At 40.5% G+C, this 144,179-nt stretch overlaps 2 long non-coding RNA genes across 2 annotated transcripts; both read left to right on the forward strand.

Moving 5' to 3' along the window:
- The first annotated feature begins 6,890 nt into the window (after positions 1–6,890).
- LOC126941018 (uncharacterized) lies at positions 6,891–72,326 on the forward strand. The gene is made up of 4 exons (XR_007721049.1): positions 6,891–7,059; positions 23,362–23,472; positions 69,158–69,281; positions 69,977–72,326. It is a non-coding gene; the product is annotated as an uncharacterized LOC126941018 (long non-coding RNA).
- An 11,746-nt stretch (positions 72,327–84,072) lies between these two features.
- On the forward strand, positions 84,073–90,404 carry LOC126941194 (uncharacterized). Its single transcript, XR_007721133.1, has 3 exons — positions 84,073–84,274; positions 86,753–86,921; positions 89,927–90,404. It is a non-coding gene; the product is annotated as an uncharacterized LOC126941194 (long non-coding RNA).
- The last annotated feature ends 53,775 nt before the right edge of the window (positions 90,405–144,179 follow it).

Consider the following 144,179-nt stretch of genomic DNA (forward strand, 5'->3'; position numbering starts at 1 on the left):
CAGACATCATTTGTAAAATAGTAATAGTAATGCCTGCTTTGCAGAGGAATTTGGAAACTTGCATGAAAGTGTGACTACGGAGATGCCTGGTGCAGCGTTGATATTTGTGGCTAATTTGTTATCGTGGCAAGGAAACCGAAGATGCTTTCAAGTATACTACACCGAGGTTTTTTGAGATGTTTTTCTAAATGTTTAGGATTACAGGAACTTTCCTTGTATCCTGAAGAAGCTTAGGTTTGTGGGCCTCAGATATGGCCCTGGGAAATATATGATCCAATTACTCAAACGAACCCACTGTCTTTCTGACAAAGATATAATATTTACTGTATCTCTTTCCTTCACCTTCCCCATGTCCCACTGTCAGAGAGGAATTATTTTGGTTTTTGTTGCAGTTACTATTGCTGCGTAACAAAGCGCTCCAACTTTATGGGATCAAACACTAACCATTTTGTTATGCCCATGAAGTCTATGGCTCAGGGATTTGGACAGGACACACAGACATGGCTTGTCTCCTGCTTCTTGATGTCTGAGGCCTGAGCTGGGATGATAGGAACTGCTAGGGGTGAGCTCCTCAATGCACTCAGATCTACAATGGAAGTCTCATGTAGAATCATCTGACTGGGGGGATCTGGGTCTCCCTCTTGTGCCCTGGTTACTGAACATCTAGAGAGATGTTTGGCTGTATTAGTTTCCTAAGCCTGCTGTAACTAATTACCACAAACTTGATGGCTTTATTCTCTCACAGTCTGGAGGCTGGAAGGCTGAGATTGAGGTGTTAACAGAGTCATGTTCCCTCTGGAGGTTCTAGAGAAGAACCTTTCCCTGTCTTTTGAAAGTTTCTGATGGGGGCTAGTGGTACTTGATGTCTGTTGGCTTGTGGCTCCATGAGTCACCCTGCCTCCATTGCTAGGTGGCCTTCCTTCCTGATGTCTTCATCTCTGTGTCCAAATTTCCTTCTGCATTCTCTCATAAGGATGCCAGTCATTGGAATTAAGACCCACCCTAAATTCAGGATGATTTCATCTTCCACTCCTTGACTAATTATAGCTGCAAAGAACCTGTTTCCAATTAAGGCCATATTCTGAGGTTCTGGGTAGATGTATATTAGGGGAAACACTGTTAAAATCACTACACTGGCTTCTGCTTTGGGGAGTCTTGAAATTTCTCAAATAGGACAAGAATGTTAAAATATGCTAGGTAACCAAAAAACATGATCAATGTCCCCTGTGAGTGGAACAGGAGAAAGGAAGAGAGGAGGAGGATCCAAGAGTTGGATAGTGGTTGGCCTCCTTTAGAATCTGTGGTCAGGAAAGACTGCTTTGCAAAGGTAACATGGGATTAGAGAGTTTTGAGTGCATCAGGGGAATGAGCAATGTGAAAAATTTCCAGGTGGATAGAGCAACAAGTATCAAGATGCCACAGAGGAAACAAGGTGATGTATTTTGAAGGGTAACCAGGAGGTTGGTGTGGCTGAATGGCAAAAGGGAGATAGAAGGAGGTGGAGTGGGGGTGGTAAATGGAGGTTAGGCTATTTTAGGACTTTGTACTTCATTTTAAAAGTAAGAAATACCAGCAGAAGTTTTTGAGTAAGAAAGCAGGCTAATCTAATTTATACTTTATAAAAGTCACTTGGGTTTCTGTGTGAAGACTAGACACAAAGTGGCAAGCATGGGCTCAAGGCAGTCAGTTCAAGGACATTGCAGTCATCAGAGAAAGAAGGAGTGTTGCTTTGGACAGAACTGATAGTGGTGGAAGCAATGAAAAGTAAGAATGGGGTGCGTTTTACAGGGAGAGCTGACAAAACTTGCTGATGGATTAGATGTGGGATGTGAGATAAAGAAAAGAATAGAGGATAATCCCAAAGTTTTGGCCAGACCACTTGGGTAAATGGAGGGTTACTTTCTGAGATGGCGAAGACTAATACATAGTGGGATTTGGGAACACAGTGGGGAATCTGGGGTTCAAGTTTGGACACATTAACTTCGGGAGCTCTGTTAGACATCCAAGAGGATGAACAGGCCATGAGATTTTGAATCTGGAGCTCAGGAGAAGGGTTGGAGTGGGGATTTAGAGTTAGGAGCCATTGGTGCATAGATGGGATGTAAAGGTGTGGGGCTGAGCGAGGTCACCCAGAGAGAGTGTGGGTAAGGGGACAGGGGAGGCAGGACCCAGGCCTGTTGGGGTGTTCCAACATTTAGAGTTCAGCAAGATGCTGTGAGGGCCTACACCGTGCAGTGACATTCAGAGCCCACTCAGCTTCCCCTTCTTACTGCCTGCTTTTGCCCTCCCTGTTCATGCATCCTGGCAGTTTCATTCTCTTGGTTTTGAGATGAGCTCTATGGCCCCAAATTCACTGGCTGCATTTTAGCCATGTTTCTGAATGACTTGGAGTAGGAAGTAGAGTACCCATGGAAAATCCCATCTGCTGTTCTTATTCTCTACTTTCAGATCTGCCCCGTATACCTGGAGACAAGTAAGGCACGGATGGTTGCACGGGCCTGTCTTCTCTGACTCACGGTCTTCTTCCTTCCTCTGCAGCCCATGTCCGCTGAGGACATATGGCCAGAGCCGTCACTGCACCTGCACAAGCACTTGCTTTCACAGACCCATCTGTCTGGGGCTCACCTGGACACACCTGTTACCTTTTCCTTTGAAAAGCTGGCCATTGATTTTTCCCTTCAAAGCTTCAAATCTTACAGGAGAAACCTCTAAGGTATTTAACTGCCCCCAAGTGTCCACATTCCACATGGCTTTAGTCGGCCTGGATTTGATCTTCTGCTTGTGGATGATTTGTAATTTGGTGACATGAGACACCTTGGGAAGTAAGAGGTGGGAATGGCTGAGATGCCCGACTTCACTAATCACTTCTACCACCTGAGCCAGTGTATGGGAACTGACAGCAGACCTATTGAAGGCCTAGATGAATGTGGCATGTGGGGCAGGATGGAGGTTGGTTAGGAAATAAGGAAAAGTGATGGCTGGGGAACAATGTAAGTTACAATGTGACCCACAACATATTTAATGTAGCAAACACTTAATCAAATTCCCATTAGCCATTTATGGAAAAACTGGCTCCTTCACTGCAGCAAATATGTACACTTGTTTAGGACACACACACACACACACACACCTTTGCCAACACCGGCTTCTTGTTAAATGTCTCAGGTTTAGGATGAAAGAATATACAAGAACAGGAACTTTTTTTTTCCCCTTTTCTGAGCATGAAAGAGCTCCGTGCTTGTCGAATGTGGGCTGGCTTGCATTCAAACATAAATATGTACCAAAACACAATTCCCTCCAGCTCAAAACTGGGTTGCAAGAGAACCTTGGAATTGAATGAGCAGTGCCTGAATTTTTATCCCATTACTCAATGAAATCCCCACCAAGCTCAGTCTTACTCACTGTATAAAACTACTTAGATGACGCTTGAGCTTCTCTTTGAAGCAGTAGTTACTGGCGGATAGCTGCCTTATTCCCCTGGTTTGCTATCAAAACTGCTTCCCTTCATCTCGTACGCATTCTTCAACAGGCCTCTGTAAACCGCCATTTTCCACTTTTTAATCTGCCTGTTCCTTCCTCTCCATGTTTAAAATGTAAAGGCCGCTGGTATCTGGATACAATAACTTCCATTCTGTCCTTCCCAGTGCTCCCCTCCCGACTACAGATACAGCAGCTTCTTATTTCTTTTGTCTGCCTTTGCACTAATGACTGTCAGCCATTGGTAGTGGACTTGAGCTATCCCCAGAATAAAGGAACTTGGGCCCCAGCCCCAGTCCAGAGTGCTGGGGACCCAGGTCGTGACTTGATGATATTCACTATTGTTACCTGCAGGGGGATGCCTCAGGAAGTCAGAGAAGGTGCTTCTGTTATCAGGCACCCCAAACCCCTGTGACTCAGCCTATGTGCCCTTGGCTGTATATAACCTGCGCACCCCCCCTCAATTCTGCTGGGCCACCTTCGTGGGGGTGTCACCCAGGCCCTCCCGTATGCACCTGCAGCTACTCCCTGTTTCTGGCTTGCATGACTTATCACACATGGGCATGGGACTGGGAATCATCTATTCATTCCCTTGGATCCTCAGTCAGGGCAGGGGTGGATTCTGATTTACTGCTGCATTCTAGCGTCTCACATACAGACTTGCACATTCAGGCAGTAAGCCTGTATTTGCTAAATTCCTGTGTTCATTTGGTCATTCATTTGCAAATATTTATGGCTTGTTTTATGCCAGACACTGTTTTAGGTGCTGAATAAATGAACAAATGAGCACGAGTGGGTAGAACTGCTGCTGTTCTCTCGGGCTGCTGTCACTTTGTGTTCCCCTTGAATTTTATTTTAAAGTTGGTTCACTTGGTTTATTAACAAACTGATTGGGTGTAGCAGGGTGTTGCAGTGGCACATGGTGAGATTTGGCTGTGTCAGGACCGAGGGTCCAGTGGCACCTCTCTCCTTCAACTATCTTCTCATCCCCAGTTCCATGTCTGTGCAATCCCCTATTTTATCCTTGTTTTTACTGGAAAAAGAACACGGGCCATATCCATGATTAGAAACGGGAAGATAGTGACATGTCTGGTGAAGTGGCAGAGTGGGAATGGGGAGGGATGAATAACAGATTACATGAACATAGCGTAGAGTCCAGGAGAGAGTGGCTCCTGTGAGGACACTTGAAGCTGACTGGCTCCACAGGTGGGTCTGAGGATGGGAGAGGAGGAGGGAGGTTTCGCTGAACTCTACCCTTGGTATCCACAGCTCAGCTAAGGTATTTCTCTAACAGAACAATACACTAAGGGGTGGGTGGATTGGACCTTTCCTTTTGGTCTTAGAAGAAGCTTATGGGGCTGCTGTTCAGCCACAAGGACATGAGCATCCATCTTTGGGAGGATGGACAGGGCACTGCACTGTAGAGGGGAGCAAGAAACAGTCTGATGCCTCATAGATTTGAGATAGTTCCTGGAGTCTTCCAGAAACACGCAAGATGGTGGAGGAACTCACAATAGGGACGGCCTGGTGGAACTGGCAGGGTTTAGTGAGGTAGTGGAAATCATCACTAGTGTGACTCTGACGCCTTATATACCCATAGATGGATGAAGACTGAGGGCTTTTTTGTTTCCGGGCTTTTTGGATGAATTCTGTTTACAGAAGCACCCGTCTCCAGGTACCTCAGCATGGAACCACAGCTGGTGTCTCCGGTCTTGGCTCTGTTCTCCCTCCCTATGGCCCATTTCACTGTCACTGGTGCCCTCATTCTATTCTGTGGCCCTCAGGCCCTCCTGAATGTGGCTACCCATGTGGGAAGGTTATTTTCTAACTGTTGAAAGTCTGTCATCATAGGGATTCTCTTGTTCTTTCTTTCTTTCTTTTTTTTTTTTTTGAGACAGTCTCACACTGTTGCCCAGGCTGGAGTACAGTGGCGTGATCTTGCCTCACTGCGGCCTCCTCCCAGGTTCAAATGATTCTCCTGCCTCAGCCTCCTTAGTAGCTGGGACTCCAGGCACCCACCACCACGCCCGGCTAATTTTCATATTTTTAGTGGACATGGGATTTCACCATGTTGGCCAGGCTGGTCTTGAACTCCTACCTCAGGTGATCCACCTGCCTCTGCCTCCCAAAGTGCTGGGATTACAGACATGAGCAACCGTGCCCGGCCTCCATTGTAGGGATTCTGTCTTCCACATCTGGATCTAGACAGAGCATTTCTCACGGCCTTAGCATCCTCGTGACCAGGGCACATATTTTCCTAGAGGGTCCAAAGCATTAGCTCCTTTTTTTCCCCCCTTTCAAATGCAGATTCCCATGGAAAGGGGCTCCTCAGTACCAGTATCTGATTTGCCTTAATATATCATTTATCTTGGGTGAACTTCCAATTTAAAGGTGAAAAAGCATGGCTCACCCCCATCCTGTTCATCTCTATAATGAGCATTTCAGGGCAGCATGACAAATTGGAGAGAGAAGGCTTTCTGATGGGGAGACAGCTTTTATTGGATATTCTAATCCATATTAATGTGTATAGAAATCCCTGGGGATCCTGTTAAAATAAGGATCTTGATTCAGTAGGTGTGGAGAGGAAACTGAGATTCTTACTGTGAGTTCTAACAAGCTCCCAGGTGATGACACTGGTCTGTGGACCACACTATGAATCACAAGCTCTTACATCACAGATGGCATCTATTTTTTCCACATTCACCTGGGCAAAGTTCTCTCCTCTGAACCTTTGATGTCTCTTCATGATTCAGGCAATGAAATCTCTATCCAAAATTGGGTAGAGATTTATTGGCTGTTTGAAAGAAGAATAGAAGTTTCTTATAAAGAGAAAGGGAGTCTCTCCCAACCAGAATTCAGTTGCATAAACCAAGTTTTGTGAATGATGTTCTTATTTTTCTACAACTGGTATTGATGCTGTTTCAAAAATTTTGCAGAGATGGCATGAGAACTGGTGGCTGTGTGTGGGGGATGGGGGTGGGGAATGGATGTTATTGCAGCCAGTAATGCACTGCACAGAAATCATCCCTTTAATCAGAGAAGCTTAAAATCAGGCCAGGGCATGAAGGTGGAGCAGAGTTATGAATATTGACAGAAGTCAAAAAATAAAGTCATTTGCAAAATCAGAGTGGGGATAATTTCTCTCTCCTTTCCTTTCGTTTCTGCATCAAGCTGAGCCTTGATAGTAGAATTTACCACTTTGCTGTGAGCCCAGCAGGCTGCCTCACCTCCATTAGCACAGCCAGGCACTGTTAGGGGTCATGAGTGAGAAGGCGAGTGGAAGTAGTTTGAGGTGTCTTTTCTTCCTTTGTGTTTGTTCCCCAGGGCATCCCCTGGGTGATGCTAGAAGATAACTTCTTGTCATTACTAAGCACTGCCGGTATCCCCTGCAGTCTTCGGCACAGGAACTCAGCCACTGGTTGGGGCACTGAGCTAGGCCCAATGAGGTATGCAAAAAAGAGAAAGCACTGATCCTTACCACCATGGAGCTTATAAGGTAGCTGCAAAGGGAAAAGACACACTCCTAAGATCACTAACAACATCCAACAGGAAATAATAAGTTCCAAATGGGCGCTACGCACGGTAAGGATGTGGGCTGATTGGGACACAGGAAACTTTTAAATGAGGTGATCAGAAAGGCTTCATTGAGAAGGTAGTAATTGATTTAGTCCTTAAAGGGAAGGAAGAATTAAATAGTGCCTGGGAGGTTTGAGATGGTGCAGTTTCTAAGAACATCTTCTTGCCCAAATCCTTTCTGGGAATTTCTTAGGGAGAAGAGGAAAGCTGTGTTTTGATTTATTTTGATGATAGAGGATGCCAGTGGCTGGCCCTAATTGTGGCACAAGCACACTTTGCTAGAAGGTTTCTGTTTCTTACTGAATTCTACACAGAATCAGGTAAAGATGATGATACAGTTAAATTTCACCACCATTATTTTCTTAGAAATACGTTTTATGGAGAGATGCTTCCATTGGGCAGCGCAAATTTCTCTCCGTACTTCAGAAAACCCCTTAGCACCTGACTTCAGCTTGAAAAAATAGTCATTTATCTTTCGAACCCCAAGCATTCAATTTTAAACATTGGTAGAAATTGATTAATAATGGTAAAGCTAGAAAAACTCCCTCATAATCTTTAAAGAAAACAAAACAGTAGAGTCATTTTTTATTTTAAACTTGAAGCTTCGCATTTCAAAGTTTCATCAAACTGTCCCCCCTCCCCTTAATTTAAACCATTGTTTTCCAAGGGAAATTGAATAATAAGAGCTGCCATGTGTTTCTGCTTAATTTTGGAAGCCTGTGTTATGCAGTCAAAGATTCTCATTTGAAAATAATTCCTGTCCTTATTCTTAAACTGCCAGGGGAATAAGATTTAAAAAATATGTTGCAGCTCTCAAGTTTATGTTTTGCCTAAAGCCAGGCAGTGATGGGAGATCAAAGTTTAGAGTGCAGTTCTAAAGTTAGAACCACTGCCTTGCAACGTGCTCACAAATGGGGAGCAGGGCCCGGCAGCTGCCTGCCCAGGTCCTCCAGTAATTAGTCCTGGTGCAGGCAGAGGCCCCTGCCCCTCCCCTGGGCAGGTCCTAGGCCTCAGGGCCTCTGTCGCCTGGGAAGCAATCCCCACAAAGACAAGGCTGGCGTGGTATTTTTAGATCACATGTGTGCACTGTATAGGCCTCCTGCGTTCCACAATTTGCGTCTGAGAGGAGTGGGAATCGAACACCCTGCTTGTGTTTGCTGTCTGCTGGGCCTGTTGTTAGTGGGGGCTATTTGTCAACATGACAGACTCATCTAATAATGTTTGAGGATGGACAAACTGGGGCATGTTTGCTAGTCTCAAGTTGTCTCTTTTCTCTCTTTAAAAAGGAGTATGTGTGTGTGTGTGTGTGTGTATTTTTTTTCTCAAGCCCAAAGCCCTCCTCCCTTATCAAATCCCTAACATGGCTATTTTACACCTCAGTGGGACTGATTGTAGATTGTCATTTCTTTTTTTAACATTTATATTTTTGCAGAGATGGGGTCTCGCTATGTTGCCCAGGCTGGCCTCAAACTCCTGGCCTCAAGTGAGCCTCTGCTTTGGCCTCCCAAAGTGCTGGGATTACAGGAGCGAGCCACCGTGCTTAGCCTAGACTGTCATTTCTTAGAGCACCAGAGTAACATTCAGGGGCAGCAGCAGAGCTCATGAAGGTTGTCTTCATCTCTATTTTCACCCTCTTGGACATTCTGCTTGCTTTTGGTCAGCAGGGCTGAAGGACTCAATTGTAAATTCAAATGTTAGAGTTCCGAAGTCATAGGTATCTAAGTAAGTGCATCTTTATTGAAAAGGTTCCAGCCTTGCACCACCGAAAATGAACTTGACCCACAACTACACTTTGGCCTAGCCTGAACATAACACTGAACTTTGGAAAGTTGGCAAATGATGACGGGAAGCCCAAGCCTTTTCCCCTTGGATGTGAGCTGATGGGATCCTGCTGACAGCCACGTGCTACAGTGCATTCCCCGAACTAGTGCCATCGAGGCTTCCCGTTGACTGCTGGTCCCCTGGCAGCTGTTCAAGGAGAAGCATCTGAAACAGCTGTCTATTTTCAGCTTGCCATCTCTTCTCAATTTCAGATAGAGGATTTTTACACAGAGTCCTGATTTTACAGTGGCTTCTAACTTTGCAGTCCTTGATACACTTTGTTCTGTAGTTGATAATAGGAAAAACAGGTGAACTGCTAAGTTTCGCTCAAGCTGTCCACTTAGCTATTTTTACTCTTGGTAAGCTGAATCAGCTCTCTGTATTCCTTTCCTAGAACAGAGACGATCAGCTCCTTTTGAACAAGAGGCAATAGGAGATGAATTCTCCATAGACGTCTTACCACTTCACCCTTGAAGCTTTTGTGCAGTGATTCAGGAGAAACAGACTCCTTTCTAAAAGTGTTCAGGGTTGCACAACCCCACAGGACAGCCTCACATCTCTCCAGCGGAAGTAACCCTGTTAGCCAAAGTCTCTCTTCTGGTGCTGGAAGCCAGGCCTAAACTCCAGTCCCAGATGAGAAATGGCACATTCTTTTAATTCTTCTCTGCCTCTTCAAGTGCCAGCCCTAAGAGCTGCTCTAGGTAGAGTCCTTTGAATTGATGGTGAAAAGGATTAAGACATTCGGGGCCGTTGGTATGGGGTGAATGTATTTTGCATGTGAGGGCACGAATTTGGGGGTAGTCAGAGGCCTGAGTGTTAGGGGCTGAAGTGTGCGCCTTTCAAATTCATATGTTAAAGTCCTAACTCCCAGCACCTCAGAATATGGCTGTATTTGGAGATAAGGTCTTTAAAGAGGTAATTAAGTTAGAAAAAGATCATCAGGGTAGACTCTAATCCAATATAACTGGCGCCCTTATAAGAAGAGAAGATTAGGATGCAGATGCACACAGACAGAAGACCAGTTGAAGACACAAGGAGAAGACAGCCCTCTACAAGCCAAGGAGAGAGGTCTCAGAAGATCCTACCCCTACTGACACCTTAATTTCAAGCTTCCAGCCTCCAGAACAATGAGAAAATAAATGTCTATGTTTAAGCCACTCAGTCTTTGGCACTTTGTTATGGCAGCTCTTGCAGGCCAACACAGATTGTGGTTTGGTACGAGTGTGGTACAAAGCCACATCAGAGAGAGCTGTTAGACATCCTCACGCTAAAATATACCTGGATGCGTGTTGGTAGAAGATTGGGACTAGAACCTGTTTCATTTGTTATATTTCGTAAACCTACTTGTTTGGGGGAGTCATTTAAAAGAAAGGAAAAGAGATGATTGCACCCTAAGGACATGAACTTGTGCAGTTTTTATTGTGGAGGGAAAAAAACATGACACTACCAAACTGGCAATTTCTCACAATACCAGGTGCATTACAGATTGGTGTGTGGGCTTTTGTGAATTGGTTGCATATAAATGAGGAACATTTAAATAAAAAGGAGATCTAGAAACTTTCACTAGTTTTGGGCTTTTATTTATAGTTACTTATACACAAAGCTTATTTCCCTTCCCATGTAAGTTTTGAGTCATGTCAGTCTAACGGGCTTTTGTGTAAGGTGCTATTGATTTCAGTGTGTAGACAGGGCACCACAACCCCTCCTGTATGTGAGAAACTGAGAGAAAGGGGAGGAGAAGATGGGAAATGCTGAAGAGAAACCTGGTTTGGCAGAGAGTGTGATTCAGTGGAAAGGGATCAGACTGATAATTAGAAGCCTGCGCCTAATCCCAGCCTAAGTAGGAAGCATCAAGGTGCTATGTATACATTATTTCATTTTCTTGGACTATGTTGTCCTCAGCTTCAAAATGGAGGGCTGGTAGAGGAATGTCAAGGTCACTTCTCACTCTGGTTCTAGGAGTTCAGAAGGATGGGAGTGGGAGGGGGCATGACTTTTGGAGTGGGACCGCAGGGCCCTGACCTCCCATTCTGCCAAGGACATTGTCCTCACTTTCAACAGCCTCAGGGGCATCTCCCACAGGCACTTCCCAGCCTGGTGCCACTGCAGTCCCTCTGCCCACAGTACCCTGCTGGACCTCCTCTCCTCCTTTCCCTTCTCTACTCTGCTCAGATGTTTGGAGCTCAGTGTCACCTGTTCAGCTCTGGGAACTACTCACAAGGGGAAGTTTTTCATCCTGCAGTTTGGTTTGGGGTCTTATCCTCTTCCATTCCAGGAAGATAGGACTGAGAGTCACTATCTTGCATTGACTCGCTTCTCTCCCAAGTCAAGCTGCTGGAGTGTGTAAAGGAAATAACGTCCATAGCGCTGTGAGCACAGAGCAAGCACTCACATGTTAGCTGTCTTCCCCATCTACAAGGCTTCGGCACTAATGATCTACTCCATGTGTTGGTACTTAGTAGGTGTGGCCTCATTGGTGCCAAGGCAGATGTGTTGTCTTAGCTCCACAACCAGATGGCAAAATCCAGGGTAGGCTTGTGTCAGTCTTGATGTTCTGACTGCAGGCCAAGTTATTATTTTGCATTGTGCAAAGTCGGTCCTCAAAAATTATTGTTGATTGATTAGTTATTGGTTTGAAATCTTCACCAAGAAGCTGTGCCTTCAATGACTCTCTGGTTACAAGGCCTCTTTTAAGATTAAGGCAATGTTATCATTTATTCTCGGTATTGATTGAAATTGGTCTCTGAGGCTTCTGATCACCTTCCTTTGCCACAGGGAAATTTTGAATTTACTCATAAGAGGCTCACACATATTAATGGGACATTCACTTATTTTAAAATACATGTGACAACATTTAGCTTGCATCTGAAATCAGACACTGGGTGTTAATTGTAGATAAAATTGGCCTTTATCAAAACAGCCCCATTGCTAATGATGCTAGCAAGAAAACCGGGCTCCTTGGTGTAGCAAATTGGTCCTATTCTGATTTTTACTGGGAAGCAAACATTTTCTAGGAAAAATAGACCCAAATGAATGGAATTATAGGAACCCAATTAAGTTCATATGTTTCCAAAGGGTCATAAGAAATAAGCCCACAAAAGGAAAATGCTATTCAATGGAAATTTACAAAACCCATGAGTATGAGGGAAGTTTGGGAAGATCGATGTTCAATTAAGTTTCTCATAATTCCTGGAGCCCATTTATAGAGAAGACTGGTCAGACTGCTGAGCAGATTTGGACCCAGGTTCCTGGCTTTGCAGCTAAGGGAACTGAGGATGTTTAGCAGGGGGAAGAGAAAATTCTGGGTTATAAGGTAGCAGTCTTAAAATATCTGAGGGATTGGCTTGTGAAAGAGGAAATGTATTTGTTCAGGAAGGCACCAGCAGGCAGAACTACAACCTGTGGGTAAAGGAGGCAGGAAGAAAAATTTTGTCCCAATGTTAGGAAGAGTTTTCTAGCGATGAGCTCTGGATGTTCTGAAGCAAAGATGGAGTAATTGGACAGGATTAATGTCTAGGATCTATGTGGGTCCTTACATGTGGGTCCATAATTCTAAAGAATAGATTTAATTATAACACAACTCAAAATCACAAGTACAGGATTCTGAGATGATTTGAAATAAAACAAAACCATGACTGTAAACTGGGCAGATGGTAATTCTTTTCTGGTTCTCCATTAGTTCCTGGGCTTAAAAAATGTCTGAGAACTAATCAGATCCCCAAAGGAAAGGTAAGTCTGTGTGAGGATCCCAGATTTCCATGTGGAAGACCACAGGCAGAGAGCAACTGCAGTGAATCCCTCCACTCCTGGAGAGGGGTTAGACACTTTGTCTAGCTAGAAACTTAAGCATTCTTAGTTTAGAGCAGCCAGTATTCTAGTTCCAGGTCTATCACCCACTATCTGGGGGCAACAATAAGAAAAATGAAACCACTCTGGCCCTCGCTTTCCAGCTGCAGTATCAGGATGTGTTTAGCTGCAAGTAACAAGAACTCTCACTCAAGGTATTGGAAACACTAAGACAATTCATTGTTTGACACGACAAGAAGCAACGAGACAGAGTATTAATTCTAGAGCTCCATGATATCATGGGTGATCCTTTCTACCTTTCTGTTTATCTTTCTGTTTGGTATCCTTAGTGAGGTGACACATTTATAGACACACTTATGGGGGGCGGGGCAGGAGGCAATTATCTGAGGAACAACACCCAAAGAGAGCTTCGGCTTGAGAGATGCAGTAATCATCTCTATTCTCTATGTGATATTGGTTGTGGTGAGCTGCACTTTGTAGTCTGGGGAGAGTCATTTAACCTTTTTTTTTCCATCTGTGAAATGGGCACAGTAGGAACAGAGACCACTAGAGGGGCCGCAGTGAAGGTTAAGTAGCTGGCAAGTGTATGACCTTGCAGCATAAAAATGACTATTTGAGTAGTATAAGAGAACAAGAAAGAACATTTCTCCGGTTAGAACATTCATGCAGCAGTAGCTAGTGAAATTAAACTCTTTGTCCTAGTGATGAAAAAAATAAGTAACAAACAAATAGCAACTACAACAAAAACCCAGAATGGCCGGGCCAGGGATACAGATTTTCTCCTGTTTGTATGTATACTGTACTGTTGGTATTTTTCTAAGACTCTTTTTTCTTGGGAAAATATCAATGATTTGGTTCCTTAAATATTTAACAAAAAATAAAGTAAATGCAAGAAAGTTGGGTGGTGGGTATAGTTTTTGTTATGAAATAGTTCCCTCAAAACGCCAGCAAGAATGAAATCACTTGAATGTACCTAGCTAGTCTCAGTTCATTCATGAAACACTACACTTTGTCTAACTAGAAACTTAGGGGTTCTCAGTTTAGAGCAGCCAGTATTCTAGTTCCAGGTCTATCACTCACTATCTGGGAGCACCAACAAGAAAAATGAAACCCCTCTGGCCCTCGCTTTCCAGATGCAGTATCAGGATGTGTTTAGCTGCAAGTAACAAGAGCTCTCACTCAAGTTATTGGAAACATTAAAGCAGTTCATTGTTTGACACAACAAGAAGCAATGAGACAGAGTATTAATTCTAGAGCTCCACGATATCATGAGCGATCCTTTCCATCTTTTTGTTTGGTATCCTCAGTGAGGTGACCATGTGCTGAGGCTCACCTCATGCCTGCAGAATGACTGCAGCAGCACCAACCCTCATATCCTGTTATTCCTTCTTCTGAGCAAATAAGCCTTTCCCCTAGCCCCCTAGAAGAACTTCCGTCTTATCAGACTGGCCAGACAGATTCCATCTGTAAGCCAATCACTAGCAAAGATAGTAGAACAGAGATGATTGGCTTTGAACAGACATCAACTTCAGCAAACTTTCTTAAAGGGCCAGCTGGTAAATATTTTAGGCTTTGCTGGCTATGAGACAAAATTAAGGACATTAATGTGGGTGCTTATGTAACCATTTAAAATGCAACCATTTTAAAATGCAAAGACCATTCTGGTGTCAGTGTTTTCCAGAGAACCAAAGCCAATAGGATGTGTCTATATGTAGAGAGAGACTTTAAAAATGGGCTCATGTAGTTGTGGAGGGCTGGCATGTCCAAAATCTGCAGGGTGGATTGGTGGGCTGGAGACCCAGGGAAGAAGCCATGTTGCAGTTCAATTCCGAAGGCTGTCTGCTGATGGAATTCCCTCTTGCTCAGGGGAGGTGAGTCTTTTGTTCTATTCAGGCCTTCAACTGATTGTATAAGGCTCACCTATATTATGGAGGATAATCTGCTTTATTCAAAGTCCACTAATTTAAGTATTAATCTCATCCAAAAACACCTGCACAGAAACCTCCAGAAAAATGTTTGACCAAATATCTGGGCACCATGGCCCAGGCAAGTTGACACACAAAATGAACTATCACACATTCCTAGCTCCAGGCCATGTAAAAACAGGTGACAGGGCAGAAAATTTGGCCTTGGGCTGTACTTGGACAATCTCTGGCTTAGATTTACCCCCGAGGTGGGAATGGGGTCATTTCTCTTGAGAATGGACATCTGAACAAAACCAGGGTCAGTTAGCAAGGAACAAGGATGATGGGTAGACAAATACCCCTGCTCTGCCAGTCCTACCTATTCAACACAGGTTTTTGAGATAATAAACATATAAATCCCTTGAAGAACTTTGGACAATTGCAGCAGAATGTAAGGCAGAAATCCTGATTCAGTACCTCCTCACATTTTTTTTTAAACAAGTGATTCACTATTTCTATTTGTCAGCACATGCTTTATCTTATTCTTCCTTTTCCATGCAGGAGACACTTGCTATTCAGTTCCCTAGGCATAGGGAAAAGGCAACTTGTTACTAATTATTGAGAGAATGAGAGAAGCTATAGTGATCAATGCTTCTGCTGTGGGTGACAAGTACACCAATGGGCATAGGCAGATGCCCTCCAGTCAAGAAGAGAGTTTAAAGAACCAGGCACTCTGAGTTTTGGTGGAGATGAGCTAGCTTGGGCTGTTTCCTAGCAAGTGAGGTGAGGAGAGCGTGAGTTGCCCTCCACTCAGATGCAGGTCCTGATTTGCTAATTCTCCCGGTCAGTCCTATAGGGCTCTTTTTCAATTCAGGTAAAATGACAGGTACTCTAGTGAGGCACTGTGCTTAGGCAGTAGGGAGGTAGATTTGTGGAAAGTAAAATGCCTGCCCTCGTAAAGAGCATAGTCTAGAGACAGAGGCAGATACAGAGAGATCGCCATGTGCTCCTCAACTGTTGGGGCAGGGTGCACCATCACCTTAGTGCACATTTGGCAATGTGGGAGGGGATGCTTTGGGTTTCCACAGTAACTGGCATTCCCCAGCCACCTAGTATTTGTGCCTGGTTGCTGGTGTGTCAAATGTCCCGCAGTACAAGGGACAGTCACATACAAGAAAGAATTGTCCCACTGAATACACCGGTAGTTTCCATGGAGAACTAAGGGATGATGAACTGTCAGTCAAGGGATGCAGAAGGTGTACCATCAGCCACCTTCCTCCAACATGAGGGGTGCTGATATTGATGTGGCAAGAAAGCTGGAATCTGCCAGGCTGCCTTGTTTGTCATGAACTCATGTTTCCCCTGAAATTCAGGAAAGGACTAGGACTAGCTTTGGTAGGAACAGGGCCTCTCCTTATGGTTTTGTAGATTATGAATTGCACAACTCCAGGGGGAGCCACCTGTGTTTCAATCACCATAGATTTCAATAGCTATTACCACTTTTTTCTGGTAGATGGCAATAAAGTATCTCAAGAAAGGACATCTTATGAATTCACACTGAGTTAGTCGCAGGGCTGGGCTGGAGGTGGCAGGAGAGAGAGATGTGGTATATAGACAGTTTCCAATGTAGAGAAAAATTAAGTGGCAGGACTTAGGTGGATAATTGCTGAAGTGGTTACAGCCAGGGCAAGATTTTGGTCTCTGGCCAATGTGTTGCAGGAACAACAATGTCCCAAGGCCTCATCAGGTGTCAGCCAGATGGGGAGACACGTTCAGGTTGCAGCCATAGTGAGGGAGGCCCCAGGGTCTTTGCTTCTTTCACTGACCTGCTTTGGTGGGACTGTGGTCTCAAGAGGAAGGAAAAACATATTGTTCTGGTCACCTGCAGAGGCAGATGGGCCCCCGCCTAAAATTTGGTCTGGATATCAAGATCAGTGGTGCCTCATGCACACCAAGAGGATACAAACCATTTATTACTTACATAATTGAGGTCTCTAGGAAGAGCAAGGCAAGCAACACAGAGAAGTCTGAAGTGACTTCCCAAGTCATTGAGCAAGGAAAGGAGACTGGCGCGGGTTTTTATTGTGGTTAATGGGTGGGGCTGGGGTGAGAGTTCCCAGAAGTCCAGAGAGGGAGCACCCCAACTTTCTTATCAGCTTGGCCAGAGGTGGGACACCACTGGATGAGGGAGGCATGAAGTTTAAAAGCTGCCAGCAAACAAGAAAAATGGACTCAGATGCCTCATTAAACACATCCTCTCTCATTGAGATGCAATCCTGTTCTCTGCCTTTTGGGATGATTGCAGGGGAGAAACGGGAAAGGGCTTTCAGGACCACTCCTTCAGCATGGCCTCACTTCTACCTACGCAGGGAAGAACTCCAGAGAGATGGGAAATCGAGGCTTAGTCCAGGGCAGGCATGGAATCCAGTGGCTACATGATAGTCAGGTAACGGGGGACTCACCAGAGTGCAAGTGAGTATCCTTGAAACTGATGGAGACAGTAAGACCTGGTTGAGCCCTCGGGTCCTAGAACTTCCTCTGAGTTTAATTCCTTGGGCACCTCTGTTAATTAGCACCAGAACATTTTCTGGAGTCAGAATCAGTGTGACACGTGTAACCAGAGTGCACGTTAAGATGAGGTGTTCTGAGACTTTGCTTCCACACCACGGGAAACAGAAAGTGCCACTGCTCTTACCATTTCTCCAGAGGCTGACACAAGTGACGAACTGAGCTCTTAATGTATTGCAAGCTGAATACACTTGAGCATATAAGCGAACGGGAAAAGAAAGAAGGCAGAGTTATTGAGGCAACAATTCAGATTTAATTGCATTTGATATAGACCACCCTTTAAAAATAGTTTGGTGGGTAAAAGGCTGCAGTAATTTATGGAACATTCTGCTTGCTTCCAGGGAAGTTGACAAGTCTGGACTGAATCAAGAGAATCAGCATAAATCTCAGCCGATGCCTAATTTTAGAGATGTCTGGTCTTTGAAGGAGTCTTGCCACAGCCAGATGGGGTGGGAGACAGCATTTGAGGGTGGAAATGCAGGAGGTGCCAAACTGAAGCTCAAAAGGTTAAACCCATTTTTGTGGCTGATAAATCCTAAGCAAAAATGAATTGGATTGTGGGAAGAGTTATGTACTGTAAACTGGAGTCTCTGGGGGAGGCTGCAAAAGTCTTGAAGGCTCTCAGGTAGATTATTTAATTCCTCCAGGCCTTGACATTGTACATCTTTAAGATACTGAGCTCATTCTCACAGTGAGCGGCTCAAAACAAGATAGCTGCGTGACCATGGGCAGGTCACCAGGCCTTTCTGGGGCTTTACTACTTTATGTGTTCAGTAGAGAAATTCCCCTCTCTACTGTGTAGCTGACTTCAAAGCTCAGCTTAGGTCATGATCACTGAGAAACTTCTAAACAAAGTTTCCAAAGGAAGGCCTGTGTCCTGTTCATCTTTGTGTTACAATACCTGGCACTTGGGGAATGTTCAGTTATGATAGATATTTAGCTGAACTGAAGGATTAAACTGCCCATCTTAATGGTAAATTACATCCCTGAGCTTCTGTAATTTTAAATTCAACTTATTGTGGCCAGTCTCAAGAAAGGCGTGTGAATGGTGGCATGGCCTTTATATGTCTCAGAACATTGGTTCTAGTGCACTCGTTATTACTGGGATGACAAGGATGATTTTATGTTATTCTGGGGGAAGAGAGAACAGGACAAAAAGACTTTCTGAAGAAGCTGAGTAACTATCTACTCATTTAAAGTCATGTATTGCCAGGAACCAAAGAATCTAGGATCATATTATAACATGTTTGAAGTTGAAGAGTGTGATGGATTTGAGGAGTGTCCTTCCAAGCTTTGTTCTCAGACCACCTCCATCAGAATCTCTTGCTAAATGAAGATTCCTTGGCCCTGTTCCTAGATCCATGAAGTCAGAATCTTTTCTGTTTCTGATTCTGCCCAGGAGTCTACACTTTAAACGAACTCCGTGGGTAACTCTGATGCACACTTAAGTTTCATGATTGTCAGCATAGGAAATTACAAAATAGTTTTGCGGGCTTGGGGAAAGGAGAAATTTAGCCCAAACAGCACAATTAAGTATGGGTTCATTATGGTGCAGGGGGCAGTGCAGTCTTCGAAGTCCAAAAGATCCGTGCAGAAATTCTGCATGAAATGCTTCTTAGTGGCCAGGTGCTATGGCTCACACCTGTTTTCCCAGCACTTTGGGAGGCTGAGGTGGGCAGATCACCTGAGGTGGGGAGTTCAAGACCAGCCTGACCAACATGGAGAAATCCCATCTCTACTAAAAATACAAAATTAGCCGGGCATGGTGGCACATACCTGTAATCTCAGCTACTTGGAGGCTGAGGCAGGAGATTGGCTTGAACCTGGGAGGCGGAGGTTGCAGTGAGCTGGGCGACAAGGCCACAAGAGTGAAACTCCATCTCAAAAAAAAAAAAAAAAAAAAAAAAAAAAGATTCTCAGCTGTGTGACCATGAGCAAGTGACTTCACTTATTATTAAGCCTCTCTTTCTTCATCTGTGAAATGGGCGTACTAATGCCCTCCTTGTTGTAAAGATTAAAACAAATGTATGTAAAGGGCCTAAAACATAAAAGGTGTTCAGTAAAGTGTTAGCTGATATTATCTTCTTTGTAGCATCCATCAGAATGAGATGTTCCCAGGGTGAATGGGAAGTTACCTGTGTGGGGAAGGAAGATAACTTCTTACTAAGATTCTTTACAGGGTTAGGATGGGTGGGCATAAGGTGTGCAGAGTGGAGAGGAAGCTAACTTCTTTGATAATGTTCTTAAGACTCTTACAAAATGTTTCTCAAAGTATGTTTTCTGCAGTCACCTCTTCACCAGAGAGACTACTGTAAAATATTCCTAATATATTGAGAAATTAAGGGACATCCATTCTTTTTTAAAACTTTTATTCATTTTTAAGTTTTCAAGAACATTTCATCATAAAAATTTCAAATTTTATGTGAAAATGGAGAGACAAGTGTAACAAATCCATAAATACTCATCAATGACTTCCAGTGATTATCAGTGTTGGCCAGTTTTGTTTCAACTGTATGTACCCATTCCCCTCAATGGATTATTTCTGAGCACATCCCTAACATCACATATTTCTTCCATAAACATTTTAGCATGAAACTCTAAAATAGAGGATTTTAAAGAAAAAAACCAATAATATCATTATCAACCTAAGGAATTAAGAATATCTCTAATACCTTCAAATATCTGCTGAAGTTTTTAAATTATCTATAATTATAATTGATTCATAGGGACAACAATATTCTAGTTGTATCTTTGTTAATAAATAATTATCTAAAATACATCTACAAAGAGAAACTTTACTTCATGAACTATTTGACTACCCAGATGTACTGTTTACATAGGAATACCAGTATGAATGCTCAACGTTTTTCTATTTATTAGTTTCCAGAGCAATTACTTGGTTTCTTTAGTATTATGCAAAGGAAATAAAGCAATAATACTTCGGTTCTTTAGTATTCTGCAAAGTTCATATTTCGACAAAATATAAATTCATGGAATTAAATATTTTTGATATGTTTCAATCTGTTGTAATTATTATTTACGCTCTAATTGTGCCAAGGTTGGCCAGTGGAGCCTCTTCAAGTTGGCTTTTGAACCTTTTAACATGACAGTAGTAGCTTTAATAGCTTCCTTGATTTCTGCTGTGACAGGATGTTCCACCCTTATCTTGTATATTTTTTCCTCAGAACTGAAATCACCTATTTCTCCCAGAACATGGGATCTAGAGATCATAATTTGCATGTCTAAGCATGCACATTGGTGCTATATTCACTGTAATTTCTAGGCCTTTTCACTGAAAAGGCCACTGGCAGAGGTAGAAAATAAACATCTTTTAGTACATTGTGATTTTTATACCGAATTTTTTCCATGCAAATTCAGGACTGAAGTATTTTTACTTACCTTCTGTATTATGTCTGTATCTCTTTCTCTTATGCCTACATCCTGATTTTCAATAACACCAAATAATTACTCATTTGTTTTATCCTGTAATATACACAAAACAGTTTTAGAACAAAATACCAAGACAGTCATAAAAAGTATGACTGAAATGAGATTAAGATAATTTTGCAGCTCTTTCAGGCTTAGAGTTTTTCCTGTTAGGCTGTATGGTCGATGTCCGTGTTTTAATGTCACTGATTCCTCTCCATGTAGCTATGCTACCTGGTCAAACGTGGATTCATATGTTTAATTTTGTTTGTGATTTTTCTGTTTACAAGTTAATTTTCATGGTAATTATGTAAAATATTTACATGATTTCAAAGTCTAACCTTCAAAACCAAGATACAAGCATAAGGTATGACAACTAAGGTATCTTCCCCTAGTGGTGATAATTCAAAATGCCTCCAGACATTGCCAAATATCCCCTGGGAGGCAAAATCACCTCTGATGACAATAGTATTTATTTACACATATATGTACATTTATGAATCTCATGCCCTGAATAATGGCGTTGAGGTCAACAATGGACTGCGTCTATGATGGTAGTCCCATAAGAGTATAATGGAACACATATAACAACTTGATACACGGCACTTGACATTGGCATTGCTAGGGGAAGTAACTGATATTCAGTACCATTGTGCTGGTACATTTGGATTTCCATATGAAAAAATATACACACATAAAAAGATCTATACCATCTAGGTTTGTGTAAGTGTACTCTATGATGTTCACACAATGACGAAATAGCCTAACGGTGCATTTCTCAGAACACATCTCAGTCATGAAGTGATGCATGACTGTGTAGTTATTTATATCTACATTTCCTCTTCCCATTACTTAGATACACAGTTGCCAACTGCCCTTTTCTTCACTTAACATTTGCCACTCAATAAAATCTATCCTAGAGATCACTCCTTGATATTACGGAGAGCAATTCCTCATTCCTTTCACAGTTATCTAGTGCTCTGTTGTCCCCTTCCTTATTAAATTGTAGCATTTTTTCCAGCTCTTCTGCTCATGTGTATAGAAGGGGTCCATTACCATTTGGGCGAGTACACCGAGAGAGTTTCAGGTGCCCGAGGGGTGAGAAAATTAGACAGCAGCCAGGCGCGGTGGCTCACGCCTGTAATCTCAGCACTTTGGAGTCCGAGTCGGGTGGATCACCTGAGGTCAAGAGTTTGGGATCAGCCTGACCAACATGGTGAAACCTCGTCTCTACTAAAAACACAAAAATTAGCTGGGTATGGTGGCCGGTGCCTATAATTCCAGCTACTCAGGCTGCTGAGGCAAGGAAATCGCTTGAACCAGGAAGTCGGAGGCTGCAGTGAACTGAGATTGCACCACTTCACTCCAGTCAGAGCAACAGAGAGAAACTCCGTTTCAAACACAAAACAAACAAACAACAACAACAACAACAAAAGAAAAGAAAAGAAAAGAAACAAGAAAGTGAGACAGCAAACTAAAAAAACCAGAATAACTTATCCTTCCCCTGGCCACCGCCCATCTACATTTGATTAAGCTCCAAAACAAGTTTTAGTCTTTCTCTCTTCCCCATCAATGACTGTTCTTTAAAAATAAATTTCCATTGTGAAAGATCAAAGTTTTTCAAATCTAGGAGAAGTCTGTTTTTGGCTTTTTAAAAATTATTGTATTATTTTCTCATTCCTGGACTTGGATCTAGGGATGTCCTGTATGCCAATTTGCAAGAGTGTCTATTTGGGCGTGTAGGCTGCCCAAAGCTGTATTAGTTTTATAGAGTCCATGTTAGTTTTCTATTATTTATTTTCAGATTTCAGGGGACTTTTTCTTATCTCATTGTGCCAAGGTGAGTGCTCTGTCCACTAGTGTCCTGCAAGAGTTGTCAGCAACCATGAGGTTCAAAACATTATTCCAGGTTACTAAGTGGAATTAAAACCTAGGCATGAGGAATTCTTTTTCACTGTGATCAAGTAGCAACTACAAATGTTAGTTTCTTCTGAAGATTAGCAGGCACAAAAAAAAAAAAAAAAAAAAAAAAGCTACCGGATGTGAGGTGGGACACGAAGCTCCTTTGGTGCTGAAACAATTCTCAGAATGAGGATTTGAGGCCAGCCAAATGGAACCCCCAGCTGGGCCAGAGGAAATGAGGCCTCAGCCTTCACCAGGGGAAGACACAAGAGGAGCCCTGAGCTGAAAGTGATGATGGGCTGATTCTTTTATGATTTCACAGAAGCCTTAGACCACAGCAATCTGTTCTCCGTAACAAATGAGAAGGGCCAGGCTCAAATTAATTATTTTGGCACTATTATCATACAGACCAATTCAGTACATTTATATAAAGCTAAATATTAAACCTATTTATTTTCTCCTCTGGCTCATAAGCTGTCCTTCCCCTCCCCCCATAATGGGTTACACTATTAAAGAATGAGAGCTAAAATTTCAGAAAATTCATTTCCATATGAATATCATATTCTGCAGTTTGAAAAAGTACACAAGTATAAAATATACTCCCTTCTGATGTGGTCCCAGGGGGAAGAGTCTGGGGAGGTCTTGCTAACGGTGAGGGTGTGAATGCTGAGTTGGCAGAAAGAAGAGAGGATGGAGGATGCAATAAAGAATGTGATCATTCCTAGTTTTTAAAAATAAATATTTTGTAAGAACGAAGCTTGCAGTCTGCTAACACAGAAATTTAGGATGCCATTTTCCCAATGGTCCCTAAATTATTTCATTTAAATCTTTCTCCATTGTATCAATCAAACCCACCTCTCTGAACTTTCCTTCCTTACAGAATTGCAAATTTTAATATCTGCTTTTAGAATTATCTCCTGTCTACAAGCAATGGACCAGTAATAACACACATTCAAGAGCAACATCTGAAACAACTTCATATAACGGAAAGGTGGGACAGATTTCTTTTGGCCGGTTAAAACACCATATTGAACAAATTATTTGCTCTTCAGTAATTTTTATCTTTTATTTTCTCTTTTCCTAGGCTCAAGATGAATCTGCTTACGCCTGTTTTTTGCTTGCCTTTAATCATACAAATAGCACCTAGCCTATTCTTCCATCTCCTTGCCGCTCCCCCACCCTCCTTCATTAGAAGGTTCCCTCTGTTCCCATTTCCTCTTTTACTTCATTGTGAGCAGCTGGGCTATGTGCTTACAGCAAATTAGCTGTAAAATAAAGCAGGCTTTTTTCCCTTTTTCTTTTTTTTCGGGGCGTTGTGGGAGAAAAGGTGGTTAGAGAAATCATCCTACAATAAGCAAGTGTGGACAAGGATCAAATAAGCAGAAGAAATAATCCTGTTGGAGGGTTCGCTCACACAGATGAACCATAGTTAAGTGTATTTCCCTCCTGGGGGTCTCTGTTGCATCCTTCTGGATCCTTACTCTCAAGTTCTTTACTAGTGGCATTTTCCAATCAGTTCTTGATTTTCACAGACATCCACCGGATGAAACCCTGGTTGGAACGTGTAGTACTTTAAAATATTGAAATCCAACTGCAGTCTCAATGTTGCTGGCCTCACTTCTTGTGCATGTTTAAAAATGCAACAACAATTGTCACAGTTATTCATCGATGTAAAAATTTCAGGCAGGCACTGAAATTGTATATGGTCCCGAGAGGAAAATTAGTTCTAAAGGTAAGGAAGTAGAAATAAGCAGGATGAGAGAGAGAGGCATCATTAGACAAGGTCCTTCTCCTAGCAACAACTCACAGGTATTTCGGCACTCTGTCTCTGGGGTGGGAGATGTTGATTTTTAGTAATAGCCTGCTAGTATTTAAGATGCACCCTTCCTGAAGATGCTGAATGGCCACACATAGTCAGACTCTTTATAAGGTCAAATAAAGTCCTCCATGCTTGGATTCAGCATCACTGACAAGGTGTTGCTAATTGGTATCACATGGCCTGTCTCCTAGTGGGGTTGAAATTTAGTATATTATCACTTCTCTACCCTACCTCAACCAGGACAGACATACCTCAAGAGGGGTGAATGGAAATAATCCTTCAATAGAGAAGGGAGGTGGTCCCCTTAGCATTTACTGGACGCCCCATCTTTATACCTATTGGTTGTCAAATTCTTTCGTTAAGCAATGAAATATTTTATTTTACAAATAAAACATTACTTGGCACATAAGTATGCAAAGTAGCAAAAGGAACATTTGAATACCTCAAATTTGTTTTGCAATTTACAAATTATGCAAGCATAATTTTAAAATTAATTTATTTAAAATGCACTCAAAGAGAATTCTGAGGATGTTTGGTTGTACAAAAAAGTTGAAATTGTGATGGCTGTTGCCACATTATAAGAGCCTCATTACCCAATTCCTCCCTCTCTACTTATGTTTTTTTGTTTATTTGTTTTGGTTACAAAGTATGGAGAAAATTCTGATTCATACATGTAAGTAGAGGGAAATGGTAAGGATTTTGTTTTTTAATGACATTTACTTTGTAACTTTAGAATATTCTCCATTTCCCAGGAGATGACCACAGAAGAAGGTCTATAAAGTTGGCATAAAAACAAATTAACCTGACAGCATCAGGCTACAGGTGGAAGTATCAAATTTGTTCACAACACTTGAATGTTTCAGTTTACTGTTTAAGAGTGGTTAAGCATATTTAAAAGCGCAGTTCAAATGAAATGTTTGTAGAGTCTCTGAAACACTGTGGCAGGCTCTAGGGTGAAGAATGTGGCTTGGAAACCATTGCGTTGGGGGCATTTCCAGAGATATTACTGGTAGCACTAGTATCATCTTGGGAGAAAAGTCACAAAAGTCAGTGAGACAGGAGTGTGAGTATGTTTCCTAAAAAGCCGTAAGCACTTTGGAGAGCGTCCACCTCCTATTTCATGATTGTTGGAACAACTTTTCTGCCCCACTCTTTTGTTACTGTCAGAGTTTCTGTAGTTGATGCCATGCAAATTGAGGATGCTGGTGATGGGTTTGGAAGCCCTTCCTGAGCCTCAGGGTTCTAGAGCTGTGTGGTGCGCTCTACTTGTCCTCAGTCACATGGTGCTACTTACATTTAAATTTTATCAATTAAAATTATGTAAATTAAAAATTCATGTCTGCAGTTTCACTAGGCACATTTCAGGCACTCAACAGTACGTGGGGACAGCATAGACTTAGAACATTTTTATCATCACAGAAAGTTCAATTGGACAGCACTGTTCAGAACGAGAGCCACTCATCTGCCTGGCTGCCATTTTCAGGTTCCTCTTGAAAAGAGCTTATAACCCAGCATAAGATTATCTTTTTGGTTAACACAAACTTCCCCTACATTGTATTAGAACTCCTTAAATGAAAGATGGGGGTAAACACTTGGTAATGTCTTCTGGTCCCCAACACAGTCCTCGTTTGTAATGATCCATGATAGAATAATAGAGTAAACCGGGGCTTTTATTTGAGAATTCCCTAAAGGATCATAATGGGTGAACATAATGATTAAGGGAAGGAATTGTGAAGCCAGGCTGCAGTGTCTGAATTCATTTAGCCACTTATAGGCTGTTTCATCTTCGGGAAATTAATCTCTGTGTGACTCTGTTTCCTGCTTTGGGATACTACTACTGTTTACTTCATCAAGTCATTGTGAGAATTAAGTGAAATATTGCATTTGAAGCACCTTAGCATAGTGACTAGTTCTTATTGAGCATTTGATATAGGTCACCTATTTTTATTACCATTACAACCTGCTCAAATGAGGAATTCCAATCTGGAGGTCATTCTTTGAACAAAAGGTTTGAAAACATGAAGCATGAGAAAAGTGATTTTAAAAAATTTCCCAGATGAGAAAGTATTAGTAAAAATGTGAACAGTGAGAAGGGTGTCTGTTTAGGATTGGAAATCATCAAATATCACAGATTCCTCATTTTTTCGTTTCTTTGAAGGCCCTAGTTGGGAATGAAATGTCTCTCTGTTATTGCCACATGCGAATGACATCTTGGCTGAAAATTGAATTTGTGGGTCCCAAATTATTCTCTTCAAACATTCAGAGACGTTGCACCATGGTTTTCTGACATTTGGCATTTGAGAGCAATCTGGCCTAATATTAGTTACCTATTGGGTTAGCGGTGTCTTTTTCTGAGTTCCCACAGAATTAAACTGAATCAAGGATCCACATGCAAGTAATTTATTTGGGAAGTGAAGGTAGTAGAGTAGAAAGGGCGAGACATAGAATGAAGGCAGCCAATATAGGATGCATAGTGTGTTATTGAGCCAGGTACCACTGTGTATACCTGGAGCAGTGAATTCTGGGAGCCAGTGAAAATCACATTTCTCAAAATTAACCTGTCAGTGAAATGAGAGTGACCTTGGTATTTAATCACCAAATCCTGCCTCTCATTGGTTAGCACACTCCTGGGGTTGTTGGTTCCTTAGGTCTTGCAGACATCTGCAAGGGCAGACAAAAAGGCTATAGTGTCACCAAAAGGCCTGATAAAAGAATCCGAAAGTTGGCAGCTAGAAATCAGCCTGGATTGCACTGAAGTGCTAAGGGTGAGGGCGCACAGGCAGGGACCAACAGTGTCTGCCACTGAGGGGAACCTCTTCTGCACAGATACTTAAATGATTGGCCAATTGATTAATTATAATTCCATGGGTTGCTTTTTTTTTCCCTCTGTGCTATTTTGGACCTTTTGCTCTCTCTGGATTTCACTTTTTCTTAGTTTCTTTCTGTCTCTTCTTCTGCAGAATGGGCCCTGGGCCTGTGCCAGGATTCCATTTAGGAGAAGGGGGAGCTATTTGGCTGATTTGTAAGGTGCTTAGAAGAGTTTCTGGCATATATGCAGCTCTATAAGGATTTTTGAATCAAACGACTCTGAGGTAGTTACGATTAGTTATTACACTCATTTTACAGATGAGAAAACTGAGGTTATGTAATTTGCCCAAGGTCACACATGTGCTAGAAGGGAGAGGCTGAGTCCAACCCTGGGCCTCCTGGGTCTAGATTTCCCATTCGTGACCACTTGACAATTGCCGTACTTGACAATTACTTGAGATTTGCCATGAGCCTATTACTCACCCCCAGATGGAAAAAAGCAGGAAGTTGTTTTTGTTCCCACCAAAAAAGGTTTGCCAGATAATGTTCTCATGTCTTGATGTGACTGTTAATAGCATCATCTTCTAAACCCAAAACATCAAATCTGCATTTTCTCCAGGCACAATTGGTGTTCCCTTCCCTGCAGCAGAATAAAAGCTAAATATGCTATAAGCCTCTGTTAAGTTCTATAAGGTGTATGGGATACATGTACATAAAATACACTCACACACATACACACACACTTTTTTTTCCATAAAATACCCGTGGGTGTTTTCACTCTTTAGGTACCACTAGAATTCTGAGCACTTTGAATCGATTTTTTGACATGTTGGAGTAGAGATGGGTGATGTAAGGTGGAGATGTAGAGAGGTGTGTGGGATTTAACTGAGTTCTGGCCACTCTCTCCTACTTAGGAAGTGCAGCAGCACCACCATTCCATGCTTAGGTAGGTAAAATGTCAGTACGGGTCGGAGAGGTCTATCTATGGAGGCATCTGCTCCCTGCAGCCCCATGAGTAATAGCCTGGGTGTGGAGTGAGTGGGAGAAACATCTACTCAGCAACAGAAACTGACTGCTGTGCATGCAGAACCAGGCCACAAGGAGAGAGGGAGGAGACCCACGACAGTGGGCTGCCGGCGGCCAGAGGCAGCGCGCTAGCAAGCAGCTTCTCCTCTCTCCCTCGCTCCTTCCCTAATAGGAGTGGAATCCACGCTGGGATAGGTGAGATAGCACACAGGCAGATTGCCCACCAGATGGTACAATCTTCTATTTAAGAAATATTTGAAAGGGCAACAAAATACAGCAGAAACCATCCGACAGTCCACATGGCTAATGCAAAATTAGCCAAAATCATGGCAGCAGCAATGACGGGGTGTTGTGGGGTGAGGTGTAGGAAAGGCTGTGGAAAGGTGAGCACTGTGATGTCACGCAGGGCAGGTGGCAGGGAGTCTGAGCTGCTTCTCCATCATTGCACTGTGGTGCTTCATGTGTTTCTAGAATGCCCAGTCTGTAGCCTGTGTTTGAGAAGTGCCAAGGCTGAGGATGATGGCACAAGTGCGGCCATCCAACCTGTGTCTCCCAAGCTGGGAGGTCTCTGGTCTTCTCACTCTGGATGGGGTGGGACTTTGTCATTGCTGTTCTGTGACTCTTTCCTCATTTCCATATCTCGGTTGAGTGGCGTTTTTCTTCCTGATGTCCTGTTACAGCCCTATTTGTCAAAACCACATACACTATCAGCGTCAGCACCATCATACTATTGTTCATTGAGCTCTTACTTTGTCCCAGGTACTGTGCTAAGCACGCTACCTCAGAATAGCTAATGCATGCTGAGTGGTTGCTACTGTTTAGAGTGATTTACGTATATTGTCTTATTTCATGCCCACACAAACTAATGAGGTAGGCACTGTTACTATCATTTTCATTTCACACAAGGGGAAAGTGAGGCCTGGAGACCCTGATTAACTTTCCCAAGGTTACATGATTATTAAGGGGAAAGAAATTTGTCGACCCCCGTCAGTGCCTCTTATATGTTATTTTTCTCTTTTCATCCTTCTATGACCACCCTGTGAAGATGTTGTCATCATTTCTAGTATATATAGTTAAGGAATCAGCAGTTTAAAGAGTGTAAGGAATTCCCTGGGGTCGCATGTCTAACAAGAGTTGTTTATCTTATTCCATAGCTGTTGACTAACCACCGTGGGAGACCGTCTCTTTTCCACCAGTCACTCTTGCTCCCTCTCTCCCAGCACTGACATCCTCAGCATCCATGCCTGAAACCTCAGCAACACATTGGCTTTGTATTTCATTGCTTTCTAAGTCTTATTTCTTCTCAGTTAGAGTATCCTCTTTCTATTCCCCTCTTCTCAATTCCCATTGCTACTAGCTAGTCAGGATGAGGTTTCTTTGCCTTCATAGTATTATTAAAGTATTTGCCGTTAGTCCCCACTTGCCTTTCCTACAAAGATGATTTATCCCACACTATGCCATGACTCCTAGGCATGAGTCTCCAAGACAGACCCTGCCTCCAGCATTCTAGAGGTGGATGAATGATAGGCTGGTTTTCTCTATTAACTAGCCCCTAAGACCACAAGAAATCTTTGTGTGTGCGTACACATTCACCACAGTGTAAAAACAGAAAACGTTGGATGTGTTTTCCATTGAATTATATAAATAGATATCTACATAAATACATTTATAAGAGAACGAAATTTTGAACAGAAACTGCTCTCATTGTTTTTGTAATGGGTTCTAAAGAGAGAGCTGCTGTCTTATAGGGCAAGTCGGTTTTCCATTGAACTTTTCTCTTTGACCATCATGGAGGGAATGTTGGTAGTTTTGATGTTCAATTTTCGGAATACAGTAAGGCTTCATTATTCATAGAAGGTGTCTTCCTGGGAATTACAACAGACAATGGAACAGAAATGGGATTGACTAACCCATTGACCTTGTATCACAAGAGCAGAAAGAAATAAAAACTGAACAGACCCCCGTGTTTTCCATCCCCCAAGGGCTCTGTCTGTTCTCAGGCCTGGGCTGCTTTCTGTTTTCCCCTCTGGAGGGTTCCAGTATCAAGCGTCTCTGTGTTAATTAACTCAGCATGTGGCACATAAAGGCCTGACAGCAGATAGCTAATGTTTTGGATATGCACTCAGTTTAAGGATTAGCTCAATTCCAAAGGACAACTTAACGTTGCCACACTACCGTTGACGCTTGGCGATCTGAGGCAAATTTCCAGTTCTGGGCAATCTTCCTTCTGCCACCATCACACATGTGGACTTCAACTCCTCCCTCTCTGCTCTTAGAAGCTCAGACAAAGCAAACCAATTTAAAGACTTTCATTTGATCTGAATAAAATCAAAAAGACACATCTTGCAATTGCTGGTAAAAACCAACAATAAACAAAATCCCTCAGTACAGTGGATTATCTGTGCCAATATTTGTTTCTCCTACTATGGGAATTTTATTGATTAAATACATTTATATGTATATAATATCAATTAAATGTGTGTGTGTGTGTGTGTGTGTGTGTGTGTGTGTGTGTATGTAATAAGTTTATAAGGAAGTTTCACCTCTAAGATAGCTCCAAAGCTAAATTCCTTAGAATAGGTATATGGGGAGAAACCAGTATGGTTTCTCTTTGGCCTGTAGTATTTTTGAACATAGAGTAGTGCAAAGGTTGAAAAATGACAGGTGATAGGCTGCATCTGGCCTCTTGACATGCTTCATTTGGCTTTGTGCAGTGTTCTTCAAAAATTTATAATTGAAAATATGGGACTTTTTTTCAAAGTTTTCATTTTTGGGTTTCCTTGTCTGGGTCTGCACTCCTTCACAGCAAAAATTGACAGGAGCCAAGCAGCCCTGTTGCACGTGCAACATGGTGCACACTTCACTACAAGCACACGGGGTTTGAAAGGCCAATTCCTGAACCCCAAATTGTGCACGTGCAACATGGTGCACACTTCACTACAAGCACACGGGGTTTGAAAGGCCAATTCCTGAACCCCAAATTGTGCTTTCTCGTTGCTCTGCCACCCCCAAGTTTGCTACATCTCCCACTTAGTTCCTGATAGTTTCTTGGCCATTTTGCCCAAAGTAGGCTGTTAAATAGGACACGCTGGGTGGAGTTGGGCAGGGTTCATCTTAGACTCACTTTTTATTTAGCTTTCACAAAGCAAGGTTTTCATGACTATTGACCAGCTGCCCAGAAATTACCTGGTGAGTTCCTTTTCAAAAATCAAAAGAAACAGGCAAATATAAAAATTTGGAAAGGCTGACAAATTTAGCCATTTGGCATGGCATTTAAAAATGGATGTAGCAGTATTTTTAAGGTGCTCTTTCAAATGTCATGACAGCTGTCCAAATCTGTAATTTTAAAATATATTTTATGTTGTCACATACATTTGCTATATACTCTATCAAATATATGACTAATATGTGAAAACAAATATGTGTGCCACCCTGCTGACTCATGCTCTTTGAGACATTGGAAACTCCTTGAAGGACCAACTAAAAGCCGCTTGTGGCTGGAAAGAGAAGCCCAAGGCTACCAGTGCTTTTCTCCAGGGTGTTTGCTCGAGAATCAACTTTCGTTTCCCCTTGGAATGAAAGGCACATATCAGAGAAGTTCCACAGAATCAGGCACAGATAAAGAAAACAGGTCTTAAAGACCTCAGAATGGTTCTTTAAATCATTCATTCATGCATGCATCCACTTATTCATCTATTCACTCACCCAATGAATATTTATTGAGCAACTACTATGTGACACCTGCTATGATGTTAGATGCCATCAGGGGATAAATATATGGTCAAAAATTTATGTCTTTCTTTTTTTAAGGAGCTATATGAGTTTCTCAGGCTGACTTAACAAAGTGCCATAGATTGGATAGCTTAAACAAATTTATACATTCATGGTCTCACAATTCTGAGGGACAGAAATCTAAGATGAAGGTGTCAGCAAGATTGGTTCCTTCTGAGGGCTGTGAGGGAAGGATCTGCTCCAGGCCTCTCTCCTTGGCTTATAGATGGCTGTCCTCTTCTCCCTGTGTTTCCCGTCATTTCCTCCCTTGTCTTGTACTTGTCTGTGTTCAAACTTCCTCTTCTTTGGACACCAGTCAGTCCTATTGGATTAGGGACCACCCTAATGAGCTCATTTCAACTGAATCACTTCTGTAAAGACCCTATCTCAAATAAAGTCACATTCTGAGGTACTTGGATTAAGAATTCATGAATTTTTTGAGAGGATATAATTCAATCCCTGCAGGAGCTTCTAAGGTAATCATTTCTATACTCTGAGTTAGAGTGCTTACGTTTCACTTGTTGGTCCTGCTGTTTCTTTCTTTTTTTTTTTTGAGATGGAGTCTGGCTCTGTTGCCCAGGCTGGAGTGCAGTGGTGCAATCTTGGCTCACTTCAAGCTCCACCTCCAGTGTTCACGCCATTCTCCCGCCTTAGCCTCCCGAGTAGCTGGGACTATGGTCGCCTGCCACCACACCCGGCTAGTTTTGTTTTTGTATTTTTAGTAAAGGCAGAATTTCACCATGTTAACCAGGATGGTCTTGATCTCCTGACCTTGTGATCCACCCACCTCGGCCTCCCAAAGTGCTAGGATTACAGGTGTGAGCCACCGTGTCTGGCCAGTCCTGCTGTTTCTACTGGTAAAGGCATCTGTCTTTCACTGTTGCTAATGACCATCTCATCTATTCCTAAGTTGTGCTGGCCTAAGAAATTTTAGAAGCTGAAAAGCCTAGCTTGACTCTGCAGACACAAAATTTCAGGAGCTGAACATGGAATGGAGATACAAATGAAAGGGCCTTGATTTCAGGTGTACCCGTTTGTAACCTGAAGGCTCAGCTTATGGCCAGGAGTGGAAATAAAAGATCCCTGTAGTGTTTTCTAGTAGGATAAGATGCCATGAAATGTGGGTGGACAGAGAGAGAAAAGCCAGTGAAGATAAGTTCTAGGCCAGTTAGACAGAAACATTCTGAGAAGTGAAAATCTTGGTAACACAGAGACTGTAACAAACATGACCCATGTAACTCTTCATGTGCAAGAACGAAGGCAGGAAGAAGCAAAGAGCAGCCAGAGATCTAGGACCGACTGGTGGGGTTTGTGGAGAATGTGCTCTGAGGCATGAGTGGGGGGTATACAGTTAGGAAATCTTGGCGGACATCCTTAGACAAGATCATGCCAGAGCCCAGGAAGAGACTCTTGTGGGGCCCAACTCTGAGCAAATCTGTGAAGTAGGGGCCCCATTCATTATACCCTTTTCCCAAACCTTTTCCTCTCTTGACCTTTTCATTCTGGCATCTTCCTTGTTTCATTTTTCTGGTATCCTTAGCTGACCCAGGGTACAATGAGAGTTGACAAATCTCTTTCAACAGCATGTTAATCACCTGGGCATCTTGTTAAGATGCAGATTCTGATTCAGAGGGTCTGGAGGTGGGCCCAGCCTGGTCCACTAGCCACACTTTGAGTCACAAGGGTTTATGGAATGATGGAGCCCAACAAGGTTCAGCGAAAGCCTTGATCTCTCCTTTAGGAGCTCAAGGCTCAGTGGGTTCCCTGGGTTAAGAACAGAAGATGCCCCTCTTGGCTACTGCCATCACCTTAACTTTTACTAGCTGTATTCATTAGTAAGGGTTAGAGAGAAAAGAAAAATAACAATAGTGTTCTTAATTGGATCCCTGAAAAAGATACTGCATTTCCACTGATTAAGGCAATTAAAGGTGCAAACATTGCTGCTCAAAAGCTGACATCTTCAGGTGTCTCATAACAAAAATTAATATCACTGCTAGCTGTGCCACCTAGTCATGCTGTAAAGTAAATTAATTACTGCAACCAAACTAATAATAACAGTGCAGGCAGAGTTGTAGCAATCTTGTGGCTTACCATTGGAGACTGAGCAGGGACTTTTGCCTCTCTGCTACCCATGAGCGCAACCCAGCAATTGCTGACTGTAACATTTCTATTGTATGGTTTATGCTAAATATGCATATCTTAATTGCATTAGTCAAAATAATTAGCTAATATATTTTTGCATAATGACGAGGTAAGCAAATATCACCATAGCTCAGTGGTTCTTGCATGAGTAAATTTGGAAAATTAATAGACTCCCAATTTCCTAATTATCTGTCTTTTATTCCATGCTCAAACAAAGAAATGCTACTGCACACTCTTGGGCATCGTGTAATTTAGTTTGCACCTTGAAAATTTTAAAGCACCTGTGTTTGTTTTCTCCCCGTTTCGCAGGAAAGTGATATAAAAGAAAAAAATACAGCTCCTTCCTTTAATCACTCTTAAATTGAAATATGAAGAAAGTTGTGGATCAATACATTTTAATTTCTATATGCAAGTGGTGTGTTGAATTATAAGGTAGTTTTAATGCATCAGAAAACTACTATAAAATTAATACAATTGTCAAGATTCTTTCCAAAGTGACAGTCCACAGCAAGCACCCAAGTTCTAGAGGAATGGTGGCATTTCTTCCTACTGTCCTTCCCCTTGAATCTAGCAATCTTCCCAGTTTTGCCTAGATGTCTTCCCATTTTCTCACACTTGCAGGACAATGGTGCATCATGGTCTCTACCTGAGGACAGTGTGGTTGAAAAATAAAGCTTGCTGCCTTGACAAACTGCTTGGCAGACAATAGCTGAATTCCTTTGGGTTCCATCTTATTTATTTGGGCCTGTGATTGGTAACCAGGCGAATATGCTGAGCTACCTCATGAAACATCTTTCTTTAACAGAGCCTGGCCATTCCTGTCTAAGGTGTCAGCTCTTCCTCAGTCTTCATGAGAAAGTATATTCTTAGCATGTTAATCTAATGCATAAGGAACACAGAAATCTGCCCAAAAGGACATTTGAACAATATGCTAATGTCTTCTGAAGAGCTTGGAAACATTCTTGCCTCATGCCTTCCAATGGCAGGTTTCAGGCCACCACTTAAAGGGAAGAATGTGCTGGGACCCGAAGCCACCACATCTGGATGAAATCCTCATGCCAAGCCCTAAGCCATCAGGCTAACAGTAGACAAGTCATTTAGGAGAGAAAGCAGCTGGGTGAGAATTTCCCTTAAGTTTCTGATGAGTCTTTAGATTTTCGGTGGCTTATGGGAGAGCAATCTGTAACCTGAGAAGAGAAGAGATCTTCATTGATGTCACTTTGCCTCTAAACAAGCTCTGATCAAATCAATTCCCTTAGCAGGTGCGGTACTTGTCAGGATTCCAGCCTTGAGACCACTTGGGCTGCCTGTCAGCAAACTTCATGTAGGTGTCTGGAGCAGGTAGCAGCTGCAGGTTGTAACGTCCTCTGCTACGGCATTCACTTCCAGGCTCACATGCAAATCGCCAGCAACTATGAAGAGAATGTATGTAAAATTCATTTTAATTTGTGCATGTGAGTGTAACAGGCTTTAATTAAGATGGAGAAAGAGATAAAGACATGCTCAATGGTGTGCATGGGGGAGGCCATGAAATTGCAAAATCCAATTTTATAGAATGCTAGCTGGTGCAAGGGGAATAAACCCAAATTGTAAGAACACACCTTGGCCCGTCAGCAAAGGGAAGCTGGACTTTGTCAACCCACGCGCCAGATTACCACAAGGGCAGTTGCACACAGGAGGCAAAAGGAAAGCCACTTACAAGAGATGGGAACGGAAATCTTAAAAGAGAAAGTAATGCAGGAAGAGAAACAAAGGCCAAAAATGGATATGCTGAGAGAAAACCCAAAATTATTGAAGATGAAAACATACGGGGAGAAAAGTAATAGAAATTAGACCACAGGTTGGAAGAACATAACCAAAGCAGAAATCAGCGGGCACACAGATGAAGCAAATTGGGGAAGAGAGAATAAAAGACCTCAAGAATGGGGAAAATGCCTACCCACTCCTCATGGTTCAGGGCTCAGCTTCCCATTGCTTCTGAGACTTAGAGAGGTCGTGCCTGTGTCTCAGTTGTAGATAACCCTTTATCCAGACTAGAAGCTGAGGGCAAAGAAAGGAAATTGGATGTATTTTCCATCCTTCCTGTAACTCCTCAGAGTCCTAGATGAGCCATATCTTGCATAATTGTCAGACACTCACCCCGGAGACCCCAACTGAATGAGAGAGTCTCCCACATATGATGGCAGGGACACAGGGTTGGACGTGGGCGTGCAGCAGGAGGTCAGGCTTGAGGGGGAACAGGTTCAGGTTTTCAGCATGATCATGTTTGGCATGATCTAAGGTTTTTGCACTAAATTCTGAGGATAGCTGAGAGCCAGTAAAGGGATTAAAAATAGCATGGAGCACATGGTCAGCAAATCAACTGGAATAAACTATCAGTTACTGAGTAGCTAACCTTTACATGGAGATGCAAGAGTGTGAAAGACATATTATTTGCTTTCAAAGAGCTAATATTCTGAAATTCTGTAAGTAAATAATTTTTTTTAATTCCCCAAATAATACAGAAGCTCTATCTCAGGAGAGATAGAACATGATAGCATGCAAATCCCTGCCACTCAACATGTGATCCATGGACCAGCAGCATTGGTATCAGCTGGGGGCTTGCTAAAAATAAATGCTGAAGCTCAGGCCCATTGAATTAGAATCGGAATTTAACAAGATCCCCAGGTGATGAATATCCTAAGTGTTGGCCCAGAAGCCTTGCAAAAATACTAAGTGCAAAGCCTTCAGTGGAGGGCAAGATTTTATGAAGGAAGAGTAATGCTATAATTTTGTTTAGTAGAGATCAGTTTCACTGTCTGCTATGAGTCTGGTGCTTTAGGAGATCCATAAAGGCACAGAATAGGTTCCTTACAAAAGTGGGGAGCAGACAAAATGTAAAAACTGTCAGAGTTTTCAGGTACTCACCCTGTAGAACCTTAGAAACTTAGGAAAAAGGGAGGGAAACCCTGGATTCCCTATGAAAAGGGGCTTGTATGAAAATTTAGACAGGCCTGTTTCTTGCATACCTGGACTGGAGAAACAGTTCCTACTTGCTGCATTAATTGAACTAGAGTAAGTTTTGGAAAAGGCAGAATGGTAGGAAATGAGGGAGATGGAATCCCTTAGGTATATCTTCGATGTTGCAGACTCTACATGAGTGATTTTACAAAAATACAAGTTAACTAGAATCTTCTCTAGATTAACAAGATCTAGAATCAACTAAAATTAGTGGTCTACCAAACCATCAATGTAAACTTCCTAGAAGAGCTCTCCTGGCCTCATATGGACTGCCTGCTGCCCATCTTTCTACTCTCCTGTACATTAATCTGGTATCACTGCTCCACCTGTCATGGGCCCCGCCATATTGAAATGCCAGCTATTCCCACCTGCCCCCTTTTCCTTTTGTACCCAGTGACTTTACTCACATTGTTTCCTCTTCTTGTTATAGCCCCTCTCGCCTCATTTTGCATATCCTTTGGTAAATTCGTACTTGGACTTTGAATCTTAGCTCCACATTGCTTCTCTTTTACCGCAGAGTTAGGCACAATGCTCCCTGTCGTTCCATGGTGTCATGCGTACTGCTCTATCCTCCCCCTTATTGTAATTAATCGTTATTGTGTGTGCTTCATGCTAGACTCCAAGATCCTTGATGCAGTTAGGGTATCTTATTCATGTATTTCTAATCCCTATCATTATACTTTGGACTTAAGGAATACTAATTTAATGAAAAGATAAATGAACATGTGAATGGATGAATACATGTATAATGAATGGATGACATCAGATTATAGAGGGTCTCGAACGCCAGGCTAGGGAAATTGGAATTCATCGTGCAGCTGTTGGAAGAAAAATGCAGTAGTAGGGTGTGGGTAAGATGCACTGATTCAACTCACATGTTAAGAAGTAAAATAAGAAAAAAAAATGAGGAAGGAAAAAGCACATGAACAGAGAGAAAAAGAAACCTCAGTGAGAAAAGCAGCGACAAAAATCTGCAAATTTATTTTGTCATAAAAATGTCTTATCTTCACATCTGGAGACTTGGGCAATTTTAGGTGACAGAAGTGCTACATGCTTTTGTGCATGCGTATACCCCTTGGCAGGCTCTCCAATAAGCCTAGTCAATGGCAAAAATCATTCAGTGAGGGTAGGGTGGCCTTACCTTCAAGATTACCTGCTCAAGTGTGTCCTGATGATTTATGGGTGTGATTTCGGATTGCTGCACATTTCCTCTATCATTTCCAAGATTGTTTTAGGAATCTTGGAATTCCTAAAGGTTAGGCTATGGGATACATGGAGCACAGCCAAAGGAGGCGCCATGGTGTGGAATGCTAACAAAGGTGCACATTGGCTCCTGTGCTGTCACCTGTTGGCTACTTGCTTACGGGTGGCCTTTTTCTTTTGTGGTTATGTGAACAGAACCTTTGAATTGTTTTTGCTTCTTTGGCTCATTGCTATTTCAGAGATGAGTAAATGCACACATTTAGCAGACTTTAAATTGCCTCGGTTCTACTTTGAGCTGGCCTTCAAAGTATTATTTATTACAATACAATTATTAGAGCAAGGAATAAAGTCAGGAACTTTCATTATCGATTCCAAATTTTAGGAACCATTCTGTGAATTTGGCAAAAGAATTCTGTCTGGGGGAAGCTTGGAGAGCTCTCAAGACAGCATTCCTAATATAGGACCTCAGTTCCCACTGCAGCTTTGACTGGATGTGAGATTCTTAATTCAGGTCCCAATTTTTTCAGAATGTTATACTGGGCTGTTAAACAGCTGCTGTGTTTAACCACAGATGTGGGTGCATTTTATGGATGTGATTCCTGTGTGTATGTGTATGCGTGCCAATAAACAAACATGTATATATTTAAAACCAATATTGACACAGTGTTAAGACTGAAATCTTTGCCGTCAAATCAGGAAATTCCAAAGTTACATTTCCTATAACAGTATCCTCTTAGTCCCTTGCACATCCTGTATATTGCACCACAGCCATTTAACTCCCAAAACACAGGGGGATAGACTACTCCAGGCCTAAGCTGGCCAACGTAAAGCCACTATGTGAATTATTTGGTTTTTGAAGTGCTTTAATTTTATGTCTTAACTTCATATTAACAAATTAAACTTTGACTTAGAAAGGCAGAAGAGAAACAAAAGGAATAAAGAAAGGTGTTTTCACTTGTAAGTCAAAAAGAGACACATCTAGTTTTATTCTTCAGTTAATCATCTTTATCCAAATGGAAGCTAAAACAGCAGAGTAAATGTTCCTCATCTTAGGCTCAACACTCATTGTTTAAACCTTCTACACTCAAAAATAGGAAACCATTTTTCTTCAAAATTGGCTTCCATTCCCTTCCTTAATGAGGACTACAATCTTGCCAAATTTGAAGTTCACAGCTTCAGTCATTTTTGAATTGCAGAAGCACAGATAAAACATTTTGATTTTTTTTTTGATGGAAAATATGCAATTTTCCCTATCTAGGTGTATGGTAATATTCGCAGATATATCACATCTAAGTTTAGATTTGAATGAGTACTCTGGTGTCTAAGTGCCGGGCAACTAACATAAATGACTTTTGTTGGATTATTGTGTGTTGTCTTCTGGTTACCCTTCCATCTGGTTCTGTTTTATGGCCATTATCTACTTGGAGTGGTTTGTCAACAGGTGTGGATTTGCCTGGAGACCACAGTCTGACTATTATCTGACTCTTAACTTGGTGCCCCCTATGTTCTTACTTTTTAATCTTAATGCTTATTATGTTTCTGCCTTCTTTTTTTCCTGCTTCCAAAATCTTCTGAGAGTTGCCAGATAATAAGAGACAAATTGTGCAAATTAAATGTCAGGAAGTGGTGCATTAGTAACTGAGCTTTTTGCCATCAATGGTACAGCCGATTCCTCTCTCTCTAAGCCAAATACTTCTCCAAATTGGAGTAGGCTTGATGAATTTCTTTCTTTCTTTTTTTTTTAAGTTAAAGTATGACAGCTGCTTATTTTCATTTTTGTTCATCTGGTGAAACCAGAAGGGGCCCAAAGAAGTCATTAATGTCCACTGTGTGAAGGCTCTAGGAAATGCATTGAGGGTAGAATGCATGAACAGCATTGTTCACCATATGTAGACTAGAAACATCCTTATGTTCAGGGTCCATGGGTAAGAGAGGGAGTGTGTTATAATTAACTGTATAGTACATATGGTGGACTAGAAAGTTTACTCCTTGGAGACTAGTCGAGCTATAAAATCAAACAAACAATGAAAACAGAGTCAATTAACAATGGCTCTATCAAATGTTGTCATATAGCTCCTATGGTTTGGGTGGAAGACTTGGGGTCAGAAAGCACAGGCATGTCCTGACCCTAGGCCCCCACTTTTCTGGACAAGGCAGAACAGACTGTGTCAGGTGAAGTTAACAGAGCCAGTTTACAAGAGGATGGCTGAGAGACAGAGAGAGAGAGAGAGACTGAGAGAAAAAGAGAAAGAGAGAGAAAAGAGAGAGAGAAAGAGAGAGAAGCTGCATCTGCCACTAAACCTTTCACTATGGATTCACTAAGGACCACTAGAAAGTCCGGAAGTGAGTCCTTCCCTCAGAGCCCATGTTCCGATGGCTATCTGGGCTCGTCTGTCAACATTGCACTTCGTCCAACAATAGGATCACTAAGAATTTCATGATCTGTTTCTGTAGCCCCATTTCCAGCGATCATGCAGCTATGAGTCTTACTGACTGAATGGAAAAATATTGGTCTGACCGGTGGCTTATGTTATGCAGGACAATGAGTATTTTAAACCAGATTAATCTGAACTTCCTCAAATCTAGACACGCTTCTGTGCTTCTAAATTATGTCTCTTGCCAAGAGAGAAGTCAGATGATGACAGAACGCCATGCCTCTCAACTCTCCAACTGCAGAAGAGTCTGGCTTTTCTTTTGAGGTAGACTAGCAGGCTCTTTTGCATCTGATGCCTTCCAGATATTCCTTGAGATAATTTTAACAATCTCGAGAGCTCCATATATGTTAACGGGTATATATGCAAAATGTAGGCTCTCCTTTTGCACTGATTGTAATGCATTCACAGTTACATCTCATCACATTAATAGCTTGCTCCAAAGCCTTCAATGGCTCCCTGTGGCCCTTAGGATAAAGTCAAAACTTCTAACAGAGGATAGATGACCCCTTTCTCTCTGGCCCTTTTGCTTTTTCACCCTCATATTTCTTCACTCTACCCACTTTGCACTCAAGATGTTAACCTCTACTGAAGCTTTCAGTTCCCAGAGATTCTTGAAAGCCTTCCTTGACCCATCTGTTTATCCTTCCCCACCTTCATGTTTGAATTTAGAGTTCCCTGCCACATCTTAATACATCTTGAGTAGCTTGTTGCACATCTATTATAAGATTTACCACACTTCTTGTATTTGCTTGGTTGCCTTTCCTGCTAGATAATAATAACCTCTGTGAGATCTGAGACCACTGTGTCTGTCTTGTTTGCCTTGAGAACTTTATACCTAGCACCATGCTTGGCACATGGCAATCAGTGAACATTTGTTAAGTGTTGAACAAGTCGTTTTTATTATAGTCATTAAGATGACATTATATCTTTATTATAGATATTAAGATATTAAGATAAAGATGATGTGCATTAACCTAATGTTTCTTCTTTTTTTAAAAGAAATTTAACTGTAACAATGTATCTAATTTATCTTAACTTTGTTCTGCTTTGAACTTTGTTGCTTTCTTCTAGCAACAAAGTTCTTCTAGAAAGTTCTTCCAGAACTTTCTTCTAGAAGTTTCAGAATGGCCTCGGGGCCCAAGACATTCAAGCTGCAATCTAAAAAGTTATGAAAGAAAAAGTCATTGGGTGTCCTATAGAATGCTGTTGATGGTACCCAAGCCCTGGGGTTGTTTTTCAGGTAATACAAAACCTTTTAACAAAACCTTTGGAGCACTTGAATCTTTTAAGCTGCTACTAAGATGTGTTTGCTTCAAGTAAAATTCTGTGGTATAATGAATGTCTGCATTGTTAAGTTCTGGTGCACAAAGATTTGTGCCCCTAACTGAGAGACTGGCAGCTAGGAGCACACATATGAGACTTGCGTATCTCAATCGACATATGATGAAGTGGAGAAATTTAACAAGAAGAGCATAGAACCTCAAGGCTCATCCAAACTTAGCCCTTCAAGAAGGAGTAGACAGCTACTCTGCCCTCAAAGATTCTGCTCTCTGACAATTATGATATTAAAATGCCCACTGCTAGATACCCTTAGAATTCTATTACTAATTATTTCATCATTGCATTGAACAAAAGCCTTTTTAGAGGAGAAACACATTAACCCACTAAACTCATTTTTATGGATTAATTTCAGTCCAGATCAACTAGACTAACTCTTAGAAGAGAGAGAACAGGACACTGAAGAAGTGAAATTCCAACAATATATAGCCACTGTCAAGAAGGAGAGAGGGCAGGATTCAAAAGAAATGTTAAGCTTGTATGGGTATTGTTTGGCCAGAGACCTGCAACTGGAAAGTGGAGTGGCAAAAGGAACAGGATACTCTCTCTCTCTCTCTCTCTCTCTGTGTGTGTGTGTGTGTGTGTGTGTGTGTGTGTGCGGTGTGGTGTGTGTAAGATCTGGAGTCCCAAAGCTGATGAGAATGGTGCCACTAGCAAGCTTCATCTCTTAGATTTTATCCAGGTCCATCAGTGCTCAGCCTCATGGTTCTCCCAGTCAGGAGGTGAAAAGGGCACGATATTTAACGGTGCCTCAATTTCTCTAGCTGCCCAGCTTGCTTTTGAGCAAAGACCAGAGACCAGACTGGTATAAATTCTCAGGCTAGATTATGAGTACCAACAGGTTAATGTCACATTCTTTGATCTCTTTGCCAAAAGATTCACACAAATATCAGCTATTTCTCTGTATTTGTGGAGCACGTGTTTACTCAGGTACCACCAAGTCAGGACTAGCAATATTCTCCTGATCTGTTTGCTTGCTTTTAAAGCAGATAAAGTGTGCATTTCTGAGCCACATTTGTCCATTTCCTCCTTCCTCCCTTCCTCATCCCAGTTTGGTGCAGTATTTTTCCTCCTCTGATGGATGTATCAAGTATGAAGGTGAAGAAAATCCAGGGGAATAAATGGATGAAAGACTGGCTAATGACCAGTGGATTTAACCCATATTTAAAGTCTCACTTTCAGTAACTGGCGAGGGTGATACTTCTGGAGTGTATGAACCAGCTGGTATTAGCAAACGTGTGAAGATCTGCTGATGGAGGAGGGGGCAGAGAAGGTTTGTGGGTGTGTTTCGAAGTCTGTTGGATGCAACTGGTTTAATTTCCTTTGTTCATCTGCTTCAGTGTTTGCAGTGATTTGAGAGGGTCGTTTTCTCCCCACTCTGACACATTCGGTAAAGTCTGCGGATACTGTGTGACTCATTAGGCTGTCAGCAGCATTAAATGTTGCATATTCCATTTACATCAGGAAAACTTCTCTTGGAGGACAATGTGGGATACAGACTCTGGTTGCATCAGAGACAAAGAGAGTCAGAGAGATGACAAAAAAAGAAACACATGGGAAGAGGTAGATAGAGAGACACAAGAAAGAGTCAGGAGAACCAGAGAAAAAGAGGGACAAGAATCAAATAGATAGCCAGAGATACCTAAGAAGAAGAAAGACATGCCAAAGACAGAGATAGAGAGCCAGACCTAGAGAAATGAGAGAGACGGGAACTGGGGTCATAATCCTGAAAGACACAATCCTGAAGACTAGAATTCCTCATGTTGAAATCCAGAAACAACAAAATCCCAAAAACGAACTCTGGAAAAAAGATAATACTTTATTTAAAAGACATGTAGTTACATTCTTTAAAGGGGATTTATTTGAGATGGATAAAAACGTGACAGAACACTGCATAGGTGACTTTGCACAATAAAGTAGGCAATGATATCATACATATTGTTGCAAACATCAACATTCAGGTATACTTACACTAATGACAGTCACACCAGCATAACAGTTATGAGCAGACAAACCATATTCAGAAAGAAATATGTCAAAAAGTGAAATGTATAAATGCGTATCACTATGGTTGGTAATTGTGTGCACCCAGCTTTATAATTGCCGTCATCTGAAATATCATGATGGACAACCTAAGTCTTTTGACAAGATTGATCAAAAACTGTGATGGGCCATCATCGCATATGCAGTGGTCCAAAGAGCCAAGATCTTGAGACATTTTATCTTTTATAAATGCAGATGTACAAAAAGATTATCTCCTCATTCATTGAAAAAGTTTCAATGTTTTTACAAACAGGCACAATACTTACACACAAAATCAACATTGTGATAATGCATTTTCATGGAGTCAAATTTGCAAAAAAAGTACGTGTACAATGAATTAGAACCCTCTAAAAGTATTAACACAATTTATACTCCCAGAGCTAAATGATGTGAAGATGAAATACATGTCATAGCGAATTGGTGCAATGTGTGAAGGCGCAGAAGTTCTACATGATTTGAGTAATTTGGCAGGAAAGATTTCTTGCATTTTTTGCCTGTGTTTTCACTTCTGTGATCTCCTAAACACTCACTGCACTTGTATTTGGAGAATGGTTGTGGTCTACAAATGTTATAAGTATATGCTGTCCAGTTGAAAGTCTGGTTGTTGCTCAGACATTGCAATTAAGTGATGTTCTGCTTTCACAGCACCAATAATAATTAGCTTTTAAGCTTTTATCTTTCACCATTAGGTAACCTTGTATACTGAACTTAACACAGCATTTTTGCAAGGGAACAATTTCACAGATCTCTTCCATGGTGTGGCAAGGAATACAGTAAGAAGGAATGCTATCCGGCTTCCCTGGTAATGAATCTGTATTGGTCAGGGTTCTCCAGAGAGACAGAACCAATAGGATGTGTATATAGATACACAGGAGGGGATTTATTAGGGGGATTGACTCATGAGATTATGGTGGCTAAGGAGTTCTATGACTGGCCATCTGCGAGCTGGAGACCATGGGATGCGGATAGCATGTCTTGGTCCGAGTCCACAGGCTCCAGAACCAGGGTAGCCAATGGCATAACTCTCAGTCCAAGGATGAAAGCCTCAGGACCTGGGGGCTGGGGGACTGTGTGTAAGTCATAGAGTCCAAAGACCGGTGAGCCTGGAGTTTTGATGTCCAAGGCAGCCAATTAAAAGTCTGTCCCAGCTCTCAGAAAGACCAATTCACTTCTGTATTTGTTCTCTCTGGGGCCCCTGGTCAATTGGATGGTGTCTGCCAGCACTGAGGATGGTGTCTGCCTCTTTCCTTCCTAGTCCACTAAGATCCACAAGCTAGTCTCCTCTGAAGCACCCTCACAGATACACACAAAATAATGCCTTACTAGATGCCTAGGTATTCCTGAATTCAATCAAGTTGATATCTAATATTAAGTCTACTTGTCCACCTTTTTTCAAATTGGCACTCATACACATCTCCTTAAACCACACTTAATTTCCAAATAAAGACAATAACAAGGTGATAATGCCACCTAACATGATGCAAGTGATGTAATGCAACTATCCAGCATGCAACCAAAAACACGCTAATCCCTTCCCCAGGATTTGGCGTTTTGGGTTTTAACATTTGGATTGTGTCCTTTGGGATTATGATCAGCACTGGAGAGGGACTGAGAGACAATCTGAGCAACATGCACAGAGAATTGGAGAGAATGAAAACATGAGGAAAAGAGAAGAAGGGAAAAAAGGAGAGAGAAAGAAAGAAGGGAAGAGGGAAGGGGGAACCAGAGGGGAGAAGGGAAAGAGAAGGTGGGAAAGGAAGGAGAAAGAAAATATTCTATGAAGATCCAATCTTATGTATTCAAATGCTTCATGATATTTTGATATTAGGGATGACTTATATGTGCATAAGATTTTATTAGCAAGCCAAACCCAGGCACTGACTCATCATCCTTTAGAGCAATTACATGCATTTAAGCAAGTAGGCAAGTGAAAAAAAAAAAAGTCATAACAAATCCCACAAAGCTCTGAAAAAATTCATATAAAAATCTATCTCTTTGCAACAATTTCTCTTCTGAAAGCTATTTGTAGGGTCAGTTTCGTGTATTAAATTCAGATTTCCCAAAGGGATCTCAATGGCAACAATTCCCCCTGGAAGAATATCAAGTTGTCTCTTTCAGAACTTGTCTGTGTTGCATCTGGCTCATCTAGGCATTATATGGACATTGTGAGGTGCCAAATTTGTGGGTGTGTTCTAGTCAAGGTGGTCTTAGGCCCAGGGGAGAGAAATCTACTAAAAGTAAAAGGGAGCCAAGTAATGATGTTTCTGCTGCTAATCGTGGTAGTAATCATAGGCACAGCTACAATTTGTTGAGCTCTTGCTATGGGCCAGAAATCACACTAAGCCTTTAAATGCATTATTTCATTGGATCCTCACAGTAGCCTTCCAAGTAAATACATTGGGGATGAGGCACAGAAAAGTAAAGCGATTCACCCAAGATTCCCTAGGATTTGAACCCAGTCAAGGTTGTATTCATAATAACAGCTGACCAGTTAAATATTCTCTCGGAGAACAAACTGATCATTTTCTCTTCAAGGCAGTGAGAGTTCTAAAGAATTGATCAACTATGTGTTACGTCCTCCTATTGTTCCCAGGGATTTAAATAGCATTATAGTTGTTTAAAAGGTATACATCCACCCCGGCATCACGCAGAAAAACTCAAATATTTTGGAAGACTGCTCAGTCTATCTGCTTCATCCAAAATGGCTTGAAGTGATGAGTTACTTCATATCTAAATTGGCCAGTGGGGTTGAAAGTGGAAAACCCCTGGGCTAAATGGAGGAAGGCATTGGATTCTAGAGCTAGTAGCTGGAACTTGATTTCCAAGACAGCATTTCCCAAAGTGCATTCCTTTGAGCGTTCGTTTTATAAGATGTTACATGAAGAAAAGTTTCCAGGATCAGAAATGTTTGGGAAATACCAGATTAATCATATTTTAATAGATTTCTCTATTTCAGAATTTCTCAGAGATAGTACATATCTCTGCATCCAACAGAATTGTCCTTCCTCTTCCATCTCATCCACTCAAATTTATGCATTTCCCATTTTCGCTTGGCTAGCTCATTTTGGACTCATTATGTACCTCCTGCTTTTATTATTTAATGTTCAGTGAACCCGTGTTTTAATTGCCCACATGAGTTCCTTGCAATTGAGGACCTAAACTTTATTATAGTTTAAGTCTAGTACTGTGTTATTTAGATAATAGATACTCAATAAATATTTGTTCATTGACACATCAGTATATGAAAAAGTGATGTGTCTTATTCTTGTCTTCTGCCCACATTCCTCCAAACAAGCAGTTCCTGAGACAACCATTTGGGTACAAGTAGTTTATTTTGGAGGTGATACCAGGGACCCCAGAGAGGGAGTGCAAAATTGAGACAGAGTCAGGAAAGCCAACAAAAGTCATACTAATGAATGAGCTATGGCTGTGGCAAACTAAAACTCAGTCCTGCTGGGAACTGTCTGACAGATGTAGAATTCATGCCAGGGTTGTACCACTGAGAGGAGATGAATATGGGTTATTTTCTACCAACTCAGGTCTCTGATTCGTTGAGACTTGGTCCTGGGGTGTTAGTGATTCGTACTTCCAGCCTATGGAACAGTATGACTGGAGAACCCCTCAGGCAGGGAGACACCGGAAGCCATCAGCATGCCCCGGAAACCTTATCTGACCCCTGGGAATATGGGCAGGGCACTAGCAATGACCTCACACCTTATCCAAGAACAGCAATATTGAACCAGCTTTGCCTCTTCCCAGCAGTTAAAAACATGTACTCATTCAACCTTGTAACAATAAATGAGCAGAGTTTTCTTGCCTGGGCTAACACATTAACTCAGGTTTTCCCTGCTTTCAGAACCAGCTGTTACATTTCTCCCCACTTCCTTCGTGGAAAGTTGTCCTGTCAGCAATGTCACAATGTGATTTCTTCATCAAAGGTCATTACCGATTATTTTATAAATAACCGATGCTTCAGCAATTATCTGATTTTTTACCTTTTTAATATGAGTTTTTCATATTTTATTATTGTCATATGGTGGCCTATTTGTCTACAAAGAGGCGTATACTAAAGCCAGCAACTTTGCCTTCACCTCCCATTATTGTCTTATATTTCATTTGGCATTTTAACTATGTTCTGGAGAAGGTCATAGCTGGTTAAAGTGCTCCATCAATGGACACATGGAGATACAAATATATGAACAGCATCCTCCCCAGCTCTTCTGCTGGCCTGCATTCCTCATTCAAACAGCAGGACATGATGGCCTCCACCAGGGATGTCCTGTCCACTTTCATAACCAGCTCCTAGAAAGAAACCTGCTTGATTGTTAATACTGATTGTGCTTCTTGCTGGTAGCCCCAAAGTTCCACCTGTTGACACCTTCCACAGTGGCCCAGGAGGGTGCTCCTGTTGCTATTGCCTTGATTGATATTCTGAGTAGGAATTTACCTTTTCAGTCCTGGCTCTGGAAACATTTTACAGTGGCAAGATTTACCACTTGGCACACTCTGTTTAGGAATTTGTCCTCCCTACCCATATTAGCAGTTTCTGGATGCCCCAAACTGTGTCTTAGTCTTTCTTCATCTTTCCTTTTTTCATCGTACTCAGTGCCATGCCTGCCATATATAGATGCTCAGTGAAAATGGATAAAAGCACGAACTGAAAGATGGAAGGAAGAAGGGAGTCCTTCCTGTACCTTCCCTTTATTGGATGCAGAATTAAGGCGTGTATGTTTGGTGGAATGTCTGAGAGTGTCACAATCCCCTTAGATGCATGTCAGCTGGACCTGAAATTCCCACTATTACCAAATACCACATGTTCTCACTAATAAGTGGGAGCTAAACATTTGGTACACATGGAAATAAAGATGGGAACAGTAGACACGAGGGACTACTATGGGAGCAGGGCGGGTCAAGAGTAAGGGCTGAAAGGCTACCTATTGAGGACTATGCTCACTACTTGGGTGATAGGTTCAATCACATCCCACACCTTAGCATCATGCAACATATCTTTGTAACAAAGCTGCACATGTATCCCCGATTCTAAAATAAAAGTTGAAAAACAAAAATAAATAAATGAATACATTATATAAGAAAAAAGACATTTATGTCTAAAGAAGCTTTTTGTGAAAAGAAGTTTTTTTAAAAAGTAAAGAAACGAGAGAGAAATGGTGTCTTAATTGCTACCCATTAATATTAGGTTGAACTTTAGGAAATTGTCATTTTAAAAGATTAAAAAATGGTGGCTTCTACCTAATAGCTAAGAATAATTAATACATTTATGGGAAGAGGAAGAAATAGGAAATTGAAGTTGTGATGTGGAAAGAGGAAAGCCAAGAACACTGTTTAAAGGAGGCAGGCTTCAGTATAGTTTGTAGGAAGGGGCATCAGAAAATTGAGTTAAATGGAGGAAGGAGATTATCAAAGACTTCATGCATAGACTGCAAAAATTATCTCCTTGAACTCCAAACAGTTGCCTCAGGCCACCCTTGTCACAGCAGGTGAAGGCTTCCAGCAGGTTACTACACTAAATTATGTCAGGTGTGTCCTCTTATCTTTTCTGTTTTTGTTTCTTAATATGAGCAGCTCAAGGGTGTGGAGCCATTAGGGAGAGTTGCTCTTCTCAAATAGAGGCTGTCTCTACAGGTACCTATTCCATCCAGATAATTCTTGGTCCCAACTAAATGCTTTTCACCCATGAATATTTGCCAGTCGGCGTCATAATCCAAACCAAAAACAAATGAATAAAAGCTATGTCTATACTCGCTTTCACACTTGGAAGTACCTTAAGCCATCTTGAGGAGAAAAGATCCCCACCTCTGCAGTAAATTTTTAAGAATGCAAAGTCTAATTAGAGCAACACATTCAAGTGCCTCAAAGGCCAAACCCAACTAATTGAGGTTTTAACTTTCTAAAACTAATGGGCAATAATGTTTGGGGACCTTGATGTAACCCTTGGTTCATGTGACTCTTGCATTTTAAGAGAATTTTATAAAAAGATCCTACTGAGCAAGAGAAAGAGTTAGCATGTATCTTAGGTATCAACAAAGAGTACCTCCATTTAATGAGGTGAGTGTGAAAAGGGAGATGTGGGAGTTATACATTTAAATAGGGTAGGAAAGAAATAGCACTTTTAGTACAGTAGGAAGGTGCAACACCCCAAGATGAAATCTGTATTAATCCATTCCCATGCTGCTAATGAAGACACACTGGGTAATTTATAAAGGAAAGAGCTTTAATTGATTCACAGTTCCACATGGCTGGAGAGGCCTCAGGAAACTTACAATCACGATGGAAGGGGAAGTAAACACATCTTTCTTCACATGGTGGCAGGAGGGAGAATTGCCAAGCAAATGAGGAAAAGCCCCTTAAAAAACCATCAGATCTCATGAGAACTCATCATAAGAACAGCAGCATGGGGGTAACGCCCCCATAATTCAATTACCTCCTACCGGGTCCCTCCCATGACACATGGGGATTATGGAAACTACAATTTAAGATGAGATTTGGTTGGGGACAGAGCTGAACCATATCAATATCTATATACTGGGATATTTTAATGTTTCCTGTGGTCACTTGCTCTTTCAAAAGACCATGAAACAATTTGTGTGGATTTCTCTATTCTCTCTTGCAACTATTATTGGCAAGTGGAACTCTTCCATTCCATCATAACAAAAAAACAGAAAGATGAGGCATACGCGTATCAATATGTGTGTTACTAAATATCGCATACACATATCAATATGTGTTTTCTATATTACTAAATGGCCCTAATGCCTCACGTATCATGGTATAGCAACAAGCACTGGCTTCAAGATTCATCTCCAACACTAACGAGTGGTGAGAAATCAGATAAATTTCCTAACTCTTGGGGCCTGGATTTTCTCATGTATAAAATGACTACATTGGACTCAATAATCTCTATATCCCATCCAATTGTGCTATGCTATATTCTAGACTAGATTGCTGGTGCTGGCCATAGAATTATTTTCATTTCCAGAAAGACATCCTTGTTTAGCATATTTATTGTCATCCCATGAAAGGAGGTAAACATTTCTAAGGAAAATACTGACAAAGCAATAACCAAATAATTATCCTTCTGGCTTCGTATATTACTTATTTCTTCCCTCTATTGCACTTCAAAATGCAGGAAACGGAATCAGCAGGAATCTAGGTGCCCCAGTACTTTAAATCCATCCTGGTTTTTATTTATGAAAAGAAGGGAGGGGAAGAGAAGAGGTAAATAAACAGTCATGGCATAACTGAATAAAAAGACCAGATATTTCTGCTGGAGGAAGGGAGCTCTGGTTCCTTAAAGCTTTAATAAACATTTTGGGAAGGAAATGTCCCTAAAGGAAGTTTTCTTTCCCCTTTAGAATATCTGGAATAATGTTAACTTTTCTTGTCTTCGTATTCCTTCCTTTACACTATATCAGAATATATATCAGAATTGATTCAGAGAAAGGACTGTGCTCAGTGTATGTAATAAACATCTCCAGGAGAGGTAGGGAGGATGGGCAAAAGCAGGAAGGAGATGAAGGAAAATCAATTGCTCCGTGCTGACAACTTCTTCTTGTAATAACAGTATTCTGTCACATTGCATTAGCAGCACTTTGCAATTGTATGTGTTTTTGCTAACAGGCTGTAAAAGTGTAATCATATGAGCACTGAATACATTGTATTAGTGGGAATGATTCAGGGAGATGTGTGCTTTATTATACCAGCATGGTGCATAATGTGTTGCTTACTGAAGTGAGACTTACCATTTTAGTGAAAGAATATTTATTATTTATTTGTTTGTTTGTTGTGGCGTTGGTGCCTTCCAGGGAAAGCTGCATGTTTCTGTTGGGTTGGGGGAGGATTTTTCTCCCAATCATCTTTCTCTTTCCACTCTGTATGTCTAAGCAACATGACCCTGAAATTGGGATAAAAAAATCACTTGGAGTACCAAGTTCCCAACCCTCTGAGAAAGCAATGGCTCTGCTTGGGTTTCCAAACAGCATTTGTAAGGCTAATGTGATTGTTGCTGCAAAGCATCTTTTGCAAGGAAAGTTGAAGGAACAAAAGGGGAGGAGTTTCACACTTGTGTGGGAATGACTATGGATTGAAAAGATACACCCTAAAGGATGAGCTGAGAAAAAGGCAGTTAGAGACAGCATGAAAGGAGCATGTGGGATCCTTGAGAATGGATTTTTTGGCTTTAAAAAATTTTGCTGGAATTTAACTATTTCCACCCATTGTTGGAATGCATTTTTGGCATTTCTAGATGGAGCCTTTCCTGGCTACCTAGCTCTGAATTTGTGTAATGTGAATTGTCCTGTCACTTACTGGACGCTGATAGCACACTGAATTGTCTGTGTGTGTGTGTGTGTGTGTGTGTGTGTTTGCCTCCTCCACTAAACAGCCAGGCCTCAAATCCAGGAACTGTGCCTCAGAGAGCTTTTCTCCCTCTCAGGACCTGCCACAATTTTCCTGAGGTGTTCAGCAAGCAGTTCTTGCTTTACTGAGCTCCACTAAAATTGACATTTGAATCTGCACTTGTATTTGATTGCTAAGGCTGCTGTTACACAGTACCACAAACTGGGGGGCCTAAACAACAGAAATGGATTATCCCATGTCTGGAGGCCAGACTCGCAGATCAAGAACCAACCTAGTTGGTTCTTTCTCAGCTGTTCCACGTTGTTCCCTAGCTTCTGGTGGTTTGCAGGCGGTCTTTGGTGTTCCTGGGTTTGCAGGCACATCATTCTGATCTGCGTCTCCACAGGGTATCTCTCTATGTGTGTGTCTGTCTCCAAATATCCTCTTTTTCTAAGGACACCAGTCATATTAGACTACCCACCCTACTCCAGTATGACCTTATCTTAGCTAATTATATCGGCAATGAACCTGTTCTCAAATAAGGTCACATTCTGAGATTCTAGAGGCTAGAGTTTCCACACAGAAAGTTCAATTCATAACGTATTCCACCTATGACAATTGCTTACAGTGCATATTTTGAGATCAGTAAGAATTTTCTATACAAATCAGGTGATATCCATTAACTGGCAGTACCTTCCGGCACTCAGGAATATTTTTAAGTTTTAACACTGCCACTCACCACAAGGCAAGCATTGTTCCAAATGCTTTCAATGTATTACTTTCTATAATCTTCCCAAAATTATTATGGGGTAGTTGCTTCTGTTACCCTCGTTTTACAGATGAGAAAAGTGTGGCACAATGGAAATAAATAAATTGTTTCAAATGACATGAGAGATTCAGATTTCAAATGTGCACAACTGGGCTTATAAGTTTCTGGATGCTGCCTTCCAGTTAAATGTGTCATATTCCTTCCTAATTATAATTTGAATGGTTCCTTACATAGATACTTCTTCTCTTTATACAGTATTTATATTTATCTTTTATCTTTTCTGACTAGGGCTTTACAACAAAAGAATGTTACAAAGCCCTTTAAAAAGACTTTAGATCAAACAATGCAAAGGAGGCATGACTTTCTTTTGCCAGCTTCAACATGCACAGTAGGCCAGCAGAGCCCAGCTGAGACAGTACCATCCTTTGAAATGGAAATCTCACTGAAGACTCAATAGGGAGCTATTCTGGGACTTCAACACAGGCTGATGGCAGAGTAAGTGAAGCCAGGCATGGGTGGAAATAGGGTGGTGTTGGCTAGAACTTCAAATTGCAGTTCTTTAAAGTGATGTGGTGACTTTGACCTGTATCCCACTCACCTCCAACAGTGAAGTTCACATCTGTGTACCGTCACTAATACAAAGATGACTCATGTGTGTTGACCAGATATCTGAAGTGATGGATGGGAGTGAGGACCAAACCAGTATTGTACAAAAAAGTATTTCTTCCTGAACTTGAAGGTTATTTAAAGCCATATTAGGCGCTATTATTTTTCTTTAATATTTTCTTTTCTGGTTAATACTAATAAGCCCATCCTGGAAGTACCAGACAGATTCCACAAAAAATCACCCTGGTTTTCTTTGTATGTGTTTCTAGCCCTTGCATTTCCACTTGAGTCCAGATGTGGAGCTCTTAGGGTCCGAGAGCTGAGAAAGGGAACCGGGAGCATGGATCACATGCCCTTCAGAAAGTCAGGGACCACAGGTACTGGCTGCACACCAAAAATACCCACCAAGGAAACATTCTTGATAGTTAGTGCTGGTCACTAGCTCTTCACTGGGCTCCTCCGCTGACTTTTCAGTACATTAATCTTGAGTTCTTCAGGTTCTGAGAACATTAGAATTTACTATAAAGAAGTTAAAAGTGAGATACATATGCTTTAATTTATACTTTTAGAATTGCCTCATATTCAATTATATGAACTCCATTTGCTTGGCAACAATTTATGCCACATGGAGTTTCTTTTGAGATTTTCCAACACCATTCTTTTCTTTCTTTCTTTTTTCTTTTTCTTTTTTTCTTTCTTTTTTTTTTTTCTTTGTTGACAGAATCTCCTTCTGTCACCCACTCTGGAGTGCAGTAGCATGATCTTGGCTCACTGCAACCTCTGCCTCCTGGGTTTAAGCAATCCTTGTGCCTCAGCCTCCTGAGTAGCTGGGTGCCACCATGGCAGGTGTGTGCCACCATGGCAGGTGTGTGCCACCATGCCGGACTGATTTTCGTATTTTTAGTAAAGACAGGGTTTTGCCATGTTGCCCAGGCTGGTCTCGAACTCCTGGCTTCAAGTGATCCTCCCACCTCAGCCTCCTAAGGTGCTGGGATTACAGGCATGAGCCACCGTGTCTGGCCTTCAACACAATTCTTTTCTAATGAAGCAACAGGTATTTATTGTACACCTATGTACTGCATGATAGGTTCTGTGGGTGAACCAAAAGCACAAAACCAGGGTCCTAACCTCACAAATCATATGTTCTTACTAAAAGTAAAAGTCAATAATATATTAAAGTTAAATCTTGTCAGAAGAGATAAACAATACTTCCACATAGAGGTTCTAGAGAAGTTCACCAAGTAATAATGAACAATACACACAACATATGCTCCAGAAATTCAGAGGAGGGAGTGCAGTTGTAAGCTGGACTTTTCTGGGAAGACATGGGCAAATATTCGATTTCTCACTTTGTAGATTTCCCCAGAGGATTTTGAACTGAGGGATTTTGAACTGAGGTTAATATGGAGAAAAACTTTAGGACAATTATTTTTACAGTCCTTTCAGCTTTTTATCGTTTTTTTTTTTTTTTTTCTACTTTAGATTTCATGAGTGATTAGTCTGTCTTTTTAGATGGGTTTTCTTTGGGTCAGAGCCTGCCGTAGCTATTAGGCCTCTTCTCCAAGTTCCCCACTCCAAGAGAGAGTTGTAAGCATGGGATCACCCTTTCCATTCACTTGGAGTGGGGCTCTCAGCAGACAGGAGGGCTGGACGCAGCGGTTCATGCCTATAAGACTTTACCAGTAGGTCTGACAAAGCCTCCACTTAATGACATACTGACATGGTGTGCTAGAAATAGTGAATTCTGTCATGAACCTATCTCGTTGCCATTATTTTTCCCCTATAACAGTAACAACGGTATTTTAATAATCTACATAAAATTTAATTATAAGTCAGTTATCTGATGTCAATAATTTTAGTGCCCTTTAATATAACAAATCTCCAGTGTGAAATATCTAACTAATAAGAGATGACAGGTGGTTATTACGTTGTGAGCCTCACCATCTTTCAGAAACACTAGCTGTGATAAGTTAAATAAACCATCCTTCAATGTGAGAAACTCCCTAGGTGGCCCTCAAGGGAAATGCAGACATTGAGTTTCCTAGAACCGGGCAAATGGTGATATCTTTGGTATGAAGAGGGAGGCTGCCAGGAATAACTGATTGCTCTGTATAATTTGAAGCTCTTAACTGTCACTACCTAATTATAGAGGCTGGGAAGCTCAGATTAGTAGAATAATAGTAAGGTTAAAGTATAGTCTATACTGTGTAAGTTTAGTCTTACTTTGTTCTTGATCCTGACCAGTCATTTTTTTTTTTGAATGGGTAGGATTAGTCAAAAAGGTGAATGAGAATAGGTGGATAATTTTGGCTTGACTACTATTGGAAGAAATAGATAAAAATAAATAGCCACTAGCAGTTGACTAATAAAAGGCATTGACATTTGTAAAGAAAAGATGTCATATTATAGAAGAATGTCTATTAAAAATTTGTGATATTTCTCAGCCAAAATAAAAATGTAGATCAGCTCGTTTGGCAGCAAGATCTATGTCTGCCGCTAATTTTTTGGGTGAGTAGCCATCAATCTCATGTTTCCTTGACTCCATTTAGGCATACAGTCTTCAGAGCTGGCTCCACCCACATCTGTCTTGGAAGTGTGCAACCTTGTATGGGGATTATAAGAGAAAAACAGACACAAGGTACCTTAGGAGGACCTCAAACATTTGTGCCCCAAATAAGGACTTGCAGGCTTACTTGGTATCTTGGAGCCCCATAAATGGAAGTCAGACTTGGTGGGTGTGTTAGTCTGTTCTCACAGTACTAATAAATACATACCCGAGATTGGGGAATTTATAAAGGTAAGAGGTTTAGTTGACTCACAGTTCCATATGGCTGGGGAGGCCTCACAATCATGGGTGGAGGATGAAGGAAGAACAAAAGAACATCTTGCATGGCTGTAGGCAAGAGAGAGCAAGTGCAAGGGAACTCCCCTTTATAAAACCATCAGATCTCATGAGACGCATTCACTATTGTGAGAACAGCACAGGAAAAACCCTCCCCCATGATTCAATTACCTCCCACTGAGTACCTTTCATGATACACGGGAATTGTGGGAGCTACAATTCAAGATGAGATTTGGGTGGAGCCACAACCAAACCATATCAGTGGGGCATGTGGATGACCTAGAAGCTTAACTATAAAACCACAACACCACTCAGAATTTAGGAGAATATTGGAGAGAAAACAGGATCTAATCATCAGAAACCCGGAAGTTAGAGCAATATTTATTGTTTCTTTGCTGTGGGAGAAAGACCACTTGTGTCCTAGGTCCTGGCTCAGACAGTCAAGCCATAGCAACACAATGATGAAAGCCAAAGGGATTGAAGAATTTTCTCTCTAAATTTCCATTTCACCTGTAAGTTCAGATGAATCTGCGATGCATAAAGTACATTAGGGAGGAATATTTTCATTTTTCATTAATTAAATGTTTTACTAACACTTTCCAGTCATCACCACAGACTATTTTAATACTTTTACTGTTTCAGCCCATGTTCCCAACCCCCTTGCCGCCATGGCATGCTGATTCCTCTTAGAATGCCTGCCTGTCTGTGCTGAATGCCTCACCTTCCAAGGCACAGCACAAATGAAACCTTCACTGTTTCTCTGGATTGTTTGCTTTGCAAGCGTCTCAGGAGCCCTAAGGTAGGACACAGTCTGTGTTCCTCTTACCTTTGTACAAGTCCTTTCCTGATTCATCTTTGCAACTCAAACAGCTTCTCGCATATGTTAAATGTTAAATAAAAATTTTTGAATGGATAAGTGATTGAAGGATAAAGACTGATTTGGATCTGTGAGCAACCTGAACTTTGGAAATTTATTTCAAATTATAGAGACAATGTGAGGTTACTTTAACAGGGCATTTACCTAAGCCCTTAAAATATTTACATATTTATTTTCTGAAGCTGGTTAAACATACCCTTGCAAGTCCCTTCCCTCCAAATTTGTTTCATTGACTCAATAAACACTTTATGAAGAGTATAAAATATTTTAGGTCAGTTTTCATCCAGATAATAACAAATATCAAGTTGAATTAATGAATGTCTTACTTACCTCTGCCCAATATATCCTGAAGTCATTTAGGTTTTACCTCCAAAATGAACCTTAAATGCAACAATTTCTCTCTACTTGCATTGCCACCACCCTAGTTTAGTTTATGACTTAATATCTCTTCCCTGGTCTTTTGCTCTAACATTTTAATTCTCTCTCCCATAGTTTATGCCATTCTCCCATTTGTTCACTAGGCTTCGGCAACATTGCTTTTCAGTTTCTTGAACTCTTATATAAAACAAAATAATACAAAGCAAAAATTAAATCAAAACAAATCCATTCCTCTAGCTTCAGGGAACTCTGACAGCACTTTCTACTCGTCTCATAGCCCTTCTTGTGCATTTATGCCATGATATTTTGACGAACGTGAGTATCCCTGCTAGACCATCAGTTCCATGAAGGCAGGCTGTCTGCTTTGTTCGGCAGAGTGTAGCCAGTACCAAGACAATGATTGGTTGAAGTTAAGTTGCTCAATTGATTTTTCACTGATAGAAAGAATATAGATTTCACCCATGGGTCTTAGTTTTTTCTCTCTTGGAAGAGAGAGACTTAATGAATCAGTTCTTCACCCTCATGACAACTGTTTAGAGGCTTGAAGGCTGCCTTCATTCACCACACTGTATGCTGTAAGTTTATAGTTCTGTGGGTTATTCATCCCCGGGCCTTTCTGAAATGCTTTTGAGTCACTTTGCCCTTCTGATCCTCATCCTCCAACTATACTCTTGTTTATGTTTTGTTATCTGAAGGTGGTGCCCAGGACCAAACAAGATATTCTGCATGTGGTCCCTAAGATACACTTTTTATCTTTTGGGCCCATTTCCAGAACTTTGCAGTTATTCTTATAAAATATAATTATTTTCCTATGCTGATTTTTAATTCTCTCATCCATCAAAATTACTATCTTTCTTTGATTCATGTTATCTGCAAAATCTATATTTTTATAAAGTTAGCTTTTCTACTGAACATCTAGTGTGTGTCAACACTGTGCTCTGTCCTAAACATGGGTACTTTGTGAGGTGTTCATAATACCTACTTTCAGGCAGCATATGTTCTAATTACAGAGAAAACTTTCGAATGCCTCAGTCATGAGGATACAGCACTATAGAAGCCATTTGGAACCCCTTCTATGTATCTATCAACTAATTAAGCAGTTGTTTTCTGGATTTTTTTCCTAACCAATTAATAACCCATCTAATATATTGCCATCTGGTTCATTAACCAGTATATTATACAATTTATAAGAATATGATTAGAGAGTCATTTTAGGCATTATCGGGTTGCAAGTAATACAAACATATTTAAAGTGGCTTAAGTAAAAATAGGCTTCTAAGAACGTAAGGAATTCTGATATAATTCACTTGTAGGAAATAATGCTGGACCCCACGGAATTGGAAAACCATTAGTCAGCTGATTTCTCCATTTCTCCTATTTGGGTCTACACATACTCTCCAGATCTTCTCAATTTTTCTTACTTCTTGACTGGTTCAGTGAGACTCGTGGCTTCACCTCCCTTTAGTTTTGACTTTCCATGGCACCCTGGCACCATTTCACATGAACATACTGTTCTGGGAACCAATGCCATCTGCCTGCTCTTTCTTCCCTCCCCTGGCCTTCCCTTCCCTGGCCTTCCCTTCCCTGGCCTTCCCTTCCCTAGCCTTCCCTTCCCTTCTGGCTTTTCCTTGCCTTCCCTTGCCATCCCTTGCCTTGCCTTCCCTTCCCTTCCCTTCCCTTCCCTTCCCTTCCCTTCTTTCCTTTCCCTCTTCTTTTCCCTTCCCTCCCCTCCCCTTCCCCTTCCCTCCCTCCCCTCCCCTTCCCTTCCCTCCCTCCCCTTCCTTCCCTTCCTTCCTTCCTTCCTTCCTTCCTTCCTTCCTTCCTTCCTTCCTTCCTTCCTTCCTTCCTTCCTTCCTTCCTTCCTTCCATCCTTTCTTTCTTTCGTTCTTTCTCTCTTTCTTCTCTTTCTTTCTTGTCTTTCCTTTTTTCCTGTTCGAATTCTGGAAGGAGAGAATCTGGTCACTGACCTGGTGACAGATTGGTTTCCTTGGTCAAGCCTGTCCTATTGACTGAGGGTAAGGAGCAGGGAGAGTGGAATCATTGAGTAAGAAGATCTGCATCTTACAGAGATGATTAAGCTGATGAAACTGGAAGGCAAGGTTGAGTTGATATGGCAGGCATGTTGTCTAGCATGCCATTCTGACAAGAACATCATCATAATTTCTCTGAAATCTAGGCATACTCTATCAAATCCCCTGATGGACTAATTTAATAACATTTTCAAAGGAAGTGAGATACATTTGGCAGGACTTTTTCTTAGAGAACATGTGTCTTAGATTTTTACCACATTTTTTAAGAGACTACAGACCTTTACTTTAACAATCCATCCTAGACTCTTCCTCAAGATCAACCTCAAAATCATAGATATGTACTATGCAGAACCAAAAATAAGATTTATATTTGCACATCTCTAGTAACCAGGATTCTTCAGTGATATACAGATAATGGTTAAACAATCTCATTTTCAATTATTTTTAGTAATTGTTTAGGTGTACACAGAGATATGCTGTCCAGATCCCCCTTCAAAGAAAGATATTTTGCTCTAGCTTGTGGCTCTCACCTCCCACAAGGATTGTTTTAGCTTCAGAAAGCTGACTAGTTCAAGGTCATACCTTCCCAGGTGCCAACCCACATCCAGTGACGATCAAGATGAGCATCTAAAGGCTCTGCCATTTCAGTCCAACATAGCACAACTCTGATGAGCTGTTTTAGCTGTAGAGCTTCCTGAATGTCTAGCCGAGGCTGTCAGGCCTACATTGCAGTTTGACTTCTCCTTGCAGCCAACCCTGATTCCTTCTCCTTTCTACAGATATTGTTGCCCAGGGTACTTTCCAATAAACACACCACAAACTAAGCTTCATTTCAAAGCCTGTTTTGCAAAAATACACAACCTAGGACAATGGAAGAACTTACTATCATATACATTGTTTTTTTGCTGACATTTAATCATCTACTGCCATTTAACATTTCTTGACTTACCGCCTTGTGGCATGTGTAATTTCCTGTATGTCCATCTCGTCTTCCTAACTTGGGTATAAACTCTTTGAGGGAAACCTTCCGTGTCCATACTGTACTTCATTGTGCCCTCACTGCACTCTCATTCAAATGTCTTCTCTGTGAGACCATCTTCGGCCACCCTATATGAAATTGCATGCCTCCCAACCTCTGACACTCCCTGTACCATTTATTTGATTCATTTTTTCTTCATAGCATGAGTCACCTGCTAATAGATTATATAGTTTGCTCATTTTAAAAATGATTATTTTAAAATAATAAACAGGTCCTAGGCACTTAGTTGATATTTGTTAAATTAAATTGATCTAAATTAGCAAAAGTCCTCCATCATAATGTAGTAACAGTCTCCTGTTTCATTCAGGGTCCAGGCCAGAGACAGACAGCATACTTAATATGGGTGTTTGAGGAGAGGTTTATCAAAGAAAGACTTACAAAGGTGTGGGAAGGGTTTCAGCAAGTCAGGGAGGAATATTGCAATACCCTGGGGCTTGTACCAGCAGGGAGCCTTTACCATCCCCAGACCTGAAGGGACAAGTAGTGGAGCAGCTATGGGGAGCTCAGAAAGAGGGGCTATAAGGAAAGAGCCTTCTAACAGGAGCTGTAACCTACAGCAGAGAGATGCATCCAGTTTACAGTGCTTTGAAGAGATGGAGCTGGGGCAATAAGCCCTCACCTCACTCTCCTCTCACACTCTGATCTCCTGCTGAGATCTCTCATTGGCTAAACTCCCATTGCTAGCACACACGGAAGCCCCCTGCTACAGTTCTCAGGAGCTGGCCTCCCAAGATACAGAGCAGGGTAGAAAAGGGTGGAGAGTGGATCTGGAAAGGATAACAAGAAATATCTAGAACACATCCTAACCCAAATGAGCTGTTGCCCTTTGGTCATAAGGTTGCCCATGGGACATGGTGAGATCTGATTAAATGGAATAGAAATGAAAACTGCTGTGGTGTGTATATGAGAGAGAAAACCTGGAAGGGTTGTGTAGATGTTGAGCAGCGGTGGGTGCAGAGAGGAAAAAGCCTTCTTTTCTCAAGGAAGGAGAAGGTGAGTTTCTGAGAGTGGGAGCGATAGCTGGAGAGAAGCCCATTTAGGAATAAAGTTTAGTTTCAAGTTGGGATGCTGATGGTTTCCATGCATTCTCTGGTAGAAATTCTTAGAAATCAGTGACAGGAGAAGGCATGCTACCCTGAAGCTGCAAAACAATATGACACTATCTGCCCAAATTGGAGAAGAGCAAAGCAGAAGCGGGTATGTCTGCAGAGGAAGAACATTGGTTGCGACATTTGTCTAGCAATTGCTCTCTCCCCCATCTTTGAGGAGATTAGGACTGGTTTTGGGAGTGAGTCTGTATGCTGCACGCACCTAGAAGAGGATGAGATACAATTTTGGCTCCCTGACTCCCAGACTGAATGTGGTTTCTGAGAAATTTCCTTTACATTAGTATTCAAGCCACTCTGAGAAGATTCCAAGATTGTGGGAATGACAGGAAGGTTCATCGTCCAGGATTCTGGCTGTTGTTGACGGTTTGAAGCTGCAACTGTGGGTGCCAATCTGGTGCCCTGATTTCCTGCCTGCTGGGAGTGCCCTGCCGTGTCATCACCCTCCCGTCACCCAGCCACCTGCCAGTTGGCATTCGGCAGCACGTTGGAGTCAGACTGGTCCACCTTCCTTCTGGGTGAAAGAAGAGGGCTGCAAAAGGCCCTGGGAGCCACCCCTAGTGCCAGACATGCGAACAAAACTGGCAGAGTGGAAACAAGCTGAGAAGGAATGCAAATGTGGGTGTGAGACAGAGTGCAAGGGGCTGGGGAGGGCACTCTTCATTTCTGCTTGGTCGAGGAGCCACTGTTCTTTCTGAACCTGGGGCAGAGTGGCAGGGGCAGTGGTTGAAATGTCACTATCAACCCCAGCAAAGGGTGGATGTTGGACTGGAGTCAGGGAGTGGAAAACGGCACAGTGCCCTTCAGGAGTCTGTAAAGGCAGTGGGGAGCTTATGCTTCAAGTGATGAAGAGAAGAAGACAAGGAACCTAACTGGGTAAGAACAGAGTTTGTTTAAAGCATGGTGGCAATCACCCAGATGGTGGTTGAGGAGGGAGAGAGCTGCAGAAGACAGGATGCCACTGTGACATGGTGAACAGCGGTGAGGCCCTCTAGGTGTGAGAAACCTGGAAAGTAGATGGAAAGTGGTTCCCTAACTATAGGACAAAGTCCAAACCATGTAGCTTGGGTGGGCATAGGCATTTCCATGGCTTCGTTACTCTCTCACAGTGGATGATTCCCAAGTCAGGCTGATGGAAGCTGATATTTTCCATCCCAGGTCTCAGTCCTGAAGTTTCAGATGTAATTTTTTTTTACTCAACTGGCCTTCAACCTCTGGATGCCTGGCAGGTGCTTCAAATTCAACTCATCCAAAACAGGAATCAACATCCTCATCCTCCAAAGCACCATCATCCTTTGTTTCTCTGAATTGAACTGCATTCACTCAGGTTGTTCATACCAGATCCCTGACCACCATCATGGTGTCCTTTCTTTCCCTATCTCTATCCAGTCCAGCAGCATGACTAGTTCACTTAAATATTCTGTCTCCTCTTCAACTCAATGATCACGTCCTTAGTTTAGATCTTCATCATTTCATATCTGAGTCATGGCATCCTTTTCCAAGGATTCTGTTTTCCATGAGTACAATTTCTATGCTGCAGTCAAGGTGATCTTTTATTCCCTTTCCTTTCTAGCATCCAGATGCTTCCCAATAGAGTCAAATGGAGGTCATGATGTTGTGGTTGTAAAGGGAGAAAGTAGTATCACCAAGTATTATTTGACTGACTTAAGTTCAGCCATTCACTCAATGGATATTTATTGAGTTTCTTTTAGGGTAATTGTGAGAATAAAATAAGGTAATCTATGTGATATGCTTAGAAAATTAATGGCAAATTGCAAATGCTTAATAAATGTTACTAGTTGTTAGCAGCAAAGCAGCAATTAATTATTCTGTAAATAAGTACTGTAGATGCAGTGGAGGTTGCAGAAATGCATACATATAATCTTATAAGCCCAAAAGAATCTTAAAATTCCTAGGCCTTCTAGTCTTGACCCTCACTCCAGCCTATGTTACTGACTGATTCAATTTATTTGAAGATATACATGGGCCAGTTGCTAAGCTGGTCATATGTTCCAGAGAAACTAGCTTTAGCCTGCTCCTTTCAAAGGATAAATGTGAAGATCAGATGAGATGGTCTCTACTTAAGCGCTTTAGTAATTGTGGGATGCTGTACAACATTGGCTGAGTTGAGGCAGCACTGTCTGGCTATGTGGCCTGAGTAGAGAATGTATCATTGCCAGTAGTGCTCCTGTTTTCTTCCAGCCCACCAGCAGCTGATGTACAATCTGCATATGTTTCAAAGGCTGCTCTCTCTTTTGAGCTATTCCATTAACTGCCATTTCCTGGGCAGTAGAACGTAGTCTCTGATTTCTCTTGTAGAATAAAGATGATTGGTGTTCTCTGAGTCCAGTGAATGGTTGTCTTCCAGTCTCAAGTCATTTATTTTCTCTCCAGCCCAGATAGTCTCATACCTGGCTGTCCCGTAAATGCCTTCAATATCTTTCTCACTGTCTTAAAAATTACGATGTTTTAAAATTATGAAAACCACATGGTATGTAATTTCACTTCCCACTCCTGCAAAAAGGAAAGAAAAGGCTGGTCTGTTACAAAATGAAGATGTTTTATTTAAGTGCCAAAGGCTTTTAAAATCTGATTCTGGAAAGTCAAGCCTATGCTTGATAGTAGAGTCTTTCAAGCAGCATCTTGAAGTAGGCCTACTTTGATGTGATCACTGACTTCATGCATAAGAGGAAATCAGCTTTGGCCTGTATTACTTGGAAAATTGAAGAAAAAGCAGGGACTTGAAACTTGGGTTATCAGATAAATTATCTATTCTGTGACATCACTCAGTGTCTCCAGACCTGAATTTCAACTCTAAAATTTAAACAAATTGATCCATTTGGAGTGTTTCTTCCTATCTGATTCAGATATTTGCTCCCAGCCTGAGAAGTTGTATGCCAACTTCCTGCCAGGAACACCTTTCCACAGCTGTGTTATAAATATCTGGGGGGGAAAAAAAACAGGGGAGGATTAAATTCAAGAGTGCAGTACTAGTCCTCCCAGTGCCAAGGCAGTCCTGGGAGGCTCAGATAATAGTATCTCACATTTACAATTTAGATCTCAAGCCCACCAAGCTAGGAGGTGATTCAACTTTTTCTACCTTCTGCAGGGCTGATGGTATTTAAAGAGTTGGATGGATAGTTAGTGATAACATCTATTGGTCATTAAGTTATTGTGTATTAGAAAACATTGTGATTTTTTTTATACCATCATGCATGGGGTGTACATAGGTGACTGGTAAATGTGCCTTGTCATTATCTAGCATACTTTTTGTCACTTGAGTGTTATAAATCACAAGATGACAATGATTCTGCTCCAGAGATTCTGTTTTGCAGACAACAAAATTATTTTGCACTTATGAATAAGCAGGTAGGGTACAAGACAATCTATGTGAGTTTTTTGGATACTACCTTGAAAGTGCATTTCCATGAGATGCAAGTGAGGAAGGTCATAAGTGCAAGCATATGAATCTATATCCCCTGGAGATGGGCAGAGTGTAACTATACAGGCTGTGTTAGTCAGGGCTCTCCAGAGAAGCAAAATCAACAGAAGATTGATTGATTGATTGACATGGGAATTGGCTCACGTGATTATGGAGACTGAGAAATGTCACTGTCTGCCATCTGCAAGCTGTAGAATCAGGAAAGTCAGTAGTATAATTCAGTTCATGTCTGAAGGCTCAAGAACCAGGAGTTCCAATGTCTGAAGGGAGGAAACGATGGATGTCTCAACTCAAGAAGAGAGTGAATTCGCCTTTCCTTTGCCTTTTGGTTCTGTGAGCCCTCAGTAATTGGATAATGTCCATCCACACTGGTAAGGGTGATTTTATTTACTCAGTCTCCCAGTTCAAATGCCAATCTCTTCCAGAAACACCCTCACAGACACATTCAGAAAAATGTTTTGCCACCCATCTGGGCAGCCCCTAGCCCAGTCAGGCTGACACACAAATTCACCATCTCAGAGGCTCAGGCAGCCTTACCACCAACTGGGAGAGTGAAACAGGAGAGGGCAGGGGCATAGAGGAGAGCATGTGGACCCTGCTGAAGACGTAGAACAGCACACGGGAAGCAAGGGCAGCAGCCTCTTGACCTTTTCAACTTTTGATTAGGGCTAATCTTGTGTAGCAAGAACTTCAAAACTGATTTGTTTATGAAGCTTGTTTGTGGTGAGATCAGAACTGGAGTCCAGCTCTACTGACGTCTAGGCTTGAGTGATTTCTATCATATACCACTGTCTGGAAGGTCAGCCTCACTGCTTAATAGAGAAAACTAGTAGATCTAATTCCAAAAGGTTCTCAAGAGGCAACGACTCTTTGCAGAACCACATGAAGTAAACCAACTCCTCCAAAACAAACTCATTCACTCACTCATTTATTCAACACATATTTATTGAGCCTCAACTATGTATCAGTCACTGTCCTAGGTACTGGGATATAACTTTGTGCTAAACAGTGCAAGTCCCTGATCTCATGGAGATTACATTCTGGCAGAAAAAAATGAATAGCAATTATGCAAATGTGTAAATGACCTGACTTCACCTAGAAGGCTGCAAAGAAAATTTTTAAAAAGTAAAGCAGGGTAATGTGATAAAGTGGGTGGAAGATTGCAGCTGAATATGGTAGTGGAGGTTGGAGGGCAATTTAGGGGTTACCATTTAATAATTTCCAAATATTACCTTCTCACAAATGCTTGAAAATTATATATATATGTAATATATATGTAATTGTATATATAATTATGTATATATTATATATTATGTATATTATATATTATATGTAATATATATTATATATATAAAATATATATATAGTAAAAAGAGTAAGCTCAGGGGATGGAAACATCCAAAAAGACAACATAAGATTTATTTCCATAGACCAAATATTACTTTTACATTGTTTTTAAAAATTAACACTTTTGTTATAGAAGTAGCACATGGTAGTGTAAATAATTAGATCACATAAAAGATCATTAAGAAGAAAACAAGGCCAGGTGCGGTGGCTCATGCCTGTAATCTCAGCACTTTGGGAGGCCAAGGCAGGCAGATCACGAGGTCAGGAGATCGAGACCGTCCTGGCTAACACAGTGAAACCCAGTCTCTACTAAAAATACAAAAAATTAGCTGGGCATGGTGGCGCATGCCTGTAATCCCAGTGAGCTGAGATCGCGCCACTTCACTCCAGCCTAGGCAACAGAGTAAGACTCCATCTCAAAAAAAAAAAAAGAAAAGAAGAAGAGGAAGAAGAAGAAGAAGAAGAAGAAGAAGAAGAAGAAGAAGAAGAAGAAGAAGAAGAAGAAGAAGAAGAAGAAGAAGAGGAGGAGGAGGAGGAGGAAGAAAAAACTACCATGATAAAAAAATCACTCTTGAAATTTTAATATTTATTGTCTATTTTTTCTAGGCATGCAAACATGATTTTTACATATGCTGTTTTGTAACCGGCTTTCTGAACTAACAGCATATGATGAACATCTTTTGATATTAGCTAATACATAGTTGCATCATTACTTATCCTTCTTGCATGGTATTCGATTGAAAAAGTATACCAAGGTTTATGAAACCAGTTCTCTATTTGTGAATGCTTGTTTCTAGTTGTCACTCTTGTAAAGGGTGCTTGATGAATATCCTTGTATATATGTCTTTGCATGCTTGTTTAATGATTTCCTTAGAAATAAATTCCTAGGAGTGAAATTACTAGGTCAGAGAGTCTGCAGTTTTAAAGACTTTCAATTATATTGCACAGATTTTAATTTTCCTACCAGCAGTTTATGAGTGCTTCTTTGCCCATATGTTGGCCATTTCAGTTTAAAAAGCGAAATAGTAATACATAAAAAATGGTGAACTATTGTTTCAGTTTGTATTTACCTTACTGTTGGTGTAATGTATACTATTTGAGCTTTTTTTACTGACCTTTTGTGTTTCTTCTTTTTGATCCATGTCTTTTGCTCATTGTAAAAATGGAGGTGTTCATTTTTTCTCTTACTGACTTGCCAGAACTGTTTATGTATCTACTCATTCAAATGCCTACTATGTGTCACGCGCTGTTGCAGGATCTAGTAATAGAGGATAAACAAGAAATCTTGCCTTAAAAAAGTTATTTTCTAATTTATTTAATGGCCAATACTAATTTTTGTCAGTATAACTTTTTTGGAGGTCAAAAGCATCTTTATATTCCTCTATGATTTCATCCTGTAGTGTCATGTTCAGAAAGACCTTCCCAACCTCAAGATTATAAAACTAGTCACCATATTTCCCTCAGCTATTAATTGAATAATTTATCTTTTCCCCACAGATTTGAAATGCCATCTTTATCATTCACTAAATTCTTAAATATACATAGGTCTGCTTTCGGATTTTCTACTTGATTTCACTGATGTGTCTATGTTGGCATCTATGTCAAATTACTGTACATATTGTGGCTTTATAACACATTTGGATATCTGCTAAGGAAAACCCTAACTCATTATTCTTCTTTTTGAAAACATGTTTGTGTGTTTATTCTCCCAGAATTTTGTCAAGCTCTGAAAAGAAATTCCAGGAGATTTTCAGTAAGACTAAGTTACATTTGTAGGTTAATTTGCAGAGAATTTGTAATGATATTCGTTATTCTTACTACAGCAATGCAATTTGTCAATATACAGGTCTTTTTATATGGCCCTCAGTAAAATTTAATCTTTTTTATTAAGATCTTGCATAATTTTTGTCCAACTTATTTCTTGATATTTTATGTCTTTTTACTACTACGAATAGGATCATCTTGCCTTTACGTTTTTTTTTAACTGGTCACAATTGGTAAGTAGGAAAGCTGCTGATTTACCTATTGTTTTATTGCCAGCCTTCTTAATGATATATCTTATTAGAAGTCACAAATCAAAATGCTAGTGATGCAGTCTGAGAATGAACCAATCGGTTCAGACACTGGGTGTGAACAGTTTGTACAAACTTTCTATGACATAGCAGCTGAATACTAACAGGGATGTCAGTTCCAATACTTTTTCAGATAAATCTCCTTTTTTCAATATCTTTCATAGGTAAGCAACCATAACATGTATAATTCCTGGCCGTTTTTCTTTCTCCACAATATTTTGTTTTCAGGTTTAATTGCATGTATTGAAATTGGAGCACAATCTGAAATAGAAGTGGTGATGATTGACTTCCTCATATTGCTCCTGATTGTACTGGAAAAGTTGGTCAGGGAGAGATATTACTGTAAATAATGGTAAGAGAAACTCTTATATTCTATTTTATTAATAGTTTTTTTTAAATTAGAAATTGATAGTGAATTTTATCCCATACTTTACCTCTACTTTCTATCAAGATGGTTATATGAACTGTTTATTTTGTCCAATTGATGTTGTAATATATGTTAATCCATTTTCCAAGTTGGAGCACGATTGCATTCCTGGAATAAACCTACTTGGTTATGATGCATAACCTTTGTGTTATACATCTGAATTTAGTATACTAAGGTTTCATTTAGCATTTTTTTGTATCTATTAGGCATAAGTGTGGGATTAGTTACTATTGCGCAAATTTTGTAACAGTAATTGGTATGTTTCCATCTTTTTATGCTTGCAAAATTTAAATGATGTAGGGATTTTCTGTTTCTTGAAGGTGGTTAGAACTGCCCCAAACAACAGTATGGGCTTTTTGTGTGGCTCATGTTTTAATAATTGATTTTCATTTCTTTAATAATTTTGGTTTATTTGAGTTTTCTAATTCTTCTTGAGCAAGTCTTGTAGTTTATATTTTTCTAGAAAATAATACATTTGAGATTTTCAATTTAGTAAAATAGAATAACATATAGTTCCCTGATATGTTTTAAAGTAATCATATCTGTTGCTGTGTATACTTTCTCATCGTTAATCCTATTCTTTTCTTTCTCTCTCTCTTTTTTATCTTTGGACTGGCCAGAGCATTGTTTATCTTACTGGTCTTTTCAAAGAGCCTACACCTTTCCGTATGTGCTATGGAGACATGCACGTACTACATACATCATGTGGCACAAGGAACTAGATCCTGCTAGCAACCACTTGAGTGAGCTTGGAGACAGATACCCACCAGAAAAGCCTTCAGATAGGACCGCATGCCCAGCCAACACTTTGATTTGTGAGAGACGTTGAACCATGGGCACCCTGCTAAGCTGCACCTGAATTCTTACCCCACAGAGACTGTGGCATAATTTGTGTTTTCTGTTTCAAGCAACTAAGTTTTGGGGTAATTGTTATACGGCAATAGACAACTAATTTAGTCGATGATTGAGTCTCTTAGACATTTGTCACCCCTTTCTATTTGGTTTGTGCGGTCAGGTATTAAGGTCCCTGAGTTCTGTTGTTACAGAGTAATCAATCAACTAACACCAACTAAATAAACAAAATGTGCAAAGCAGGGCCTTTCCTCTCGGAAGTCCCCTCTCTCTCACTAGAGAGAGAGAGCTGTTTTCCTTTCTCTTTCTCTTTCTCTTGCCTATTAAACCTTTGCTCCTAAACTAAAAAAAAAAAAGTGCAATGCAGAGGTTAGACTCTTAGATTGTGCAACTCTTGACTTGCATAACATCAACCTTTTGTAAGTTGTTCCATAAGGGACGGAATACAGTTTTAGAGATGTGAAAATATTAGTGTGATATATGGAAATGTAAAGTATCTCAGGCAGAGATGAATATTGTGCATAGAGAGGGAAAGGCAGACGGCACTCACATGAGAGGGAAGGCCCTTCTGTTGAGTCCCATGTGGTTTCTGGTACCATGTGTATTCTCATTGCATTATCTCGTGTTATTTCAGTTTATTAGTTTTATTTTTCCCTTTGCTTTATTTCATTCAGGACTAAAAATTGACAAAGTAAGAGCAAGAAGAGAGGAACAGTTTCTAATTTAAGAAGAGGAATTTGTAATAGAAAATAAAAATGTTAAAGAAACACAAAGGCATCCACAGTCTAAATTTCATGAACTTCATTTGGGAAATATTTTTTAAATTACAGTAATTTATGGATAAAAAGCATGAAAGATGGGCTGGGCATGATGCCTCATGCCTGTAATCCCAGCACTTTGGGAGGCCGAGGCGGGCAGATCACCTGAGATCAGGAGTTCGAGACCAGCCTGGCCAACATGGTGAAACCCCGTCTCTACTAAAAATACAAAAGTTAGCTGGGCATAGTGGCAGGCACCTGTAATCCCAGCTACTCGGGAGGCTGAGACAGGAGAATCACTTGAACCCAGGAGGCAGAGGTTGCAGTGAGCTGAGATCACACCATTGCACTCCAGCCTGGGTGACAAGAGCGAAACTCCACCTTAAAAAAAAAAAAAAAAAGCATGAAAAATGTTTTGCATCTTTGGAACTTATAGAGTTCATAGAGCAGGGTTCAGGAGGAAAAGTTACTTATAGAAATAGAGGACTGACTTACAAGGAAGATGGTGAATCATAGTTTAAAATGCATGCCACTTAGCCTAATGATCATTTAAGCAAAATCTTGAAGTTAGAAACAGGAAAGAAAATATTGTGAACTCTTGCAGTATGAAGCTACTGGTGGGTCATGTTGGAATTTACATGATTAAAAAGTGCATGTTGAGACTGCTGGAATAGACACAAAAAGCAAGACAAAAGGTGGGACTATTAAAAAGAAATACAGGAGATTACACAGCACAGAAAGTCTTATATGAATAAAAAGAGATTGACTTTAGAGAAAACATGCCTCTAAGAATATACATTTTCAAGAGTTAAAAGCAACTCCACTACTGAAGGCTGTGAAAGATATACTTGACCTTGGGACCAATGTCCTGAAAATTGCAAATAGGAACTGTTGTCCACTAATTTCTCTGAAGAGCTATGGGTAATTTAAAGGTCTTTATGAAGTCTATGTATTTTCAGTGTACACCAAATCCATGCTTTGCAAGGCCTTCTTGAACGGGACTGTGATGTAATTTGGGGAGTGTCTGCATAATTATAATCCCTTCCCTCAAGGAGTTCATATTTGGCCATAAAGAACAATGCTCAGCCAGGAGCGGTGGCTCATGTCTGTAATCCCAGCACTTTGGGAGGCCAAGGTGGGTGGATCGCTTAAGGCCTGGCCAACATTGTGAAACCCTGTCTCGGCTAAAAATAGCAAAACTAGCTGGGTGTGGTGGCACGTGCCTGTTGTACCAGCTACTTGGGAGGCTGAGGTGCAAGAATTGCTTAAACCCAGGAGGCAGAGGTTGCAGTGAGCCGAGATTGTGGCACTGCACTCTAACCTAGGTGACAGAGTAAGACACTGTCTCAAAAAAAAAAAAAAAAAAGTGAGGACCTCAGGTGAGGAGAGCCAAGTGCCTGGCGCAGAGGGGTCGATCCCTGTGCACCATGCTATAAAGACATCTTTCAGCCTCACAGTCTAAGAATTAGGGGAAAACTTCCACAATTAAAAAATATGTTTAGAAAATAATTTCATTTCTGTGAGATAGGAATTGTTATTCCCATTTTCCAGCTGAGAAAATCGAGGCCCTGAGAGGTGAGTAATTGCCCCAAGGTCACGAAGCTAGTGACCAATGAAGCTGGAATTGAACTTGGTTGTATGAATTCAAAATCCATGTACTTATTTTCTCTGTCCTAGTTGTAGTTCTATCTCTGTCCATATCCATTTCTTGTTTGGGAAGATTTAGAGGATGTTCTCATTTTAGAAGATTTAGATTGTGACAAAAAAGTGAACTACTTTTGGGTTTTATGCATGTGGAGTGGACATACCCGGCCAATCAATTATTTTGGTTGCTTTACTACACATACATTCAAGAGCTCTTTTTAGTTATTGCCTCTTGAAGATGCCACGCATTTATTAATTTAAGCCTACTATTAAGCCAGTTAGGTTATATAAGACTGTATTTGTCCTCACACTTCTAATAAAGACATACCCGAGATTGGGTAATTTATGAAGGAAAGAGGTTTAATTGACTCACAGTTCCATGTGACTAGGGAGGCTTCACAATCACGGCAAAGGAGAAGGAGGAGCAAACTCACATCTCACATGGCAGCAGGCAGGACAGCATGTGCATCCCCTTTATAAAACCATCAGATCTTGTGAGAGTTATTCACTATCAGGAGAACAACACAGGAAAGACTCACCCCCATGGTTCAATTACCTCCCACCGGGTCCCTCCCACAACACGTGGGAATTATGAGAGCTACAATTCAAGATGAGATTTGGGTGGGGTCACAGCCAAACCATATCAAGGACTATTTACAAGAACCCTAGAAGATTCAAAGGGCTGTTTACAAGAACACTGGGCACTCTCCAGGACCTTGAAAGCACATCTTGGGAGTGCTTACGTGCCTTAAGTATTGTGTAAAACTTGATATTACACATTAAAAATTTGTGGAATGAATAAATGAAAATATAAAATACTGAGCGTGTGAATGTTTAGAAACTCAAGTCCTACAGAGAAACTTAATTTTTCTTCTTGTTTTAACTCTTACATGCAGGTTGGAATAGAGGTAGGTAGGAAGGAAAGAGTGAGGGAAGAAAAACAAAACATTTTGCACCCAGTGCATATTTAATAACATCATTTTACTGAAATACAATGAGGAATTAAAAAGGAGGATTTATTTTATCAAGCCAGCTAACAATTACCAAGGTCTTACTATGTGTTAAGTTTACACACCATGCATAGCATGTAAGTCTGCTGGTTCTCGTATCTGGCTGGACATTGGAATTTCCTGGGAAGTTCTTAAATTATTGATGCCTGGAGTCTACTCCCAGAGATTCTTATTTAATTGCTCTGGTGTGTAACATGGGCAAATGGGTGTTTTTAAAGCTCCCCAGGTGATGTGTAACCAACATTGAGAATTTCTGTGTAACTCCTTTCGTTCAGAGGTCGGCAAACTTTTTCTGTAAAAGGCCAGATGATAAATATATTAGCCTTTGTTGGCCATATGGTCTCTGTCACAAATACTCAATTCTGCTGTTATAGCACTAAAGCAGCCACAGACAATATGTGAGTGAGGATAGCTGTGTTCCAATAAAACTTTATTTATGAACACTGAAATTTGAATTTCATAAAATTTTCACATCACAAAAGAGTATTGTTATTTTGATTTTCTTTTCCCAATCATTTAAAAATATAAAAGCCATTCATAGGTCGAGGGCCACACAAAAACAGCAGCTGGCTAGATTTGGCCAGAGTTTGTAGATAGAAGCCAGCTTTAATTCATGTAACTCCATGATGGCAGATGCAATATTATTCTCTTTTTTATAGTTGAGGGGAGTGAGACAAGATCAAATGTCTCGGTGATTGGTTCGGGATTTGGCCATAATGCTGTTTCTTTTTTAGAAAGCACCAACATTTCTCTAAATATTACCTTTTTGGTTATTTTTGAAGTTAATTATGAGGATAATTGATGGGGGGAAGCTCTCCTTTCAACCCCTATCCTTTTAAATGTAAATTCCCAGTGACTTCAAGTTAGAATAATGTATTGTTTAATTAAAAAAAATTTTTGAACTCTTGTTCAGCCCTCTGCTTCTCACATTGCTGGGTAGATCTGGCCTTTCATATGTTCGTTGAGGAATTTATTCAATTTAATTGAAGTTACAGTTTTTTCTTGTTCTTCATGTACCTCCGAATCAAGCAAATAGTGTTAAAATATTGTGGTCAATTATACATATAAATCTTGCAGAGTTAATGAACATATTCTCTAGATTGTGGAATAGACTGGACACTTATCTTACTCTTTAAGATAAAATACCACATCTGTATAATGCGTTGCTAAGCTTTCTTCTCACTATACACTTTGCCTAGAATCCCATTTTCCATTAAATAATAATCATTGTAATTAATAGACTGGTTATTTTATCTCCCTAATCTGGTTACGGTAATTTATCAAAGGCATGTAAATGAATGTTAGAAAACTAGTGCATCCTTCTTTTTAAAAGAAGGTAAAGAATATAAAAAGTAATAATTATCTAGGGAATATAATAAGCTAGGTACCACTTGTAATTCACTGAAAGAAAAAAATAGAATATTTACTGTTGCCTTAAGGGCTTTTGATAGGATTAACTTACCCTTGTTTCAGGGAGTGACTACAGATAGGTTGATGGGTGACCAGTATGTATTCTTCAAATCTTCTCAAGTACCCTGGGATGGATCAGCGGATCTCTTCCTAGCTCTGCATCCCGCATTCCTCTGTGCTGGTCAGCTGAAAAGTGCAATGCCCTCCAGGGATGCTAAGGACCATTCAGAGCTTGGTTGTTCTTAAGAAGGGTTTTAAAAACACTCTAGACTGGACATCGTGGCTCACGCCCATAATCCCAACACCTTGGAAAGCCAAGGCAAGAGGATTCCCTAAGGCCAGGAGTTCAAGACCAACCTGGGCAACATAGCAAGACCCCCCCCATCTCTGCAAAAATAAAAATAAATAATAAATGAAAACACTTTACCTCTCCCTAAAGCCCAAGGGAAGAATTATTATTACGTATGCCACTCCAGTCCTCAGACATGAACTTTATTTAGGCAAGAAAAGGAAGGAGAATAAAAGGGACCAGACAGGTTGGTGACCAGGCTCTTGCATGCTGCTCATTTTTAACTGGGCCCATCTATCTGACCCTTACCACCGTGGCATTCTCATTCTTTGTACTCATACCTGTTCTGCATAGTCTGTGGAAATCTTCTAATACTTGGATATGATATATCACGCTATATTAAAACAACACTGGCGAGACAGTGTAGGGGGATGGTTTTAAAGTAATGAGCTTTAAAAATGAGCTTTGGAGCCAGCCAGGCCTGGATTCAAGTTCCAATTACACTCCCCGTGGCTGATAACCCTGGGCATGTTACTACAATAGGGGTTAGAAGAGGTTTATAGTGAGAAGTAAATCTGAAAATGCACTGAAAGCTTCAGAATAGTAACTGGACTCAGAATGTGCCCTCGAAAAATGCAATTTATCTCCATCTTGTTCTCCTTCCCTTCTTTCCTTTTTTTTTTTTTTTTTAATAATACGCTCTAAAGATTAAAGTGGGACGAGGAACCTCCCATTCTTCTCTGCAGCCACCCACTCCTTTGGAATTTTTATTTGAAAAGACAGCAAAGAGCAAAAAGAGAAGCCCAGAAGAAAAACAGAATATGACCATGACATTCCTAACACCTTTGGTGGCTTCTCATTTTTCTCAGGATAAGGACAAAATTTTTTGCTGCTGCTTTCACGACCCTGTGTGGCCTGGCCCAGCCAACCTTTTCTGTGCTATGTTTTTCGATTGCTACCCAACAAATTACCACAAACTTTGCAGCTTAAAACAACACCCATTTATTAGCTTCACAGTAGGTCAGAAGTGCAGGCATGTCATGGCTGACTTCTCTGTTTAGGGTATCACAAGCTGAATCAAGAAACTGACCAGCCTGAATTCTCATCTGCAGGCTCTAAGAAAAGAATCCACTTTAATTATAGATTGAATTATGCCCCCACCTCAAATTCATATGTTGAAATCATAACCCTGAAGACCTCAGATGGGATCTTATTTGGAGATAGGGTCTTTATAGAGGCCATCAAGTTAAAATGAGTTCATCAAATGGGCTCCAATCCAACATGACTGGTCCTTACAAAAGGGGCAAATTATGACACAAATTCACAAATGCTTAGAGGGTAGATGACGTGAAGAGACGGACTATGATGAGATGATATAGACTGTCTGCAAGCCAAAGAGAAAGACCTGGAACAGATACTTCCCTCTTTTAGGGGCAAAAAATCCTGCCAACAATTCAATCTTGGACTTCTCGCTTTCAAAACAATGAGACAATACATTTCAGTTGTTTAAGCCACCCAGTCTGTGGTGCCTTGGTATGGCAGCCTTAAGAAATGGATAAACAAAGTCATTCTTCTATTCAGAATGCAGTTTCTTGCATTCTTGCCCTTGTAGGACTGAAAATCTCAATTTCCTTGCTGGCTGCCAACTGGGGTCTCTCTTGGCTGCATGAGGTGGCCCATATTCCTTGCCAGGTGGCTCCCTCCATCTTTAAGCCAGAAACCAATTGAATCCTCTTGTCCTTGGAATCTTTGACTTCCTCAGTCTCTGACTTCTAGACTCAGATTTAAAGGCTTTTGGGATGGTGTCAGAAGTACCTGGATAGTCTTTCTTCCTAAATGCTAACTGTGCCATATCATATATAACCTAACCTTGGGAGTAAAATCCATCATATTCACAGTCCCAGAAACTGGGGACCTAGAGGGATATTATAATTCTTTTGTTTTTTTGTTTTTTTGAGACAGAACTTTGTGCTGTCACCCTGGCTGTAGTGCAGTGGCGCAGTCTCAGCTCACTGCAACCTCTGCCTCCCCGGGTTCAAGCAATTCTCCTGCCTCAGCCTCCTGAGTAGCTGGGATTATAGGCGAGTGCCACCACACCCGGCTAATTTTTGTATTTTTTGTAGAGACAGGGTTTTTCCATGTTGGCCAGTCTGATCTCCAACTCCTGGCCTTAAGCAATCCACCCACCTCAGCCTCCCAAAGTGCCGAGATTAGAGGCATAAGCCACAGAGCCTGGCAGGATCTTAGAATTTTTCCTACCACCAGGGCCTTTCAACTTCTGGAGTTCTTCATGCTTCCTCCTAGCACAGCACTTGGTGTTTGCTATTCCCTTTCTAGGGACATTCTTCATCCCTCCCCACACTTCCCTTGATCAACTTCTATTCCTACTCCAGATCATGGTATGTTCATATATTTGCCCAAATATACAATGGGAACTAATCACAGTTTATCTAGAGAACTAATCACAGTTTATCACTTTAAAGTTGACATTTTAAAATTGCTATTTGGTTCATTTCTGTCCCATCCATCCATACTATAAAGCCTTGAGGGCAAGGATGGTGTCTGATTATGAACACCACTTATCCTCTCCCAGAGCAGTGCCTCACACTCAACACATGTCTATTGAATAGATGAATCATAAACACACTCGCCACCTTATTCTTTCAGTCTCCTGTACATGTTGAAACAATCAGGAACCAAAGTAGGATAGGTAGGAGGTTCTATTTTTAGGGCAGAGCAGAAGCTCCCTGAGTAAGAATTTGATATGGATCAATGACTTGACTCCCCATATTAATTTGCAAGTTACTACCTGAACATATTTGCTGTAATTCTTAGGCTCAAGGTGCTGAAACTATAACATCATTACGTAAAATGGCTGCCGTTATTGCTCCTGACAACTTATGCCACTTCCAGTGGCCTTGCAGGAATGGGATAAAGGGCAGACATTTTAAGGATAGATATTTTCAATGAAAGCAGAGACAAGGAAGAATGTGTCCCGGAAGCCTATCTGGAAGGGACACCACACTGTGGGTTTGAGGTGGCCAAGAAGGCACCTGGATGACATCAGTGTCAGATGGAAAGAGACGGTGCAGCCTTCTAGGACTCTGCTGCTTTCCAGCTCTATTGAAGCACCAGATGCAGTGGTTCATTGAAATTCAGTAATGGGTTAAACCGCGAGGAGACAACAGCTTGTGCTGCTTTGCTTTCCTCTCCACCGTGGCTGTTTGGTGGAGACACAGGGAGTGGGGGCACTGAAGGTGATGGAGGAAAATGTTTCTCTTCTCTGAAGCATCAGAACAGCTCCCTTAATGGCCTCTTATGTCTGGGTCCCAAGGTTTTCGTTCAAAATGATAATAAAAGGACACCTCAAACCTACAGGGAAAACCCACTCACATAGAGCAGCTTCGAGCCAAGCCTCTGGAGTCACCAAGCTGAAAAGAACCTGATTAATGACAGCACCTGAGATAAGTGGCACTTTAACCAACCTTAACTGTTGATGTATGATGACATAATGTCCCCTCCAATTAATGACAAGGATATAAAACACCTGTATTTAGCAGAGCAGATGCTGCTTTTATGGTTAGATGCGCAGATGAAATTGACTTCTAAAGGACCATCTATAACTTACTTCCCTATTATTTGTTGCTATATTTGTTTCGTTATGTATGTTGTAGGTGCAGGAGGAAATTTAACCCTGGATTTCACACCTGCACAGCCAAAAGGTATATGCTTATTGTAATTTACTTAAAGACAGATTCCATCCCACCATCAGGCAGGTTGGCGATGGTGATCTCCCTCATTTACTGAGGACCTTTCACACTGTGTGGACCTCATTTTTTTTATATATACATAAAGGTGAGCAATACCTTAAATGAGTCAACTGATCCATCCATCCATCAACCAAAATATACTGAAACCACCTGTTTAAATCCTTTGTAAGGTAAGCACAGTGTAAGTAGTTTTAAAAATTAAAATGGTTATTGCATACTAAATATATGCAATGCGCTGGATTAGGTGTTTTGGGGTTGTCAAGGATTTCTTTATGGAGTTATAATTGATGAAAGGAAGCAAGACGTGTACACATGGTGGTAAATGCTGAATCTTAGGGAGAGCCACAGATAGTGGGCATCCGAAGAGTGCAGGGAAAGGAGAGAGCCACATGGGCTGAGGTTGGTGGGGAAAGTGCGCAGAATAGTTGGGATGGAAGAAGAGATTATGTAAATAGCTATCAAAGGAAGAGAGGCCAGATCAGGTGGGAGATTATACTTTGGAAGCAAAGGCAAAGGGAAGGCACAGGTCAAGGCAGGGTCTGGAGCCAATGAGAAAATCACTGCGTACAAAGTGTACGTAGGACAAATAATAGATCAAAGAGAGAGATTGGGTCAGGATTGTTAACAGCATTGAAGACTGATTTCCTTTCCTTTAAATTATGATTTGGGAATCATCCCTAAGGATAGGGTAAAATATGGGGAATCTCATATTCCTCAGTGAGGCTTCCACGCTCACCGTGCTAAGTTAGGTCCTAGCATGCTTGGGTGTGGACTCTTATGGCTCTCTCTGGGGTTTCTGGGGCTAGAAAGGACATTAGTGTCAGGGCTACTGCCCAGAGGATGAGGCCCAGAAGCATCCTTTCTTCTATGTCTCCTCCACTCTTTCCCCCCCGCCTCCCCACCCCCACCCCAACCAGGCCATCTCTAGGTCTCGGGCAGCTTTCTCCTCTCTCCCTTGCTGGGGCAGGTGGCCTTCACCAGTTCTGCTTTCACTCTTGGGGCAAACGTTCTGTCTCTTTCACTTTCTTTTGTGCCTTGCTGGCAGGTGTAGCCATTCTCACATGGCAGGGTGGTCTCTGAGTCGGAGGCAGGCCACACAGGCAACTTGGGCTGACAATCTGAGGTCAAACTTCTCTTGATGAATTTGGAGATAGAATGTAAATCCCCTAAGAGCAGGCCTTTGTTTTGTTCGTTGCAATATCCCTAACACCTGTGCCTAGTGCATAGTGTATTTAATACACATTTGTGGAATAAAAAAAGAAAGTGTCATGTTGAATTGCTTTCTTTTTCCCCCATATATTTTCTTTAGGGACCTGGACAGTTGATTGGAGGCAACATTGGCTGTTTGGGGCCCCCATGCCCCAGACTTCTCTGTTTCTACCTATGAATACCTGTTAATAGCTGTTGGCATCCAATTTTAATACCCCCAACAGTAGCCGCTAGCATTTGGCAACTAGCTTTTCCTTTGCTTTTCTTAGAGAAGCTATTTTTGGAGTCAGCAAAGCCCCCAAGGATAGTTTAAATTTCCTATGCCCTGCTACCTTAAGATTCCAGTCTGTGGAGAGAGTCAGCAGAGGCCACACGGGACCCATTCTCATTTCAGCTTCGTGAAGAGAAAAGGTGCCCTTCCTGCTTTTCAAGAGTATTTTCTCCATTTCACACCCACCTCTCTAACTGGACCAGACTCATACTTTATCCATGATCCATTCTCTCTCTGTCTGGTGTTTTCTACCTCTCACTATCAACAGATTACTTCTTTGGAAACTATAGACATGTTTTTCTTATCTTTAAAAAAATCTGTCTTCCTCTTTGTGTTCCAGTTGTAGCCATTGTCCCTTTCTGCTTTCCTTTATCGTCTAGTTTCTTGGGACACACACGCGTGCGCGCGCACACACACACACACACACACTCTTATAGCCTTGACTTCCTCACTCTCATCTCATGGCTTCCTAATGCCTTCCTAGGTGACCAGCTTGGGACTGGCCTTACACTGTCTGGGTATCTCACATTGCATTAGACACCCTTCGTGCTGTTGGAGGTCCCAGCTCTTTGTGCTGGTTCATCTTGTACAGCTATTGAATGGGATTCTAGGAATCATTATCATGTCTATCACCTATTTGTCTATTAAAATGATATTGAAAGAATTGGGCCCATGAGAAGTTTTCTTCTTTACCCTAATAGTTGTGTTTTCACAGAAAGCTTCTTCTTTTGGAAAAAGGGCAAGCCATGGCTCCATGCTGTGTTATGTAATCTTAGCAGGAGTTTAAGACTTGGGAATGTTCTGAGGGGATGGATAGGTAATAGAGGATTCTCTGTGCCCCACTGGTTATCCAAGAATTATAGACTAGAATTGCACTCTACACAACTAGAAGGAACCTCAGAGACCACCTAGTTACATGAGGAAATTGAGGCCTGGAGGCTGGGATGTGGGCAGGGAAAATGTAGTGTGGCAGTGCTGAACCTGAATTCGTGGGTTTAAGTCCCATCTCTGCCATTGAAGGGTCAGTTGCTTTGCCTCTTTATGTCCACGTTTCCTCATCTGTAAAATGGAGCAATAATAGCAGCTATTCCATGGGGCTGTTGTGCAGATTAAGCAGTTAATACTTGCAAGGCTCTTGGAAAAGTGCCTGGCAAATAATAAACATATATATTAGTGCTATTTCCCAGTATTAGTTAAACAATCATTTGTTGACAACCCACTGCATGCCAGAAACTGTACTGGGATAAGAAAATGATGAAGTCACATAATTGATGTGTGTAAGTTCCTGGGGGAGAAGAGTCAGGACACACAGTGGGGTGTGGGATCTCCTCACTGCTGCCGTTAACTTCCACATAATCTTGACAAGGTGGTTATGTGTTCTGTTGTTCCAAGTGTTAGAATGAGAACTCATCCAAGTGTCCATGAGCAAGCATTGTCTGCAGACATTTCTATTTGCACATTTAGGAAAAAAGGAAATGCCCAGCACTTTGTGAGGCCAAGGCGGGCAGATCATGAGGTCAGGAGTTCAAGACCAGCCCGGTCAACATGGGGAAACCCCGCCTCTACTAAAAATACAAAAATTAGCTGGGCAAGGTGGTGCATGCCTGTAATTCCAGCTACTCAGGAGGCTGAGGTAGGAGAAGTGCTTGAACTGGGACCCGGGAGGTGGAGGTTGCAGTAAGCCGAGATCATGCCACTGTGCTCCATCCTGGGCTACAGAGCGGGACTCTGTCTCAAAAAAAAAAAAAAAAAAAAAAAAAAAAAAAAAAAAAAAAAAAAAAGAGATGCATTAAGATGCCATTCAGTAGAATACTTCTAAAAGAAATGGAATGTACATGGCTTGGCCAATGGAACTAATGGAAATAATGACCTTTCTGCCTGAAGCCATAAGCTTGTTTGTCCTTTTTCTTTGTCATGGGTATGTTTAGTCTTCAAACTGGCTTTTAAGGATGTTTATTATTTCTAAGAGAAGAGCAGTATTTTCTTGACCAAACAGAGGTGCCACTTCCATCAGCCAACCCTTTAGTTCAGTGTAGTTGGAAGTGAGATATTCAGCTTTTGATCTGTTGTATTTGTTTGAGTATTTATTTTATGTACTGATTTATTTTTAATGGCAGAGATATATGGAAGTTGTCTCCTAAGCAGAAAATAAACAAATGCCCACTCAGAGATTTGTGCTCATAACAGAATTTTTGGTCTGTGAATTGGGTCCTGAGAGATTAAAGACAGCTGGTGCATACCGCAGCCGCCACGAAGCAGTGTGTTTCTGGGGAAGTGTGTTGAATGAAATCTAAACAATGCTAACTGGTCACAGACACTAATTAAGAAGTATGCCAGTAGCTGTGGGCTGCTCAAATAAAACGCTATCTTTTCTTCACTCTGTTGACACAGAGATACAAATAAGGTTCCAGAAAGATTGGAAAGGAGAGAGTGTGGGGACTGTAATCTTGTCTTTCCGGTATGTTTGCCAAAATCAGATAACACTAAGAAGGAACTGGTTCAAAACCACCAAAATGCATTGTTAAATGAGGGCTGCACTGTGTTTTCCTTAAGAAAAAAAAGTCATAGAGCTCAAATCTTTCAAATTCTCACTTCTTTACTATCATAATTTTGTATTAGTTAGAAAGAAAATAGTTATACTAAGAATTATTTGCCATGGCTTATGTATAGTTTTACAGATGATTTATTGTGAAAAACAAAAAACACTTTAAAGAAATCTATGATAAGATAAATCTCTGTAGATTATTTTATAAAGTGGTGAAATGAATTTAAGAACAATTCTGGGTTGTTTTTTTTTTTTTTGAGATGGAGTTTTGCTCTTGTTGCCCAGGCTGGAATGCAATGGTGTGATCCCAGCTCACTGCAACCTCTGCCTCTTGGGTTCAAGAGATTCTCCTGCCTCAGGCTCCCAAGTAGCTGGGATTACAGGCATGTGCCACCACACCCGCTAATTTTGTATTTTTAGTAGAGACAAGGTTTCTCCATGTTGGTCAGGGTGGTCTCAAACTCCCGACCTCAGGTGATCCATCCGCCTCGGCCTCCCAAAGTGCTGGAATTACAGGCGTAAGCCACTGCGCCTGGTCGAACAATTCTGTTTTAAAGATGTTACCATTAGTAAAACATTGTAGGCAAATTCCTCATTTCAGGAAGCCTAAGGGTGTCCTTGAAGGCTGAGAGTGCCTCTCTGTCTGGACACTTGGGTAGGGAGATTTGTGTCAATTGTGTAACTCTAAGAGGTAAGAGTGCAGTTTTGTCACATGGATATATTGCATAATGGCAAAGTCTGGGCTTTTAATGTAACCATCACCTGAATAACGTACATTGTGCCCATTAAGTAATTTCTCATCCTTCGCTCCCCTCCCACCCTCCTACCCTGCTGAGTCTCCAGTGTCTATTATTCCACACTCTATGTCCATGTGTACACATTATTTAGCTCCCACTTAAAAGTGAAAACACGCGGTATTTGATTTTCCGTTTCGAAGCTGTTTCACTTAAGATGCTGGCCTCCAGTTCCATCCATGCTGCTGCAAAAGACATGATTTCATTCTTTTTTATGGTTTACAGTCAGATGTTGGATGAGACATGAGAACCTGGGAGAGTCTGGGGAGCTGGGAGCAGAGCAACCATGGTGGAATAGAGGCAAAGGAAATGAACAAGGTCTTCAATTCCCTGTGTCACTCCTTGCTGTGTCCCCTGGACCCTAAGGTAGATGCAAACTATTTTAAATTAAATGGATGAGAAATGGAGCTGATACATACCTTTGAGCCTAATAGCCCTTCTTCCTATGGTGAAAGTGGAGTTTGCTTTGTGGTGATGGTTAGAAAGTTAGTGTCTACCCAGGCCCCTGCCTACTCACCTCCTTAAGCAGCAGGGTTTTTCTTTGTCAAGTTCCTTATGACTTTCAAATCTTCTCTTTTGGAGTGAAATAACAGTCATGATTCTAATTAATACTGTTTGAGGATTTACAATGGGCCAGGCACCAAGAGCTTTACTTGTATTACTTTATTTAATCCTCACAACAACTCCAAGAGATTATTCCCATTTTATAGGTGAGGAAACTCAGATAGTAAGAGGTTCGTTCAGTCAGTCATCCAAGACCAAAGAGCAGGTAAGTGGTGGTGAAAGCAGGATCCAAATTGTATGTCCTTGAAGAAGACCAAAGTTGGAGCCTTCTAGATAGTTCTGGGAAACCCATAAAACAGCACAGGAATAGAGAGGCCAGGCCAGCCTGAGAGCTTGCCTTGAAGGTCAGAGAAGGATAGAGCTTAGGTAGGTGTGGGAGAGGTGAAGCTTAATTCCGTGCCTATCTAGGAACACTCAGCAACCAGATGCAATGTTCATGTTTATTATGTGTATTTAATGGTAGTTTGTGTTAGTTAAGAATGATTCATCCTGTACAGTATTTAATATCACCCAAGGAGGCTGAGGAAGATATGCACAGATGTTGAGAGGCAGGAGTAGTAACAGATAAGTACCCTATTTGGTATAAACCTAGCTACATCACTTAGAGTTTAGGAAAATTGTGTTTGCAACTGACAGAAGATCCAAGTAGCAAAAGTTTAAGCAAGATAGAAATTTACTTTCCTTTTACATATTAAAAAAGTTTGGAAGCCCAAGGCTGGCAGAGCAGCTTCATGAAGTTCTCTGGATGTAGGTTCCTTCTCTCTTGCTGCTCCAAACATCTCAGGGTGTAGTTTCCATCTTATGGCACAAGACAGCTACCTGGACTCCAGCCATCATATGCACAACCCATTCTATAGGAAGAAGGAGTACATGGGAGTCATGTGGTACATCTACTTATGTGTCATCGGCCAGAGCTTAATCTTTGACTTTGTTATACCATTATTATGATGAAAAAATCCCACTGAAAGTGTTGCTATGAAAGGATAGCAACATGTAATAAATTATTCTCTCCAAGTACCACTTTTATTTTCATTAGACCTCTTGGATTCATAGCACCTTCACTCCAGAATTTTATTTTTATGCAGATACCATACAAATAGGTGAAAGAACTATTTCAGGTAGATGAAAGTTTGGGGAATTTTCTGTAATGTTAAAGCCACAAGACAGAGATCCTGGCTTGAGCTTTTGGACCAAATCTCTGTTTGTTCACTCCTCAAAAAAATGGCTAAATATAGGTGAGATACTGGTTTTTGAATAATTGTAAGATGAATTGCTTTATTCCAGTCTCAGCGTTTATGATTGGAAAAAAGCACACATGTAGAGAAAAATATACTCTATGTTAAGTAGCAAAATCTACAACTTAATGAAGGGTAGAATATTTAGTTACACAGAGCCTTTGAAGTACAGAATATTAAAGCTTAAGTAAATTAAGCTAGTTATTCAAGAGGCAAGATGTTATCAGTTAAAGTTGTTTGTTGTTTTTACATTGCAAGTAAACAACACTGACATGGGTTAACATAAGCAGGGAGAATTTAAAAAGTAATTCGTTGGAAGATAAATTTACAGTGAGCTTACTGAATCCAAGAAAAAGTAAAAATTGCAGATGATCATATCTGCAGAAAACTCCCCAACAATTCATGACATCAGGAAAGACATTCACCAGGGAATATGTTGGTCTCTTTAGATTCTCCAGAATGAACTAGATTTATACATTTTCCATATTTGGGTCACTGCTCTCTAGATACAAATTTCCAGGAAGTCTGACCCACTGAACTGGGATCTGGTGCCCACCAATTGGCCAGGAGATGATGTGGTGCCTTGACCAACAAAGCTACCAAAACTGGATGCACAAGTGGTGGGGTGGTTTCCCACAGTAAAATTAGGATACTTATAGCAAGATAAGGGTGTAGGGACACTGGCAGCTAAAGATGACAGATGGCTGACTACCTACATGCACAGAGAGTGACTTAACTTGAATCTCAAAAGGACAGGAAAAAACACGGAGACTCGGGTTTAGGGTGGTTAAAAAGTACTAAGACCATGAGCAAGTCTGACTAACTCATGTAGAAGTTCCTTATTTCATTAAACCAACCCCGTAGCTGCAATGTCAAAAGGATCCCTTGGTCCCCAGTAACAGAAAAAAAGCAGGGCTAAAGAGGAGGGAGGGAGAAACAGAGGGAGGAAGAGAATGAGAGGGAATGAAGTGTGTGGCATCGTGGGGCCTGGCTCTACTTAAAATTCTGAAATAAAAAACAGTCCTTCCATGTTTTTTTCTGGAAGGTGCAATGCTCTTGACTACCACTGGGCATCAACAAATGGAGCTACCTTAACATATCATCTTGGGGACCTGGTGACACATCTGTGTTGTGACAGTATCACGAGGAGCCAGTGTTTCATCTTCAGTTTGGATGAGCTGGTAAAACCAAGAGCTTTAGAGGCAAGGAGGCCTGTGAGTCAAATCTCACTTGTTTAAACCTAGGAGAGTTATTTAATCACTATTTCCTCTGTTAATTTGAGATTTCTATAGCTACCAATTGAGTGCAGGTTGAGTATCTCTGATCGAAATGCTTGAGATGAGACGGTTCAGTGTTTGTATTTTTTCATATGTTGGAATATTTCTATATACATCATGAAATGTCTCAGGGATGAGACCCAAATCTAAATGCAAAATTTATGTATGTTTCATATGCATTTTATACATAAAGCCTAAAGGTAATTTTATCCAATATTTTAAATAATTTTGCATATGAAAAATAGTTTTGACTGCAACCTGTCATGTGAAGTCAGGTGTGGAATTTTCCACATGTGACATCACACCAGTGCTTAAAAACTTTCAGGTTTTGGAGCATTGTGGATTTCAGATTTTTGGATTAGGGATGCTCCACCTGTGTGTGTCCTGACTACCTCTGAGGCCTGGCAAGCTGTGGTTCCTCCATCTGCCCTCTGACTCCATCATTTTCCACTTCACTCATGCTCACTTGGCTCCATCCACACTCACCCTGATGGTTTTTTGTTTTGTTTTGTTTTGTTTTTTGTTTGAGACGGAGTCTCGCTCTGTTGCCCAGGCTGGAGTGCAGTGGCGCAATCTCGGCTCACTGCAAGCTCCGCTCCCCGGGTTCACGCCATTCTCCCGCCTCAGCCTCCTGTGTAGCTGGGACTACAGGCGCCCGCCACCACGCCCGGCTAATTTTTTTTTTTTTTTTTTAATGTATTTTTAGTAGAGACGGGGTTTCACCGTGTTAGCCAGGATGGTCTCGATCTCTTGACCTCATGATCCGCCCGTCTTGGCCTCCCAAAGTGCTGGGATTACAGGCGTGAGCCACCGCGCCCGGCCTCCCTGATGATTTTTAAGCAGGCCGGGCACAATAGGAAGCTAGAGAATTATGACCCAAGTCAGGGAGATAGTTGAAGCCGGCTCATGCTGTGGGATCTGAAGAGACCACCCTCTTCCCTGGGGCCTGTCTTTCCAGAGGCCTGAGGTCGATTAGTCTTTGAGGGAATTTTTGCAAAAATGCTTGTCTTAGTTTCCTCGAGGTGCAGTAGAAACTGCGGAAACTTAGTGTCTTGAAGCAATACAAATTGGGCTGGGTGTGGTCGTTCATGCTCGAATCCCAGCATTTTGGGAGGCCGAGGCAGGTGGATCACTTGAGGTCAGGAGTTCGAGACCAGCCTGGCCAACATGGCAAAACCCCGTCTTTACTGAAAAAACAAAAATTAGTCAGGCATGGTGGCCCATGCCTATGATCCCAGCTACTCGGGAGATAGGGGCAGGAGAATCACTTGAACCTGGGAGGCAGAGGTTGCAGTGAGCCGGATAGCGCCACTGCACTCCAGCCTGGGCGACAGAGCGAGACTCCGTCTCAAAAAATAAAAAATAATAAAAAATAAAAATAAAAAAGGAAACAATACAATACAAATTGAATATCTTAAGTTCTGACGTCTTCCTGGGCTAAAATCAATGCGGGGACAGGGCTGTGCTCCCTTCTGGGAGCCTTTGGGGAGAAATCATTTCCTTGTCCTTCTCATTTGCTGGAGGCTTCCACACTTTTTGGCTCATGGCCCATTCCTCCTTCTTCAAACCCAGCAATGCAGGACTGAGTCCTCCCCATACTGTTGTCTCTGTGATTTTCTCTTCTGTCTCCCTCCCTGTCCTTATACCTTTAAGGACCTCAATGATTACATTGAGTCCACCTGTATAATTCAGGTTGATCTCTCTATTTTAAGGTCAGATGATTAGCAACCTTAATCCATCTGCCACCTTAATTCCCCCTTGGCATATTACCTAACCTAGTTATAGCATCCTGGGATTAAGACATGGTCTGCCTGGTGGAGTGGCTCATGCCTGTAATCCCCGCACTTTGGGAGGGGGAGGTGGGTGGATAATTTGAGGTCAGGAGTTCAAGATTAGCTTAGCCAACATGGTGAGACCCCATCTCTACTAAAAATACAAAAATTAGCCAGGCGTGGTGGCAGACACCTGTAATCCCAGCTACTGGGGAGGCGGAGGCAGGAGAATCATTTGAACCTGGGAGATGGAGGTTGCAGTGAACTGAGATCATACCATGGCACTCCAGCCTGGGTGACAGAGAGAGACTCTGTCAAAAAAAAAAAAAAAAAAAAAAAAAAAAAAAAAAAGAAAAAAAAAGAAAAGACATGGTCATCTCTAAAGAGGGGCATGTTATTTTGTTTATCCCATTAATAATGTCTAATTTCCACTTTTTCTTCGACTCATTCTTCCAATACCTTATTTTAATTTTTTCTGTTATGTGAACCCATTAGTGTTGGTTACTTCTGTCTGGATCATTTCCCCCAAGATACAGCAGGTCCCTCTTGCTCTCCTTGTGTTTGTTAAAGTGTCACCTTCTCAATGAGATCTTCAGACATATTCTTGCCACACTCCAGGATTCCTGAACCTCTTTACCCTAATCAATTATTTTCTAGCTCTCGTCACCTTCTACCTTATTATATAATATGTCATACTTATTTACTATTATATTTTTTTTCAGTCTTCAGTCATTTGAACAGTATGTCTTTGACATAACAGGTACTTAATAGATAATTTGATGAATGACTGAAAAGTGTGGCTGTTAGGATTAAATACAATGAACAGTAACAACTTGTGCCCAGCTCTTAAGACATCTTCTGGCAAGTAGGAAGTGCTCATGCAATGCTCACTCTTATTTCTAATTCCCGACTATCTCTGACTTCTAGACTTCTTCATGCCAAATCCTTCGGTCCAAATTTGAGGATAGCACAAATGTTGCTAACAAGCCCCAAGAAACTTAACTTTAAGTGTTTCTTTGGCTAGAAAGTAAACTTTAATTCTTTGAAAGCCACAAAAATCTTTTAAACAAGGCAGAATTACCATATTGGCCTTGTCTTTCTGGAACTGTTTAGAATGAATGAACAAATCATGCATTTATGCACCAGAAATTCGGTTTGCTTTTCCTTTAGAGTAACGGCTCTCTGCTCCTGAATGTGAGAGGCCCCATCAGCCGCCTTAAGATTCCAGGCAACTGCAGCAGCTGTCACAAAGCATTGAGGAATGTGGTCAGAAAGCCGCTAAATGAAAAAAGGGTCTCAGGAAGGCAAGAAGGAGGGAACGGCCCTAAGTGCCATGTGAGGAATGGGGCTTTTTCAAATCAACTCCTCTAAAGAACCACTTCCCTGAATCTGTTGAAAGTGTAAAGTTTTCACCCTGCAAATCAGAGAAGTTCAAGTTTATACTCTAGGTAAAGAAGGTTTCCTTAAAGTAGGCCAGCAGCTGCAGCTCTCAGAAGAAAAAGAGGAAGACAATACATTTTGTTGCTTCGGTTCTGCGGTGGCAGGTGCACACCAAGGGGCATGGCCTCCAGAAGGAACAGGGGCTTGGCTGGAGAACTGTCAATTAATCATCCAGGAGAATGCCCCTGACAGCAGGGAGAAAACTCCCATTCATTTCCTCAGGATTGTGCTGCGGCCACTAAATGCAATGTTTCTACAAATAAGAATTCATCTGCTCCTGGCTCCGGGGGTCATTTGTTTGCTCCTGTGTGTTGTGGAACAAGACCTGCTCTGCATCCACACAGGCCTGTGCTGCGTCCTCGAACACAGTTGGTGCATTCCCATCTAGTTTTCCTCTTACTGTGCCCCATTTTGAATGTACCCCCTCCTCTCATCTCGGCCTCATGTAAATTCTATGCATCCTTTACAACCCCACCAAGTTCCACTTCCTCCTGCAGCTGCATCTTTTGATTTCTTTCCCCTTTACCCTATTTTGTAAGTCAAGTGATCATGTATTATATGTATAATGATAAACAGTGAAGACCTGGCATTAAAAATGCCCCACTTTCCCGTTTACTATCTGTACCACCTTGAGGAAGTAGTCACTTCACCTCTTTGAGCCTCTGGTTCCTTATCTTTAAGGTGGGGATTTCATCTAATTCAGAGTGGCCATGAGGGTTGGAAGAGATAACCTATGAAAATTCTCCCAGGCCTCTTTGGCCTCATAATTGCAAAGTAAATAGCAGTTGAATCTGAAACTACTGTCCTCAGGATGGTTCAGACGCTAAACTAGAGTCTGGCATTTTAAAATCATTTCTGTGAGGGTGGGCAGGGGGTGGGGGATGGTTACACAAGCTCCTTGGGATGCAAGTTCTGTAGAGCAGTGCCCTTGTCAGAATGGGCTTGAGTAGAACGGGCTCCTCATTAGCACCCACTGAATATTCCACCCCATGGTTTCAATTACTTTTTTTCTTCTAGATTTACATTTTGTCTCCCAACTGCATTATACTCTTCTTGGGGTCAGGAGGACGGCTTTTACAGAATTTATGTTCCACCCAAGGTCTCTGCCCTATTAAGTGCTCGATAAATCTCCTGGCTCATGGAAAACATTGTTATGGATAGCACACTGTGAGGTGTACTTCCTTCCCTGGACTGCTTATTGTTCACCGTTCACAACATCTGATTTATATGTATGTTTGGCAATTAATTGCTATGTGCCATCTACCATTTAAAACCCAAGCAGAGAGAAATTGTGCTTATAAGAAAAGAAAAAATAGAAAGAAAAGTCATACTTCTCATGTTTATAAAATACGAATTCTGGCATTGATGTCTTTACCACACTAGAGTAAATTGGTCCTTTAATTGTTCAAGATTTCCACATCAATAAATAACTTTATTTATAAAAACTCTCCTCTTATATAAGGTGATGTCAGGTACGCTGATGCAATCAAGAAATGCTCTCTCTGGACTCTCAATGTGGTGCCCTTGGAAAATCAGTTTAATTTGGTATTCTCACATAGGGTAGAGAAAATGAAGACTGCTTAGTTGGATCTTCATGGTTGACTTTAGATATTTACCTCAATTACTGGAAATAATCACTTAAAGACTTCTAATTGAGCCTTTCTCTTGCCCTCTGACCTCTTCACAAGGTGTATTATATGGATTAGAATTAACATGATTTAAGGTTTTAATGATAAATCTCAGTCTTCAGTGAAGGATCCTATAAATCTGTTTTCTCAATCCTGGCTACCCATTAGAATCACTTGGAATTAAAAAACAACAACAACAACAACAACAACAAACAAAAAAAACAAAACAAAACAAAAAACAAAAAAAACGCAGTACTCTGGCTGTATCCCAGACCAAATGAATCAGAATCTCTGGCAATGATATTTTCCTGAAACTCCCTGGGTGCTTCTCCTACGCAGCCGGGGCTGAGACTCACTGCTGAATCATGGAGAAAATGTTACGGAAATAGCTGCCAAGGTCTTCCTTCATTTCCTCATTATCAATAAGCCTCTATAGGATAGACACTCTTTGAATATAGTAGTAGTTCAATTGTAGACGCCAATATTTTAATTATTGGCTACTGGCTAATCTGACTGAGTTCTACAAGTAAACATGGAAATTTAGCTTCTCCTGGGTCAGAAAAAGAGTTCATTTATTCTGTCTATGTGCTCTGTTTGTGGCATCAAAGACTGTTTTGGGAAGAACATTTTAATTACTCTCCTTGAAGGATCCCTGAAAGATCCTAAATATGTTGAAAAAAATCTAATTTTCCTTAAAGCGACTCCTTTCTACTCCTTTTTTCTTTTTCATAATTATTTGGTAGTTCTTAAACATTTTTCTTTTCATAAATTTAAAATTCTGTTGTTTAATTTCATAAAGAATCTTAGAGTTTTAATGCAAATGTGTTGCACTTGTAGATTAAATTGGGGTAAGAATTAAAATACTTATATAATTTATAAACACAATAAAAAAGTTATTATTGCATTTAATAGATATTTGGATTCATTCACAAACTTTACTGTTCTCTTTGCTCACTATTTTTTCTACTTATGTGTTTATTTTTCTTGCTGTTGTAGAATATCCTCAAGCAGTTCTTTCAATTAAGGTAGGATATAGCCTTTGTATGTACAAAAATGTCTTTATTTCACCCTCACCCATGAATTTTTTTTTTTTAGAATTCTAAATTGACATTTTTTTTTAACACTTGAAGTTATAATTCATTTGTCTCTGGCATCTATTGCTGCTTAAAATAATTTTGCTTTTGGCCTAGTTGTAGTGCCTTTGTAGCTAAACTGTGTTTTCTCCTAGCAACTTTTTAACAATTTGTATTAATGTTCTTGCATTTCACTAAAAAGTATAACTAGATATTGTTTGATTTTTTTTTTTTTGGTCACATCATTCAGTGTACACAAAGACTTAATTCAGAAAAAATCACAGCCATTATCTTTTCAAATACTGTGCTTCTGTTTCTTTGATCCTCTGCTTCTAGGTCTCTGTTTATACATATGATGAAACTTCTTAGCCAGCCCACATGAATGTCTTAAATTCTCTTTCATATTTTAAAAAAATTACTTTATTTCTCTGGGCCAAATTCTGTGTTCATCCCTCAGTCTTATTTCCTAGTTCTCTTTGTGTTCAGCCTAGTATTTATTTCAGCTAGTTTTTTATTTCAATGACTATAATTTTTATGTCCAAGATTTGTTGTTTATTTATTAAAATCTCCTCCTATTTTTCACTCATGACAATGAACTTTATTTTGTAATTTCTTCTTTCTTTGTGGATGTCATTCCTTCCTTACTTCGTTGAGGAATGTAAACACATTTACTATGAAACTTTTTTCAGATAATTGAACTATTTGTGTTTTCTGTGAGTGAATTCTTTTGTGGTTACATTCTTTGTTTATCTTTTGTTGTTAGTTTTCTTTCTATGCTCTGAATTACAGTATGCAAGCTCATCTTGAAGAGAGACTAATTCTAACTACCATTGCTACTCTTGTTCTTCTTCCTTCTTCTCTCTTCTTTTTCTTCATCCTCTTCCTCCTCCTCTTGTTCACCCCTCCTACTCTATTTTCTTTTCCTCTTCCTCCTCCTTCTCTTCTTCATTCGTCTTACTTCCTTGTTTACTGTTCATTCCCTACTATGTCTGGCCATTTTATAATTACATTCCTACAAACCTCCATTATGGAGAAGCATGTCTTATTTTGGGACCCTCATCCTACATTAATATCACAGATCTAGTTTCCAAGCTAGTAGGCAGTATGGCCCAGGTCCTCCTTCCCTCGCTATCTGCTTCTCCTTCCAGCTCAGAGAGCAATGCAATAAAGGTTGCCAGCCCTGAATTGTGCTGCTATTTTTCAGAATGCATTTATTGCAGGATGAGATCTCCACTGCCTAAAGTTTTACACCATTCATCAGGCAGTAGTCACCTGTCTTCATTGAAAGCAGATTAATTCCTCCTTATTCCACAGGAGAATGGACAATCCTAACTATTTCTAGTCCCAACATCAAACAGGTTTTCTGCTGCCTCACTGCTTATTATCGTCTTTTGTTGTGGGAGTTCCATTTTTGATGTATGGGATATTCACTTTGTTTGTGAATCTATTTCTTTTACTTTTTTCCAACTTTTTATTTAGAAGACTTTAAATCACGGAAAAGTGGTAAGAGTATCAAATTAACATCTTAAAGTCACCTAGTTTCATCAATTGTTACCAAGTTCCAAGATTTTCTTATTCCCTCTTTTTCTCTTTTCCTGGACCATTTGAGAGTTAATCGTAGACGTAATTATTCTTGACCTTTACCCATAAAATACTTCAGTCTCCATCTCCTGAGTATAAGAACATTCTTCTGCATAACCTCAATAAGATTATCACACTCAGACAATTTATTATCTAGCACACATGCCATATACAGATTTTCCCCTAAGTATCCATTACAAACATGTTTTTGATCCAGGATCCTATTGTGGGCTAAGAATTCCCTTTCACTGTTGTCTCTCTTTATTCTCTTTTCCATTTTTTTGTGTGTATATGGAGTAGGAAGGGGCAACCAGGGGTTGTTTCATGGCATCTTTTGAAGAATCCAGGACAGTTGGTTTACAGAATGTCCTCAATTTGGATTTGTCTGATTGTTTTACCTGATTTGATTCAGGGTAAGCATTTTGTCAGAGGACCACATTGTATATTTCGTATTGCATGATACCAGAGACCCATGGTATCAGTTCGTTGGTTTTTTTAAAAAAAAAAAAAAAAAACATGAATTCATGGTTTTGAAAAATATTTTACTGCTTTGTTTCTCTACATTTGGGGCTGGGAAGGAAATTCTGCATGAACTCATAGCACCATGGTGAGTGGAACTCTTAACTGACTTTTACTATTGCACTAGAATTGCATTCGTCAGGTTACATACTTTTAAAATACAATGATGAAAGTCATTTTGAAAATCTCATGTCATTTTCCTTTTGAATCCAGTAGCAGCAATGAGGAATCAAATGTCAATCTTTTTTTTTTTTTTTTTTCTTTTGCAGGGGACTTCTTTTTTTCATTCTGGATCACTTTAGGATGTTTCCTCATGCTTACTGTGTTGTGTTCACGATTTGCCCAAGTGTACATAACAATGTTTTATTCTGGTCAGCACTCAGAGTGCCCTTTCTTTTTGTAACTTGCTATCTCTTTATTGCTTTGCAATATAGTTTTGAAAAATCCTTGGCTCTGTTTTCCATGTACTAAATGTGTTAGATCCTACTGCTATAAAGAAATACCTGAGACTGGGTAACTTATAAAGAAAAGAGGTTTAATTGTCCTCCATTTCCACTGGCTATACAGGAAGCATGATGCTGGCATCAGCTTGACTTCTGGAGAGGCCTCAGGAAACTTACAATATGCTGGAAGGCAAAGCTGGAGCACACACATCACATGGCCAGAGCAGGAGCAAGAGAGAGATGGTGAAGGCACCACACACTTTTAAACAACCAGATCTTGCAAGAACTCACCCACTATCATGAGAACAGCACAAAGAGGATGGTGCTGAACCATTCATGAGCAATATCTCCATGATCTAATCACCTCCCTCCAGGTCTCACCTCCAACATTGGGGATTGCAATTCCACATGAGATTTGGGTGGGGACACAGATCCAAACCATATCACTAATGAAGACATTCACTCCTTGACCTTGCTACTTTGCCATTCTCCCTCATCCTATTACATCCCAGAGATGTTCTCACTTTCCTCCCTCCTTGCTTTGGTCCAAGTTGACCTCTTGCAAATATTTTTCCTTGTCCCATTTCTCACTTTGTCATATTTCATTGGCAAACTCCAATTCTCATGAAATTCAATTACCAACCTACTCTGTCCCTGCACCCAAACAACTGAAAATTGTTGGGAAAAAAGAAAACACACTTGTGCTGCCAGTTCTTATTTAAAATTCCATACCACAGACCTCCAATGGGCACTCAACCAGAATTTCTATGATGCTTCCCTGGTGTGGTTGCTGTACCATTTTCTCAAACAACCGCTCCACATTTTCCCCTCTCTCTGCAGACTGCCTTACCTCCAACTCTGCCTCTCCATCACCTTGTGACTTCAGCACTTACTTTATTCAGAAAGTCAAATCAAGCAACAGGTAACTAACCTACATATCTACCAGCATCTATTCCTAAGTGTCATCCCTTGGCTGTCTTTCCTGCCTCAGTAGATATATGAATGAGTCCTTGCGCCAGTGCTACTGTTACGTGTCTCTGTTGTCCTTCCCAACAAATTTTTCGTGTGGTCATTGTCGCAGTGAACTCTCTTCTTTTTCTCTTGCATTAGCTCCCTTCCTCACTGCTCTCCATTAAACGCTGTTGTCAATATGCCCAATAACTTTAATATTGTGTAATCCAGCTGTCCTCCTTTTGTCCTTATCTTAAGTGACATTTCAGCCACATTTGAAAAAAGTGACCACTTCTTCCTTCTTGAACATATGATTTTTTTTCCCTCTTAGAGACACTCTGCATGCTGATTTTCCAACTACCTCTCTGGCTGCTGCTTCTCCAGCTAACTCCTTCTCCTCTGTAGGACTCTGAATATTGAAGCCTAAGGTTCAGTACTGGCTTCTCCTCTTTTCTCAAAACATTCTCCTTCTAAATAATTTCTTCCAGTCCTCAATGCTTTAAATACCATGTATGTATGAATCATGTATACACACACACACACACACACACACAGAGCCATATACACACATACCCATTTCTGGCCCCTTTTCTGATTTCCAGAGTTGAATATCCAACTGGCTACTAAATCTCTTCATTCAAACATTGGTTAGGCAGCTGAAGTTTAACATATTTGGAACAGAACCCTTACTTCTCCTGCCTAAGCTTGATGTTCTCTTAGACATTAGCATTTCACAAAAGAGAACCACCATTAACCTAGTTTCTCAGGCCCAAAGTGGAAAAGTACTTCTTATAACTTTTCTTTCCTTTCCTGCTTACACTTAACTCATCATCAAGTCCTGTTGAATCTGCCTTGAAAACATAACCTAACTCTGTTTCTTTCACTCCATCTCCACTGCATTCACATTATACCAGTGATTCTCAACCCTGGCAAGCAAGCTTTTAAAATTTGTTTAGGCCTTACCTCAAAACAATTAAATTATAACCTCTAAGACAGGGACAGAGCCTTATTTAGGTTTTCTTTCCTTTTTTTAAGTTCTCTAGGTGATCCTTGTACGCATCTAAGCTGGAAAGCATTGCCTTCCTCCAAGCCAGTATCATGCCTGTATCAGTTTGTGTTCACACTGCTATAAAGAACTTCCCTGAGACTGGGTCATTTATAAAGAGAAGAGGTTTACAAACACCACATGTTCTCCCTCATAAGTGGGAGCTGACCAATGAGAACACGTGGACACAGGGAAAGGAACAACACACACCAGGGCCTGTTGGGAGGTGGGGGGCCAAGGGGAGAGAACTTAGAGGACAGACTAACAGTTGCAGCAAACCACCATGACACACGTATACCTATGTAACAAACCTGCATGCTCTGCATATGTATCCTGGAAATTCAAGCAAAATAAAAATAAAAATGAAAAATAAATAAATAAATATAAAGAAAAGAGGTTTAATTGACTCAGTTTCATATGGCTGGGGATGCCTCAGAAAACTTACAGTCATGGTGGAAGGTGAAAGAGAAACAATGCACCTTCTTCACAGGGTAGCAGGAGATGGGGAGAGAGCAAAGGGGGAAGAGCCCCTTATAAAACCACCAGATCTCATGAGAACTCACTCATTCTCCCGAGAACAGCATGGGGGAAAAAACCCCACGATCCTATCACTTCCCACTAGGTCTTTCCCTCCATATGTGGGGATTACAGTTCAAGATGATATTTGGGTGGGGACACAGAGCCAAGCCACATAAATGTCTTATGCACAGCAATAGACTTTTAATACATCTCACAGCTTCTGTTACCTACTAGCCCTCAATGATTTTTCATGTAACATTCAGAGTAAGATCTATAAGCTATAAATTATTTAATGCTACCCTCTTGTTTAGGATTGACTAAGGATTTCCCATTACTCTTAGAATAAAATTCAAATTGCTAATAACCCACATAGAATACCGCTTGCTGAGCTTGCAGACATCATCTTGAACAACTCTGTACATAACTCATCTTGTGCCAAGCCAACTGACCATTCTACTGCCTTCCTACCCCAGTCTTATTATCAGCCTTGAAGTTGGCACTAGCTATTCTCTCAGTCTAGAATGCTTCTCCCCTAGATATGTATGACATTTAGGTCTCAATTTAAGTGAAATCTCATTAGAGGTGGCCAGCCAGTTTTGTTTTGTTTTTTTTATTCATGTCACTAACTAGGCTTTTATTTTTCACTTGGTTATTTGCCTTATTAGTCTATCTTTCCATTAGAAGAGATTAGTGACCTTTTCAATGTTTTTTTTTTTTTACTTAGATCAATGCTTGACTCATGATAAACCTTCCATTTCTATTGTAAAAGCAATGAATGAATGATTTGCTTTTCAGTTGAGATTATTCTATTTTTTAATTTAAGTTTTATTGTTATTAGTGTATACTTGGCATGATTTAAGCAATTAATTAATTCTTAAATGACTGTAAACTCTATTTTTCTCCAGAGGAAGAGATCCAAGAAGTCATTTCAAATAGTTAAGGCATGAAGTCACTCAAGATCCAATATTCCCAGGACTGCAGCCCCCTCTGGGTTACTAATAGAGCTAAGTGGACTTGTTGAAATTATTCTTTGGACTGGATTCAGGGAAAAGAGAAACATAGGAAATCTCAGGGAAAATTGGGACTAGGTAGGGACTAGTTACTATTTGTTCTGAAAGTGTGTGACCTTGAGCAAGTCACTTAGCCCTGGTAAATCTCACTGTTTTCACTTATAAAGGGGGTAGTCGGGACTGAGGGTCAACAAATTCATACCAGTCAGTCTCCATGCTCCCTACTGGCCAGCAGTGCCCCACCATGCCACTCATTGCCAGCAAGGCAAGATGTGGGCTGGGAGTTATTGAAGAATCTCCTGTCAGTTATTTACAGTTGGAAAATAAGAGGAAGTCTGTTCAGCATCCTGCAGATACAATTTTAACCTCCCTGGATTTGATGAGATTGTATTGATCGGAAGGAAAGAGGAGAGGACCTAGAGACTGTCTTAGGTTATTGGAGAAGGCAAACTCACCACAGTAAAGCATAGGTGATTCTGGAATATGAGCTCCAGGAGGGCAGACTTTTGGCTTGTTTAGTGTACTGATGTATCTCCAGTATCTTAATCAGTGCCTGGGTATAATGTGAACATTCAGAAAATACCTGTGGAATAAATATATTTTCTCATCCCAAAATCTTTCCCATATGGTATCAATTCAACTCATGTGTTGTACACTGTGATGTACTCTGTGATGGTCCTAATCAAGTATAAGTCTAGGTTCAATAATGAGAGAGAGAGAGAGAGAGAGAGAGAAGAGAAAGTCTATTAGTTTGAAAATTTTCACACTACTGATAAAGACATACCCAAGACTGAGCAATTTGCAAAAGAAAGAGGTTTAATAGACTTACAGTTTCATGTGACTGGGGAGGCCTCACAATCATGGTGGAAGGTGAAAGGCACATCTCACATGGTGGCAGACAAGAGAAGAGAATGAGAGCCAAACAAAAGAGCTTTCCCCTGATAAAACCATCAGATCTCCTGAGACTTATTCACTACCACGAGAACAGTATGGGGGAAACTGCCCCCATGATTCCATGATCTCCCACTGGGTCCCTCCCACACCATGAGGGAATGATGGGAGCTACACTTCAAGATGAGATTTGGGTGGGGACACAGCCAAACCATATCAGACAGATAACAAGAACCTGCAGGGAACTTGCATGATTGTCTTCATTCAGGGCACATACATGCATGCTTCCTAGGTGTGACAGAGACTCTTTGTGCAAGACTTCTAACAACGGGAAGACATTCAAGCTGTGCAAGCTGTGTCTACACGGGGGGCTGTGAACTGAACTGCTCAGAAGGCCCAGGCGGGGGATACATGTTGGTGAACATGCTGGGCAGGAGCAATGATGAATTTAAGATCGGTGTTCCATCTAAAGCAGGCACCTGACACTCAAACCCTTCCTGTTGCAGAAATCCAGGTCCAGGATTGCCAGATGTAGAATTTTCTTTCAAATAAGTCAAGAAGTTAGAATTTTAAAAATGAAACTCTCTTGATTTTTAGAAGTTAGCATCTAATTAACTTTAAAAAAAATTTAAAAACATTGTGCTGAACAGGCAAAACACGACTACAGACCGGATGTAAAACCTTTGGCCTAGACATAGAAATTTGTTTGTAAAATTTACAGCTTTAATTTAGCAAGCGGATATTTTGAAAATCATCAGTCAGATTCAATCAAGCAACTACATCATAACCAAATTTCAAGTATTTCAAAATAAACCGTTTGACTAGACTTTGGCTGTAAAAATATCTTTTCTAAAATGTCATGGAATAAAACAACACATTCAGAGATTTCAGAACCAAAAGACATCTTACCTTCTAAATGAGCAGAGGTAACTGAAATGGGATTTGTATATATTCATAAATACATTTTTCCCTAGCCTTAGATATAAACCCATAATTTTTTATGATACATAAATAATTTCTCTTCACTTTGCTTTTTGTAACTTTGTGGTCTGAGAGAACCTAAAATAATAACATCTCACAGCATAATGTCTATTTAAAATTTTTCTATAAGTAACATTATTTAATATTTTAAAATGTGGATATTTATAGTGAGAAACATCTTACAAATTAACTGTTATTATTTCTAACAATGGTGAAGATAATATGCAGCATCTCTGTGTTAAAAATGTTTATCTAATATAACTTGACTTCAACTTGTGTTTATATTTTTTCTTATACTATTAAAGCTGTAAGATCTAACTTAGATAAAGGCACAGTACAGATAGCAGAATAAATGTTTCCACATTTGCAATTCTTTCCATTTGATGCCAACGTAACTCAGGCACCAAGACCTTGTGGGAGAAGCGACCCTCAGTTGCCACGTGTCATTTCAGGTTATGTAAGGTCTTAACACAGTTTCCATTTTTAGCTACATTAATAAAAGGGATTGTCCATCATTATACTAGCTTAGCAGGCACAAATCACACACTGGGTCAAACCTTTAGGGGAAATGAGGTGATTCATTCTATTAATCCTTGCCCGCTGAAGTCCCGATAAATCTTGCTTCTTATGTTGAAAGGCAAAGTTGAACACCCAGAGATGTACTACCTCTTGCTTTGCTGACGTTGTTGTTGAAATATCATATTTAGAACTTTATTTGGGCCATAGAAAGTGGCTATCACTATGTGCCCAAAAAGACAAGGAAACATGCTTTGGAGGTATTGTTGAGCAAAACAGATTATTGCAAAGTAACTTGGTTCAAAATGCAAAAACTTAAGTATTGTGATGACGGAGCTCATATCCTTTCCAGCTGCTCCAGTGTCCTTTGCAGGAACCTGTAGGTTCTGGAGACGGAGTTCTTGGAAGCTGAAGTGATTGCCGCTGTCCATGAAGTAATCCTCCTTCCCTTGCTCCAGGGGCATTTCAAGCAACCAGCAGGCAGCACAGAGCATCAAGGGTGTAAAGGGGCTGCTGTTCCCACCAGCCTTTTGTGTGGGGGATGTCACCCAACAACAAGATTTATGGTGCATTTATGCTATTTTCAAAGCAGCTGGAACAATGGGTGAGAGATCAAAACTCAGAGCAGATAAAAGAGCAGGAAATTTGAATGCTTAGCTGAAGCTTTTCCAGATTCATCCCCTTTTAGACTACAAACTCAACTGGAGTTTTTGCAAGATAGCTCAAGCCTCCTGGTTCCTAGGGTTACTCAGAGCCAAATGCTGGGGGGTCTTTGCTGTGGGATGGGGCACAGAGAGGGGCAATTCGAGGGCAGTGGAGATGGAAAAGAACAAAGTCTAGGCATTCTTGAATAGTGGGAAGATCTTAATATACAGATGGTAAATGCACATCTTGATTGAATTTTTATTTTCGTGTAGTATAAAAACAGCTTTGGCATAGTAGGAGAGATAACTGGAATCAAGACTATTAATAAACACTGTAATCGACAATAGAACACCTTGATGTAGGTAATTTACTTTGTGCATTATCTTCAGCAGCTCTTGGGCCTTTCTCTACTTTTTGGTTACAGCCCCACAAGTTGTCTTTTGAAGTTAGGCCTAATTAAGAAAAGGTTTGAGGTGAGACAGAGCTGGGATATGTGTGTGGTGAAGCCTGTGCATGTTGAAGAAATGGAGAATCTTATGATTTGCTTTTACAGCGGAAGGTGATGGATTACAGTAGCTATGATAGATTCTTAGTTATGATAGATTGGGCAGGGTTTTTAAGTCTCCCTGAGCCTTAAACTCCTTGAGTTTCCTAATCTGTAAAATGGGAACAATAATATTGACTTTGAAGGATTGTTATAAATTAATTAGATAACATATGAAATCTAATTTCCACTTGCCTGGCATGAAGTGATTCTTAAGAAATGGTTGATATGATATTTAGCACAAATTTTGTCATGAAGGGAAAAAAGTCATTCCAGTGAACGCTCATGCCATTCTGCCAATCTACTGGTGGATTGTGTTCCTGTGTCTTTTCTCTCATATAATATTAACATCTGCTTTAACTTATTTTTAATATTTTTGGGGAAGTACTGGTTTGCTGATAGTTTACACTTTCTCATTTTAAAATTTATTAGTAGAGGTGAGTTTCACTTTCAAGTTAGGGAAGAATAAGAACCTTGCCAACACTAATTCAATAAATGTTTACATTTTATGTAGGGCTGCTTCCCAATTATCCCCTCAATTCTAAGGGAAAGAAAGGAAAATGTGCTGAATACAGAAGCAGAATCTTGAGATGGATTGTCCAAAATGAGGCCCTCAGCTTACATGCTGATTTCTTGTTTGACTTTAGCCAAATCTCTATGCCTGGAAAGAAACAGACTAAGCCAAAGGAACTGACCACTGATTTGAAGTGTTGACCACTCTTTACCTAGGATGTGTATCTGCCTAAATTGCATACATGACTTTAGCTCCATTTTTGTGTCCTGATTGGATAAATGTATTAGGTTCTTTGGAAACATCTCTTCTGCATTGATCAATTAATTTATTCATCCAGCAAACATTTCCAACAAGTATTTACTCAATATGGACTGCTTATAAGATGCTGTAATAGATTTGGGGTAAAGCAGGGTATATTAAAGTATGTCAGATATGCACGATATATATATAGTAGATGCCAGTATATGTAAATATTTATGCATGGAAGAAAGTGCTAAACACTATGAGAGAATCAGCAAGTATTCTAGGACAGATCATGTCACTCAAGATGGAGATTTTGGAGGGCTTCCTAGGAGTGGCAGCTGATGTGCTTTGAGTTGTTAATAAGGTTTGGATATCTAGAGGTGAGCACTTGGGCAACAGAGGCAGAGAGAGCAATATGACTAGGTGAAGAGCCAGGCACGTGCAAGACACATGATGGAGATATCAGGTCCTTGTTCTCCTTTACTTCTTGTCCTTGTTATGTGATCTCTTTGCCTACTTGAGACAGATGTTTTAAAAAGTAGAAGAGCAATAAAGAAAATAAAAACTTAAAATGTAAAATGTATTCATATTTATCAAGCAAAGAACAGTACGTCTGAAGCTTTCCAAAATGAATGATCTGACAGCCCAGATTGGAACATTGTGGCATTGCACTGTTCCCAAAATGCTCAGCTAAGATGAGTAACCGTTCCTGTCTTGAGGGAGGGACAAATGATTCCCTCTGTGGCATCCAACCTCTCCAACAGGTGTCTACACTTCTTAGGTTGGATGTGGAAGGCTTTTATTGAGGGCATAGCCAACTGTGCCAAACCCCAATCAAAATCCCACAATAAAGCACATACATCATAGTGGAAATTTTACAAAACAATATTTTGTTTATTGCAAGGCAATTGAACCAATCTATCCAACTGTGGTTTGTCTTGTTTCCTGTTATAATATTTTATGTGTAAGTCCTATTTCTCCTGCTAGATTAAAGCATCTTTGAGTACACACCTTTTCCCTTCACTTGATAGCTTGAAGTATGATGTTGAGCAGAATTGGTACTTATCAATACTTATTTAGTGGTGACATTTTAAAAAAGAGCTGCCACCATGCTTCATTTTTTGTGTGTGTTCTGGTTTGTTTGCTTTTGCTTCATCCTAGCAGGGTAGACACCTTACAGGAATGAGTCTCCAATGAATGTGAATTCACTCAAGGTTAAAATAGAATTTAGCCAAAGTCTAGGCTACTGAAGGCCTTCCTCATTTTTGTGAACTCCCTCTAGAAATATAAAACTGCAACTGGAAAGGTTATCCAATTTAATCAAACTCATGGCACTTTATTCAAGTTAGCAAATGTTGTAAATATTAGCAAATAGTGTAATTCAAGTTAGAAAACCAATTAACCAACTTGAGATGAAGAGGGCAAGTGAATAAGTTCTGAGCCCTCTAAAACCATTTACAAGGTCGATTAAAATGATTTTACTGCTTGGTTCAAGGCTTCATGTAGAAGTGATATTATCTAGGCTGACTTTGGGTAGAGGAATGCTTTCCTCTTTTATGGGTGGAACCATTGTCTTCTGTGGCATGCAACACACACATACTCCAGGTTTTAAAATCCTAAAGAGGGGTTGAGCTTGCTTAGTGCCTAGGGGGATGTGTGCCTAAAGTAACAGGAATATAAATCCAGTGATTCTCCAGGGAAACCTTGGCCAACTCCCCATGGCCCCCAGAGGCCATCTGCTGCCTTTCTCAAAGGACCTGCTGCCAGCAGCCTGTCCTGGGAGTCTTGGCAGCCAAAGAACTCCCTTTCAGTCTACATTATCTTGCTCAAAGGAAAAATCTAACCATCGACGGAATAGACTCTTCCCCTTCTGAATATGGGGACAATTTATCAATCTATTATAAAGGATGTTTGTGTACTCTTTCTTTTTCCCAAGGGAAAAATTTCACTTAAAACACTCCTCCCCCAAGAAGTGAGCATTGGTTGGGTACCATCTACCCAGTAGAACTGGCAAGCAGAGGGTCTTAAGACCGTACGTGTACTCAGAGCCTGCCAGTTCTGTGACTCATGACACGGCAGAAGCTGAGTTGGCAGAGAAACCTTGTCCCAACCAAATGTCTTCTGCCTGCACAATCTAATTCTCTACTCACTTCTGAAAGAGAGTGGTCTCTGGAAGCACACAGTCACTTCCCCAGTTAGTTACCTTAGTGCATTCACGTATGTTTATGTTTGCCAATGTGTAAGATTCATTTTCAAATGGCACACGCAAAGTGTGAGTTTAACAGTTTCTATTATATTTTTATGAGAAAACCTTACTCTAACACACTGTTGTAGCCCACTGTTTCCAACTAGAAAATTCTTTATGGGGTCCTCCCTTCCTCTCTGGCTCTGATTTTGGAAATACACTAACTAAACTTTGTTCTGAAGTCTGAAATACTGCTTTTGGATCCAACCAGTCTTGGGTGCAAGCACTCTGATCATGGTGAAGTGACCCCTAGGAATCCTTTGCCCACTCCTATTTTCATGCTTTTGCTCATGCTCTTGTCCTTGCCTCAAGTACCCCTTCCCTTCTCACTTATATGTCCCCTACTCAACTGTAGAGACCCACCTGAAATATATGGTCCCTGCTGACATGACCTTTTACTTTGTGGAATCATCATCAAATTTTGAGGTGTGAGATAACAAAGTGCAAGATGGAAAATTAGACCAGACTAGTCATTTGACGGTTATCCTAATCACGAGAATGAATGTGAGGTCAGAGCCCGGGCTGCCCAGCCAATCAGAGCACAGTTCAGCATCTACATATGTGAACTAAGAATAGTGTTCGGTATGCTGTGCCAGACTGAGAGCAAAAGCGGCAGAGTTTAACACAATAGAGCTAGAAAGTACTTTAGAAATCAGCTAACTACTTCCATCTTTTCAGAGATTCTGAGGCCAGAGGAGTTAGGTGACATTCTCAAGGTCATCAAATATTAAGAGATGGAGCCACGACCAGAGCTCAGAGAGCACAGACTTCCAGAAATTTCTATCTGTGTTTCATTCAGCTACTCGGGCATCAGAGTATATACAGAGTTTCTAACTCAATAGGCTTCAGAAATCAGCACTTTAAAGAAATGCCTCAAGTACAGATGATGCAGAATGAATTTATAAAACGGCCAGTCCAGGTTTTCTGGTGAACTTTCAGAATTGTGTCATGTGGGTTGGGCTATTTAATGTGACTGTTACTTATCATCTTCACTATGTTGTGTATGGGATGTGTGTAGACAAGTGGTCTTTACTATATCTGGCTTTGAGTATTTAAGTGGGACAAGTCCTTTTCGAAACAGTGACTCCGAGGAGCTCTACAATGATCCCAGTATCCATTAGGGAACATATCTGAAAGAATAACTCTCAGAGCCTGCAACATTTTTTTTTGTCATGTAGAGTCCTTTCTCCTTTTTCTCCTCCTTCTTTTTCTTCCTTTCTTCCTTTATCCCTCTTTCCTTTTCCCTTCCTCCTCTTCTTTTTCTGGTCTTTTGTGGGTTGATTTTGTTATTTTAGAAACTGAAGCGAGTTGTTCAGAGGCCACTTTAGGAAACAAGTTAGTCATTGATGCTGGACCACATTGGATAAAATTGTGGTGAGGTGGTAAAGTAACAAGATCACTTTTCTATGCTTAATTAGTAAATATTTATCAAGAGCCTGCTATATACATCACCAAAATCCAGGGGTGAGCAAACTAAAAGAGCTCAGGTTCTAGAGATACAGCAAATAAAATGACAATACAATGCCTAGAGTGAGTGCTGTGGTTGGTACACACAGAGGAGCTTAGAGAATATCTGAAAGCACCTTTTCAATCCAAGGCTGATGGTAGAGAAGCTGCAAACTGGCTCTCAGCGAAATTTTCAAGGAGGAATCTTAGATGCGTTTTGAGCAATGACACAATTGTTGGCATAGTGCATTCTTTTTCAGACTAACTATTCAAAGTAGAATTCTCATTTGTAAATGCTACATTTTGAATATCTAAAATTAGGCAATGTCCCATTGGACTATGTGCTAACATTGATAGCTTGAAGATCCCTATAAAGCAGAATATCTAAAACTCACCTTGCAATCATTCTACTTTTATTTTTCTTTTCTTCTTTTTTCAAGGCAGAGTCTCACTCTGTCACCCTGGCTGGAGTGCGGGGGCATGTTCATAGCTCACTGTAACCTACAACTCCTGATCTCACATGATCCTCCCTCCTCAGCCTTCCAAGTAGCTGGGACTACAGGTGAACACCACCATGCCACCTAATTTTTAATTTTATTTTTTATAGAGACAAGGGTCTCACTATGTTGCCCAGGCTAGTCTCAAACTCCTGGCCTCAAGTAATCCTCCCGCCTTGCTCTCCCAGAGTGTTGGGATTACGGCTGTGAACCATGGCATCCAGCCTTCTAATCATTCTAAATGAACTTATTTGCCCGTTAGAGCTCTCTACTCTATAGGTCAAAGCAGAGCCCCAAGAGCAGTCCTTGATGACTCTTTCATTCTCTTCTCTTATTTGATCAATCACAGATCCTGTCAATTTTATCTCCTAAGTCTTCTTTGACTCCATTGGCTTTTCTCCATCTCTATTGCCACCATCCTGCTTCAAGTCACTGTTGTCCCTCCCCTGGACTTTCATAATCACCTGTAAATTACTCTCCTACACTGGTCCCCTCCAATTGATTCACTATATCATAGCCTGAGAGATTTTCAATATTAATCAGATCACATCACTTTCACACTTTTAACTATCTAATATTCTTCAGATAAAAGTCAGCATCCTCTCTATGGTCTGGTGGCATTGGGTGATTGGGCCTCTCTTTATCCCTCAGTCAAATCAGCATCACCATCTCCCATGTTCTTTCTATTCCAGCCACACTGGCCTTTCTCAGCACTTTGGGAGGCTGAGGCAGGCGGATCACTTGAGGTCAGAAGTTCAAGACCAGCCTGGCCCATGTGGTGAAACTCCATCTCTACAAAAAAATACAAAAACATAACCAGTCATGGTGGTGCACACCTGTAGTCCCAGCTACTTGGGAAGCTGAGGCAGGGGAATCACTTGAAACTGGGAGGTGGAGGTTGCAGGGAGCCGAGATTGCTGGGAGGCGGGGGTTGCAGGGAGCCGAGATTATACCACTACACTCACTCAAGCCTGGGTGACAGAATGAGACTCTGTCTCAAAACAAAACAAAACACAAAACAAAACAAAACAAAAAAACAAACAAACAAAAAAACAAAGAAAGTCAATTACGTTCATCATGAAGATATGCTTCTAACTACAAGATCATTATGATCTAAGAAAATGATTACCTAAAGAATTGAATAACAGATTCAAATTTAAATGTCCATCTTTATTCCCAACATGTCTGCTATATGTTTTTATCAAACTAGAATCCAGAATTCACACATTGCTCTGCTTCTCCTGTTTCTTTTAATCTGTAACAGTTCCTCACTTTTCAAAGTTTGTTACATTGACTTTTCGCAGGGACTAGACTATTTTCTTGGATTTTTCCTCATCCTGGATTATCCTGATTGTTTCCTGTTGGAGTTATTAATGTTGTTCTTCTATTTCTGGCAAACTGCAGGTTAGGTCTAACGCTTGATTAGAAAGAAGAAGGTTAAACAAGAAGCCAGTTATCAAGACGCCTCATAGCAAGAAGACCTCCTAAGTGTTGCCATATACTACATCTTGCAAGCCAGAACATCATTCAGAGAGTTCCACTATCAGTGAAGTTAAAATGAGACAGTCAGAGTCCTCCGTTGCACAGATTGTTTTTCTTTGCAATTAGCAAATTATCTATGAAATGACACATGACACCTTGGGAATGGTCTTTTCACAACATTTTATCCAATGATTTTGGTTCCTGGTGACAATCCTTGTCTGAGTCAATGCTTTCATAGGGCTGGGAGGGGGAGTACAGATTGCAAAATGGTGATTTAATTTTTTTCTATCATTCCTTCTACATTAAGTATCTGGCATTCATTTGTAAAGAGGAGCTTTCTCATATCAACTGAGGATAAATTAAATTGCCTCCTTTAAGGATTTAAAATGGTTAATTCTTTGTGAGAAATATTCCAAGTGGATGAATCAGTGCACCTTTAACATGGCATTCTGAGTAGTTGTTTGAAGGAGTTGGTTCACTGATGATCTGCAATAGTGCATATGCCCAAGCCAATTATGGTGCTTTGGTCAATGATCCATGAATTTCAAATTCTAATTAAGTCTTGACACCTTAGGTTAGAATGATGCAAGAGGTCATTAAAGATTACTGAGTCTATAATACCTGTTTTAAAAATACTCTAATTATGTATTTAGTCAATTACTATTGTAGATGGCCAAGTAAATTCTGTGCATTTTAAGAAGTCTCTCAACTCAGTATTTACATAAACAGCTTGAAATGGGCAGAATATCAAGTAATTAATATACATTTTTAAATGCCAAAAATATCCATGTTCAGAAAGTTAATTATGTATTTATGTGAAATGGATGGGTGGGCAACTGATATGCATTTTTAAAAGTTCATTGTGTCATGTCTTCACAGAGGTTACTATGGTTTGTAATGAGTCACAATGGTAGACCCATGTCACAAATCCTTTTGCAGGCAGCACAGTGGGTCTCTCTTTTCATCCTGACTAGTATCTGATGAATTTCTCATTTAGGTTTTCCTTCCTTCAAAGAGCTGAGAGAAATAAATCTATAACAGCCAAACTGCATGCTAGAGAAAGTGTTATGCTTTCAACTCCCTGAATTCAACCAAGAAACAATAAAAACCTACTGGCAGTCTCTCTTCTAGTTTGGGATGTTGGAATTTGTAAGCGAGGCACATTCATGGAAATTAAAATGAGGCTGTCAGTTCAGATGGGAATCCCCAACACAGATTTTCTCACTTTTTGTATTCTCATCCTTTATTGAAAATGGACTTCTTGGGAATTTAGTATTTATTTAGTTTCAGATATCTTCATTGCCTTGCCTTTAGAGGCATTATATTTTTAGAGAAGGTTTAAAAATAGAAGACTTGTGTGCACTACAGGCTATTTAAAAAAATAGGATCAATTAGTATCAACTACTAAAATTCCTAAGTGGAAATAAGAGAAAAATAATCTTAAGTTGATTATGTGCTCTGTGGTGTGTTGATACATTGATGATAAAATAACATATTTACAGATTGATAACACTATTCATCAGAAGGAATCTGATCTTTAGAACACAACTGAAAATAATCCTTTATAGGAGAGTTGGTTGACTTTGGGGAGACAACAAAAGCAAAAAAAAAAAAAAAAAAAAAAAGGCTTCTTTAGCAATAGTTCTTGCCACATAACTTTTATGCATAATGACTCAATCAAAATTAATTTAACTGTCATTTATTGAGCTGTACTGGTCATGAGAGTCTAGGCAATGCTGCAAAAACAGACAACTCCAAAATCACAGTGGCTTAACCCAGTACAAATTTATGCCTTGCCTACGATTGTCTTGCTATAACTCTACTATGGGTCTGGGTGATGATCCAGGGCAACAGCCCTTAATGCAATGAATCAATAATTTTGGCTGCTTGGGTCTTGTGACTCTGCCATTTCTTTACGAGGCCTCCACATTCTCTGCGGCAAGGGAATAGAAAGACTGGAGAATTACAATGGGCTCTGTCATTGCCCCAGGCTGGAAGTAGCACCATCATTTCTGTTCAAATTTCATTTGTAATAATTAGTCATGTGGCCCCTCCTAACTTCAAGGGGCCTTGGAAGCACAGTTGCCTAGGAAGGAAGAGTTAGAAATAGGTTTCGGTAAACACATAGCATCATCTAGGACACTTACGCTCTGTGCTGGGCAATGTGTTATGTGCACTGAATAATAAGATTAAGTGACCCTGTTTTGTCCTCAAGTGGCTCATGTCATATAGAAGAACTAAATGGATAAATTGCAACAGAGTGTGGTAACTTCCACAATGCAAGTGTGATCTTTATGAAAGCGGTTTGACTTAAGAGAATAATAATCTCTCTTTAATAATGGTCAAGGATGGCTTCCAGGAGGAAAAGGTTAAAGCAGAAATAGGAATTTGTCAGCAGTGTAATATGGGGGAGCCTATTGTAGACAGAATGAGGAGCCTGTGAAGCTCAGAGAGTGTGTGGCATTATCCTGGAGGAAGATGGCTGAGAGGAATCAAGGCCAGTATGAGGCTTAAAATGAGGCAGGAGTCAAGCTATAATGAATCGAATCATCATAGGAAATAGCTAGCATTTAATGAGAGCTTATTTGTACCAGGTACTGCTCTCAGTGTTTTACCTGTATTGTCTTCTGTAATCTTTCTAGTGACCTATGGAGTAGACAGCATTATCATCATCCCCATTTTACAGATGAGGAAACTGAAGTGTGGGGGAGATGAAGTAACATGCCTGAGATCACACAGCTAGAAAGGGAGAAGCTGGATGATGAACTGATGCATTCCTGGCCCTAGAAACTTCTTTCTTATCTTGTTCACTCCACTTCTTCCTGGTTTAAACATGGGGGCCAGTGGGTGCTTTCATGCAGGGGAAAGACACAGGCTCATGAAGGAAGTGTCAGCAATTCTACAAGTAGGGATAACATAGATGTGCACATGACTAGGTTGGAATCTTGTCTCTGCTAGTAACTAGCTATAATCTTGACATTACCTGTCTGGCTTCAATTTCCTCAGCTGGAAAATGAGAGTGAATAAAATCTACTCATGTGTTTATGTGTGTGTGAGAGAGAAAGAGAGAGAGAGAGAGAAAAAATGTGTGTGTGTTAGGCTGTTCTTACATTGCTATAAAGAAATGCCAGGCTTGGGGTGGTGGCTCACGCCTGTAATCCCAGCATTTTGGGAGGCCGAGGTGGGAGGATCATGATGTCAAGAGATCAAGACCATCCTGGCCAACATGGTGAAATCCCATCTCTACTAAAAATACAAAAATTAGATAGGTGTGGTGGTGCACGTCTGTAGTCCCAGCTACTTGGGAGGCTGAGGCAGGAGACTCACTCGAACCCAGGGGGCAGAGGTTGCAGTGAACCAAGATCGTGCCACTGCACTCCAGCCTGGCGACAGAGTGAGACTCTGTCTCAAAAACAAACAAACAAACAAGCAAAAAATAAATAAATAAAACAAAAAGAAATATGTAAGGCTGGGTAATTTATAAAGCAAAGAGGTTTGAGGTTTAATTGGCTCATGGTTCTGCAGGCTTTAAGGGAAGCACAGTGATGGCATCTATTCAGCGTCTGGGGAAAACTCAGGGAGTTTTCAATCATGGTCGAAGGCAAAGGTGGAGCTGGCATCTCATATGGCCAGAGCAGGAGTAAGAGAGAGAGAGAGAGAGAGAGAGAGTGAGTGGGGGAGGTGCCACACTTTACAACAACCAGATCTTGAGAGAATTCATTTGCTATTGCAAGGACAGCACCAAGAGGATGGTACTAAACCATTCATGAGAAATTCAGCCTCACAATCCAATTCCCTCCCATCCCCACCAGGCCCCACCTCCAATACTGGGGATTACAATTTAATATGAAATTTGGAAGAGGCAGGGAGAGAGAGAGAGAGAGAGAGACAGAGAGAAACAGAGAGAGAGAGAGACAGAGAGAGAGAAACAGAGAGAGAGAGAGACAGAGAGAGAGAAACAGAGAGAGAGAGAGAGACAGAGAGAGAGAGCGAACGCAGGCAGAAGATCTGATGCTAATAAAGTTCTATCCTCTTGCAATGGTTTCCTTTCAAATTTCATGCAGAGCATTTTAATTGGCTTTTTAGGCTTTCAGATTGTAGCTCTTGATAGCTTTATGTCTCTCCCCACTCCCTCTTCACATTCCCCAAAGTAAGTTCCTGAAATCATTAGGAGAACCAAACCAAGTCTGCTGTCTGAGAACATGTGCTGCCACCTTGCATAACCAAAGTCCTCAGGAATCACGACGCAATGAGGACTCATCTATGCCTTACAGAAAGGGAACTTTCAAAACACGACTGGTTTTCTACCACAAGGCAAAGACGCACCCAGGCTACAGGTGTTCAGACACTTGGCCATTTCGATGACAGAACAAAATCTCCAGAAAGGAATTGACATCAGAAACTTGTTTCTATTATTTTTATCTCCAATGCCTGTTACCAAGGTGGCTGTGACTTTTATAAGCTTGGTATTTGAACTTGAGACAGAGGCAGACAGAGGACCTCACCCTTCTGACAGGGGCCATATTTATAAGCCCTGCCCCAACCCCCACCCAGAGGCTCTTCTGTCAAGAATTCTGACTCCAACAGGTCCTTTCTTTCTCTGTTTGATCCAGGATTAAGCACAGAGATCCTGTGAAACGGTAAGGTGGGCTTGACCATCTTAGGATCTGAGTTTCTTTCTTAACTACCCATGCCTAGTTCATCCAGAACTTCAAAAGTACAGGGCAGAAACCTGGCTTAGATGCTGTTCATTGGAACAGGGTGGATATCCAGCAGCCAGCAGTCAGACATTCTTTCCAGAATAGTCTCCACCCAGAGAGCAGGCTGAATACTAACACTGGAGGAGGGAGATTTTGCTGAAAATCGGCCAATTGTGTCTACTGTATATGCTCCTCAGATAAGACAGCAGATAAAAGTATAATCCTTTTGTTCTCTTTCCTTATGTCAAAAGTAAAATAAAACAATCACAAAAACAGAGGAAAACCCTTCCAGATCTGGGTCTTTGGTGAAAACATCAGATGAGCAGACCCCTTCTGAGGCTTTCCCTAATTCCTCTATCCCAATTCCGCTGCTGCTTTATCTGGCCCAAAGACCAGTGACTGATACTTCTCTTGGGTTACACATTAATTCAAACCGTCCTCTGGGGGAAGTATTCAATTCGAAGGGCCTTAAACATGCTTCCAGTGGGAATGAAGTTGAGTGCAGACAGATACCAACATAAAACTTCAAACTATGAGACAGAAGCTTAAATTTGGGGACTAATCATGCAGTGGATGTCTTTGAATTGTATACAATATGCGTACGGAATCTATCCCCACATCCCAACCTAGACAGTGATGGACTAACGTGGCTCTTTCCCCATCAGAAGCACTCTTTGAGCAGTGACTCTGGTCACACAGTTTGCTTCCCAAGTGACAGTAAACGGAAATGCTAAGGCAGCTGGGCGCCAGGATATACATGTTTAAAAACAGGTTCGCTTTTCTGCTTAGGTTGAATTGGGCCTTGTGAAAATGGGGAACAAGGAAGAGTGTGTCCTAGGTGTACAGCATGAGCCAGCAGGGCAGCAGAGATATTCAGGCCATTGCCTCAGAGACTTGCGACTTTTGTAGGGAGAGGTCAGAGGCAGATTTGGAAAGCTGATGGGAGTCCAGTTTGATTGATAGTCCTAGACGTATAGTATATCCTACTGGATTGCATACTAGAATTCTCTTGAGAGATAACAAAGATACCACTAAGTGGGGCCAATGTCCATAGATATAAACCCAGGCACATATTTATTTTTAAGCACCTGATCATGCTAATTGGAAGCCTGGGTTGAGAACTGGTGTCAAAGCAAAGGGAAGCCAATGAATGTGAGATAAAAGCTTTTATTCTCAGTTGTTTAGGGTACACCTGCTGATGAATCACCTCCCAGTGCTGCGGCCTCTAAAAGACTAGTTAAGCCTCATAGATGATAGTAGAGAAAGGCTTTTAAACATTTTGCTGATATTATTTTGTTATTTACAGGGAAGTGATTAGAGATGGTTCAGTACTTGAACTTATGAATTGATTTTAAGAACTTCTAAATGCCACGTGTTTATGAATGCAAATGCTTTCTACTATGAGTGGGTTTGTTTATGATCTTGTAGCCACAGCAGGAAAAAGTGCTAAACTTGGCTTTAACCTGTTACACTGGCTTGCATTTTCTCTTCTAGTTTGTTTTTAGTACCACACCTACACATCCATTCTCATTTTCCTTTAGGAATTTGGCACTGTGCCATGTGTCCAGAAAAGGTTCAGTAAATGTTAATTAACTTTGATTTTCAAGGAGGGTTATTCTATGGAGAATGGTGATCAGCTGCTTCTCTTTTCTGCTGAAGGTGGAAGAAGAAAATTGCAGCAGTAGAAAATATCTACTGAGTCCAAAATATGTGTGTGTGTGTGTGTGTGTGTGTGTGTGTGTAGGGAGGAAGGAAGGTAACCTGCTTCACTTAATGAGAGCACAGGAACAGAGTTGGGATATAACTCAGGAGGTTAATGAAGGGTCTCCTGGATCTCAGCATGCCTCTCCACCTGTCAGATGATGGAATAGGGGAATGGATTGGGGAGCACCAGAGTCCATTTCTGTGGATAGTGTGCCACATCTCTCACCTTGCCTTCATATCCTCATTTTTGAATTAGTGGTGCAAACCTCCATTTCCTTAAATTACATTCATTCTTCATTCCAATGCAATCTGGTTTTTGTCTCCAGCATCTCAAATTATTTTCTTCCTTGCAAAGTTATTTCTTATTTTAGAACACGACATTGCCACCTATTACCACCCAAGCTAAAACCTGGAAGTCATCCTAGACTCCTCCCTCATCTTTTTCACCTTATTTTAGTGTCTCCCACTCTCACCCTGCCACATCTAAGAGTGCTCTCTGTTCCCACTTCCATTGCCCATCCAACGTGCTCACTCGTGCACTGCTCTGTCTCTGGCCTCTCCTACCTCCAATCCACCCCCTGCTCAGCTCTGCGCGGACTCATCTTTCTCAGTGATATGGAGGAAGGCCTTAAAAGATTAATGTGCTTTCTTATTCCCTCAACACCCATCTGCCCATCCCTTGTTGGTCTTGCAGCTGTCATGACCCCAGGTCGGAGACAGCCCAGCCAAATTCCCATGTGGAAAAGCTTTAGTTAATGGTCAGGACATCTGCAAACCTCACAAAGCAAAGCTTGAGGCCTGGGACATCTGGAGGGGATGCAGGTGCTGTGGACAGAAAGTCCCCAGTGATTTTGCTGGAGCAAGTGGATGTGAACAGAGACAGTTTGAGGTTTTCCTTCCACTGGGTCTGTGATGAAACCCATTTATGGTGTGAGCCTATCCAATGCTTAAGGTATTTGAATTTCTCTCCCACGCAGATCTTTGATGCCCTCAGAGAAATTTTATTTTCTTTCAGAATCCTAAAAGAGCTTCAAGCTCCCTCTCCCCTAGACTCCAGAGTGGTGAGAACTGGGGTCTGACTTGCACCTCTGCTTCCAGAAAGGACCTTCCTACAGACAGGGCTGTGCATGACAGTAAGGGTGACATGTTCCCCAGGGTCCCATACTAGCAGGTTGATGAAGCTGGGTATCGGGTGAGTATCTTGCTACCTGATTTGGGGCTTATGAGTGGTCTTTCCAGATCTGGAGGCCATTTCTGCTGGCATAATGGTCTTAGGTGTTCTGAGCCCCAATCCTCTTCTTGGTTACCCTTGGTTTTATCTCAAGTTCAGAAGGACCAGGAGCCTCAGGGCCCTCTGTGCACATCAGGATTGATCCCCACCTATGCTTTGAGATTTTATTGAGCCCACCCTAACTGCCCTGTGTGTTCTCTCTTCCTAACAGGGCAAACATCTCCCCAAATAGAGAGTGAGGCCTTGTGATAGGAGAAACTAAAGATGGTAGCATAAATGGGAAAGACCTTCAGCACCTTTACTTGTGGTGGGGGTACTTAACAGAAGGAGTTTCCGATCCCCTTAGGAGGACAGCAGTAAAACTCACCCCCAGTCTATGAAAGGTTGTTAACTTAGGTTACCCTATGGGTATACTAACATTTCTACACTTACCCCAATCATTTCTCCCTCGCCTTTTTTTTTTTTTTTTTTTTTTAGCATCATCTCAGATAGGATTTAGATTGATGGAAAAATGGTATGTAGGGCTCAAGACTTACTGGTTTTAGGCCATGAGGATGATGGAGATAGAAAGTCAGGGATTACACAGTGATCAGTCATTCTTATTGTATCGGGATACATTTTCTCTTGATTTAGATACTTCCATCTCTGTGGCCTTCCTCCAGAAGGGTCAAGACTTATTCAGTTTTTTCATAAACTATTCTCCTTAAACATAATCTATGTCCCATTCCTGCAGACAAAAATATCATTCCTCTAGCCCTGAGTTCTTCTAAGCCTCTTCTATGCCTTAGATACCAGGGAGTTTATAAAATCAACATCCCTAGGGTTTAATTTGGAAAATCCAATAAGATTATACAGTCCTAGAGGACAGAACAAGGGTATGGCTTATGTCTTTGTTTTTCCTTTTTCTATAGGCATTTGTACCCAAAAAATATCAGAAGAAAATCTAGGTGTTCATTGCTCATCTGCTACTAACAGACTGAGAATCCATTTTATAAAGTAGGAATTAGACACTATTACCTTTTGTCATGGTCCTCCATTTTGGTAAAAGTAATTTAGTAAAGGATGTATATGTATGGTTGTGCCCTGATCCAAATGTTAATACATTAGTACTTAGCACTCCACATGCTTTGAACATTTGCTAGGGAGTCAGTGATCTTCAGGACTAAGCATGGGGAATGAGTGTCTTCAAATATCCATGACTGATGAGTGCAAAGAAGAACTACCTTCATATGACCTGTGTGTTGTTATCCATTGCCTTGAGGTACATGCCTATCTGGATGAAATAACACTTTCCCTAGGACCCCTAGGACACAGTTGCTTTTCCCACAAACAACTGTGATGTGTCAGTATCTATAGAGGCCTTCTGGGAGGACTAGTTACCGTCAGAAGCCCTGCTCTGTTGTGCTAGTAGAGACAAACAAATTATTTGTGGAATTATAATATACTCAGGACAGGGATACAAGGGCATATGTCTTAAAATACATTAATGTGGGCCAGGCACGGTGGCTCACACCTGTAATCCCAGCACTTTGGGAGGCCGAGGTGAGTGGATCATGAGGTCAGGAGTTCGAGACCAGACTGGCCAATGTGGTGAAACCCCATTTCTACTAAAAATACAAAAATTAGCCGGGCATGGTGGCGGGCGCCTGTAGTCCCAGCTACTTGGGAGGTTGAGGCAGAAGAATTGTTTGAACCTGGGTGGCGGAGGTGGCAGTGAGCCAAGATCATGCCACTGCACTCTAGTCTGGGTGACAGAGCGAGACTCCGTCTTAAGAAAAAACAAAAAACAACATTAATGTGATGTTGTTCAGAAGTGGTTTCTCTATTGTCATAGCTGAGATGAAATCACAAGCTGGCCTTGTTCAGTTATCACCACCCACCCTGCCCCTCCAAGTTGAAATGCAGACATACCCTCTCTTCCATGGTACTTGCACTACCTATGGGTGTCAAGGGCCACACTTCCTTTTTGAGGCTCAAAAATGTCCTAGATTTTTGAAGAAGACCTCTTCTGCGGGGAGTGTCTGGCTGAGCCAAGCAGTCTGAAGGCCTGGGCATGGTTCACTAAATCAGAGGACAGGCAGCTGTTGATGAGAGATCCTCAAGGGAAACCTCAAGGGGCTCCTCAGGCAGTAGACACTAGTGATGTCAGCTCGAAGACAGACAATCAGAGGAGACCAGCTGAGCTCCCTCAAAGTTCCCTGGTTCTGGCCATCGGAGGTGCTCACTCAGAGGCTGGGCCATCTCCCAGTGTTGCCCACTTCTCCAAGAGGTTCCTTTAGGTGCAGGGTCCCTACTGGTCCCCTGACACCCTGCACATTTTGTTAAATGGCTAGATGGGTAAAACAATGTATTTTCTTCTACTTCTTCATCAATTCTCTTCTTAGTCTATTGTTTATGGATAAACTCCTAGGTTTCCCTATGGGTATATTAGAAGTTCCAGACTTAACCCAACCTTCTCTCTCTTCCTTGTTATTTCAGCACCATCTCAGTGAGACTCTAGACTGATAAAAGAATGGTATGCAGAAATAGCAAGTCTTTGGTCTTAAACCATGTGAGTGGTAGGGATACAGGCTCAGGGACGATGCAGTAATTAGTATTTACTGTGTTTTCATACATTCTGCCAGCTCTCTCAGGGCTTTGCCTTGTGACTTGCAAAAGCTTTTTTCCTCTCAAAGTCCTGGTTTTTGAAAACTAAAAACAGTGACTTTCACTATTGTTTTGGAATTTGAAGGCTTAAATAGGTTCTTTCTTGTTGCTTTCTTGCTATACAAACCCTAATTCTCTCAAGCAACAGGGACAATGGCTCGAGTTATTATCTCCACACATGGGTATCTGTTCAAATCACTCTCTGGCTTCCAATTGTCTATAGGAGGAAGTACCAACTCCAGAATGGATTTAGTGCATAAGTGGTCTAGCCTTACTTCTTTTCCAGCCTCATCGTCTACCTCTCTCCCAGGCTCAACTTGCTACAGCCACAGTATTTCCAAAAGATGCCTTACCCCATCTTACCATCATGGCTATTTTCAGACTAATCCTCCACTATGGTGCATTTCTGACTCCCCTCCATTTGATCAGAGTTGTCACCTAACTTCACCAAATGGAAAAGCCCAAATTCACTATTATTTCCCCCATGAAATATGTATGCATTTCCCAAATAAAATCAATCTCCTCCCCTACTCTTGTTCTCTGAAAGCATACTGTTCATCACAAAAGCATAACATTTATCATATTATGGAATAACTAATTGCATCCTTCTCTTACCCACTATACTGTCAACTCCTTGAGGCAGAGACCATGTCTGATTAATCTTTGCTACTGTAGTATCCACCACAGAGCCTAGTAAAGTTGATTCTCAACAAGTTTGTTAAATTGGATACTATAGAATTATTTAAATTAAAACTGTATTTGGATCATGCTAATTTGGAGTTTATGGGCTAGAATGTTGTTGCCATTTACAAGTAAACAACTAATATACTAATTAAAAATTAAGCCCTCTATTCATTAAAGCACATCCCTAATGAGTTTCTCATGTCTATATTTTGTTAGACCAGGGTTACTCTATGCATTTGAAATCTGTAAGCTTAATTTCTTTAAAAATATTTCAGCTTTTACAAATTGGTCATCCTTCCCTTTGGTATTAATTTAAGACATTTTATGATACCACCACCTGAAGACATGCCATTTCTAGACCTGTGATCAGCCATGAAGATCTCTTGAAAATGTGGTAGTTCATGGCCGGGTGAGGTGGCTCACGTCTGTAATTCCAGCACTTTGGGAGGCCAAGGTTGGTGGATCACAAAGTCAGGAGTTCAAGACCAGCCTGGCCAACATGGTGAAACCCCGTCTCTACTAAAAAAATACAAAAATTAGCAGGGCATGGTGGCATGTGCCTGTAATCCCAGCTACTCGGGACACTGAAGTGGGAGAATTGCTTGAACCTGGGAGGTGGAAGTTGTAGTGAGCTGAGCCACTGCACTCCAGTCTGGGCAACAAAGTAAGACTCTGTCTCAAAAGAAAAAAAGAAAAAGAAAGCATGGTAGTTCTTGTTTTGGCCACTGAACTGGGTTTCACTGGATAAAGTTTCTGAAGGAGAGGGGTAGATTTGTTCCATCATATTCTGCAGAAGTATCTATGGTTCAGCATTTGACTAAGTCACAATCCCCTCATAGAAACAGACCACCAGTATGTCCATTTGGGTGCCCCACTGATCACAGAAGACTTCACAATGATACCAGTCATGTCTTCATGTCTTCTAAAGCTGTCACTTGAGATGTGGATCTGCTGTGAGAAATTCATCATGTTGAAGACAGTCAATATTTGGTCCAAAGTGTCCTTTTGATCATGATTCTTGAGAAATATTGCACCTCAAGTGGATGTTCATTTTCATCTAGTAGCTCCTTTGAGAAGCAGATAGTAAAGGAATAAGAGACTTTTAATCCAAGATTCATGATTTAATTCATAATTCAAGGCAATTGCCCTACTTCCTGAAATCACACAATATTGAAAGCAATCAAAGACAACAGTGTAGCCAAATATGTCTATGTCTGTCATGATCATGTCACAAGGGAAGACAACTCCCCCCACAGTGTTAGGTGTTCTCTGCCAACTATGATTGCTCTGTCTAGTCAGAGAGTGCCAAGTAGTGAGCACAAATATAATGAGATTATTTAAGTACCATTCTTTCCAAACTTTAAAAGTCCTAGAGAATAAAAAGTGATGGTACTTCAACATCATGTCATCCTCTATTTGAGAAACAGTCTGATTATTTTAATTGCAAGATAAAAGGATTTAGTTCTGCAAATATCTATGGGCTGTGGACTGCCCTCTTCTGGACACCATTTACAAGAGTATAAAAGAAACGAGTTCACTTTTGAGTTCTGACTGCTGGGGTAATTGGATTGATCTTCATTTCTAGATTTCAGACCCTGGCAGGCTTGGTCTCTGAGACCTGATAGTTAAATCTTTCCTTATTTGGTGTCAAGGCTTCCTGACCCTTGGCTGACTATTGACCTTAGGTAACCAGGGAACGGCTGACCTCTCCTTGATTTTCTGTCTTCAAGGACTTGGCTCATCTTGGCCTGCCGTGGCCCATTTTGATGTATTAGCAAATGCTGTAACATTAACTCTCAGGGTGCTGATTTACGAGGTGGGTCCCTTTCTAGCTCCTTCTCAAATCTGACCCATTTTTCTGGTCTTCCCCTATCCTCTGACATTTGTGCTCAGTGCATTATTTTGTAAGATGTTGGCCTCTGGAGCAAACACAGAAGTCATTTCATGTAAGCCATAACCATAATGAGCAGAAGGCTTAGTTAAGGTTGAGAAGTTCCATGCAAAAAATCGTGTTTAGCTCTAGCAGCAAATTCAAGTACAGCCACATCTTGAGAAGATATGATGCTCATAGTTAAAGTTGGTGATCGTGATACATAAGTGTGTTTGAAAGGGCCTGGGAAATCTGGAATTTTCTTTCACATCTTTCTACTTCACCCCATACTACTTTTAACTGAATCAATGTAACACAACAAGAAGTAAAATATTTAGTTAAATTAAGTTTGCCTTTCAATTATAAAACTTTGTGTGTTTTAACTTTTTTTTATGGAACTTCTTAAATATGTTATACAAATGCCTATCTTACTAAAGAGAGTGTGCTGAATAAAAAAAATTTTTAAAAAAGACTCAGGTTCCTAATTTCAAATGTTCTCTGATGAAATTAAAGCTTAGTTTTTTTTATTGCTTTTATATCCTTTGTCATCTTCACAGATTCCATTTTCTGTTGCTATGTAACAAATGTCCCAAAACTTAGTGGTTGAAGCAATGCTTATTTTATTATCTCTTATGATTCTGTGAGTTGACTGAGTTCAGCTGTGTGGTTCTTCTGCTTCATGGATGTGGGCCAGATGGAGCCTTGACTTAGCTGGACATCCAAATTAGCTTCTTTACATAGCTGGCAGTTGGTGCTGGCTTTGCTGGGAATTCTGTTGGAGGTGTTGGACAGAGGGCCTCTGTTCACTTCTTTATGACCTCTTTAGAGAATTTGGGCTTCTTATGGCATGGCAGCTAAGTTTCAAGAGAAAGCACTCTAAGTAGAATTCAGCAAAACCAAAAGCTGCAAATCTTAAAGCCCAACTCCAAAGATAAACAGTGTCACTTCTGCCAAATGCTATCGGTTAAAGTGCGTCACAGGGACAACCCAAATTCAATGTGATAAGGCTACGGTTCACTGGGGCTTAACTGCAGGGACTAGCTATTAAACATATTAAACAAATTTTCTGCCACTAATAAAGTTTATTCCATGAATAAAGCCCTAATTTATGAGAGGATTACACAAGTGGCTCAGCATTTAGTTTGTCCGTCTGTTGGTTCCAGTTGTAGTCTCTGGTCTCTTGACTTACTTTCTGTGACTCAATCCTTCCTAGATATCAGATTCAGTTGCTGGTCTCTGCCCCTTTACCTCAGTGCCTCTAGTTGGTTACTACCATATACCACGAAGGCTTTTCTTTCATGCAAACAGCCTAAACCATCCTTTGGTATTTTCCTTTTCCCCTGTCTCTCTCCATGCTGATTCTCTACTTGCTGGGCTTCCTCTTATTCACCAAAAAGTCTGATATCTCCCTATGGGATCTATTTGACTTGTACCCAATCATCAGTCTGACCTGTCTCACTGTTGCCTGAGTTCCAACAATGCAGGAGCTTTGCTCAGAGGCTGAAGTTGCCTAAATCTTGTATCAGTTTGAGTCGGGTTATCACTATCTCTGGTTTATTCCTAATACAGTTTAATTCTGAGGACAATAAATCTGGTGCTCTTTGAGTTGTTAGTCAGGCTATATTTGCTATTTATTTAGCTGAGTGGAGTCCCTAGGTCCCCTCCCCAAGGCACAATTGGCTATGCTGAAATAGATACATAAGTTAATGCTCTTACCTCTGTGGCAATATTCCCCTAGCACCTTATTTATGTTGACTCTGGCATGTCAGCTTATAAAACCAAAGAACCTTTGCAATAAAATAATCTTGCAGAGGTCAGTCATACCTGTAACACATAACCTTTTTCACAACTTTTAGAATGTCCACCCTCTCAAAGAACGTTAGCATTCTATAACATAGGCTCTTGGGTCATGAAGATTCATCTTATTTCATTCTCTTCCAAAAGAAATAGAACGTGGGTTGGCATAAGGTAGATGTCGAATGTTTATGTAATGACATAGTTATTTTAAGATTCCTGACTAGGAAGCAGCTTGTTGCTGCTAAAAAGCTTAAAAGAACACCCCAACCTGCCAGGACAGTCTATTAACAAAATGTCATTTTAGCATGCATGATGTCTGTGTGTGTACCTTTAATTACTGAAGTCACAATTTATTAATAGGTTTGTTTAGCCGCATGTTCTGGACAGGTCCCAATTGGAATGAGTGCATTTTTCCTGCTGAAATTATCCCAGTTCCAGCCTACTGAAAGCAGAATAATCAGCTAACCCTGATTTTTTTTTGTGGTCCACTCAGATAACCAATAAATGTTTAATGGAGTATGAACTGAGGGTCCACTAATAAACATGTATTTTCTACAACAGTGATTCCACATAGTGGGTAATGCATATTTATTGATTGGTTTTGAATTCTGACCTGATTCATTGGTAATTCATCATTTGGGTAATTATGGCATTGTACACTAATAATGGTACAATATTTTAAGTGTTGAGTATGTGTCAGGCACTATCCCAAGTGCTTTTCAAGTATTATCTCATTTGATCCTCACGAGCCTATCAGATTATCAGATGGATTAGGTACTATTATTATCCTCTGTTTAAAGACAAGGAAACTGAGGCACAGAGGGATTAAATGACCGTACCATGGACACTGACAATGCCTCTGCCTTGCCTGATGTAATTTAGCAAAAAAAACTCAATCCAAATTGCACGGAGTCTCATCATAAGGAACTTTGTTCTTCCTTTCCAGTAGCTATAGAGAGAGGTGGATTTGAAGAAACAGAAATGAAATGAGCAGGACAGGTGACATCCGACTGAAGAAGTTTATGAACTCTTCTTATAAACTCTCTCTGAGAGGATACAGGCTGATAAACTGATACGTGTACAGATGTGTATATGCATACTTATACATATATTCAGTGTTCATAATACTTATACACACATGCAAGTGTATTGATGATGTTACAGATTATGTGTGTGTATATGTACGTGTACACCAATCCACTTGCAAGTGTGTATAGGTATTATAAGTCAAATAGACAAAAATCCCTGCCCAAAATAGGAAAATATTTAAAGATTATAAAACTTTACCTAAATAAAGGAGGCTTGCCTTAATAAGCCAAATGTAGAATTCTAAGGGTTTGTAATCAAAACAAATGAGAATCATTCAAACATCCTTGAGAAAGCTTCAGGCATTGGGACCCTGGTTTTGTGCCTCCATGAAGCTGGCCTGGAAGTATCCATGGTCCCTTTGAACTGACATTTTTGTGAATTTATAACTACAAGGGAAATTGAGAACAGCATACCACCTTTACCTGGGGAGGGAGTGTTTGCATTGCTTTTCTAAAGCACAGTCTATGACTTTGGTGGCTCTGGAGAGCTCTAGATATTTTTTTCCAGTTTGAAAAAGCTGAAAGAGTTACCTCTTCAGCTTTTCGGCAACACCTGTTTATATGGGACACCTACCAATGCTATTTGTATATGGAGACATGTTTTTTCATGTCTGTACTGTGTGTGCTCCAACCAGCATCCTTTGCCTATGGCTGCTACTTGTATATTGCAGCCACCCTCTCTTCAGCTTTAGTTAGTCCTATATTCCGTCATTGTCTGCACAGTGGCCTTGTCACAGCCCACCAAGCACTGAGGATCCCCTTCTGATGTCACACGTGACTGGATTATTTTGCCTTAAATATTATTCATGTAGCTGCCTCCATGGTAGGGGAGAGGGGGCACCTACTGAGAGTCAACTGTATCTTCTAAATTTCTCTGTCCAAGATTCTTGGTAGAAATTGACTTGACTCAATTGTCTCTGAAAAGAAGGAACAGAACGCGCATATATCTATGCTATTTGCTTTGGCAGTATTAGGTATCAGTACTGTTACTTAGTTTAAAAGTCCCCAAAAACATTAATGCCAAATTGTTAGGTCATAAAAGCCAGAGAGAATGAATATGTTCAACCGCCGGCCCTCATAAATGCTCAAAATAATAACATTGTGCTCTAATCTCTAATTTTTGCATGAGCTTCCATAGCAAAACTTCTTCAAGTTCTTTTCAAACTCTGCTTTCAACTCTTTGACCAACCCTCTGGGGTCCCTTGGATTAAATGAAAAATAAACAGCACAGAGTAAAATCATACACACTGGAATCCAAGTGCTTCCTGTGAACAAGGATTGATTCTATTGGATTGCTCACAGGACTACTACAGTTCTATTGTTCTTTGAAAACAAACAAACTGCAGTGAGCTATGATGGCACCACTACATTCCAGCCTGGACAACAGAGCAAGATCCAGCCTCAAAAAAAAAAAAAAAATAAACAAACAAGTATGTTATGTGGAAGCAAGAGATCTGGAAGCATTGTTGGAACTATTAAAGTGTGGCCTAGGAAGCAGTGAGAGGTCAGCTCAAGTTTGGCTCATCTTTCTCAGGCCACATTCCTCTAGGCTGAGAGCAGACCTAAGAGGAAAACACAATTGCATGTTTGCTTTTGGAACACAGATGGACAACATAAAGCCATATGTCTTTATTAGCAGCCATTGTGAAGCAGCTGGAAGTGGAATGGGGAAAGACTGTCATTACATTTCATTACCTGTCCTAGGACAGGGTATATGATTCTGACACAAGTGCATGGCTTGGAAAGAGATGTCAGAGATAGATGGAAATCATTACATGAGATGTGGTCAGCCCTCCTGACATGGAAACTTTATCCCTTTCTCTAGATTTGGGAAGGGCATTAATCAAGATCTTGGTAGGGGAAATCGCTGCTGTTTACCAAGGCACCCTCTGCGCTGGACCTGTTTCCTGTTATTGGGTCATGTTCTGCGATTCATATTTTATTGTTTAAGCTGAGGCAGGGCCAGGGCAGTCACAGTGTGACTTTTTCACTAGGCATCTCATGGTGATTATTTTCCTGTTGTGATAAGGGAGTTGAACCGGAGGCAAATGTCTGGCTGCTCTATGGATTCCCAGCTTCCATGTGATATCTCTGGAATTAATGGTAAAGAAGCAGTGGGCATTGAGAGTTACCACTGACTCCCTTGCAGCTGTCATCATGAATTGGCTCTTCTCTTTTCACCCTGATGGTGGGACACAGGTGGGCGTGAGTTCACTGGGCACATGGTCAGAATGAGCATGGGGCTCTCCCAGTACAATATTATAAAGTTTCTCCTTTGTTTCCTCATCCTCCAATTTTAGAACTCCCAGCTTCCAGGCCCACACAGTTTTGCTGATCACGAATGAAAACTTGAAGAACATCCATCTCTTGTGTGAGTAGGAAGAGAATTTATTAAAAGTTATTCATGTCAAAGTGCTAGTAATTTTAGTCCTTTTCAGGAGCATTTAAATTTTCGAGGAGGCTATCAGGAAAGGGCAATGATGATTGCAAAGGATCATTCAGTAGTGATCAAATTTTAGGCACTGGAAAGAGAGAATTTATTCAGAAAAATCCCACCCTGAATATATGGCTAACTGCTTTGCTTGCAAAACCAACTATAAAGTGTAGGACTGAGAAGTGTTTTTTCTTAATTTTGTGCTTTTCATCTCCCTTTTCATTTACACTTCACAGCCACATTTCTGCTCTACTTAAAAAAACAAAAAACAAAAACAAAAACAAATTGGAAGCCAACAATGGAAAAGAGGGACCAGGAAGACAAGAAGTGAACATCTTAAAGAAAGATATTAAGTGTCTAAAGGCATGAAGATGACTTGTGTTTATTTGGGAATAATCTAGATGCTTTGCACCTGGAGCAGAAAGAACGCAATTAACGGTGAAGGACTTCTCCAAATGATGAGAAAAAATTCACAGTGTGGGCCTACTCTACATCTCTGAAAGGAATAAGTCAGCAAACATCCCTAAGGGCCTACCTTTCAGCTATTTGTTTCGCTTACTCCACTTAAAAATTTCCAAGGGACTTGAGAGACAAGATCTATTTTGAAAGTGCAATTTACACTCTCAAGGTGTCCTATATTAGCTAGCATGTTAGTGAAAAATAAGCCAACCAGTAGGAAAGAAGATGACAATGAAATGAGAGAGAGTGTGGGCATAGATATTAATATTAAATGGGTCAAGTTAAAGTTAAATTAATTAGCTGTCTTTTATGCTGTATGTTAAACTGGCAATCCGTGAAAGTTAGATGCACAGAAATAATGTTCAGTCTTTCATTCAAAGTTTCCACAGCATTTCATCTGGGTAAAGACATTACACTCAAGATGTGAACATTTTTAATAAAGGAAAGAAGACCTGTGCTTAAAATAAATTTTTTTCTCATTATAAAATAATACCACACACTGCTTTTAGAAAAACAATAAGGACAGTATAAGAAAACAATTAAAATAATAATAATCTTACTATCAAGTGATAAGCACTACTAATATTTTTTATTCATTTTCTACAATATCCGTTTTGATACATTTTCTGTACTATCCCTACATTATTATAGTATTCAAACAATAGCCCACTTAGTATTCTTTTTATTACATGTTAAGATTGGTCCTCATTTTAAAAATATTACAAATAAAACTCCGATTTTTTTTTACAATTGTCATATGCTTACATTACTTTATCAGGTTTAAAAAATTATTTTCCACACAACATCTATTTTATCCTTTTTTCCAATTCATGGTGCATGTTTTTCTTATTAAGCTGGAATTGTTCTTCATGTGTTAAAGATATTAACCTTTGTAATATGTGTCTCAAATGTACCCCCAATTTTTCATCCATTGCTTAAATTATGATGTCTTTATTGATTTGCAAAAGTTGTCCAAATGTATTTATTTTGATGTTTCTTCCATTGCTTTTGAAAGTCATTCATCACCCTGAGATCAATAAAATATTGGTCAATAAAATATTATATTTTATCCTCATTTTGAAAAGTATGCATGACATTGTTGCTTGTTGTTTTTAAAAGACAACAGAGCATAAAGTAAAAGAAGAGATTGCTTTGTGTCCCTCCTGCCACCTTCCACCAATTCCTGTCCACATACGCTCTTTCAAGTTTTTATAATTCTACTGTTTACATTTCACTTTTTAATTTCAGACAAAAGTTATTTTGTTATATGGTCTGAGGTGACAATCTAACTTGAGGATTTTATTTTTTTCAAATAGCCAATTTTTCCAACACCAGTGTTGAATAATTCATTTCTTCTTTCTTGGTTTGTAACAGGCCCATATTTTTTGAGTTACAAAGACAGGAAATTCACGATGACATTATGCAACAAAAATAACCTGCTTTCAGTGCTTGAATACACGACTGGCTAAGCACGTGGTTATTCATACACCTACACTCTATGTGGAGGCAGAGCATGTCACTGTAGGGCAAGAGATTGGATTGTCCATTTTTAACAGAATGTTCTAATTTGCTGAACCACACAAGTCTTTAATTTTTCAGTTCAGTTCAGTTCAATTCAACTGACTTAATTTCAACCACTGTTTAGTAATGCGTATTATGTGCATTCACTGTAGTATGTGAATTTGGGTTGATCCAGTTTTGGATTTCAATCCAACCTATGAATAAGTAAGAAGTTGAACAACTTGTCTAATAACTCAGAAAAAAAACAAAATAAAATCGTCCAAACAATTCTGGAGAAAATGGAGGAGGCTTTGCTGAAATAATTTTACATGGTTAACTTTTGAGTTTGAATTGATATGTTTTTAGGGCCACAGGGTGTCTTCATCTTCTCATCTCCAAAGCTGACAATAACAAATTGTCCAAGTCATTTGGATTATGCCATGGGAGCAGACTGAAAGCTCAAAAGCGCATGACAGAACAAAATAAATAAATAAATAAACATACGTAAGTCAAAGAGACACATTCCTTTCCCACTATAAAAACATAGGAAGACAAAGATGCCTGCCATTCTCGGATAACTACTCATAGTTTATCAAGGACAGAGGAGTGAGCAGCAACAACATTCTTATCACAGATGCCATATGAATATCTAAAATAATCATGCCCACAAATATTCCATTTTACTTGTATTTCTATTGCTTATCTCTTCTTTTCATCATGTTAGTATTCATTTTTTCATAGTATGATATAAAAACAACCTGATGAGATTATATATATATAGAGAGAGAGAGAGCGATATATTTTTGGTTCCTATTAGAGAAAACAAAATTATTCATATGATCCCATTAGGTTATGACAGAAAATTGCTGACAGGATGGAAATGTACCAAAGATGTGTTTCTTCTGTTTGTAGTTACACTGTCATTTTTCTTTATTACTTCTGACATGTTGCCTATCACACCAGGCACAGTATAGGAGACTGGGGAATGCTATTTGAACTCCAGGGAGTTCAGAAGTACCTGCTAATTGCCTGACACCATTGTATTTGCCTTCTCCCCATTCTATTGCTCTCTCTGATTGGAATCTCCATAGGGCAAGATTTTCCACAATCCATATAAGAGTTTGAGTTTCTCCTTTTTAGCTTATTCCACAGCCTCATTGTTTTCAAATTTAGTTATGAAAGCATTTTTTAAAACATGATGTGCTTTTAATTTCAAACATTCAGCATAGTTATAATTTTACATTCATTTGTGTGAATATTTGATTGATTCTGTAAATTAGGTATGGAGAATTCAGTGTATTTTCACACCAAGGTACTCCCAGTTCCTAAAACAGTGTGCAATATGGGAACTCAATAAGTATTTATTGACTGAATGTTGAATGAACCAATTATACAAGAGCCATTTTGCTGCATAAGAAGGGAGACACAAAGATGCATGACATATTGTTTCTATTCTCAAAGTACTTACAGTAGAACTGGGAGCCATGACAGACACAAGATTAAATAGGAAGACAAGCCAATAATACAAGAGATGTCTTTCAAAAGTATAGAAAGTATCCAATTAAAGGTACCACAGTCTGTGCTTGTGTCAGCAACAGTATTCACCAAATGAAACACTCCTACACATTCCTCAGCTTCCCTTGCAGTTAAGGGGCCAAGTGACTAGTGTTAGTCAATAAAATGTGAGTAGAGTTTTGTGTGTATCATCCAGGTGGAGGCTTTAATAACCAGTGCGTCTCTATCTTGCTCTTCCTCTGCTAAGGCAAACTTGGAGATCATGTGTTCTTAACTGCATACCTAATGAGATAGAAGTATCTTGAATGTCTGAGTCAACACTTGGAGGAGTGGTGCCCTGTAAAGGCCCTCAACTTACCTGCTATGGTTTGAGTATTTGTCTCCTCTGAAATGTGTGTTGAAACTGAATTCCCCATGTAACACTGTTAAGAGGTGGGGCATCTAAGAGATGGTTGGGCAGAGCCCTTATTAATGAATTAACCCATTCCTGAATTAACCGATTAATGAGTTATCATGGGAGTGGGTTAGTTATCACTAGAGTGGGTCTGTTATAAAATCCAGCTTGGCTCTCAAACACCTTTCATGTCCTGTGATGCTTTCTGCCATGTTATGATGCAGCAGAAGGCCCTCACCAGAAGCTGAACAGATGCAACCCCCAGTCTTGTACTTCCCAGCCTCCAAAACCGTGAAAATTATTCAGTGTCAGCTATTCTGCTATAGCAATAGAAAGTGGACTAAGACACTGCCTTAGACTGTGATGTGAGCCAGAGATAAACTTTTGTGTTAAATCACTGATTTGCCTATGCAACAGCTAAGGCAAAATATATTAATACAATATTGTCACAGTTTCAGAAGGTTGGAAGGTCATGAAAAGCTTCTGAAGGTGGTGAATTAAAGCTGGATTTTGAACAGTGTTTAATAATTTTAATAGTAAGTGATAAATTAAGGCAAAGCCCAATGGTATTTTTGCAGACATAGAAAAATAATTCTAAAATTCATATGGAATCTCAAGGGACACTGCATAGCCAAAACAATTTTAACAAATAAAAACAAAGTTTCATGTCTCACATTTCCTGATTTCAAAACTTATTACAAAGATGCAGTGATCGAAACAGTGTGGTACTGGCATAAAGACAGATATATAGATAAATGGAATAAAATATAAAATACAGAGCCCAGAAGTAAATGCTAACTTTTATGTCCAATAGATATTTGACCAGATGTCAAGGCCATTTATTCGGGAAGGACTGTCTTTTCAACAAATGGGGCTGTGAACACTAGCTATCTACATGTAAAATATTAAACTTAGACCCATGCCTTACATCGTATACAAAATAAATGCCAAACAGGCTGGGCACAGTGGTTCACACCTGTAATCTCAGCTACTCAGGAGGCTGAGGCAAAAGAATCACTTGAGCTCAGGAGTTTGAGGCTAGGGTGAACTATGGTCATACCACTGCATTCCAGCCTGGGTGACAGAGCAAGACCCTGTCACCAAAAAAAAAAATAAATAAATAAGGAAGGAAGGGAAGGGAAGGGAAGGAGGGAAGGAAGTGGGGAGGGAGGGAGTAAGGTAGGAAGGAAGGAAAGAAAGGAAAATGGATCAAAGACCTAAATATGAAAGCTAAAACTACAAAATTCAGAACAAAAATGTAGGAAACAGCTTCATAACATTGAATTTGATGATGATTTCTAAGAGATGGCACCAAAATCATAGGCCTCAAAGAAAAAACAGATAATAAGATCACATAAAAACATAAAAACTGCATCACTGGCTGGGCATGGTGGCTCGTGCCTGTAATCCCAGCACTTTGGGATGCTAAGGCAGGAGGATCACTTGAGCTCAGGAGTCTGAGACCAGCCTGGGCAACACGGTGAAACACCATCTTTACTAAACATACAAAAATTAGCTGGGCATGGTGGCACACACTTGTAATCCCAGCTACTTGGGTCAAAAAAAAAAAAAATCCACAAAAACAACAGCAACAACAACAACAAAAACAGCTCACGTAAAAACTGCTCCACTATCAACAGAGGCAACTCATGGAATGGGAGAAAATATTTACAAACCATATATCTGATAAGGGGTTAATATCCATAATATATAAAGTACTCCTACAACTGAGCAACAACAAAAAAACAAACAAGAAAATTAAACCATAGGTGAAGGACTTGAACAGACATATTTCTCCAAAGAAAATATACAAATGGCCAAGAACCATACCAGAAGATGTTCACCATCACTACTTATTAGAGAAACAAAAATTTAAAACTGTAATGAGATAACACCTCATACCCTTTAGGATGGATACCATCAGAAAGCAAAAACAAAACAGAGAAAACAGTGTTGGTGAGGATATGAAGAAACTGGATCCCTTGTGCTCTATTGGTGGGAATGTAAAATGGTGCAGCCACTATGGAAAACAGCATGGAAATTCCTCGAAAAATCAAAAATAGAATTACCATATGTTCTAACAACTCAACTTCTGGATACGTATCTAAAGAATTAAAATCAGGGTTTCAAAGAGATATTTGAATGCCTGTGTTTGTTGCAACACTATTAATAATAGCCAAGAGGCATAAGGAACCCATTTATATCCATTGATGCATAGAGGATGTGTTAACCTGTTCCTGTGTTGCTGTAAAGAAATACCTGAGACTGGGTACTCTATAAAGAAAAGAGGTTTATGGCTAACACGGTGAAGCCCCGTCTCTACTAAAAAATACAAAAAACTAGCCGGGCGAGGTGGCGGGCGCCTGGAGTCCCAGCTTTTTGGGAGGCTGAGGCAGGAGAATGGCGTAAACCCGGGAGGCGGAGCTTGCAGTGAGCTGAGATCCGGCCACTGCACTCCAGCCCGGGCGACAGAGCGAGACTCCGTCTCAAAAAAAAAAAAAAAAAAAAAAAAAAAAGAGGTTTAATTGGCTCATGGTTCTGCAGGCTGTACGAGTACGGCACCAACATCTGCTTGGCTTCTGTTGAGGGCCTCAGGAAGCTTACAATCATGGCAGGCCAGTTGGGGAGTAGTCATGTCACATGGCAAGAGCAGGAGCAATAAAGGGAGGTGCCACACTCTATTAAACGATCAGATTTCATGTGAACTCAGAGCGAGAACTAATTCATTATCACGAGAACAGCACCAAGCCATTCATGAGGGATTTGCCCTCATGACCCAAACAGCTTACGCCGGGTCCCACCTTCAACACTGGCAATTACATTTTACCATGAGATTTGAAAGGGACACACATCTAAACATTATCAATGGATAATCAAAATGTTGTGTATACATACAATGGAATACTATTTCGCTTTGAGAAAGGAAGGAAATTCTGACAAATGTTACAACATAGATGAACCTTGAGGACATTATGCTAAGTGAAATAAACCAGTCACACACACAAAAAATATGATATGACTCTACTTACATGAAGTACCTAAAATAGACAAATTCATAAAGAGAAATTAGAATGGTGGTTACCAGAGGCTAGCAGGAGGCAGGGAATGGTGAATTGTTTCATAGGTACAGAGTTTCAGCTTTTCAGGATAAAGAGTTCTGGAACTTGCTTGCACAAAAATGTGAACATACTTAACATTACTGAACTGTACACTTAAAACGGTTAAGATAATAAATTTTATGTGTTTTTAAAGTCATAATTAAAAATTTAAAAATTAAGGCAAGTGGTTTTTAATCCCCTCCTCTGTTTCAGATATGGTATTAATTTTAGCAGAGAGGAAGAATGAAATATCCCTACTCCCAGGAAAATAAGCTCCCCGGATGCATAATCCAGAGATTATATATCATTGTAGTTGCACTTTGTGGCTGAATTTAGAAAACTCTAGCCTATAAAATTATAGTGTGTTACTAACCTTTGGCCATCAATGAAATGACCAGAACAAAGGCTCTAATGACTATGTTATCAGGAAACTTATCTGAATTCTCCATTGTGCTCTCCATGTGGACATATTTTTTATAATCAAAGTACCCATTGGCCAGAGCTGGAGAAGATCTGGGCTCTCCCACTGGTGCCACTGCTGATGGCATGTGTAGCTGGGCATTCCTAGCCAGTGTTCCTCGTTTATAAACAAAGATGGCCAGCTCATCCACATTGCTTGTGTTTCCTCATGGCATAATTTACTGCTACCTGCTGCACAGGGAAATGTTTCTCTGTATGTGTTTATGTGGTATTGACTTCTAATTTTTACTCTATACCTGTTTTCTAAATTGTAACTATTAAAACATGTTTAAATTGTGGAATTAATAAAACTCTATTACTAACATTCCAAAGACAGCACAAGCCAGATATTTCAACTGAGGGAATTTAATAAAGGGAATTCACTATAGAGTTGCTGGAGGGGCTGAATATAGGTGAGGTGCTGCTACTCTTAGGGTCATAAAGGGAAAAGATTGGAGTCCAGACTGACTAACAGGTGGGAGCTAGAACTATGAAGAAAGTCTGGTGGGAGCTGGGACCATGACATGGGCTAGAACTACAATGGAGCTGTTGGAGGTACTACCTGAGGGATGAGGAGGTGGGCATCTCTCCCCTCCCAACCTCCAGTTTCCACCAGTGCTGCCCATTGATTTAACCTTAATGGAAGCCAGTGAGCAAGAGCATCTGGGAATTTAACTTGTAGAGATTAGTTCTCCACAGAGCAGAATGAGGGAAGAAAGTGTGAATGGATCTGACAACCAACAGGCAAATGACGAGTACAAACAGCAAATTTCAAAGCCATGTATTTATTTATTAGGATTACAATTAGGTATGCCGCCTCCCCTGTAGATAAGTAACTACTTGGGACCAGGGACAGAGATCATTTGAAAGACTCTTTGGCAAATAGTTAATCTGACTATACTTAGACCCGAACTTCTTCACACAAGCAGATCAATTGTTTTTTAGTGAAGTATTCAAATGCAGAAACACTAAGGACTTAAAAACCAAAAATTAATTAGGGTGGGAGGAAGAGACAGTGAAGCAGCCCCTTAAAAATGGTCTTTAGGGTAGAAACACTTTATTTGGGAAGCAAAGTGCTAGATTCAGTAATAGAAACCACTCAGTGTCCCTGGTGAACGATTTGATCCTGGCGATCAGAACCTTTACTTCAGCCAGCAATAAACTCTTAGAAAACAGAAGCTTCGAGGTGTGCCCTCCTGTTCTGCATGAACAAGTTTTCTGGTTGAACATGCTGAACCTCTTAAAAAATTCAGAACAACTTTTCTCAGCTTTTACAAAGGGATTTCAATCATATGAAGAGAGGAAAACACACTGAGTCATAACAGTGACATCAAAATGCTTTTAAAATTGACTGAAAATGTGGTTGCTTTTGTTTGAGAATGGCAAATCAAAGAATGGGACGTTGGGTTCTTATCTCAGAAGAAACAAACGAGGAGACCCTGAAAAACTGAACTTGAAGAGGAAGAAGTGGAATTATGCAACTCTTCATAATGTTGGTGAAAACTGTTACATCTTTGTGAATGGTTCTACAGAAACTGCCTGATAGGAATGGTGTGCGCAACTTCTAGTCTAATGGATCTCCTATCTTGATGTCCTTGACTCCCAGCTCATCAGAGTCTTTAGTTTTCCTCTTTTTAATTTGCCTCTTAATGTCAGAGTTTAGCTGTAAAGATAAAATGTCTAAGTTCCTTGTAGTAAGGTTTCTAAGGAATAATATCAGTACTACAAGTAATGCCTCCCTTTTGGGGGTGGTGGGGGAGGGGGGCGGGTGTGCGTGTGCCTGTGTATTGGTGATAGCTATAAAATAGAAATGGAACTTAGGAATATTTTTCCAGCAGTGCCCCACTATCACTGTTCAGCCCCATACAGGCTGCTCCTGGAACACCAAGTGATGTCTTATTGAGTCTTAGATAAACAGCAACTGGCAAGATACCTGGAAAAGTATTTCAGCATGAAAACAGTTTTAGGTCAAATGAGGCCTGGAGAACTGCAGCTTAATTTGATCCACTGCAGAAAGGAAACAACAAAAGGCTTCTAGGTATTTGGTGGCACAGGTCCCACCAGAAAGTAATATCCAGCACTCTGGGTCAATTCAATATTTAATTATATCAGTTAAGAAGGGAACTAATCAAATACAGGCTTTGTGCAAACGCTCTTTCTATATTTAACTCTGCATGCCATGAATCTACTAGATAGGAAAATTTGAGTTTAATAATATTTAAAAGCTCTTTAAAAGAAGCACCATCTATCCCTTTATAGGGACTTGCATTTTAAAAAACAGAAAAGCTATCTCTTGGGGGCTTAGTGGGAGTTGAGCCGCCTGAGATCTGGACAGTTACTCAGGAGATACTATGTGGAGATGAGAATGATAGCTCTGTCATTAAAGTAGAAGAAGCTGAGCCTCACAGGTACACACGCAGCGCGCCTTGTACCCATCCACGCCATTAGCAAGGCAACGTGGGAGCAACGCATCTATTGTAAATCATTCTGAGCATGCGCACGGTGTGAGCATGCGCAGCACTGTCAGAACCCAGGGCCTTTCTCGCTTATTTTGCTCCTTTGAGACTGCGCCTCTGGGTGCTCGTTGTAACCTGACTTTCTTTGCAGGAGGAGAGGAATGCATTTCCCTAGGGACGCCCCCAGTTTCTTGATTCCCTTTAGGTATATTTATTCCTGCTTAATCCTCACGTCAAATCTGCAAAATACTTGATGGGGACTTGAACTTTTTTTTTTTAATTCCCAGAGAGGCAAAACCTTATCAGTCTGTTGGAATATTGCTGCAAAACCATGTTTTGAACGGGTGTGTTCTGTCAGATTGATTGGAGGTTTCTGGCTGGAATGTTTAATTATCACCTAATTAAGACAGGCTTTCGTTAGTCTCTTTTTTGTATGCCTTGAGATTGCCAGCGGCAGGGTAAGCTTTGCTTGACTGACAGCTGTCAGTGGCCCATATGGAAATGACAAATAATGTGACAGGATGAAGATAAAAGGTTTCACCTCGACACTGTCCTGTGCCAGGACTCCTTTTCTCCACTCCAGGCTTTTAAGGTAGATGCCATGGTTATGTGCTGCGTTGACTTGACTGTTAGAAGGTTGCGTGCTGGACAATGATTGCAGTGACCCATCAGGCCATGCATGATAATTAAGATGTTAAGCTGTCTGGGTTGACGGATCACTTCACTGGATGATCCACTGCTCTGCCCTCAACCACTCAGATGATCAGAAACAATTGATTCCGCTCAGAGGAGCCGAACCTGCCTTCTCAAGCCACACCTAGTGAATGGAAGATGTTAAAGATAACAACTCCATAGGCTCTTCTTTTGTAAATCTGGTGTACGAGGTCAAATGGGGTTTTCACAGGCCCCAGGAGGGACAAATCATCGATTCAAATTTTTTTCTTATTTCATTCATCCTGCCCAGCACTCCATTGTTTTGTTTTGTTTTTTAAAAAAACATTAGCTTTTGCCACATTAATCACCTACTTGGAGGCTGCTGGAAGAGTGCTCATTGCGGGCTATAGAATTCAACCCAGAGTTCCAGGCTGCCCAGGCACCGTCGTCAGACTATCTGTCCAGATGCATTTCCTCCTGCTCCATGAGAGGAGCTCCACTTTACAAAACTCTTTGCCCTTTGTTGCTTGAATCCATCTTCACCATTCTTATTTCCAACCTCGACTGGGCTTTCTTCCATTTCCTTCTCTTCTACCTGGGTGTCTTCCAAGAATACTCACTACAGTCCTTGCATTAACTGAAGTTTGGCTTTCTCTGGGGCCACAGATTCTCCTGGTGCTCAAAAGAGCAGAGGTTGTTCACTCCCTGGAGTCCAAGTGACTTAGGAAAGAAAAAGAGAGGACTGCCACATGTTCTTTGACCTTCATTGCCACTCTCATTATTCTTCTACCCTTGCAGAAAATCTCCATCTGTTTGGAGAAGTACTGCATCCTTCCAGATTATCTTCTACACTATGCCTTATTGTTATCTGGTGAGTCATCACCACTCTATCCCCCACACCACAGAATTTGCTTTCTGATTTGTGCTTTTAATTTCTACTAACCATCATAATAGGCATCTTTGGTGTATTTCAGATAATTCCTCTAATCACGTTCTGTACTCATTTTTCCTCTGACAACTCCAAAAGATGTTTGCCCTATTCTTGTTTCAGTAGCACACTTTTCTGGCTACACTCAGCCCTGTTCAATCTCTGAAACCTCTGCATGTCTCTTTGTCTTCTCATCTCAGTCTTTTACCACCATTAGATGTGTTCATCAGCTTCACGGAGTCCTCCAGACTTTAGACCCTTTAATTTTCACTTGAGTATCCAGCTTTTTTATCTCAATGATGGGTCACTTTAGTTGTTCGCTGGCTGATCACTTCAGAGAGATCTCCTTTATTTCTTTGTTCTTTAGCTACACTAATGGTTTAAGACACAACTTCCTGATATTCCAGCTATGTGTGCTGTTAGAGATAAATTTCTGAGCTTGAAAAAAAGGAAAATCTTGTGGTCAAATGATGTTCCATAACTCGAAACAGTGACATTGTGGTCATGTCCTAAGAGTCCTTTTAGAATTTTTAATAGAAGATTCTAATGTGGCATAGAGGAATGAACACAGCTAAGAACCTGGAGGTTCTGTCTTTAATACCAGAGTATTTTTATGCAGTCCTACCGAGATATCTATCCCTCTCTTCCTTTCATCCTACCTTCCTCTTTTCATCTATATCTCCTTCTTTACATTTTCATCTGCTTTTTCTGTCATATACAGTGATAAATCACTATATTGTTTACATCTCTGGGGATACAAAAACAGACCTTGCCCTCAAGGAACTTAAAGGAAGGCAGCCAAAGAAATTGTTTACTTTGGTGCTATGCAATAAGTGTAGCTGTAGAGGTCTGCACCGCTACACAGAGAAGAGAGAAACCAGCTCTACCTGGGAGAGTTATACAGGCTCCAGAAAGAAGGTGGTTTTGATCTAAGTGCAGTTCATCTCCTATTACTTAGGGGATTGATCTATACAGGTAGACAAATCAGGCCTTTTATTCCAGCCCCCAAATAAATTTTGCTATGCTGGGTTGTTTCCTCTAGAATCAACTAAGTGTAAACTCACACCTTTTCTTTGGACTGTGGCAGCCTCGCTGGGGGATCCCTGCAGTGATCCTGTGTTTAGCCACCTTTCCAGAGACAGGCCCTCACAGAAGCTCATCAGTATACAGAGCTTCTTCTTGAAGAGCGCTGTCCAATATGCTAGTCACCAGACATGGGTGGCTATTTAATTTTAAATACAAATTAATAAAACTTAACTGATATTAAGAATCAGTTTCACAGTTGCACTAACCACGTGCTAAGTGATTGAGAGTCACTGGTGGCTAGTGGCTACCATATTGGACAGTACCTACTACAGATCATTTTCATCACTGCAGAAAGTTCTGTTAGACTGCTTTGCTTTAGAAGATGCTTCTTCCATTTTTCTAGTCATCTTCAGTTCCATCAGATATAACTTAGTGTGCTGTCCAGGTGTCGTTAGACCCAGTCAATGGGTCAGGTTTCTTTCATGCCTTATCCTTAACATGACACAGTACGGATGAACTTGCTGGACATTAGTATTCATATCTTTGAGGACATTATGCTATGTGAAATAAGTCAGCCACAAAGAGACAAATACTACATGATTTTACTTATATAAGGTATCTAAAGTAGTCAACACGTAGAAACAGAAAGGGGAATTGTAGCTAGGTGAGGGGAAAATGGGGAGTTGTCCAGTGGATATACAGTTTCAGTATTGCAAGATGAAAAAGTTCTAGAGATGTGGTGCACAACAATTTGAATATAGTAATACTATTACATTGGATACTTAAAAATAGTTGAGATAGTAAATGCTATATTATGTGTTTTTTACCACAATTTAAAAAAAGAGCAGTGTTGCCATGTACAAGGTCAACTTACATATTCAAGCAAAAAAAGTAATAAAAAGTAAAATATAATTTGCAATAGAAAAAATGGATAAGATATGCAAGAATCAATCAAAAATTATTTGTATACCAAAACTTAAGACTAATGAAATACATAGACCATAATCCTATGAAATATAACAGTATTCCATGCTCTTGGTTGAAACAAAAATGTAAAAAGATGTCAATTCTTTTCAAATTGAATTTTTGCGGAGTATTTAATAAACTTCCTCATAAACCTTTGGAAGAATAAAGATCCAGAAATACCTAAATCAACTTTGAAAAAGAACAAAGAGGGGAAACTTTCTCTACCTGATGTTAAGATAAACTACAAAGCCATGTTTATCAAAACAGCATTGCACTGTCACAAGAACAGACAAATACACCAATGGCATAGACTGGAGAGCTCAAAAACATGTCCATGAATATACAGGAAATGATTGTATAGTATGATTAGTGCTGTAAATCACTGGGGCAAAGAAGAGATTATCTAGTAGTGTTGGCAACACTGGCTTGCCATATGCAGAAGAAAAAAATATAAGCCAGAATCCCTACCTAAGACTATTTATAAAGATGAGTGCATGATAGGTTAAAAATCTAAATGTGCAAGGAGAAGCTATAAAGTAAATGTGAGATAGTGTAGGAGTATGTCTTTGAGACACAGATGAGGACACACTTTCTTATTTGTTCTACCTTCTATTGGTTCTCTCCCTACCCCACAAGCGCATAATCTTCTTTGATGCCACCTCCACTTCTCCCTGGCCTCTTACTGTGGGAAGGCCCTGGAGCTCAGTACTTGGACCCTTTCTCTTTTTTATTCTACCTCACTTAGTGGGTTATTTTAGCCAGTCTCAAGATTTTAAATACCATCTCTGTGTTGAGAAATTTTCCAAATTTTAATCTCCAGCTGAACCTACTTGACACCCCCACATGGAGGTCTGATGAATATGTCAAACTTTGCAGGCCTAAGATTAAACTTGTAATCTTCCCTGTAAAATCTGCTGCGCCCACAGCGTTTGTCATTTCATCTCTAGGCTTCCCGATGCTTAAATCAAAACGTTTAAGTCTTTTTTGACTCTTCTGTCTGTCACACACAGCCCACCTTTAACCTGTCAGGGCATTGTCTTGGCTCTGTTTTCAAAGGTTTTCCAGAATTTCACCCCTGCTCCCACCTCCATTGCTTGGATCCTGGTCAAAGCCACCATCAGCCTCTTTGTGGGCTTGGGGAAAACTTATGTCTATTGACAACCGACATTGCAAATGGTATTGTCTCCAATATATGAATAGTTTCTCAAACTAGAGAACAAAAGAACCAATAACCCTAGAAAGATGAGCTAAAGAAATGAAGAAACAATTCATGGAAAAAAAGATGTAAATGGCTCTTGAACTTACGAAAAAGTTCTTGACCCTCCTCTTAATAAGAGAAATGCAAAATAAAATTACATTCGGTGATTATTACTAAAAAGTAAAAAAACTCAAAAAACAAAAAACAAAACCGATGTTGCCAAGGTTGGGGAAAAAAGAGAATGCTTATATACTGCCAGCGGGCATGGAAATTAGTTCTGTCACTGTAGAAAGCAATTTGGAGATTTCCTAAGGAACTTAAAACAGAACTACCATTCAACCCAGCAATCCTATTACTGGATATATACCCAAAGGAATATAAGTCATTCTGCCATAAATTATCTAAAAAGTGAAAGAGGGATAGAAGTTTGACTTACCTGAATATACCTTTTTGTGTGTGTGTGGTTTTGACTTTCCAAGTCAAAATACTTTGTAAGTATTTTACATAAGCATGAAACCAAATTTAAATTTAAAAAGCCATCACTACAACGTTGGAAGGAAACAGAAACAAATAAATCCAAATTTTTGTTCTAGATTGAGGCTTTTTCCTGAATATTACCCGATAATTTCTTTCTTCTGGTTTATCTTTCTGTTCTCCTTTTTTTCTTTTCCATGTTTTTTTGTTTGTTTGTTTGTTTGTTTTTGTTCTTGTTTGGCTATGGTATTTTTACCTAGTTTCAGAAATTGTATTGAGTCTGATGTACTGTTTGGAGAATTTGGATTTTATTTCCACTGAATCTGAGACCAGTTTGTTTTTCCCTCACAGATACAGTTTGATTGCTGGCTACTTACAATTTGTAGTAAACATTACTAGTTGTCTACTTCTATCTATCCTCCTTTTCCTTAATAAAGGGCCATTGATTTTTTTTTTTCCCCATGGAACAATGTGCTCTGATAGATACAATTATATTTCCCAGCTTGATTTTTAGCTACTAGTCGTCACTGAGATACATTTGCAAGTAATTAAATAAGGCTTCTGGAAAATTTTATTAAAAGATACAACTTAGATATGAGAAATTTTTTTTTTCTTGCTCTTTATCTTCTTCCTTCCTAGAGTGTACATGTGATGGCTGGATCTTCAGCAACCATACTGCAACTTTGAAAATAAATGTCACATGCTACTGATGACAGAAAAGAAAGAAGAAACTTGAGTGCTTTATAAATTTATGGTTTTACTATCCTAACCCTGGATTACCTGCCTTTGGAATTCTTCCATGTAAAATATAAAGCTTTTGATTTTTAAGCCACTGTAATCAGGCCTCTGTTGCCTATAGTTGAAGGCAATTCCTAATCAATACTCTGTTCTATTGACTTCTTAGCAGTCTGAGGGATAGTGATATGGTTTGGTGGTGTCCCCACCCAAATCTCATCTTGAATTGTAGCTTCCATAATTCCCACATGCTGTGGGATGGACCCGGCAGGAGGTAATTGAATCATGGGGGTGGGTTTTTCCCATGCTGTTCTCATGATAGTGAATAAGTGTCATAAGATCTGATGGTTTTATAAAGGGCAGTTCCCCTGCACATGTCCTCTTGCCTGCAGCCATGTAAAACGTGCCTTTGCTCTTCCTTCACCTTCCACCATGATTGTGAGGCCTCCCAAGCCATGTGGAACTGTGAGGCCATTCAGCCTCTTTTTCTTTATAAATTGCCCGGTCTCAGATATTTCTTCACAGAAGTATGAAAATGGACGAATACAGATAGCAAAGTTAGAGTCTTTAGCTGATGCAAAAGATGTCCTTGTTAGAATAACTGAGCTGTGCTCTGTCAGAGATATTATTCATTTTCTTAACTTAAAAATATTATTTTTTTAAATTGACATGTAAAAATTGTATATATTTATGATGTACAATGCAATGCTTTGAAATATATACACATATGCTGTTGAATGACTAAATCAAGTTAATTAACATATGCATTACCTCACATATTTATTTGTGGTGAGAACATTTAAAGTCTATTCTCAGCAATTTTCAAGTACTTAGTACATTGTTTTTAACTATAATCACCATGTTGTACAATAGTGCTCTTGAAATTATTCCTCCTAACTGAAATTTTGTATTCTTCAACCAAGTGGAGATATTATTCTTTATCAGGATTTTATCTACATATCTAGGGGGCATGCACCATTACTGTTAGGGGGCAGCTTGCTCTTGCAATTCCTTATGTAACCCTGAAGCCTTCACTTCATCTGAGAATCAGACCTATGACACTTTTTTCCATTTCCTCCTACAGGCTTGTTCCACAACCAGGTCAGAAGAATGAAAATTGCAGGTAACTATTCTGTGTGTTTCTCTCCAGAATGGTGGATGTTAGAGACCCTACTAAGGATTTGTGGACTCACC

Source organism: Macaca thibetana, chromosome 18 (genome assembly GCF_024542745.1).
Source record: "Macaca thibetana thibetana isolate TM-01 chromosome 18, ASM2454274v1, whole genome shotgun sequence".
NCBI lineage: Eukaryota > Metazoa > Chordata > Mammalia > Primates > Cercopithecidae > Macaca > Macaca thibetana.